The sequence below is a fragment of the Phyllobates terribilis genome, unplaced genomic scaffold (assembly GCF_046119375.1).
Source record: "Phyllobates terribilis strain yellow unplaced genomic scaffold, ASM4611937v1 Scaffold_9__5_contigs__length_417890890, whole genome shotgun sequence".
Taxonomy (NCBI): Eukaryota; Metazoa; Chordata; class Amphibia; order Anura; family Dendrobatidae; genus Phyllobates; species Phyllobates terribilis.
Genome location: NW_027362769.1, coordinates 397,282,186 through 397,426,033, shown reverse-complemented (window position 1 = coordinate 397,426,033; position 143,848 = coordinate 397,282,186). Strand labels below are relative to the sequence as shown.

Below are 143,848 nucleotides of genomic sequence, written 5' to 3'. Positions count from 1 at the left end.
CCCTATGTACAAGAATATAACTACTATAATACTGCCCCCTATGTACAAGAATATAACTACTATAATACTGCCCCCTATGTACAAGAATATAACTACTATAATACTGCTCCTATGTACAAGAATATAACTACTATAATACTGCCCCCTATGTACAAGAATATAACTACTATAATACTGCTCCTATGTACAAGAAAATAACTACTATAATACTGCCCCTATGTACAAGAATATAACTACTATAATACTGCCCCCTATGTACAAGAATATAACTACTATAATACTGCTTATATGTACAAGAAAATAACTACTATAATACTGCCCCCTATGTACAAGAATATAACTACTATAATACTGCTCCTATGTACAAGAATATAACTACTATAATGCCACCCCCTATGTACAAGAATATAACTACTATAATACTGCCCCCTATGTACAAGAATATAACTACTATAATACTGCCCCCTATGTACAAGAATATAACTACTATAATACTGCCCCCTATGTACAAGAATATAACTACTATAATACTGCTCCTATGTACAAGAATATAACTACTATAATACTGCCCCCTATGTACAAGAATATAACTACTATAATACTGCTCCTATATACAAGAATATAACCACTATAATACTGCCCCCTCTGTACAAGAATATAACTACTATAATACTGCCCCCTATGTACAAGAATATAACTACTATAATACTGCCCCCCTATGTACAAGAATATAACTACTATAATACTGCCCCCTATGTACAAGAATATAACTACTATAATACTGCTCCTATGTACAAGAAAATAACTACTGTAATGCTGCTCCTATGTACAAGAATATAACTACTATAATGCCACCCCCTATGTACAAGAATATAACTACTATAATACTGCCCCCTATGTACAAGAATATAACTACTATAATACTGCCCCCTATGTACAAGAATATAACTACTATAATACTGCCCCCTATGTACAAGAATATAACTACTATAATACTGCCCTTATGTACAAGAATATAACTACTATAATACTGCCCCCTATGTACAAGAATATAACTACCATAATACTGCCCCCTATGTACAAGAATACAACTACTATAATACTGCCCCTATGTACAAGAATATAACTACTATAATACTGCTCCTATGTACAAGAATATAACTACTATAATACTGCCCCTATGTACAAGAATATAACTACTATAATACTGCCCCCTATGTACAAGAATATAACTACTATAATACTGCCCCTATGTACAAGAATATAACTACTATAATACTGCTCCTATGTACAAGAATATAACTACTATAATACTGCCCCTATGTACAAGAATATAACTACTATAATACTGCCCCCTATGTACAAGAGTATAACTACTATAATACTGCTCCTATGTACAAGAATATAACTACTATAATACTGCCTCCTATGTACAAGAGTATAACTACTATAATACTGCTCCTATGTACAAGAATATAACTACTATAATACTGCTCCTATGTACAAGAATATAACTACTATAATACTGCCCCCTATGTACAAGAATATAACTACTATAATACTGCCCCTATGTACAAGAATATAACTACTATAATACTGCCCCCTATGTACAAGAGTATAACTACTATAATACTGCTCCTATGTACAAGAATATAACTACTATAATACTGCTCCTATGTACAAGAATATAACTACTATAATACTGCCCCCTATGTACAAGAATATAACTACTATAATACTGCCCCCTATGTACAAGAATATAACTACTATAGTACTGCCCCTATGTACAAGAATATAACTACTATAATACTGCCCCTATGTTCAAGAATATAACTATTATAATACTGCTCCTATGTGCAAGAATATAACTACTATAATACTGATCCTATGTACAAGAATATAACTACTATAATACTGCCCTCTATGTACAAGAATATAACTATTATAATACTGCTCCTATGTACAAGAATATAACTACTATAATACAGCTCCTATGTACAAGAATATAACTACTATAATACTGCCCCTATGTACAAGAATATAACTATTATAATACTGCTCCTATGTACAAGAATATAACTACTATAATACAGCTCCTATGTACAAGAATATAACTACTATAATACTGCCCCTATGTACAAGAATATAACTACTATAATACTGCACCCTATGTACAAGAATATAACTACTATAATACAGCTCCTATGTACAAGAATATAACTACTATAATACTGCCCCTATGTACAAGAATATAACTACTATAATACTGCTCCCTATGTACAAGAATATAACTACTATAATACTGCTCCTATGTACAAGAATATAACTACTATAATACTGCTCCTATGTACAAGAATATAACTACTATAATACTGCCCCTATGTACAAGAATATAACTACTATAATACTGCCCCTATGTACAAGAATATAACTACTATAATACTGCTCCCTATGTACAAGAATATAACTACTATAATACTGCTCCCTATGTACAAGAATATAACTACTATAATACTGCTCCTATGTACAAGAATATAACTACTATAATACTGCTCCTATGTACAAGAATATAACTACTATAATACTGCCCCCTATGTACAAGAATATAACTACTATAATACTGCCCCCTATGTACAAGAATATAACTACTATAATACAGCTCCTATGTACAAGAATATAACTACTATAATACTGCCCCTATGTACAAGAATATAACTACTATAATACTGCTCCTATGTACAAGAATATAACTACTATAATACTGCTCCTATGTACAAGAATATAACTACTATAATACTGCTCCCATGAACAAATAACTATCTGCTATTCTGCTATAGTACATTTTCAGAGTTTCCTCATCACATGATTAGTGTAGATCGGTTGGATTTTATCAGTTGTGTTTTCTGTATCTTTATCTCATGGTTGCATTGCTGCTTTGGGCAGTATATGGAGTTGCGATCATCTGCATAATCTGCGCACATTAAGAAACACGTCCTGCTCCTCACCACTCTGTGACTGATCTGTATGTTTACAAGCAATAGTGACTGTTATCCAGAACCTGCACACGCTGTGAGTTTAGGGTGATACAGGTAGTAATGGTCTGCAGAGAAATAGACATGAGGATTATACTCAGTATACAGGACAGGAGGAGTGGTACTGTGCAGTGTATATATACAGGGCAGGAGGAGTGGTACTGTGCAGTGTATATATACAGGACTGGAGGAGTGGTACTGTGCAGTGTATATATACAGGACAGGAGGAGTGGTACTGTGCAGTGTATATATACAGGACAGGAGGGGTGGTACTGTGCAGTGTATATATACAGGACTGGAGGAGTGGTACTGTGCAGTGTATATATACAGGGCAGGAGGAGTGGTACTGTGCAGTGTATATATACAGGACTGGAGGAGTGGTACTGTGCAGTGTATATATACAGGGCAGGAGGAGTGGTACTGTGCAGTGTATATATACAGGACAGGAGGGGTGGTACTGTGCAGTGTATATATACAGGACAGGAGGAGTGGTACTGTGCAGTGTATATATACAGGACAGGAGGGGTGGTACTGTGCAGTGTATATATACAGGGCAGGAGGAGTGGTACTGTGCAGTGTATATATACAGGACAGGAGGAGTGGTACTGTGCAGTGTATATATACAGGGCAGGAGGAGTGGTACTGTGCAGTGTATATATACAGGACAGGAGGAGTGGTACTGTGCAGTGTATATATACAGGAGGAGTGGTACTGTGCAGTGTATATATACAGGACAGGAGGAGTGGTACTGTGCAGTGTATATATACTGGACAGGAGGAGTGGTACTGTGCAGTGTATATATACAGGACAGGAGGAGTGGTACTGTGCAGTGTATATATACAGGATAGGAGGAGCGGTACTGTGCAGTGTATATATACAGGACAGGAGGAGTGGTACTGTGCAGTGTATATATACAGGACAGGAGGAGTGGTACTGTGCAGTGTATATATACAGGGCAGGAGGGGTGGTACTGTGCAGTGTATATATACAGGAGGAGTGGTACTGTGCAGTGTATATATACAGGAGGAGTGGTACTGTGCAATGTATATATACAGGAGGAGTGGTACTGTGCAGTGTATATATACAGGATAGGAGGGGTGGTACTGTGCAGTGTACATATACAGGAGGAGTGGTACTGTGCAGTGTATATATACAGGACAGGAGGAGTGATACCGTGCAGTGTATATATACAGGACAGGAGGAGTGGTACTGTGCAGTGTATATATACAGGACAGGAGGAGTGGTACTGTGCAGTGTATATATACAGGACAGGAGAAGTGGTACTGTGCAGTGTATATATACTGGGCAGGAGGAGTGGTACTGTGCAGTGTATATATACAGGACAGGAGAAGTGGTACTGTGCAGTGTATACACACAGGACAGGAGGAGTGGTACTGTGCAGTATATATATACAGGACAGGAGGGGTGGTACTGTGCAGTGTATATACAGGAGGAGTGGTACTGTGCAGTGTATATACAGGAGGAGTGGTACTGTGCCGTGTATATATACAGGGCAGGAGGAGTGGTACTGTGCAGTGTATATATACAGGACAGGAGGGGTGGTACTGTGCAGTGTATATATACAGGACAGGAGGAGTGGCACTGTGCAGTGTATATATACAGGACAGGAGGGGTGGTACTGTGCAGTGTATATATACAGGACAGGAGGGGTGGTACTGTGCAGTGTATATATACAGGACAGGAGGGGTGGTACTGTGCAGTGTATATATACAGGACAGGAGGAGTGGTGCTGTGCAGTGTATATATACAGGACAGGAGGGGTGGTACTGTGCAGTGTATACAGGACAGGAGGAGTGGTACCGTGCAGTGTATATATACAGGACAGGAGGGGTGGTACTGTGCAGTGTATATATACAGGACAGGAGGGGTGGTACTGTGCAGTGTATATATACAGGACAGGAGGAGTGGTACTGTGCAGTGTATATATACAGGACAGGAGGAGTGGTACTGTGCAGTGTATATATACAGGACAGGAGGAGTGGTACTGTGCAGTGTATATATACAGGACAGGAGGAGTGGTACTGTGCAGTGTATATATACAGGACAGGAGGAGTGGCACTGTGCAGTGTATACAGGACAGGAGGAGCGGTACTGTGCAGTGTATATATACAGGACAGGAGGAGTGGTACTGTGCAGTGTATATATACAGGACAGGAGGAGTGGTACTGTGCAGTGTATATACACAGAACAGGAGGAGTGGTGCTGAGAGTAGCAGCTGTCTGTGGAGCTCAAGCACTTCCAGTAGGAAGGGTTGTCGTCTGCCTCTCTTCTCCCCAGGGAGAGGCAGGCTTACTGGGAGGCCGGCATGGCTTCCCAGCCTCCTATCCCCCGGTCTATGCCGGCGGGGGAGAAGGAGCCTCAACAACCGGCCCAGGAGGGAGTGAGGAGATCGGGAAGGGTGAGGCAGAATACATCCACCTGCTCCAACCCCGAGACTGTTCACCGCCAGCCCAGAGAGGGAGACCGGGGCACCCCAGGCCCCAGGAACAAGAGCCCAGCAAGATCCTGGGGGGAGATGAGCTCCAGCGAGTCCACAAGTTCCTTCTCCTCCCGAGTGGTCGCCACGTTGCGAGAGTACGAGGACGCCGGCAAAGCACTAACCCAGCTGAAAGAGGAGCTGAGGGAGGCCCGGGTCCTGAACACCCGGGCGTCCAACAAGGAGAGCCCCGCGACCTCCCAGAGGGTTAAAGCCCTCAGAGACGAGGTGGTCAGGTTAGTGCTCCTCCGGGAGGGGATTGAGAAAAGCGCAGGTCCCTTCCTGGAGAGGTTTAAGAACCAGCGGCGGTTCTCAGAAATGAAGGGGTTAAACACCTCAGGAGAACCGCCAGCCGGCGTCCTTAGTGAAGAGGAGGAGGAGGATGAAGAGGTGACTGGAGTCTCAGTTGCTGGAGCCAGTGAGGGGCAGAGCCGGAGCTCAAGTGGTCTCCCTGCAGGGCAGAGGACTCCCACAGCAGAGGCTGGAGTGTCGGGGGAGGAGGAGGAAGGAGGACTGCTGAGGGAGATCCGACTGCTGGAGTCTCCAGTGGACCTGACGCGGTTTTCCTTCGGTGAGGACAAACCAGTGGAGGAGACAGGGAAGAGGAAGAAGAAGAAGACCGGAGGAGCTGCACAGGAGGTGGTGAGTTATAAGTATGTACCAATGTCTGATGTTGCACCTGCCACCTTCTGTTTAAACCCCACCAAACCTAAAGGCACGGGCTCTGCAGTGGGCTCGAGGCAGAGGCAAGGTGGGGAGAGGAGGCGGACGTCCGGCGATGCTGCCATCTGTGCGGGGAACAGTGCAGGGGGCGAGGCTGTGGAGGTACTCACAGCGCCGGACATAGGGAGTTCTGTGGAGTTTCCCACCCTGTCCTCTGCGGCTAAGCCGGTTATCACCGGGGCTGGGGGGGCAGGGAAGGATGTGAAAAACACATCAGCAAAGAACACTGGGCACACTGCTGCGACAGGGGGGCAGTGTGCCCCAGCGCCCAAAAAGGACACTAAGACCCCAAAGTCTGTGGGTGCAGGGCGGGCAGAGGTGCCGAGAAAACAGTCTGGCCAGAACAAGGACCAAAATGCTGCAGTAGGGGGGCGGGGCGCTCCAACAGACGACCTGCAGAAAGCCAGCAGCAACCAAAGGGAAACGGGTGTGGTGCTGCAGGGAAAGGAGTCTCTGGAAGTGCTCCCCTCCCCCGGCCCAGCAGGTGTGAGTGCAGAGACACCAGACACAAGGGAGAAAGGAATGGAGGTGACTGTGGAAGGTGCAGAGAACAGCAGAGGTAATGGGGTGACAAGTAAAGAGAATAGAAATAGTGGTGTAGTGAATGATGGGAGTAATGGTGGAGCAGATGATGGGAGTAATGGTGGAGCAGATGATGAGAGTAGTAGGAATGGTGGAATTAGTGGTACAGTGAATGATGATGCAGCAAATGGTGGGGGTAGTGGTGCAGTGAATGATGATGTAGCAAATGGTGGGGGTAGTGGTGGAATGAATGCTGGGAGTTGTGGGAATGGTGGGAGTTGTGGTGTAGCAAATGTTGGGGGTAGTGGTGTAATGAATGGTGGGAGTAATGGTCCTGCGAATGGTGTGAGTAGTAGTGGAGTGAACGATGGGAGTAATGGTCCTGCGAATGGTGTGAATAGTACTGGAGTGAATGGTGGGAGCAGCACTGGTGTTGGTGGGGGGGAAGTAGGTGCTGGTCCCGCTGCCCCCCCAGCATTGGTGGGGGCTTCAGCCCAAAGCTATTCAGAAGCAGTCAGTGCTGGGGGTAGTAGTGCGCCCTCGTCTGGTGGCCCGGGGGTTGGTGACTTGCAACAGCAGCTCCTGGACGCCCTGAGGAGAGGGGAGAGCTCCATCACTGTAGAGGGGAGGGAGGTTGATCTGTCTTTCTGGATAGAGAGACATGGTCTTTCAGCCTTCCGAGATAGAGGGGCAGAGACTGTCTGGTCTCTGCCGACAACGGGGCAGAGGAGTAACCGTAGGAACGTGGTCCGTCTCCAGTGGGTAAGCAAGGATGCCTGTCCTGATAGGTCGAAGGTGGTTGAGCTCCTGCTGGGGATGGGCTTTGCGGCATATGACATCTTTGCCTTGATCCATCCCTATGGGACCTCCTACTTCGATGTCAGCTTCGTGAGACCGGAGGGCCTTGAGCTTTTCTGGTCTCGCCATGAGCTGGCTCGGAGTCGCCCCGAATGGCATGGTCTCTTTCCCCTGGCAATAACTCGCCAAGATTCAGTCAGGAAAGTGACCGTTCTGACTAGTAACGAGTCGCTTTCCTGTATGGACATTACCACCTGGGTGAGTAGATACGGAGAGGTCACCAATATTCCCGAAAAGAATCTGGATGACCATGGTATCTGGTCAGGGGCCTGGACCTTCATGGTGAGATTGAAGGTTTCGGGAAACACTGTTACCCATATCCCCTCCTCAACTTTTTTGGGGAGGGATAGGATCTTGATTTTCTACCGGGGGCAGCCTAAGGTCTGTCACAGGTGCGGTAGCCCCACACACTTCAGTGCGCAGTGTACCACCCAGAAATGCGCACTGTGTGGGGACCTCGGTCATCTTGCTGCTGCCTGTTGCAGGATTAGGTGTAACTTGTGTGGTGACCTCGGTCACCCGTTCAGTCGCTGTCCGCGTTCCTTCGCCAATGCGGTCCTGAAAGCGGCGAGTGTGGGACAGGCGCAAGCCGGGACTAATCTTGCCGGTGAAGGGACCAGTAGGGGCGGGGGAGGCAGGGATCCGGTGAGGAGCAAGCTGCCGCCATCCACCATCAGGCGGCAGGAGAAGCGCCGTGGGGACAGGGGGCAGGGAGTAATGTCCCTAAACTCTGACCCAGGTACTTCACTTGCAGCTGAGGATCCTAAAGACAGTGAATTGAGCGAGGAAGTCAAGAGACTTGAAAGAGAAGAGCGAGAGGACGCCACGTCTTCCCAGGAACCCTCTTCTGGTGACAGTCTAGATGAGGGAGAGGGGGAGTGGTCACAGAAAAAGAAAAAGGGTAACAGGAAAACGGCCAGAGGTAGGAGGGGGACCAGGTCTCGAGCTGCCTCTTTGGAGTGCGACCCCTCTGACTCTCTGGCCATGATCCAAGCGCCATTGGAGGGTTCAGCCGCCCCCCCTCTGGTGGATCTCTCCAACTGGTTCGGGGCTCTCCAGGACCTCCCTCTGGAGGGGGGAAGTGGGGACCCGGGGCCGGAGGTTGCGGACAAGGTGGTTGGGGCTCAGGAGATGGCTGGGTCTTCCTCTCGGGGGGCAAATACAAAGCCCTCTGGGGGGATGACTAACCCAGGACCACCAGACGAGGGCAAGAATCTATGTAAGGAGAGAATGGATGAATCTGTTTGTCTTAAGCGCACTAAAAACCCGTCATTATCAGAGGAAGAGGTTGGGACTGTCAGTGGTGGGAAGAAAAAGGCTATCTAATTCAATCAATCATGATGGCGGCACCCACCCCGTTGACGCTGGCAACTATTAATGTTTGCAGCATAAAGTCAGATGCGGCAAGGTACACGGCCTTTCATTTTCTCGGCCAACTTGACGCCGACATTTTGTTTTTGCAGGAGACCAGGTTGACCGATATATCAACCTTGCATAAAGCAAGGCGGGAGTGGAGGCATGGGCCCTCCTACTGGTCTCTTGCGGCTGAGCCGTATAGCGGGGTGGCGGTCCTTTTTAAGACCGCAGCGGTTGAATGCAGACGAGTGATCGAATTAGAAATGGGGAGATGCTTGATCCTAGATGTCTCCATGGGGGGACAAGAGCTTCGGCTCATTAACATCTATGGTTCCCAGTCCAAGTGGGACCGCAAATGTCTCTTCCTGAAGATCAAACCTTTTTTATTTTCGAGTCGGCAGGTGGTCTTCGGAGGGGATTTCAACAATGTCACGAGATCCTGTGATAGAGGAGGTTCCGGAGACCGGCTGGCTTATGACTGCGTCGCGTTAAACAGGATAGTGAGTGAGGCTCGCCTGGTGGATGTCCACATCCGGCACAACCCAGGCGACACGGGATTCACCTTTTTTAGAGGTAGTCAGTGCAGGTCTAGGCTAGATAGGTTTTATTTGAAGGAGGAGGCCGTCTCTTCGCCGTTGTCGGTTGTGGAGGTGGAGTTCTCCGATCACTGTTTGATTATGTTTTCTCTCAACGTTACAGAGACTCCTCGGATGGGAAGAGGCTATTGGAAGCTGAATTCATCACTCCTTGAGGAAGAAGCTGTAAGACGGTCTTTTGAGGAATTCTTTCAGAGCCAGGTACCATTGCTGGGCCTAAGTAACACTAAGTCGGAGTGGTGGGAGATGTTCAAACATCGGGTGGCGAGATTCTTCCGGCAGCTCTCGAACCTCAGAAGCCTGAACAGGGATCGCCTGTATCAGAGCCTGAGGAGGAAACTCGAGCATCTTGTCTCGACTGGAGGTAGCCGCGAGGAGATCTCCAGAGTGAAGTCCTTGCTGAAGAGGTGTCAGTACGATAGGCACGCATCTTTGGTTTTCGAGAGGGACTACGGGAAGTACTGCTCGCCCGACCCTTACAGAAACTGTAAGATGTCAGTGAATAGTAAGATAGTGACGGGGCTGGTGGACAGTACGGAGTCCCTGAGAAGGTCCAGATCAGGGATCTTGGAGGTTGTCAGTTCCTACTACTCGCACCTCTTGGGAAGGAGGGAGCTTGATCGTGACGGGATGTCGGCTTTCCTGGCTGAATCTGTTCCTGAGCCAGGGGCTGACCTCTCGCTGGGCGATTTGGCAGAAGCGATCAAAGAAGAGGAAGTGAGACTGGCGATCGATGGGCTTAGGCCCAAAAAGTCGCCAGGTCCGGATGGCTTAACATCCGAGTTCTTTAGGACCTTTAGGGACTCTTTGGTCCCCCTCTTGACTCAGGTGTTTAACGAGTGTCTCTCCTCGGGCACTCTGCCGAGATCATTAAGGAGGTCAGCTTTGATCATTTTGTCAAAGGGTAAGGATCCGTCACGCATTGAGAACTGGCGTCCCATAGCACTTCTCAATGTGGACAGGAAGATTTTGGCTAAGATACTTTTCAACAGGCTGGTGAAGTTTGCACCCCGGCTCCTTTCGGAGGTTCAGCACTGTTGCGTTCCTGGCCGTAGCACTTTTAGTGCTGTTCTAGGTGTCCGAGAGGCCGTGGAGCAAGGCAGGGCGGGCCTCTGGAAGGGGTTCTTGCTGACCCTGGATCAGGCAAAAGCCTTTGATCGGGTTAACCACGAGTACCTCTGGTCCAATCTTTTGAGGTATGGTCTGCCTGGAGGGTTTGTGGACTGGCTTAAGACCTTGTATGCAGGGGCTGAGACTTTCCCTCTGGTGAATGGGTGGATTGGACGACCTTTTGGGGTAGGATCCGGTGTCCGTCAGGGCTGTCCTCTTAGCCCTTTGCTTTATGCGTTTGCGATCGATCCCTTCCTCAGAAGGATCGATTGTAGACCGTTGGCGGGGGTGCGGATGGGCGGGGCGGCGCCGGAGACTATCCTGAGGGTGGTGGCCTACGCGGACGATGTCACCGTCTTTGTTTCTTCGCAAGAGGAGGCAGCAGCGGTGATGTCAGAAGTGGAGCGCTACTCGGAGGCATCCGGGTCCAAGGTCAGCCAGGATAAGTGTGAGAGTCTCTGGCTGGGAGGCGGAGATCCCGGGTTTGATCTTCCGGACACCCTCCCCGAACCCCAAGAACATGCCAAAGTCCTGGGCATCGAATTCGGCCAGGGTGATTACCCCACGAAAAACTGGGAAGGCAGAATCAAAGGTGTCGCCCAAAGAGTGGACCAATGGAGGGGTTGGTCTTTGACCCTGAGGGAAAGGGTTGGCCTGTGCAAAGCTTTCCTGCTCCCCTTGCTAATCTACCTGGGCAGCGTCTGTGTCTTGCCAGAGCCTCTCTGGACACGGGTCTACAGTCTGTTCTTCCAGATGTTATGGGGGAACAGACTGAACCTAGTCAAGCAGGAGGTCACTTACCGCACGAGGAGACTAGGGGGTTTGAATATGGTGAACCCCGTGGTGTTCCTAGTGAACACTTTCTTGAAGGTGAACGTGGCAAACCTCTGGAAAGAGAGGGCTCCTCCGTGGGTATTCTCCTGCAAGGGATGGTTTCAGCCTTTCTTCCAGGAATGGGAGACAGGGGGAAGATTGAAGGATCTTCGCACACCACACGGGCATCTCCCGGCTTATGTTACCCCGGTTCTGAAAATGATCCGCCGGTGGGGTCTGGGAATGTGGGAGGTGAGGTCCCTCCCGAGGAAACTCCTCGATATGAGGGTCTTGCTTTCTCATTTTCAGAGTCCATTGGCCCTCAAAGACTGCCCAAGTCGGGATCTGGAGGTTGGGTTGAGTTTGTTAAATTCTACCAGGATCCCCGAGAAGTACTGGGACTTGACTTGGCGCTGCTTCCATGGTAAGCTGTATGTGAGGGACAATTTGAAGTACAGGAGCTCCGAGGACAGGAATTGCCCCCGTGAGGCTTGTGCTAACGTGCTGGAAAGCATGGAGCACTTCCTGCTTCATTGTCCCTTTAATACAGAGGTGTACAACAGGGTGGGGGCTTCCATTGGTTGGCCGCGGCTGGCTACTCTGTCCTACGCCGGGTGGGCCTATGGAGCGTTCGGAGACCTTGGGAGAAGGGACCGAGACACTTTATTCATAGTCAGCGCAGTGGTGAGGTATTTCACGTGGAACGCACGAGTTTTAGTCTCGACGCAGAGTAAAATCCTCCATGTAGATGAAGTCTGTAGGAACATCCTAGGTGACCTGGTGAAGGTACGTTCTCTGGAGTATGAAAGACTGGGTGCCCGGAGGGCGGCCCGTCTCTGGAGGGGCTTTTCCTTCAGGGTGCCTTAGTCCGGTAGTACTCCTATATCCTGGTGGTGGGCCGATGTCTTTTCACCCTAGATTTTTGTTTTGTATTTCTGTCTCCTGAATAGAAGGTTTGCCGGCATCGAACTTGAGCCTTGGATGGTGAGTGTGTAGGTTGTGTTCTGTATATATTGTATATAATGTATAATAGGGGGTTTTAGTTAGGTTGGGTGGGGGATTTGGGGGGGTTTTCATCGGCGGTGATAAGAGGACTGATCTGGCCTGGTCCAGGCCCCGCCTGGGGAAAAACTTTGGGGCCTGATCCTAGCTCGGAGTAATCCTGAACTTTGTGGCCAGAGCTAGATCAGGGGTGGCGGGATAGTTAGTGTAGGTCTGTGTTTTATGTATATATATTAAAAATTACAAAAAAAATATAAAATATATTAAAAAAAAAAAAAAAAAAAAAAAAAAAAAAAATTGTTCATGTCACTATTGTATATATTGTTATTTTTGTTTTTCTGTGGTGTGAATGAGGTGCGGTAAGGGGGTGACTACGGTCCGGCAGTGGGACCAGTAGGTTAGTGTTAGTTCCCGGTTGTATATACGTTATATTAGGTTTAGTGTTTTATTGTATATAATCTTGTATATAGGACGGTGTTTTATGTGTATATAGGACGGTGTGAGCGTTGTGTGGGATTGCATATAGTAGTATGAATGAAGCTGGGCCGGGGGTTTTATAGGTTTTATAATATTTATTTCCTGTATATATGTATATATTCCTGCGGTGATTTATTTTGTTTCTATTTTCTGTGATTTGTCGTCTTGTTTTTTTCCTATGTTTGGTGTCCTGTAATGTATTATTGTTCTGTCATGTACTGTACTTATTCTATCAATAAAAAAAAGACCTGCAGTGTATATATACAGGACAGGAGGAGTGGTACTGTGCAGTGTATATATACAGGAGGAGTGGTACTGTGCAGTGTATATATACAGGACAGGAGGAGTGGTACTGTGCAGTGTATATATACAGGACAGGAGGAGTGGTACTGTGCAGTGTATATATACAGGACAGGAGGAGTGGTACTGTGCAGTGTATATATACAGGACAGGAGGAGTGGTACTGTGCAGTGTATATATGCAGGACAGGAGGAGTGGTACTGTGCAGTGTATATATACAGGACAGGAGGAGTGGTACTGTGCAGTGTATATATGCAGGACAGGAGGAGTGGTACTGTGCAGTGTATATATACAGGACAGGAGGAGTGGTACTGTGCAGTGTATATATACAGGACAGGAGGAGTGGTACTGTGCAGTGTATATATACAGGACAGGAGGAGTGGTACTGTGCAGTGTATATATACAGGACAGGAGGAGTGGTACTGTGCAGTGTATATATGCAGGACAGGAGGAGTGGTACTGTGCAGTGTATATATACAGGACAGGAGGAGTGGTACTGTGCAGTGTATATATGCAGGACAGGAGGAGTGGTACTGTGCAGTGTATATATACAGGACAGGAGGAGTGGTACTGTGCAGTGTATATATGCAGGACAGGAGGAGTGGTACTGTGCAGTGTATATATACAGGACAGGAGGAGTGGTACTGTGCAGTGTATATATGCAGGACAGGAGGAGTGGTACTGTGCAGTGTATATATACAGGACAGGAGGAGTGGTACTGTGCAGTGTATATATGCAGGACAGGAGGAGTGGTACTGTGCAGTGTATATATACAGGACAGGAGGGGTGGTACTGTGCAGTGTATATATACAGGGCAGGAGGAGTGGTACTGTACAGTGTATATATACAGGACAGGAGGGGTGGTACTGTGCAGTGTATATATACAGGACAGGAGGGGTGGTACTGTGCAGTGTATATATACAGGACAGGAGGAGTGGTACTGTGCAGTGTATATATGCAGGACAGGAGGAGTGGTACTGTGCAGTGTATATATACAGGACAGGAGGGGTGGTACTGTGCAGTGTATATATACAGGGCAGGAGGAGTGGTACTGTGCAGTGTATATATACAGGACAGGAGGAGTGGTACTGTGCAGTGTATATACACAGGACAGGAGGAGTGGTGCTGTGCAGTGTATATATACAGGGCAGGAGGAGTGGTACTGTGCAGTGTATATATACAGGGCAGGAGGAGTGGTACTGTGCAGTGTATATATACAGGGCAGGAGGAGTGGTACTGTGCAGTGTATATATACAGGACAGGAGGGGTGGTACTGTGCAGTGTATATATACAGGACAGGAGGAGCGGTACTGTGCAGTGTATATATACAGGGCAGGAGGAGTGGTACTGTGCAGTGTATATATACAGGGCAGGAGGAGTGGTACTGTGCAGTGTATATATACAGGACAGGAGGGGTGGTACTGTGCAGTGTATATATACAGGACTGGAGGAGTGGCACTGTGCAGTGTATATATACAGGACTGGAGGAGTGGCACTGTGCAGTGTATATATACAGGACAGGAGGAGTGGTACTGTGCAGTGTATATATACAGGACAGGAGGAGTGGTACTGTGCAGTGTATATATACAGGACAGGAGGAGTGGTACTGTGCAGTGTATATATACAGGACAGGAGGAGTGGCACTGTGCAGTGTATATATACAGGAGGAGTGGTACTGTGCAGTGTATATATACAGGACAGGAGGAGTGGTACTGTGCAGTGTATATATACAGGACTGGAGGAGTGGCACTGTGCAGTGTATATATACAGGACAGGAGGAGTGGCACTGTGCAGTGTATATATACAGGACTGGAGGAGTGGCACTGTGCAGTGTATATATACAGGACTGGAGGAGTGGCACTGTGCAGTGTATATATACAGGACTGGAGGAGTGGCACTGTGCAGTGTATATATACAGGACAGGAGGAGTGGCACTGTGCAGTGTATATATACAGGAGGAGTGGTACTGTGCAGTGTATATATACAGGACAGAAGGAGTGGTACTGTGCAGTGTATATATACAGGACTGGAGGAGTGGCACTGTGCAGTGTATATATACAGGACTGGAGGAGTGGCACTGTGCAGTGTATATATACAGGACTGGAGGAGTGGCACTGTGCAGTGTATATATACAGGACAGGAGGAGTGGCACTGTGCAGTGTATATATACAGGAGGAGTGGTACTGTGCAGTGTATATATACAGGGCAGGAGGAGTGGTACTGTGCAGTGTATATATACAGGACAGGAGGGGTGGTACTGTGCAGTGTATATATACAGGACGGGAGGAGTGGTACTGTGTAGTGTATATATACAGGACAGGAGGGGTGGTACTGTGCAGTGTATATATACAGGACAGGAGGAGTGGTGCTGTGCAGTGTATATATACAGGACAGGAGGAGTGGTACTGTGCAGTGTATATATACAGGACAGGAGGGGTGGTACTGTGCAGTGTATATATACAGGACAGGAGGAGTGGTGCTGTGCAGTGTATATATACAGGACAGGAGGGGTGGTACTGTGCAGTGTATATATACAGGACAGGAGGAGTGGTGCTGTGCAGTGTATATATACAGGACAGGAGGAGTGGCACTGTGCAGTGTATATATACAGGACAGGAGGGGTGGTACTGTGCAGTGTATATATACAGGACAGGAGGAGTGGTGCTGTGCAGTGTATATATACAGGACAGGAGGAGTGGTACTGTGCAGTGTATATATACAGGACAGGAGGAGTGGTACTGTGCAGTGTATATATACAGGGCAGGAGGAGTGGTACTGTGCAGTGTATATATACAGGACAGGAGGGGTGGTACTGTGCAGTGTATATGACGCGCCCCCTGGGACATATTCCTTTTTGAGGGGAATACCCGGCACCGGATCAGATGGGGGGGTTGTAGTCTCCGAGCGGCTGTGACCCGGTCCTGTGCCCAGGGCGTCAAGCTCAGTGTGATGTGGCAGTGCTACAGATGTTACTAAAGTTCTTTTGTGTCGACTACGCCACCCGTTGTGATGCGGTCACTGTGGCCGCCGCTGCAGCAGGGTCCGCTGAGGCTGATGGTGGGTGCGCAGCTTGGTGGGATAACCCCCAACGGGAGGGGTATAGCCTCAGAGGGGACAGGCGCAGAGGATGGGGGTTGTGGTGGTGTAGTGCAGACGGCAGTGAAGACAGAGTCGGGTTGTGCAGTTAAGGGTGTTTACTTACTGCAGATGTTGTACTGGTCACTCCAGCTGCTAGTGACCACCCGAGCCGTGCTGCGTCCACCAGGTCCTGGATCCAGCCAACCCCCAAACAAGTCCGGAGCGTGGCCCTGAGCTCTCCCTCTGTCCTTTCTTCAGCCGTCCCCACCAGTGATCCACCTAGGTCCAGCTCCCTCGGGCCTTCTGTTGGGACACCCTTGGCCCTGGGTTCCCTGACCCTTCATGTGGTGTGCCTTCGGGGTGAATGTGGTGGGTGACCGTGACAGACACTGCCCACGGTCTCCGGTCTCTGGCTGGGGATTGTTTTTACCCCCACCAGCTTGGGTTCCGGTACCCTGATGCTGACTCCTCACCCGGTGCTCTGATTTGGGTTCTTGGGTCCCTTCTCTTCTGTGCTCTGGGTCTTTCTCTTTTCTCCTCTCTCACTCTGGGTCTTGGTCTTTCTTCTCTCCTCTGCTCCTGACTTGTTCTCTGCCACTGACTGACCCTGATTCTCGTTGGTGCCCACCTTATATATCCCTCTATGTGTGAGCTCAGGTGACCAGCACCCAATGAGCTCCTAACTTTACCCAGGCTGCTCCCCCTATCTGCCCCTACACTACTTGGGATGTACCACCCCCCTCCCACTCCAGCCAGGAACAGACTCGGTCGTACCTGCACATTTCTAAGTGGGAGTACCGTCGGCCTGTTCCTCGGAAATGGGATGTATGTAGTGCATGCAGCCTACCGAGCTCAGTTCCACTCTCCATCCTTACCCGGGAGTGGAATATCACACCTCTGGGTTGAGGTGCAATACCCCTGTAGCAGCCGAATCCTCAGGGTGCTACATTCCCCCCTGGTAAATCACAGCACGTCCTCGGGCTGTAAAGACATAAACACCAAAACATACAAAATTTTCATAAACATATAAAACATATAAAACATTATATAAATAACATATCTTGGCAGATAAAACTTTCTCGTCGTCTCCTGTTTCAGGTTCCTCCTCCGGACACTGTGCAACGTGTGTCCGGGAAAAGTGCGACAGTCTCTTAGAAAATCTGGTTTTCTATAAAACCGGTAGGGGGCGCTTTAGGACGCGCAACTATTTACAGGGGAAGTTGGCCGCTCTCAGTCCTCGGCCAGGTAGAGGGAAGGGAATGGCTGCTCACAGTCCTCAGCCTGTAGGATGAAGGGGTTAACGGGTAAACAGTTCACTGGTCCCAACGGGGACTATTTTAGCAGCAACGGTTCACTGTGCCCCTACAGGCAACTGACGCGCCCCCTGGGACATATTCCTTTTTGAGGGGAATACCCGGCACCGGATCAGATGGGGGGGGTTGTAGTCTCCGAGCGGCTGTGACCCGGTCCCGTGCCCAGGGCGTCAAGCTAAGTGTTATGTGGCAGCTTTACAGATGTTACTAAAGTTCTTTTGTGTCGACTACGCCACCCGTTGTGATGCGGTCACTGTGGCCGCCGCTGCAGCAGGGTCCGCTGAGGCTGATGGTGGATGCGCAGCTTGGTGGGATAACCCCCAACGGGAGGGGTATAGCCTCAGAGGGGACAGGCGCAGAGGATGGGGGTTGTGGTGGTGCGGTGCAGCCGGCAATGAAGACAGACTCGGGTTGTGCAGTTAAGGGAGTTTACTTACTGCTGATGTTTCGGTCACTCCAGCTGTTAGTGACCACCCGAGCCGTGCTGCGTCCACCAGGTCCTGGATCCGGCCAACCCCCAAACAAGTCCGGAGCGTGGCCCTGAGCTCTCCCTCTGTCCTTTCTTCAGCCGTCCCCACCAGTGATCCACCTAGGTCCAGCTCCCTCGGGCCTTCTGTTGGGCAACCCTTGGCCTTAGGTTCCCTGACCCTCCATGTGGTATGCCTTCAGGGTGGATGTAGTGGGTGGCCGTGGCAGATGCTGCCCACAGCCTCCGGTCTCTGGCTAGGGATGTTTTTGCCCCCACCAGCTTGGGTTCCGGTACCCTTGTGCTGACTCCTCACCCGGTGCTCTAATTTGGGTTCTTGGGTCCCTTCAGTCTTCCCCCTCTGGGTCTTTCTCTTTCTTTCTCCTCTCTCTCTCTCCAGGGCTGCTGTTTTCTTCTCTCTCCTCTCCAACTGACTTGTTCTCAGCGTCTGACCCTGATCTAAGTTGGTGCCCTCCTTATATATCCCTCTATGTGTGAGCTCAGGTGACCAGCACCCAATGAGCTCCTATCACTACCCAGACTGCTCCCCCTATCTGCCCCTACACTACATGGGATGTACCACCCCCCTCCCACTCCAGCCAGGAACAGGCTCGGTTGTACCTGCACATTTCTAAGTGGGAGTACCGTCGGCCTGCTCCTCTGGAATGGGATGTATGTAGTGCATGCAGTCTATCTGAGCTCAGTTCCACACTCCTTCCTTACCCGGGAGTGGAATATCACACCTCTGGGTTGAGGTGCAATACCCCTGTAGCAGCCGAATCCTCAGGGTGCTACATTCCCCCCTGGTAAATCACAGCACGTCCTCGGGCTGTAAGACATAAAACACCAAAAACATACAAAATTTTTATATCAACATATAAAACATGTAAAACATTATATATATATAAAACTTTTTCATATAAACATTCTCGTCGTCTCTGGTTTCAGGTTCCTCCTCCGGACACTGTGCAACGTGTGTCCGGGAAAAGTGCGACAGTCTTTCTAGAAAAATGGTTTCTCCTATAAAACCGGTAGGGGGCGCTTTAGGACGCGCAACTATATACAGGGGAATTTGGCCGTTCTCAGTCCCCGGCCAAGTAGAGGGAAGGGAATGGCTGCTCACAGTCCTCAGCCTGTAGGATGAAGGGGTTAACGGGTAAACAGTTCACTGGTCCCAACGGGGACTATTTTAGCAGCAACAGTTTCAGTTTCTATATACCCCGATTGGGTAACTATTTACAGCTCCTGCTCTGCCGCACTCAACGGCGTCTTCCTCCTGCTCTTTCTTGATATGATGTTTCTTCAGACCCGTCCGGGTCCTCTTGCTCCTCCTCCCCGTACCGCAACTCCTCCTCTGTCAGGCGATGCACGTGGAGGGCGTAAGGTCCCTTGGCACACTTGTGCCGGGTGAACGTTACCTCGTCACCGACGTAGAGGTCACGGCCTTTGTGACCCTCTGGCAGGTGGGACTCGACGTCCCGTCGGGTAACGAAGACGTCACCCATGGTGTTCCGGTCCTTTATGAAGCCCCACCCATGCTGCGCATTAAACTTTATTACCGTCCCGATGGTACGGGGACGATTTGCTGCATAGGGGTCCCTTCTGGTCCGACTCTTTTGCTCCGCGCTGCGGGTCTGGGCCCATTGCTCTCTGACCCGCCTCTCCTCCCGTTCTCTCTGAAACTCTGCCAGCTGTTGACGGCAACACTCTGTGCGTTCAGCTGCAGCTGCCCGAGTCTCTCCGGTGAACCCCATCAAATCTTCTCCCGTGGGGTCCCACACGAATTGGGCTTCTTCTAGTGGAGGCGAGACCCGAGTCACGGGCTTTGGAGCCGGGATCAGGGGCTCACACAGGGGACCTAACTTCTTTTGTCGCTCCAGTTCCAAGAATTCTTCGGGCCAGATGAAAGGCCGCCCGTCCGGCCACGCCAGCTGGCTGAAGGGGTCCTCTCCCAGATATGGCACCCTTGGTGTTTCGGGTGCGGGCGTGATGGTGGGGGCGCCCAGGTTACCCAGGCCTTGCGGCCAGGCCGGGGGCATCTGGAAGGTAAATGGAACTGTTAACACGGCGGCGCCCTGGGCTACCTGGCCTTGCGACCAGGCCGGAGGCTCCGCGGAGGTAGATGGCTCTGCTGGGGATGCGGCGCCCGGAAACGCTAGGCCCTGCGACCAGGCCGGAGGCTCCTCTTCCTTCGCCACGCTCCGGGTCACGACGCGTGACGTCACCGGGGTCGCGACGGCGGCTTCCGGTCGGGGCCTAGTCGGTGGCGGTGTCATGGCGGTCTCGGGTACGGCCGGGGGACCTTCGGGCTCTGCGACGGGGAGCTGGGGCAGATAAGCGGTCTTCCGGTATGGGGTATAGGCGTCCCCCTTACCTGCTGCCATGCGTCTCGCTCCCTCTTCTGCGCCGTCTCCGGCCTTGGGTCCTCCCGCGTCATCCGCAGAGGCAGTCGGTGTCTTCTTCCAAGGGAGCGGGTTCCGTGGACGGGTTCCAGCTTGCTGGGCCATCTCCCGGCTCCACTCCGCCAGTATCTCGCGCTGTACCCGGGCCATCCTCCGTGCGAGGCCCTCCAGGGCAGTTTGTGCACACTCCCGGTCTCGGGGGAGCTGTGCAAGGATCTCCGCTAGACCTAGCGGGGTTGTGGACTCTAGCAGGCTCCTGACCATCGGGTCGGTGCTGCTCTGCTCTGCTTCCGGCAGGCTCCTGGCCAGCGGGCCGGTGCTGCTCTGCCCTCCTTCCTCGGTCTCTAGCAGACTCCTGGCCAGCGGGCCGGTGCTGTTCTGCTTTCTCTCCATCTCCGGGTGAGCTCCTCCGCTACTCCTTGTTAGACCTCTTGCCTCCGGGTGCGCTCGCTCCAGACTGCTCCAAGCGACACCCATCTTTGTTCTTCTCTTTCGTCTCCTCCCCGTTCGAGGGCGGTCCCGGGGCCACTCGGTGACTGTCAGCTCCAGGGGGAGTTCTTTCACGCTGACAGACACCTCCAGCATCACAGTCTCTGTTGGTGGGGGCGGTTTCCACTTTTGGCGCCATTTTCTGTCCTGGCCCACGATGGGAGGTGGCCTCTTGCCCTCCTTTGGCACGCCCATAATGGCGTCCGCTGCTCTTCCAAGGCGGGAAATCTGCGGTTTTGGCGGGAAGCGTCGCCCAGTGGCGGGAAACTCTGCAGATGGCGGGAACAAGTTGGAAATGGCGGACAATCGGCGGGAAACGACTGGTGATGGAGTCCGATGGCGTGGACCCTCCGGAACCGGCGGGAGACTTCTTTCTGAGGTAAACTTGCACTTTTCTTCAGGCACGCAGTACCCGGGTGTTGCGGGCACGTAATCCTGCCGACTACGCCAAAGTTGACGCGCCCCCTGGGACATATTCCTTTTTGAGGGGAATACCCGGCACCGGATCAGATGGGGGGTTGTAGTCTCCGAGCGGCTGTGACCCGGTCCCGTGCCCAGGGCGTCAAGCTAAGTGTTATGTGGCAGCTTTACAGATGTTACTAAAGTTCTTTTGTGTCGACTACGCCACCCGTTGTGATGCGGTCACTGTGGCCGCCGCTGCAGCAGGGTCCGCTGAGGCTGATGGTGGATGCGCAGCTTGGTGGGATAACCCCCAACGGGAGGGGTATAGCCTCAGAGGGGACAGGCGCAGAGGATGGGGGTTGTGGTGGTGCGGTGCAGCCGGCAATGAAGACAGACTCGGGTTGTGCAGTTAAGGGAGTTTACTTACTGCTGATGTTTCGGTCACTCCAGCTGTTAGTGACCACCCGAGCCGTGCTGCGTCCACCAGGTCCTGGATCCGGCCAACCCCCAAACAAGTCCGGAGCGTGGCCCTGAGCTCTCCCTCTGTCCTTTCTTCAGCCGTCCCCACCAGTGATCCACCTAGGTCCAGCTCCCTCGGGCCTTCTGTTGGGCAACCCTTGGCCTTAGGTTCCCTGACCCTCCATGTGGTATGCCTTCAGGGTGGATGTAGTGGGTGGCCGTGGCAGATGCTGCCCACAGCCTCCGGTCTCTGGCTAGGGATGTTTTTGCCCCCACCAGCTTGGGTTCCGGTACCCTTGTGCTGACTCCTCACCCGGTGCTCTAATTTGGGTTCTTGGGTCCCTTCAGTCTTCCCCCTCTGGGTCTTTCTCTTTCTTTCTCCTCTCTCTCTCTCCAGGGCTGCTGTTTTCTTCTCTCTCCTCTCCAACTGACTTGTTCTCAGCGTCTGACCCTGATCTAAGTTGGTGCCCTCCTTATATATCCCTCTATGTGTGAGCTCAGGTGACCAGCACCCAATGAGCTCCTATCACTACCCAGACTGCTCCCCCTATCTGCCCCTACACTACATGGGATGTACCACCCCCCTCCCACTCCAGCCAGGAACAGGCTCGGTTGTACCTGCACATTTCTAAGTGGGAGTACCGTCGGCCTGCTCCTCTGGAATGGGATGTATGTAGTGCATGCAGTCTATCTGAGCTCAGTTCCACACTCCTTCCTTACCCGGGAGTGGAATATCACACCTCTGGGTTGAGGTGCAATACCCCTGTAGCAGCCGAATCCTCAGGGTGCTACACAACTATATACAGTCTCTACTCCCGTCCTCAACGACGGCTCCCTCCTGCTTTTTCTTGGTGATATGGTGTTGCTTCAGACCCGTCCGGGTCCTCTGGCTCCTCCTCCCCGTACCGCAACTCCTCCTCCGTCAAGCGGTGTACGTGGAGGGCGTAAGGTCCTTTGGCACACTTGTGCCGGGTGAAGGTGACCTCGTCTCCTACGTAGAGGTCACGGCCTTTGTGACCTTCCGGCAGGTGGGACTCGACGTCTCTGCGGGTCACAAAAACGTCACCGCGGTTGTTACGGTCCCAAATAAAGCCCCACCCATGCTGCGGGTTGAACTTTATCACCGTCCCGATGGTGCGGGGACAGTGCGCTGCACGGGGGTTCCTCCTAGTCCGGCTCTTCTGCTCCGCGCTCCGGATTTGGGCCTGTTGTTCTCTGACCCGCCTCTCCTCCCGTTCTCTCGCAAACTCTGCTAGCTGCTGACGACAACACTCAGTACGCTCAGCGGCGACTGCCCGAGTTTCTCCGGTGAACCCCATCAAATCTTCTCCCGTGGGGTCCCACTCGAATTGGGCTTCTTCTAAAGGAGGCGAGACCCGAGTCACGGGCTTCGGAGCCGGGATCAGGGGCTCACACAAGGGCCCTAGTCTTTGTTGCCGCTCCAGCTCATGGTATCCTTCGGGCCAGATGAAGGGCCGCCCGTCCGGCCATGTGAGCTGGCTGAACAAGTCCTCCCCCAGGTGTGGCACCCTTTGTTTTACGGGTGCGGGCGCGGTGGTGGTGGCGCCCGGGTTGCCCAGGCCTTGCGGCCAGGCCTGGGGCACCTGGAAGGTGAAGGGCACCGTTAGGACGGCGGCGCCCTGGGCTACCTGGCCTTGCGGCCAGGCCGGAGGCTCCGCGGAGGTAGGGGGCACTGTTGGTATTGCGGCGCCCGGGGGTACTAGGCCTTGCGACCAGGCTGGTGGTACTTCCTGCTTGGTCACGCTCGGGGTCGAGGCGTGTGACGTCACAGGGGTCGCGGCTGCGGCTTCCGGTTGAGGCCTAGTCTGTGGCGGTGACATTGCGGTTACGGGCACAGCAGGGGGACTTTCGGGCTCTGCGACGGGGAGCTGGGGCAGGTGAGCGGTGTCACGGCTTGGGGTATAGGCGTCCCCTTTACCTGCCTCCATGCGTTCGGCTCCCTTCTCGGCGCCGTCTCCGGCCTTGGGTCCTCCCGCGCCATCCTCAGAGGCGGTCTGCTTCCTCTTCCAGGGTAGCGTGCTCCGTTGACTGGTCTCAGCTTGCTGGGTCATCTCCCGGCTCCACTCCGCCAGTATCTCGCGCTGTACCCGGGCCATCCTCCGTGCGAGGCCCTCCAGGGCAGTTTGTGCACACTCCCGGTCTCGGGGGAGCTGCGCTAAGATCTCCGCTAGACCTAGCGGGGTTGTGGACTCTAGCAGGCTCCTGACCATCGGGTCGGTGCTGCTCTGCTCTTCTTCCGGCAGGCTCCTGGCCAGCGGGCCGGTGCTGCTCTGCCCTCCTTCCTCGGTCTCTAGCAAACTCCTGGCCAGCGGGCCGGTGCTGTTCTGCTTTCTCTCCATCTCCGGGTAAGCTTCTCCGCTACTCCTCGTTAGACCTCTTGCCTCCGGGTGCGCTCGCTCCAGACTGCTCCAAGCGACACCCATCTTTGCTCTTCTCTCTCGTCTCCTCCCACCTCGAGGGCGGTCCCGGGGCAACTCGGTGACTGTCAGCTCCAGGGGGAGTTCTTTCACGCTGACAGACACCTCCAGCATCACAGTCTCTGTTGGTGGGGGCGGTTTCCACTTTTGGCGCCATTTTCTGTCCTGGCCCACGATGGGAGGTGGCCTCTTGCCCTCCTTTGGCACGCCCATAATGGCGTCCGCTGCTCTTCCAAGGCGGGAAATCTGCGGTTTTGGCGGGAAGCGTCGCCCAGTGGCGGGAAACTCTGCAGATGGCGGGAACAAGCTGGAAATGGCGGACCATCGGCGGGAAACGACTGGTGATGGAGTCCGATGGCGTGGACCCTCCGGAACCGGCGGGAGACTTCTTTCTGAGGTAAACTTGCACTTTTCTTCAGGCACGCAGTACCCGGGTGTTGCGGGCACGTAATCCTGCCGACTACGCCAAAGTTGACGCGCCCCCTGGGACATATTCCTTTTTGAGGGGAATACCCGGCACCGGATCAGATGGGGGGGTTGTAGTCTCCGAGCGGCTGTGACCCGGTCCCGTGCCCAGGGCGTCAAGCTCAGTGTGATGTGGCAGTGCTACAGATGTTACTAAAGTTCTTTTGTGTCGACTACGCCACCCGTTGTGATGCGGTCACTGTGGCCGCCGCTGCAGCAGGGTCCGCTGAGGCTGATGGTGGGTGCGCAGCTTGGTGGGATAACCCCCAACGGGAGGGGTATAGCCTCAGAGGGGACAGGCGCAGAGGATGGGGGTTGTGGTGGTGTAGTGCAGACGGCAGTGAAGACAGAGTCGGGTTGTGCAGTTAAGGGTGTTTACTTACTGCAGATGTTGTACTGGTCACTCCAGCTGCTAGTGACCACCCGAGCCGTGCTGCGTCCACCAGGTCCTGGATCCAGCCAACCCCCAAACAAGTCCGGAGCGTGGCCCTGAGCTCTCCCTCTGTCCTTTCTTCAGCCGTCCCCACCAGTGATCCACCTAGGTCCAGCTCCCTCGGGCCTTCTGTTGGGACACCCTTGGCCCTGGGTTCCCTGACCCTTCATGTGGTGTGCCTTCGGGGTGAATGTGGTGGGTGACCGTGACAGACACTGCCCACGGTCTCCGGTCTCTGGCTGGGGATTGTTTTTACCCCCACCAGCTTGGGTTCCGGTACCCTGATGCTGACTCCTCACCCGGTGCTCTGATTTGGGTTCTTGGGTCCCTTCTCTTCTGTGCTCTGGGTCTTTCTCTTTTCTCCTCTCTCACTCTGGGTCTTGGTCTTTCTTCTCTCCTCTGCTCCTGACTTGTTCTCTGCCACTGACTGACCCTGATTCTAGTTGGTGCCCACCTTATATATCCCTCTATGTGTGAGCTCAGGTGACCAGCACCCAATGAGCTCCTAACTTTACCCAGGCTGCTCCCCCTATCTGCCCCTACACTACTTGGGATGTACCACCCCCCTCCCACTCCAGCCAGGAACAGACTCGGTCGTACCTGCACATTTCTAAGTGGGAGTACCGTCGGCCTGTTCCTCGGAAATGGGATGTATGTAGTGCATGCAGCCTACCGAGCTCAGTTCCACTCTCCATCCTTACCCGGGAGTGGAATATCACACCTCTGGGTTGAGGTGCAATACCCCTGTAGCAGCCGAATCCTCAGGGTGCTACATATATATACAGGACGGGAGGAGTGGTACTGTGTAGTGTATATATACAGGACAGGAGGGGTGGTACTGTGCAGTGTATATACAGGAGGAGTGGTACTGTGCAGTGTATATACAGGAGGAGTGGTACTGTGCCGTGTATATATACAGGGCAGGAGGAGTGGTACTGTGCAGTGTATATATACAGGACAGGAGGGGTGGTACTGTGCAGTGTATATATACAGGACAGGAGGAGTGGCACTGTGCAGTGTATATATACAGGACAGGAGGGGTGGTACTGTGCAGTGTATATATACAGGACAGGAGGAGTGGTGCTGTGCAGTGTATATATACAGGACAGGAGGGGTGGTACTGTGCAGTGTATACAGGACAGGAGGAGTGGTACCGTGCAGTGTATATATACAGGACAGGAGGGGTGGTACTGTGCAGTGTATATATACAGGACAGGAGGGGTGGTACTGTGCAGTGTATATATACAGGACAGGAGGAGTGGTACTGTGCAGTGTATATATACAGGACAGGAGGAGTGGTACTGTGCAGTGTATATATACAGGACAGGAGGAGTGGTACTGTGCAGTGTATATATACAGGACAGGAGGAGTGGTACTGTGCAGTGTATATATACAGGACAGGAGGAGTGGCACTGTGCAGTGTATACAGGACAGGAGGAGCGGTACTGTGCAGTGTATATATACAGGACAGGAGGAGTGGTACTGTGCAGTGTATATATACAGGACAGGAGGAGTGGTACTGTGCAGTGTATATACACAGAACAGGAGGAGTGGTGCTGAGAGTAGCAGCTGTCTGTGGAGCTCAAGCACTTCCAGTAGGAAGGGTTGTCGTCTGCCTCTCTTCTCCCCAGGGAGAGGCAGGCTTACTGGGAGGCCGGCATGGCTTCCCAGCCTCCTATCCCCCGGTCTATGCCGGCGGGGGAGAAGGAGCCTCAACAACCGGCCCAGGAGGGAGTGAGGAGATCGGGAAGGGTGAGGCAGAATACATCCACCTGCTCCAACCCCGAGACTGTTCACCGCCAGCCCAGAGAGGGAGACCGGGGCACCCCAGGCCCCAGGAACAAGAGCCCAGCAAGATCCTGGGGGGAGATGAGCTCCAGCGAGTCCACAAGTTCCTTCTCCTCCCGAGTGGTCGCCACGTTGCGAGAGTACGAGGACGCCGGCAAAGCACTAACCCAGCTGAAAGAGGAGCTGAGGGAGGCCCGGGTCCTGAACACCCGGGCGTCCAACAAGGAGAGCCCCGCGACCTCCCAGAGGGTTAAAGCCCTCAGAGACGAGGTGGTCAGGTTAGTGCTCCTCCGGGAGGGGATTGAGAAAAGCGCAGGTCCCTTCCTGGAGAGGTTTAAGAACCAGCGGCGGTTCTCAGAAATGAAGGGGTTAAACACCTCAGGAGAACCGCCAGCCGGCGTCCTTAGTGAAGAGGAGGAGGAGGATGAAGAGGTGACTGGAGTCTCAGTTGCTGGAGCCAGTGAGGGGCAGAGCCGGAGCTCAAGTGGTCTCCCTGCAGGGCAGAGGACTCCCACAGCAGAGGCTGGAGTGTCGGGGGAGGAGGAGGAAGGAGGACTGCTGAGGGAGATCCGACTGCTGGAGTCTCCAGTGGACCTGACGCGGTTTTCCTTCGGTGAGGACAAACCAGTGGAGGAGACAGGGAAGAGGAAGAAGAAGAAGACCGGAGGAGCTGCACAGGAGGTGGTGAGTTATAAGTATGTACCAATGTCTGATGTTGCACCTGCCACCTTCTGTTTAAACCCCACCAAACCTAAAGGCACGGGCTCTGCAGTGGGCTCGAGGCAGAGGCAAGGTGGGGAGAGGAGGCGGACGTCCGGCGATGCTGCCATCTGTGCGGGGAACAGTGCAGGGGGCGAGGCTGTGGAGGTACTCACAGCGCCGGACATAGGGAGTTCTGTGGAGTTTCCCACCCTGTCCTCTGCGGCTAAGCCGGTTATCACCGGGGCTGGGGGGGCAGGGAAGGATGTGAAAAACACATCAGCAAAGAACACTGGGCACACTGCTGCGACAGGGGGGCAGTGTGCCCCAGCGCCCAAAAAGGACACTAAGACCCCAAAGTCTGTGGGTGCAGGGCGGGCAGAGGTGCCGAGAAAACAGTCTGGCCAGAACAAGGACCAAAATGCTGCAGTAGGGGGGCGGGGCGCTCCAACAGACGACCTGCAGAAAGCCAGCAGCAACCAAAGGGAAACGGGTGTGGTGCTGCAGGGAAAGGAGTCTCTGGAAGTGCTCCCCTCCCCCGGCCCAGCAGGTGTGAGTGCAGAGACACCAGACACAAGGGAGAAAGGAATGGAGGTGACTGTGGAAGGTGCAGAGAACAGCAGAGGTAATGGGGTGACAAGTAAAGAGAATAGAAATAGTGGTGTAGTGAATGATGGGAGTAATGGTGGAGCAGATGATGGGAGTAATGGTGGAGCAGATGATGAGAGTAGTAGGAATGGTGGAATTAGTGGTACAGTGAATGATGATGCAGCAAATGGTGGGGGTAGTGGTGCAGTGAATGATGATGTAGCAAATGGTGGGGGTAGTGGTGGAATGAATGCTGGGAGTTGTGGGAATGGTGGGAGTTGTGGTGTAGCAAATGTTGGGGGTAGTGGTGTAATGAATGGTGGGAGTAATGGTCCTGCGAATGGTGTGAGTAGTAGTGGAGTGAACGATGGGAGTAATGGTCCTGCGAATGGTGTGAATAGTACTGGAGTGAATGGTGGGAGCAGCACTGGTGTTGGTGGGGGGGAAGTAGGTGCTGGTCCCGCTGCCCCCCCAGCATTGGCGGGGGCTTCAGCCCAAAGCTATTCAGAAGCTGTCAGTGCTGGGGGTAGTAGTGCGCCCTCGTCTGGTGGCCCTGGGGATGGTGACTTGCAACAGCAGCTCCTGGACGCCCTGAGGAGAGGGGAGAGCTCCATCACTGTAGAGGGGAGGGAGGTTGATCTGTCTTTCTGGATAGAGAGACATGGTCTTTCAGCCTTCCGAGATAGAGGGGCAGAGACTGTCTGGTCTCTGCCGACAACGGGGCAGAGGAGTAACCGTAGGAACGTGGTCCGTCTCCAGTGGGTAAGCAAGGATGCCTGTCCTGATAGGTCGAAGGTGGTTGAGCTCCTGCTGGGGATGGGCTTTGCGGCATATGACATCTTTGCCTTGATCCATCCCTATGGGACCTCCTACTTCGATGTCAGCTTCGTGAGACCGGAGGGCCTTGAGCTTTTCTGGTCTCGCCATGAGCTGGCTCGGAGTCGCCCCGAATGGCATGGTCTCTTTCCCCTGGCAATAACTCGCCAAGATTCAGTCAGGAAAGTGACCGTTCTGACTAGTAACGAGTCGCTTTCCTGTATGGACATTACCACCTGGGTGAGTAGATACGGAGAGGTCACCAATATTCCCGAAAAGAATCTGGATGACCATGGTATCTGGTCAGGGGCCTGGACCTTCATGGTGAGATTGAAGGTTTCGGGAAACACTGTTACCCATATCCCCTCCTCAACTTTTTTGGGGAGGGATAGGATCTTGATTTTCTACCGGGGGCAGCCTAAGGTCTGTCACAGGTGCGGTAGCCCCACACACTTCAGTGCGCAGTGTACCACCCAGAAATGCGCACTGTGTGGGGACCTCGGTCATCTTGCTGCTGCCTGTTGCAGGATTAGGTGTAACTTGTGTGGTGACCTCGGTCACCCGTTCAGTCGCTGTCCGCGTTCCTTCGCCAATGCGGTCCTGAAAGCGGCGAGTGTGGGACAGGCGCAAGCCGGGACTAATCTTGCCGGTGAAGGGACCAGTAGGGGCGGGGGAGGCAGGGATCCGGTGAGGAGCAAGCTGCCGCCATCCACCATCAGGCGGCAGGAGAAGCGCCGTGGGGACAGGGGGCAGGGAGTAATGTCCCTAAACTCTGACCCAGGTACTTCACTTGCAGCTGAGGATCCTAAAGACAGTGAATTGAGCGAGGAAGTCAAGAGACTTGAAAGAGAAGAGCGAGAGGACGCCACGTCTTCCCAGGAACCCTCTTCTGGTGACAGTCTAGATGAGGGAGAGGGGGAGTGGTCACAGAAAAAGAAAAAGGGTAACAGGAAAACGGCCAGAGGTAGGAGGGGGACCAGGTCTCGAGCTGCCTCTTTGGAGTGCGACCCCTCTGACTCTCTGGCCATGATCCAAGCGCCATTGGAGGGTTCAGCCGCCCCCCCTCTGGTGGATCTCTCCAACCGGTTCGGGGCTCTCCAGGACCTCCCTCTGGAGGGGGGAAGTGGGGACCCGGGGCCGGAGGTTGCGGACAAGGTGGTTGGGGCTCAGGAGATGGCTGGGTCTTCCTCTCGGGGGGCAAATACAAAGCCCTCTGGGGGGATGACTAACCCAGGACCACCAGACGAGGGCAAGAATCTATGTAAGGAGAGAATGGATGAATCTGTTTGTCTTAAGCGCACTAAAAACCCGTCATTATCAGAGGAAGAGGTTGGGACTGTCAGTGGTGGGAAGAAAAAGGCTATCTAATTCAATCAATCATGATGGCGGCACCCACCCCGTTGACGCTGGCAACTATTAATGTTTGCAGCATAAAGTCAGATGCGGCAAGGTACACGGCCTTTCATTTTCTCGGCCAACTTGACGCCGACATTTTGTTTTTGCAGGAGACCAGGTTGACCGATATATCAACCTTGCATAAAGCAAGGCGGGAGTGGAGGCATGGGCCCTCCTACTGGTCTCTTGCGGCTGAGCCGTATAGCGGGGTGGCGGTCCTTTTTAAGACCGCAGCGGTTGAATGCAGACGAGTGATCGAATTAGAAATGGGGAGATGCTTGATCCTAGATGTCTCCATGGGGGGACAAGAGCTTCGGCTCATTAACATCTATGGTTCCCAGTCCAAGTGGGACCGCAAATGTCTCTTCCTGAAGATCAAACCTTTTTTATTTTCGAGTCGGCAGGTGGTCTTCGGAGGGGATTTCAACAATGTCACGAGATCCTGTGATAGAGGAGGTTCCGGAGACCGGCTGGCTTATGACTGCGTCGCGTTAAACAGGATAGTGAGTGTGGCTCGCCTGGTGGATGTCCACATCCGGCACAACCCAGGCGACACGGGATTCACCTTTTTTAGAGGTAGTCAGTGCAGGTCTAGGCTAGATAGGTTTTATTTGAAGGAGGAGGCCGTCTCTTCGCCGTTGTCGGTTGTGGAGGTGGAGTTCTCCGATCACTGTTTGATTATGTTTTCTCTCAACGTTACAGAGACTCCTCGGATGGGAAGAGGCTATTGGAAGCTGAATTCATCACTCCTTGAGGAAGAAGCTGTAAGACGGTCTTTTGAGGAATTCTTTCAGAGCCAGGTACCATTGCTGGGCCTAAGTAACACTAAGTCGGAGTGGTGGGAGATGTTCAAACATCGGGTGGCGAGATTCTTCCGGCAGCTCTCGAACCTCAGAAGCCTGAACAGGGATCGCCTGTATCAGAGCCTGAGGAGGAAACTCGAGCATCTTGTCTCGACTGGAGGTAGCCGCGAGGAGATCTCCAGAGTGAAGTCCTTGCTGAAGAGGTGTCAGTACGATAGGCACGCATCTTTGGTTTTCGAGAGGGACTACGGGAAGTACTGCTCGCCCGACCCTTACAGAAACTGTAAGATGTCAGTGAATAGTAAGATAGTGACGGGGCTGGTGGACAGTACGGAGTCCCTGAGAAGGTCCAGATCAGGGATCTTGGAGGTTGTCAGTTCCTACTACTCGCACCTCTTGGGAAGGAGGGAGCTTGATCGTGACGGGATGTCGGCTTTCCTGGCTGAATCTGTTCCTGAGCCAGGGGCTGACCTCTCGCTGGGCGATTTGGCAGAAGCGATCAAAGAAGAGGAAGTGAGACTGGCGATCGATGGGCTTAGGCCCAAAAAGTCGCCAGGTCCGGATGGCTTAACATCCGAGTTCTTTAGGACCTTTAGGGACTCTTTGGTCCCCCTCTTGACTCAGGTGTTTAACGAGTGTCTCTCCTCGGGCACTCTGCCGAGATCATTAAGGAGGTCAGCTTTGATCATTTTGTCAAAGGGTAAGGATCCGTCACGCATTGAGAACTGGCGTCCCATAGCACTTCTCAATGTGGACAGGAAGATTTTGGCTAAGATACTTTTCAACAGGCTGGTGAAGTTTGCACCCCGGCTCCTTTCGGAGGTTCAGCACTGTTGCGTTCCTGGCCGTAGCACTTTTAGTGCTGTTCTAGGTGTCCGAGAGGCCGTGGAGCAAGGCAGGGCGGGCCTCTGGAAGGGGTTCTTGCTGACCCTGGATCAGGCAAAAGCCTTTGATCGGGTTAACCACGAGTACCTCTGGTCCACTCTTTTGAGGTATGGTCTGCCTGGAGGGTTTGTGGACTGGCTTAAGACCTTGTATGCAGGGGCTGAGACTTTCCCTCTGGTGAATGGGTGGATTGGACGACCTTTTGGGGTAGGATCCGGTGTCCGTCAGGGCTGTCCTCTTAGCCCTTTGCTTTACGCGTTTGCGATCGATCCCTTCCTCAGAAGGATCGATTGTAGACCGTTGGCGGGGGTGCGGATGGGCGGGGCGGCGCCGGAGACTATCCTGAGGGTGGTGGCCTACGCGGACGATGTCACCGTCTTTGTTTCTTCGCAAGAGGAGGCAGCAGCGGTGATGTCAGAAGTGGAGCGCTACTCGGAGGCATCCGGGTCCAAGGTCAGCCAGGATAAGTGTGAGAGTCTCTGGCTGGGAGGCGGAGATCCCGGGTTTGATCTTCCGGACACCCTCCCCGAACCCCAAGAACATGCCAAAGTCCTGGGCATCGAATTCGGCCAGGGTGATTACCCCACGAAAAACTGGGAAGGCAGAATCAAAGGTGTCGCCCAAAGAGTGGACCAATGGAGGGGTTGGTCTTTGACCCTGAGGGAAAGGGTTGGCCTGTGCAAAGCTTTCCTGCTCCCCTTGCTAATCTACCTGGGCAGCGTCTGTGTCTTGCCAGAGCCTCTCTGGACACGGGTCTACAGTCTGTTCTTCCAGATGTTATGGGGGAACAGACTGAACCTAGTCAAGCAGGAGGTCACTTACCGCACGAGGAGACTAGGGGGTTTGAATATGGTGAACCCCGTGGTGTTCCTAGTGAACACTTTCTTGAAGGTGAACGTGGCAAACCTCTGGAAAGAGAGGGCTCCTCCGTGGGTATTCTCCTGCAAGGGATGGTTTCAGCCTTTCTTCCAGGAATGGGAGACAGGGGGAAGATTGAAGGATCTTCGCACACCACACGGGCATCTCCCGGCTTATGTTACCCCGGTTCTGAAAATGATCCGCCGGTGGGGTCTGGGAATGTGGGAGGTGAGGTCCCTCCCGAGGAAACTCCTCGATATGAGGGTCTTGCTTTCTCATTTTCAGAGTCCATTGGCCCTCAAAGACTGCCCAAGTCGGGATCTGGAGGTTGGGTTGAGTTTGTTAAATTCTACCAGGATCCCCGAGAAGTACTGGGACTTGACTTGGCGCTGCTTCCATGGTAAGCTGTATGTGAGGGACAATTTGAAGTACAGGAGCTCCGAGGACAGGAATTGCCCCCGTGAGGCTTGTGCTAACGTGCTGGAAAGCATGGAGCACTTCCTGCTTCATTGTCCCTTTAATACAGAGGTGTACAACAGGGTGGGGGCTTCCATTGGTTGGCCGCGGCTGGCTACTCTGTCCTACGCCGGGTGGGCCTATGGAGCGTTCGGAGACCTTGGGAGAAGGGACCGAGACACTTTATTCATAGTCAGCGCAGTGGTGAGGTATTTCACGTGGAACGCACGAGTTTTAGTCTCGACGCAGAGTAAAATCCTCCATGTAGATGAAGTCTGTAGGAACATCCTAGGTGACCTGGTGAAGGTACGTTCTCTGGAGTATGAAAGACTGGGTGCCCGGAGGGCGGCCCGTCTCTGGAGGGGCTTTTCCTTCAGGGTGCCTTAGTCCGGTAGTACTCCTATATCCTGGTGGTGGGCCGATGTCTTTTCACCCTAGATTTTTGTTTTGTATTTCTGTCTCCTGAATAGAAGGTTTGCCGGCATCGAACTTGAGCCTTGGATGGTGAGTGTGTAGGCTGTGTTCTGTATATATTGTATATAATGTATAATAGGGGGTTTTAGTTAGGTTGGGTGGGGGATTTGGGGGGGTTTTCATCGGCGGTGATAAGAGGACTGATCTGGCCTGGTCCAGGCCCCGCCTGGGGAAAAACTTGGGGCCTGATCCTAGCTCGGAGTAATCCTGAACTTTGTGGCCAGAGCTAGATCAGGGGTGGCGGGATAGTTAGTGTAGGTCTGTGTTTTATGTATATATATTAAAAATTACAAAAAAAATATAAAATATAAAAAAAAAAAAAAAAAAAAAAAAATTGTTCATGTCACTATTGTATATATTGTTATTTTTGTTTTTCTGTGGTGTGAATGAGGTGCGGTAAGGGGGTGACTACGGTCCGGCAGTGGGACCAGTAGGTTAGTGTTAGTCCGGTTGTATATACGTTATATTAGGTTTAGTGTTTTATTGTATATAATCTTGTATATAGGACGGTGTTTTATATGTATATAGGACGGTGTGAGCGTTGTGTGGGATTGTATATAGTAGTATGAATGAAGCTGGGCCGGGGGTTTTATAGGTTTTATAATATTTATTTCCTGTATATATGTATATATTCCTGCGGTGATTTATTTTGTTTCTATTTTCTGTGATTTGTCGTCTTGTTTTTTTCCTATGTTTGGTGTCCTGTAATGTATTATTGTTCTGTCATGTACTGTACTTATTCTATCAATAAAAAAAAGACCTGCAGTGTATATATACAGGACAGGAGGAGTGGTACTGTGCAGTGTATATATACAGGAGGAGTGGTACTGTGCAGTGTATATATACAGGACAGGAGGAGTGGTACTGTGCAGTGTATATATACAGGACAGGAGAAGTGGTACTGTGCAGTGTATATATACAGGACAGGAGGGGTGGTACTGTGCAGTGTATATATACAGGACAGGAGGAGTGGTACTGTGCAGTGTGTATATACAGGACAGGAGGGGTGGTACTGTGCAGTGTATATATACAGGACAGGAGGAGTGGTACTGTGCAGTGTATATATACAGGACAGGAGGGGTGGTACTGTGCAGTGTGTATATACAGGACAGGAGGAGTGGTACTGTGCAGTGTATATATACAGGAGGAGTGGTACTGTGCAGTGTATATATACAGGACAGGAGGAGTGGTACTGTGCAGTGTATATATACAGGAGGAGTGGTACTGTGCAGTGTATATATACAGGACAGGAGGAGTGGTACTGTGCAGTGTATATATACAGGACAGGAGGAGTGGTACTGTGCAGTGTATATATACAGGACAGGAGGAGTGGTACTGTGCAGTGTATATATACAGGATAGGAGGGGTGGTACTGTGCAGTGTATATATACAGGACAGGAGGAGTGGTACTGTGCAGTGTATATATACAGGATAGGAGGGGTGGTACTGTGCAGTGTATACAGGACAGGAGGAGTGGTACTGTGCCGTGTATATATAACTCATGAGTAACACATTGCTCGCACAGTACCCTTGAACTCTCAGCCTCTGAAGCCTCTTAGTTTTCGGTGTTTCTGCGCACTCTGGGCGATAATCACCCTTTCCAGCCTCCATATTCCCTACACGGCCCGGTAGGTCACGCTCTGCACCCTGTGCGCCCACTTCGGTGCCATCCTCAGTGTGAGACTTGCACAGACAGGGATTTCAGTCGCTCGCGGGGATATGGCAGATCTTGGTGTTCCTGGACTCTTCAGGGTGTTGTCCTTTACAGAAAATAATTATCAGGAATCAGAACCCTGAGTCACGGCTGCCGAAATCTCCAAGATTGACTCTACAAGTGACACAGCGACGGTATACATCTCAGATGTCACTGCGACAACATCCAGCCTCGACTTCTGACCACAGAGTAAAGACTCCGGGTACTCTGGGTCCACAGGGCTGAGCAATATCTCAGCAGCACATATTGCCTGGTAGAAAAGATCAGCAGTAAGCACCGTGCGTGGGTCCTCCTATAGTGCGCACTTCTCCTGTGACCTCCCATGCCGGCACTGGTGATTTTGGGGTCTGCAATTGGCCAACAAGCGTTTTATACTTTCCTCTGTGAAACGCTGCTGTGATCACGCTCGTTTGGTTGATTATTGGTCTGTGCACTATGGCTTTTACATATTGGGATACAACTGGGTAAAACTGAGACAGTAATGCTCATATGGCTATTTCTGGCACCAAGTGCCAGGCAGCTGCTGCCAAGGCTGGTAAATATGTAATGCAAATGAAGGACACAAAACCAAATACTAAAAACGGAACTGATCCCTGCAATCCAATGATCAGCCGCCAGGTTGATATAGCAGAGACGGACCAGGATAAAGACATAGAGACCATCAGAACAAATCTGTCCAGCCCTTTTGGCAGTGACCGATCGCGCTCGTATAACACTTGTTGAGCGTGCATATACATTATAACGTACAGGAGAATTATCATTATTATGCTTAAAGAAAAAAATATAATAAAAATAATGACTGGTGTCGATACTGCAGAGGACGTGTGATCTGATGCCGGATTAGACGACTGATTTTATTACAAAAGTGAAAATATCATTTTGTATAACTCAGATCTCTGTTTCCCTACAGTGCTCCAGTCTGGACCAGGCGAAGCGGCAGGTGAGAGAAATCAACCTGAATCATATGTATAAGTGCTTGACGCTGCTGGTACCAGGACCCCAACATCTAATGTGGAATTTATAGTGCTAGTGTCTTGCTATGTAGTAAAGAGCCAATAGGGCCCCCTAACACCAGGGCTAGGGTGCTGCAGCGGCCTCTGCACCCACAATGGGCTTCGTTGTGGCTGCTACCTTTGCACCACCAATGGTCTAAGGAGCACCTACAACCTCTGCACCCACAATGGTCTAAGGAGCACCTACAACCTCTGCACCCACAATGGTCTAAGGAGCACCTACAACCTCTGCACCCACAATGGTCTAAGGAGCACCTACAACCTCTGCACCCACAATGGTCTAAGGAGCACCTACAACCTCTGCACCCACAATGGTTTAAGGAGAACCTACAACCTCTGCACCCACAATGGTCTAAGGAGCACCTACAACCTCTGCACCCACAATGGTCTAAGGAGCACCTACAACCTCTGCACCCACAATGGTCTAAGGAGCACCTACAACCTCTGCACCCACAATGGTCTAAGGAGCACCTACAACCTCTGCACCCACAATGGTCTAAGGAGCACCTACAACCTCTGCACCCACAATGGTCTAAGGAGCACCTACAACCTCTGCACCCACAATGGTCTAAGGAGAACCTACAACCTCGGCTAAGGTGCAACTGCTAGCTCTACATCTCAGATGGGCTAAGGTTCTGCTGCTACCTCTGCACCCCAATGGGTTAAGGTGTGGCTGCTATCTCTGCACCCCAAATGGGCTAAGTTGCAACCTGATGAAATAAGGTGCAGCTACAACCTCTGCACCCCAGATAGGATAAGGTGTGGCTGCCACCCATGCACCCCGATGGACTAAGTTGTGCCTGCTACCTCTGCACCCCAGATAGGATAAGGTGTGGCTGCCACCTATGCACCCTGATGCACTAAGTTGTGGCTGCTACCTCTGCACCCCAGATGGGATAAGGTGTGGCTGCTACCTCTGCACCCCGATGGACTAAGTTGTGCCTGCTACCTCTGCACCCCAGATAGGATAAGGTGTGGCTGCCACCTATGCACCCCGATGGACTAAGTTGTGGCTGCTACCTCTGCACCCCAGATGGGATAAGGTGCGGCTGCTACCTCTGTATCCCAATGGACCAAGTTGTGGCTGCCACCTCTGCACCCCAGATGGGATAAGGTGCGGCTGCTACCTCTGTATCCCAATGGACCAAGTTGTGGCTGCCACCTCTGCACCCCAGATAGGATAAGGTGTGGCTGCTACCTCTGTATCCCGATGGACTAAGTTGTGGCTGCCACCTCTGCACCCCAGATGGGATAAGGTGCGGCTGCTACCTCTGTATCCCAATGGACCAAGTTGTGGCTGCCACCTCTGCACCCCTAATGGGATAAGGTGCGGCTGCTACCTCTGTATCCCGATGGACTAAGTTGTGGCTGCCACCTCTGCACCCCAGATGGGATAAGGTGCGGCTGCTACCTCTGTATCCTAATGGACCAAGTTGTGGCTGCCACCTCTGCACCCCTAATGGGATAAGGTGCGGCTGCTACCTCTGTATCCCGATGGACTAAGTTGTGGCTGCTACCTCTGCACCCCAAATGGGATAAGGTGCGGCTGCTACCTCTGTATCCCAATAGACCAAGTTGTGGCTGCCACCTCTGCACCCCTAATGGGATAAGGTGCGGCTGCTACCTCTGTATCCCGATGGACTAAGTTGTGGCTGCTACCTCTGCTCCCTGATGGGATAAGGTGCGGCTGCTACCTCTGCACCCCCCATGGACTAAGGTTCAGTTTCTACTACTGCACCAAATAGTTTCCCAGGAAGGACTATTCCTAGGATCAGTGATTGGTGAGGGTTTGATCTCCAAGAACCCCTTGAATCAGTACAAAAGCACATGAGGGTCTACAGTGATACTGTAAGTCTTCTGTCCTCTTTGCTGTCCTACGGTTGCAGTCGTTGAGCAGCAGTGATCAAACATTGATTTCCAATCCTAAGAATATGCTGTCAATATTCTAGTCCCGGTGAACTTCTTTTTAAGCTTATTTATTCGGGACAATATCTGGATACAGAGAGTGACAACCATTGTTATAAGACAGAAATGTTCTCAGAGCGGTTGTCCCTTCCCCACTCTCCCTCGTGCTTCTCGTCAACTCATACACTTCCCAATCTACAGTACATCCTCATCGTACCCCCGGCCGCTCTTCTCTGTAGTGTCCATACACTTCCCAATCTACAGTACATCCTCATCGTACCCCCGGCCGCTCTTCTCTGTAGTGTCCATACACTTCCCAATCTACAGTACATCCTCATCGTACCCCCGGCCGCTCTTCTCTGTAGTGTCCATACACTTCCCAATCTACAGTACATCCTCATCGTACCCCCGGCCGCTCTTCTCTGTAGTGTCCATACACTTCCCAATCTACAGTACATCCTCATCGTACCCCCGGCCGCTCTTCTCTGTAGTGTCCATACACTTCCCAATCTACAGTACATCCTCATCGTACCCCCGGCCGCTCTTCTCTGTAGTGTCCATACACTTCCCAATCTACAGTACATCCTCATCGTACCCCCGGCCGCTCTTCTCTGTAGTGTCCATTTGTATTGCAGTCTGTGGAAAGCAGGGAATGCGCTCCAGGATCTATGGTGGAACTGATGCGACCCCGGGAGAATGGCCATGGCATGTCAGTCTGATCTTCGATGGGAAGCCAGATTGTGGAGGAAACCTGATCTCTGAGAAATGGATCCTCACAGCTGCCCATTGCTTCGGCAAGTAAGTGTAATGCAGTGGACCCTGAATAAGTACCAGAACTGATAATTTGATAGCGAGAACCAGACCCCATGTGGATCCTTTGGTCAATATCATTACGGTTGGGTACTTTGTTGTATGAAGTTGACTTTCTTCTTTATTTTTAGCAAATCTACAGATATTAAAAGGAATCCCACACTATGGAGAGTATATCTGGGCTTCACCAAAATGGGATATACCCCAGAGGAAAGCACAGCAGTAACTATTGTGCCATCTAGGATCGTGGTACATGGCAGCTACACCAGCTACGTCCAAGGACATGACATCGCCCTGATGGAACTGTCTCAACCTGTAAATTTTACAAGGTTTATTTCTCCTATTTGCCTCCCTGAGAGCACCCACCGATTCCATTTTCGCAGCACCTGCTATGCAACTGGCCTCGAGGATGTTCTAGAAGACGGTTAGTAGATTTTCAAGTGGAGGGAATGGAGTCGAAGACCATAGCTTTGATCAGTCTTCTATCATTGCCAACCATAGACCTTTGCATGACTTCTCGTTATTTTCCACAGTTCCCCTGGAAAGCAAGAGGTCACTGAAGAAAGTTGCCCAAACACTGATTGGTTGGAGAACATGTAATTGTATCTACGACACTCACATAAGACCAGACGTGTTCCAGCCTGCAAAGCCCGGCATGTTGTGTATAGTGGACCCTTATGGAAAGAAAGGTCCTTGTCAGGTAACTAGTATAGTGGACCCTTATGGAAAGAAAGTTCCTTGTCAGGTAACTACAGATAACTCAGACCTCTCGTCTTCCTTGAGTTGGAGGAGACTTCTCTATTTTCATCCATCTCATGTTCTTTATATCTTAGGGAGACTCAGGGGGTCCTGTGGTCTGCAATGAAGATGGTGTTTGGTTCCTTGCCGGAGTCATCAGCTTTTCTGAAGGTTGTCACTTAAAAGATAATCCCACCGTTGTCACCTCTGCATCTTTCTACCAAGACTGGATCCAACAGTGGACGGACTCTTCTGTAACCTTCTCCCCCCAACTCATTAATGTCACCGATGATATGGATAACGACACCTGCAGTGACCTACTCAGTAATCTGACCTCAGGTAACCTCTACGATTGGCCATACTTCATGGTTCATCAAGACCTAGGCTCTCAGCAATGTAGATATGGAGATAGTAAACTGTAATATCATTGAACGTAGAAGGTCAACAACATGGACCAGAGAAATCCCTTCATTATAGCAGTATTATAGGCCAGTGGAGTGAATATTAGGATATGTGGCAGAGATGAGGTCATGAGGGCCATGGGGATGGAATGGAGAATCATAGAATCCTAAAATGTTAAAGTTGGAGGAGACCTCCGGGGGTCATCTGGTCCAACTCCCTGCTCAATGCAGGATTCACTAAACCATTTCAGACAGATGTCTGTCCAGCCTCTGCTTGAAGACTTCCATTGAAGGAGAACTCACCACCTCTCGTGGCCGCCTGTTCCATTCGTTGATCACCTCACTGTCAAAAAGTGTCTTCTAATATCTAATCTGTATCTTCTCTCCATTCAGTTTCATCCCATTGCTTCTAGTCTTTCCTTGTGAAAATGAGAATAAAGATGATCCCTCTACAATGTGACAGCCCTTGAGATATTTGTAGACAGCTATTAAGTCTCCTCTCAGTCTTCTCTTTTGCAAGCTAAACATTCCCAGATCCTCTAACCCTTTTCTCATAGGACATAGGAGAGATGCATTACTTCTTGGATCTCCCAGATTGAAGGCTTTAGAAGTTGACATCTCACTGGTTCATTGTCCAAAAAAATCGTTACGACATTGACTTTATTTTTTGTGTTGGCGAGATTGATAAACTTTCCATCTAAAACTTCAATAATTTTTCTCAAGGTTGCGGACTTTCGAATGTTGATACTTCAGGCTCTGTAAGTCTCGGGCCTTGGCCATGGCAAGTGGACCTGTGGAAAGATGATCGAAGGGCCTGTGGAGGGGCCCTGATCTCAACTAACTGGGTTATAACGGCGGCAAAATGTTTTGTTGGGTGAGACCATCGTCAATGATGAAACGGGGTTAAGGGTAGATTTAATAAAAGGGATAAACAAGGGGAAAAATAACTAGAAAAGGCTGATTTATGGGAAATGATTGGGTTCTACTAAAGCATTGGGGAAATCGAAAATGTAAGGGTAGACATAGAGAATGTGAACTAGTAGACGGGGAAACTAAATAAAGATTACAGTACAATCATGCTATAGGATCGTTGTGGCCATGTATGGGTCTTCACTCTGTCTTGCTCTTGTGTCCATGTCTTCCTTTCGGATGTAAGACCGGACTCTTCGGATTCCCCTTTGGACTGGTCGGTCACTATAGCCTCCGGGACACAAGCAATGAGGCACTTTGCTGTAAAGAAGATCAGTATTCATGGGTCTTACGTCACTCCAGAACAGGGATACAATGTGGCCCTCGTCCGGCTTACCATGTCGGCAACTTTAGGAACCTACACCGAGCCAATCTGCGTTCCTTACGCTTCCCATAAGATCCCACATAACTCATCCTGTTGGATCAGTGGCATTGATGGCAATCAGCCAGGTGAGATTCTCCAGTTCTTTCGTCTTATAGGGATGATTTAGCACTCAAATCCCAAATGTTAGTTCTGATTGTTGTTTTTTTTTTCCACCCTTCAGTTCAGCTTTCCCAAGGAGTCAAAATGGACCTGGTTGGTCCAAACCAATGCAACTGCATCTACAGTCAATCAAGGTCTGACAACCCCAGCGTCTCCATACTGCCCGGTATGATATGTGCCACCAGGCAGGAGACTATGGGCAAGTGTCTGGTAGGTTTGGCTCTGGGGTTTGATAATATGAACTCATTGTAGCACGTCCGGTGGCAGGAGGAATGAAATACATCCATCAATCATAGAGCCTCCATTGTACCAAAAACATAGAGCCTCCATTGTACCAATGAGAGTCATTGCACCACCGTGATCATTGTCAACAATGTCAATAATTTTCCATGACTTTCCTTACAGATTGATTCTGGGAGGCCGCTGGCATGTAAAGAGAATAAGACCTGGTTTCTGATTGGGGTACAGAGCTTCGGGGGAGGTTGTGGCACTTCACTCCCTGAGGTGTTCACTGACCTCACGCAATATGAAAGTTGGATATTACGGGAGACAGGAGACGCCGCCTTCCGCTTACAGCCGAAAACTCAGCCTGCAGAGCTGGATACCGACAGGTGCTCGATCAACAGCCCAAGAGGTAATCCGCTTTCAGACCTATCATATACAATACGTGATTTATGTGAGACCTCAAAACGTAGATCTGAGATCATGGAATGAGGTCCCAGGCTGGTGACATCACTGCTTTCTGAGTATAAGTGATGACATCACTGCTGTCCATCTATAGTGATGACATCACTACCCTAGAGCTATAAGTGATGTCAACACCACTCTCCAACTATAAGTGATCACATCACTAGGTCTCCAATATAATTGTTTATTGCAGCTTGCGGGCGCTCAATCAGTTCCCCGGGGTCTATCGGTGACGCCACAGACAAGACGTGGCCATGGCAGGTCAGTCTACAGCTGTACGAATCCCATGTCTGCTCCGGTGTCCTGATTGCTGAAACCTGGTTCCTCATTGCTGCTCACTGTATACCAAGGTAGTACGGCAGAGGTGGCTATATTTGGGCTGTTTCTACGTGTTGCCATCCTGGTGCTCACACATGACTTGTCTCTGCAGGTATACCTCCATCAACGAGTACACAGTATCACAGTCCACTCAACTCCTGAAAGGAGCCAATCCCCAACGGGTGACACGGAAGATCAAGAAGGTGGTGACCCACCCTAGATACAATTCGAAGACTGGAGGAAATGACCTGGCACTGGTGGAGATGTTCTACGGAATCACATTCTCTGACTACATCCTGCCCATTTGCCTTCCCCATGACCAGTCTCTACTTCCTTCCAGTAGATGTTGGGTCACTGGCTGGGGAAATCTATACCCATCAGGTAGCACACTTACTCCGAAGGACACAGTAGCAGTAATTATAATTGGTGTCCTTCATGAGGGGTCTAGACTTGGACACATGTTTATGCGACAATGGGGATTTATCATCCCAATGACAACTGCTTGTTGGGGGGCAAGTTTGTTGTACATGGGCCATTGCGTGGCAGACACAAAGGGCACCCTTAGCTTGTAGAGCATGTACAGACATATTTTAATGGGCCTTCAAGTCTATTGTTCCCAGGTTTCCCTGGTCCTGACACCAGAGTAGACTACCTCTGGTTAAACCTATCTCAAGCCACAGGAGACAACATAGACATTTCACATGTTCTTGGTGCAGATCCGTGGGTTCCTTATAGATATTGCCACCATAAGACAGATTTGGACGAGGTCAACTTCCTTGGTTCATCTCCCAGAAAATGATTGCAATTACACATGTTTTGTTATACACATGTTTATTTCCTTTGTGTGTATTGCAACAACACAAAAAAAACAGATGTAAAAAAGAAGCAAATGGGACATAATTTCACACAAAACCCCAAAAATGTGCCGGACTAAATTGTTTGTACCTTTCCAAAATTATAGGTAAGCAACTTTGTTTCAAGCATGTTGTCAGGAATTCCAACACAGACAGAGGGACGACACCAGGGAGATTACGCAATATCTCACCGTGCCGTCACGCTGTCCGTATTTTGTCTGTAGTCGCGAGCAAGCGATCCAGACTACTCTCTACGTAGGTATCGGTAAGCGACCAGTGAGCGTATGGCGTAACACCCTGGGTTCCAAAGCCTGGAATCTGTGTTTAATGCCCTCCGTACGGTCACTGTAAGCTTCACGATAGCCCAATTATTATTATTCTCTGCTACCACCGGCCGAGTTTGAATATAATACAGGCCTGGCCGGATGCCTGCGTTCTGGTAGTGTATGGCTTCGGGGAAGGGAACGATTACAGAACAAAAGAAACAGGACTATTAAATTTTATATTTAATCCAAAAGGGAGGCAGTGTTTAGGAAAAATATATACAAGGATGTTACAAAGAAGACATCAAAATACATACGCAGTTACATAAAATAAACAGCATGAAAGAAGACAACTTACACTATACGATCGCGGAGACGATTCAATATAGGTGGAGGAGGGGCTCTCCAGATGGAATATGCTGTTATTGTAAAAGGACCCGTTGCTTATAATTCTTATTCCCCCCTGGCAATGAGTGCTCCTGTCTTCTCCCTGGATTCTCTTATACCTAAGGGGAGATCTGCCCACACGCCCCTTGTGGTGACATCATGTGGGCCGGTCTCCAGCCTGTACATTTTTATTAAAAACGCTAACTTCTGCGATAACTCATTGCTCGTTGATCACAGAAGCATGCAAACGCCGCCATTTTTTTCCCTTATGATTTTATCTTTATTAAGAGACCACACATCACATAGCTGCAGTCTGCTATTCTGGTGTTTTTGTGCTACAGCTCCCTGATTTTGGTTATAGCCCTGGAAAACTACCTATACATTCCTAGGCTGATTTGGTCACTACACATATGGGTCCCGTTACTGTCAGACGTATGGAACTCATAATATTTCATATTTCATATCGGAGTCAGTTCGTCTGCAAATTTCCCTTTGAGGCTCGGGAAGCAGCCTCATAGGTACACACAAATTAGTGCAAGCCTGCGTTTTAATTACCTCCCGCGTCTTTCAGAGACAAGATGCTTGCTTCCTAACAAAGCTATAACACTCCTTGGCTGGCCTTGTTTGCATAAGCTATTTCTCAGGCGCGTGCTAATTGGGGCTTTTGTGCTGAGCAGAATGGGAAAGCTTGGTGCTGACAAGTGGTAATAATTTACAGTAAGACACTGTATAATTGTCATCTCTGGACAAACACTACAGGAGAGGGAATGGGAGAAGGGGCTAATATTCTGTTAATATGCCCCTGATATTAATATTTTCCTGACACATGTGATGCTCATTCAAACTCACCTGTGGCAAGTAATAGTTGTGGACAATCACACCAGAAACCAGATAAAAAGGGGAGAAGTTGACTACATCTTTGCATTGTGTGTCTGTGTGTGCCACACTAAGCATGGAGAACAGAAAGAGGAGAAGAGAACTGTCAGAGGACTTGAGAACCAAAATTGTTATGCAATATCAATAATCTCAAGGTTACAATTCCATCTCCAGAGATCTTGATGTTCCTTTGTCCATGGTGTGCAACATAATCAAGAAGTTTACAACCCATGGCACAACGCAGGATAGTCCAGATGGTGGATAAGGAGACCCAATCCAGTTCCAAAGAAATTCAAGCTGTGCTGCAGGCTCAGAGTGCATCAGTGTCAGCAGCGTGCGCGAACTGTCCGCTGACATTTGAATGAAACTAAACGCTATGGCAGGAGACCCAGGAGGACGCCACTGCTGACATAGAAACATAAAAAAGCTAGACTACAGTTTGCTAAAATGTACATTAGTGAGCCAAAATCCTTCTGGTAAATCGTCTTGTGGACAGATGGAACCAAAATAGAGCTTTTTGGTAAAGCACATCATTCTGCTGTTTACCAAAAACTGAATGAGGCCTACACAGAAAATAACCTACAGTCAAATATGGTGGAGGTTCAAAGGTGTTTTGAAATTGTTTTGGCTGCCTTGACTGTGTGCAAAGTGTCAGGAAATCTGAAGATTACCAAAGGATTTAGGGTCACAATGTAGTGCCTAGTATTGGGATTGCGTCCTAGGTCATGGGTCTTCCAGCATGACAATGACCCCAAACATACTTCAAGAAGCCCCCAAAAATGGATGGAAACAAAGCGCTGAAGAGTTCTGAAGTGGCAGCAAAGAGTCCAGATCTAAATCCCATTGAACACCCGTGGAGACATCTTAAAATAGCTGTTGGGAGAAGGTGTCCTTCAAATATGAGAGGCATGGAGACGTTAAAAAAAGAAGAGTCATCCAAAATTCCAGTTGAGAGGTGTAAGAAACTTGTTGATGGTCATAAGAAGCGATTGCAGTTATTTTATTCCAAAGGTTGTGCAACCAAATATTAAGTTGAGGGTGCCAACAATTTTGTCCGGCCCAGTTTTGGGGTTGTGTGTGAAATTATGTTCAATTTGCCTTTTTTTCTGTGTTTTTTTTGTGTTGTTGCAATACACACAAAGCAAATAAACACGTGTATAACAAAACATGTATAATCGCAATAATTTTCTGGGAGAAATACTTAATTTTTTCGAACAATTTCAAGAGTGCCAACACTTTTGGCCCTGATTGTATCTCATATCGTTCTGGGGTGATGACAGACCCCATTGCCAGTCCTCATATGTTTCCACTACACACTGCATCTAAACTAGATGTCCTTTACTGATCCATGTGCTTTTCTTCTTCAGACAGTATCTCATCCTCTCCACCACTGAGACATCTGGAGGTCTCTCTGTTGGAAGCCAATAATTGTGGAGCTCAAGGAGACATCACAGAAAGCGAAGGACGATTGTGCGCCGCAGCTAAAAGAAACAACGCCTTTACCTGTCTGGTATGTACATAAAAAGCTGAGGGAGTTGATGGGAATGGGAATCAGAAGTTCTAAAAAAAACTCATGGCCATTGTCCTCCAACTACTGTATATTGCCCACAGATGGATTCCAGTGCTCCGCTTGTCTGTCAACCCAAGTCTGGAGGTACCTGGTTTTTGCATGGTATGTTCAGTCAAAGTTCTCCATCCAAGAAAAATTCATGCCCGGGTAACTTTACCGCAGTCATGCCTAACTTGTCCTGGATCCAAGAGGTGGTTCCCAAGAAAGACCTCAGCTACTTGGAAAGTAATAAGACGATTCCTGATGCAGGACGTAATGACTCTGTCCCCTCAGCCAATACAACACTCGTCCCACCACTTCAGCCCAGTACAACACTGATATCACACACTGCCGATACCACCCACACCGGTTCCTGTCCTGGTCCCGTCACTGAGGATGGAGTCACTTGTGCCGTACACACAACAACCACCTCCTACAATATAAATTTCACCACTAAAGATGGGAACCGACAAATAAACTCAACTGGGCCCTCACCAACGACGGGCTCTGGTGTGGGATCTTCACGGTGGAACTGGTCGACACATTGTCTTTTACTTCTCCTGAGCCTTGGTCTTTAAGACTGAGGACTTTCCTGAGCAGCACGAGTACCGCAGCTTTCTTGTGAAGAGTCATTACAACCATCCATATTGTATGAAGAGTAGAACCACCACAATGAAGCTATTATCCCACAGATGACCAGTGGGTGGCAGTGTAGACAACTATATTGATATTTAGACTATTCTAAGGATGACTTGTATATACCGTAGAAGTGATCACAGGAAGTTGTATTTGCCATACATGAGACTGCTTTTCTGTGTGGCACAGACTTGTCTAATCCCCTCCCACTTATGGATATAACATATACAAGAGCTGCATCTTTACCTTTTGCTGGGAGGGGGCTTAGCATGCAGGGCCGGTGTATTTTTCAGGCAACTATGCTGATACTGTCTGGAAAAGCCCGGGATGGGAAGGGGTGTTCACCTCTGGTTGCTTCCATTTCTCTTTCCTAAAGGGAGAGCTGTGGTTGTATATTTTTAAGCATAAGAGCCTTTCTGGAACTACAAATGCCAGGATGTCCTACCCATATTTCATTTCATTACTGTGAAAAAAAAAATATATTATTAATATTTGTATAATTTCAATTTATAATAAAAAAAAAAATCTGTTATATTAATATTTTTTGATCTGTTATTTAGAATTACAAGAGTTATTACTCCAAATAACTCTCCTAAAATTGTGAGTTATTATCCCACTATCTCAGAAAACTGAACTAATATCTCAGAGAAAGAGACTTATTATCTTACAGAATTTTCATCTCATAGATCAGACTTATTATCTCAGCTAACTCACCTATTATCGCATAGATCAGACTTATTATCTCAGCTAACTCACCTATTATCACCTTTAATAAGTTAGATCAGACTTATTATCTCAGCTAACTCACCTATTATCTCATAGATCAGACTTATTATCTCAGCTAACTCACCTATTATCTCAGAGATCAGACTTATTATCTCAGCTAACTCATCTATTATCGCATAGATCAGACTTATTATCTCAGCTAACTCACCTATTATCTCATAGATCAGACTTATTATCTCAGCTAACTCATCTATTATCGCATAGATCAGACTTATTATCTCAGCTAACTCACCTATTATCACAGAGATCAGACTTATTATCTCAGCTAACTCTCCTATTATCGCATAGATCAGATTTATTATCTCAGCTAACTCACCTATTATCTCATAGATCAGACTTATTATCTCAGCTAACTCACCTATTATCTCATAGATCAGACTTATTATCTCAGCTAATTCACCTATTATCTCATAGATCAGACTTATTATCTCAGCTAACTCTCCTATTATCGCATAGATCAGATTTATTATCTCAGCTAACTCACCTATTATCTCAGAGATCAGACTTATTATCTCAGCTAACTCACCTATTATCTCAGAGATCAGACTTATTATCTCAGCTAACTCGCCTATTATCTCATAGATCAGACTTATCTCAGCTAACTCACCTATTATCTCATAGATCAGACTTATTATCTCAGCTAACTCACCTATTATCTCATAGATCAGACTTATTATCTCAGCTAACTCACCTATTATCGCATAGATCAGACTTATTATCTCAGCTAACTCACCTATTATCTCAGAGATCAGACTTATTATCTCAGCTAACTCACCTATTATCTCATAGATCAGACTTATTATCTCAGCTAACTCACCTATTATCTCATAGATCAGACTTATTATCTCAGCTAACTCACCTATTATCTCATAGATCAGACTTATTATCTCAGCTAACTCACCTATTATCTCATAGATCAGACTTATTATCTCAGCTAACTCACCTAATTATCTCATAGATCAGACTTATTATCTCAGCTAACTCATCTATTATCTCATAGATCAGACTTATTATCTCAGCTAACTCACCTATTATCTCAGAGATCAGACTTATTATTTCAGCTAACTCACCTATTATCTCAGAGATCAGACTTATTATCTCAGCTAACTCACCTATTATCTCAGATATCAGACTTATTATCTCAGCTAACTCACCTATTATCGCATAGATCAGACTTATTATCTCAGCTAACTCACCTATTATCTCAGAGATCAGACTTATTATCTCAGCGAACTCACCTATTATTGCATAGATCAGACTTATTATCTCAGCTAACTCACCTATTATCGCATAGATCAGACTTATTATCTCAGCTAACTCACCTATTATCTCATAGATCAGACTTATTATCTCAGCTAACTCACCTATTATCTCAGAGATCAGACTTATTATCTTAGCTAACTCATCTATTATCGCATAGATCAGACTTATTATCTCAGCTAACTCACCTATTATCTCATAGATCAGACTTATTATCTCAGCTAACTCATCTATTATCGCATAGATCAGACTTATTATCTCAGCTAACTCACCTATTATCACAGAGATCAGACTTATTATCTCAGCTAACTTTCCTATTATCGCATAGATCAGATTTATTATCTCAGCTAACTCACCTATTATCTCATAGATCAGACTTATTATCTCAGCTAACTCACCTATTATCTCATAGATCAGACTTATTATCTCAGCTAACTCACCTATTATCTCATAGATCAGACTTATTATCTCAGCTAACTCTCCTATTATCGCATAGATCAGATTTATTATCTCAGCTAACTCACCTATTATCTCAGAGATCAGACTTATTATCTCAGCTAACTCACCTATTATCTCAGAGATCAGACTTATTATCTCAGCTAACTCGCCTATTATCTCATAGATCAGACTTATCTCAGCTAACTCACCTATTATCTCAGAGATCAGACTTATTATCTCAGCTAACTCACCTATTATCTCATAGATCAGACTTATTATCTCAGCTAACTCACCTATTATCTCAGAGATCAGACTTATTATCTCAGCTAACTCACCTATTATCACATAGATCAGACTTATTATCTCAGCTAACTCACCTATTATCTCATAGATCAGACTTATCTCAGCTAACTCACCTATTAGCTCATAGATCAGACTTATTATCTCAGCTAACTCACCTATTATCGCATAGATCAGACTTATTATCTCAGCTAACTCACCTATTATCTCAGAGATCAGACTTATTATCTCAGCTAACTCACCTATTATCTCATAGATCAGACTTATTATCTCAGCTAACTCACCTATTATCTCATAGATCAGACTTATTATCTCAGCTAACTCACCTATTATCTCATAGATCAGACTTATTATCTCAGCTAACTCACCTATTATCTCATAGATCAGACTTATTATCTCAGCTAACTCACCTAATTATCTCATAGATCAGACTTATTATCTCAGCTAACTCATCTATTATCTCATAGATCAGACTTATTATCTCAGCTAACTCACCTATTATCTCAGAGATCAGACTTATTATCTCAGCTAACTCACCTATTATCTCAGAGATCAGACTTATTATTTCAGCTAACTCACCTATTATCTCAGAGATCAGACTTATTATCTCAGCTAACTCACCTATTATCTCAGATATCAGACTTATTATCTCAGCTAACTCACCTATTATCGCATAGATCAGACTTATTATCTCAGCTAACTCACCTATTATCTCAGAGATCAGACTTATTATCTCAGCGAACTCACCTATTATCGCATAGATCAGACTTATTATCTCAGCTAACTCACCTATTATCGCATAGATCAGACTTATCTCAGCTAACTCACCTATTATCTCATAGATCAGACTTATTATCTCAGCTAACTCACCTATTATCTCAGAGATCAGACTTATTATCTTAGCTAACTCACCTATTATCTCAGAGATCAGACTTATTATCTCAGCTAACTCACCTATTATCTCAGAGATCAGACTTATTATCTCAGCTAACTCACCTATTATCTCATAGATCAGACTTATTATCTCAGCTAGCTCACCTATTATCTCAGAGATCAGACTTATTATCTCAGCTAACTCACCTATTATCTCATAGATCAGACTTATTATCTCAGCTAACTCATCTATTATCGCATAGATCAGACTTATTATCTCAGCTAACTCACCTATTATCTCATAGATCAGACTTATTATCTCAGCTAACTCATCTATTATCGCATAGATCAGACTTATTATCTCAGCTAACTCACCTATTATCACAGAGATCAGACTTATTATCTCAGCTAACTCTCCTATTATCGCATAGATCAGATTTATTATCTCAGCTAACTCACCTATTATCTCATAGATCAGACTTATTATCTCAGCTAACTCACCTATTATCTCATAGATCAGACTTATTATCTCAGCTAACTCACCTATTATCTCATAGATCAGACTTATTATCTCAGCTAACTCTCCTATTATCGCATAGATCAGATTTATTATCTCAGCTAACTCACCTATTATCTCAGAGATCAGACTTATTATCTCAGCTAACTCACCTATTATCTCAGAGATCAGACTTATTATCTCAGCTAACTCACCTATTATCTCATAGATCAGACTTATCTCAGCTAACTCACCTATTATCTCATAGATCAGACTTATCTCAGCTAACACCTATTATCACATAGATCAGACTTATTATCTCAGCTAACTCACCTATTATCTCATAGATCAGACTTATCTCAGCTAACTCACCTATTAGCTCATAGATCAGACTTATTATCTCAGCTAACTCACCTATTATCGCATAGATCAGACTTATTATCTCAGCTAACTCACCTATTATCTCAGAGATCAGACTTATTATCTCAGCTAACTCACCTATTATCTCAGAGATCAGACTTATTATCTCAGCTAACTCACCTATTATCTCAGAGATCAGACTTATTATCTCAGATAACTCACCTATTATCTCATAGATCAGACTTATTATCTCAGCTAACTCACCTATTATCTCATAGATCAGACTTATTATCTCAGCTAACTCACCTAATTATCTCATAGATCAGACTTATTATCTCAGCTAACTCACCTATTATCTCAGAGATCAGACTTATTATCTCAGCTAACTCACCTATTATCTCAGAGATCAGACTTATTATCTCAGCTAACTCACCTATTATCTCAGAGATCAGACTTATTATTTCAGCTAACTCACTTATTATCTCAGAGATCAGACTTATTATCTCAGCTAACTCACCTATTATCTCAGATATCAGACTTATTATCTCAGCTAACTCACCTATTATCGCATAGATCAGACTTATTATCTCAGCTAACTCACCTGTTATCTCAGAGATCAGACTTATTATTTCAGCTAACTCACCTATTATCTCAGAGATCAGACTTATTATCTCAGCTAACTCACCTATTATCACCTTTAATAAGTTAGATCAGACTTATTATCTCAGCTAACTCACCTATTATCTCATAGATCAGACTTATTATCTCAGCTAACTCACCTATTATCGCATAGATCAGACTTATTATCTCAGCTAACTCACCTATTATCACCTTTAATAAGTTAGATCAGACTTATTATCTCAGCTAACTCACCTATTATCTCATAGATCAGACTTATTATCTCAGCTAACTCACCTATTATCTCATAGATCAGACTTATTATCTCAGCTAACTCACCTATTATCACATAGATCAGACTTATTATCTCAGCTAACTCACCTATTATCTGATAGATAAGACTTATTATCTCAGCTAACTCACCTATTATCTCATAGATAAGACTTATTATCTCAGCTAACTCACCTATTATCTCATAGATCAGACTTATTATCTCAGCTAATTCACCTATTATCGCATAGATCAGACTTATTATCTCAGCTAACTCACCTAATATCTCAAAGAATGGATGAATTATCACTGAAAGTGGACTTATTATCTCACAAACTAATTTTCTCCAAGCCCTGCCAATCTCAAAGAATGAACTTATTATCTCAGACACTTGCTTATTATCTCAGCGAACTGACCTCTAAGAGGACAGACAAATTCAAAGGACTGACTTGTTATCTCGGAGAGGGGACTTGTTATTTCAAAGAGCTGACCTATTATCTATGAAAACCCAACTTATCTCAAAACATGACATATAATTACAGACACTTGCTTATTATCTTAGAGAACTGACTGAGAGAACAGAGTTATTATCTCAGACATTTCCTTATTGTCTCAGAAAACCGGCATTATCTGAGAAGACAGACTAATCTGAGAGAACAGAATCAGACTTCTTATCTCAGCGAATAGAGTTATTATTTTAAAAATGCAATTATCTCAGGAAATGAACTGATTATCTAAAAAAAAAAAAATCGACTTACGTCAGAGAATGGATTGATTGTTTCAAAACACTGATGTCTTATCTTGGAAAACTTATTGCCTCAGACAACATATTTACTCTTAGAGAACAGACTTATTATCTCATAGAAAGAACTTATCATCTCAGTCACTGACTTATTACCACAGAGACAATATCTGAGAGAACAGACTTATCTCGAAGAACTGACTTATTATCTCTGAGACCAGACTTATTATCTCATAGAAAGAATTTACCATCTCAGTCACTGACTTATTACCTCAGAGACAATATCCGAGAGAACAGACTTATCTCGAAGAACTGACTTATTATCTCTGAGAACAGACTTATTATCTCATAGAAAGAACTTATCATCTCAGTCACTGACTTATTACCTCAGAGACAATATCCGAGAGAACTGACTTATCTCGAAGAACTGACTTATTATCTCTGAGAACAGACTTATTATCTCATAGAAAGAATTTACCATCTCAGTCACTGACTTATTACCTCAGAGACAATATCCGAGAGAAGAGACTTATCTCGAAGAACTGACTTATTATCTCAGAGAACAGACTTATTATCTCATAGAAAGAACTTATCATCTCAGTCACTGACTTATTACCTCAGAGACAATATCTGAGAGAACAGACTTATCTCGAAGAACTGACTTATTATCTCTGAGAACAGACTTATTATCTCATAGAAAGAACTTATCATCTCAGTCACTGACTTATTACCTCAGAGACAATATCCGAGAGAACTGATTTATCTCGAAGAACTGACTTATTATCTCTGAGAACACACTTATTATCTCATAGAAAGAACTTATCATCTCAGTCACTGACTTTTTACCTCAGAGACAATATCCGAGAGAACTGACTTATCTCGAAGAACTGACTTATTATCTCTGAGAACAGACTTATTATCTCATAAAAAGAATTTACCATCTCAGTCACTGACTTATTACCTCAGAGACAATATCCGAGAGAACAGACTTATCTTGAAGAACTGACTTATTATCTCGAAGAACTGACTTATTATCTCTGAGAACAGACTTATTATCTCAAAATATTACTGCTTTCTTCATCGGGCGCACGTTTTCAGTTGTTTCAGCCGCATTGTTCCTTCATGTTCCTGATTGTTATATCACCGAGGATAGAAGAATAAAATCATCAACGACTAAATATAAAAGTCACAATTAATTTATTTTTACAGTTTTTACGATAATTTATAATTCAGCTTAAAAATAAATAATCAGTTTAATGACATAAATAATATAAATACTCTGCGCTCGGACATAATAGAACATGGCCGCAGTCGCGGCTGGCGTCATGTGAACCTGTATATATCAACATTGTCCTGTATAAATAGTACAAAGTCCTAAGTAAAAAAAAAAAGTTACATAGCAGCGGAATGGATATAAATATAGTGCACAGGTGACGCGGGGTATCACCGATATATAAAAGTATATAAAAGCTCAAACTGCTGGATCTACTTTAAAAAAAAAACATAAAAAAATATAAAATATGAAATAAAAACGTAGTGCTCGTATTTATTACGTATCATTCCAAGCTCATTGTTTTGGAGCTCTGACTTATTATCTCATTGCCCTTGCTTATTATCTATTATCTTAGTTCTTTTTTATTTAACTCAGCCCTTGGTTATTATCCCATAGTTCTTGCTTATTATCTCAGAGATATTAAGTATTATCTCATAGCCCTCATTTTATCCCACAGCATTCGCTTTTTATCTCAAGGCTCTCACTTATTTCACAGCCTCTCGATTATAATCCCACAGGCTTTATTTATTGTTTCAGACATCTTACTTATTATGTAACAGCCCTCACTTATCATCCCATAGCCCTTGTTTATGATCTTAGTGCTCTTATTATCTCACAGCTCTCACTTATGATCTCATTATCTCAGAGATGTTACTTATTATCTCGTAATTTTTACTTATAATCCCAGAGCTCTTACGTATTGGCTAACAGCTCTCGCTTATTATCTCATAGCTCTTATTATCTCGTAGTGATTGCTTATTATCTCAGACCTGTTATTTATTATCTCATAGCCATCACTTATTGTCTCAGATCTCTTACTTATCTCAGCCCTTGCTTATTATCCCAGAGCTGTTGCTTATTACCTCATAGCCATCACTTATTGTCTTAGATCTCTTACTTATCTCAGCCCTTGATTATTATCCCAGAGCTGTTGCTTATTACTTCATAGCACTCACTTATTATCTCAGATCTCTTACTTCTCAGCCCTTGCTTATTATCTCAGAGCTCTAGTTAATTATTTAACCGCTCTCATTTATTATCTCAGAGATCTTCCATATTATCTCATAGCCCTCGCTTATCTCAGATCTCAAGTATTATATCACAGCCCTCACTTACTATCCCACAGCCTTTGCTCATTATCTTAAGAGTTCTTACTTTTTATCTCGCAGCTTTTTTATTATCCCAGAGCGCCTACTTATTAACCCTCGGCTTATTACTTTGGAGCTCTTACTTATTATCTCATAGTCCTCACTTATAATCACACAGCTCTCGTGTATTATCCCAGAGTTCTTACTTATTATCGCACAGACCTCGCTTATTACCTCACAGCACTTACTTTTTTTTATATCAAAGCCCTCGCTTATTATCTCAGAACTCTTACGTTTGATCTCAGCCCTCACTTATTATCCTACAGTCTTTGCTTAAAGTCTCAGATCTCTTACTTATTGTTTCACAGCCCTTGCTTACTCTCTCAGAGCCCTTACTTATTATCTCACAGTCCTTGCGGCATTACCTCCACACAGTAGTTGCTTGATTTTGTTTTATTACCTCTGAATTCTGACTTACTATCTCACCATAAGGACTGTGAATATTACAGTGTTCCACTACTAGAGGGTTGTTTGTGTAAGGAGCTCATAGTCAGGTCTTACACCATGCTCTACATTGTAGTACTGCAAGTGCAAGCATGCCCTGCACACTCCCTCCCTGGAGCTGGTCCAGCTGCAGTACCTTGCACAGGTGTAACGGGTTCGGATTCAGTGGAACTAGAAAGTAATTCTGGGAGTGACCTGCATTTTTCTGCAGAATTCCCCATTAGTCGGATGATGTAATCAGGTCTGCGCTACAGGAAGTGTGATTGCCAGGAAGCCCCCGCTGGGGGGATTATGGCTGCCTCACTACTGACTCACAGGAGTCTTGCACACCAGTGACATCACAGCTGCTGCTGATGACATCATAGAATGATAACATTAGCAAACAAATTTTGATACATTTAAATCACATTTCTTCTCCTACAGTCCTGGGAAGGGAAGCTTGCTGGGGCTTGTAGTCCTTATTTTTAGACCTTTACACAGAGAACATACAGACTTAACCACGTGTGAGCCTGGGACCAACAGTCAAGAGCTCGTGATTGATAAGGAGCTGCTGCCCCCTAGTGGTAGATCTGGCTAGCGCAGCGCAGAATCCACGAGGTCCTCGAATGGTCCTGATGTGACAAGTGGTGGCCGCTTTGGAGATATGTAGGATGGAGACTTATAAAGTGCTGTGTGCTTCTCTGAGACTGTATTACACTTTCCGCCTGTCATCTCCTGGACGGGCCCCGTGAAGCCTTTGCCCATCCTACAGGGTCCACCTTTGACTTCTCATACTTTAGGATATTTATGCCTTCTTTGCCACCTTCTACGGGTGGCAACAGTCCTTCCGGCCCTGCCCGGAAGTCTCTCTCTTGTTCCTTGTGGCCCTCAGTATGTCCATGTCTTTGGGAACCCTCATCAACCAGTCCTTGTACTCTCTGCACAGCACGTAGCCCCGGACCTTCCTCTTGAAGGTGTTTTCGTCTGTAGAGGTCCAGCTCAGGGGTTCGGCCAGGGTGGAAAGAGGCTGGTAGCCCAGGATGAACATGGCATCGTTGAGGTTACTGAGTAAAGCCTCGGAGGATATCTGGGCGATCTCCAGGAGCTGGTGCAGCGAGGCCGCCGATGGGTTTAGGGTCATCTGTTCATCGCGAATCAGCTGGAAGAACTCAGACATGGTGGAGAAGGCTTGTCTGGCCAGTAGAAGACGGTCACTGGGACATAGACATCTCCAGGCCCTGAAGCCCATGGCAGCGGTGGGAAGACCGTTCTCAAACCAGGAAGGGAAGCTGAAGTTATCGTCACTGAACGGAGAGCCTTGGTGTTGAAGCTGCGGGAGAGAAACACAGCGAGGACCGGGATGAGAACCAGCCAAAAGAGAGAGGGTCATAACAAGGGTCAAAGGGGGCCTCTCAAGTGTGTGTGCCAAGTTTTGACCCCTCCTCCCACTTTCCATGGTCAATTCCCCATCACTTTGTACTTCCCCATCCAAGTTCTCCCAACCAATATCAAAGAGGATGGAGCCAACCAAGGATGGGCCACTCACTCAAATTGCCCTTTAGCATGTGCATGCTCTATGGTATGTACACCCTTGCTGCAGACCTTATTTCAGAGCCCTTCCTTATTATCCCACAACCCATGCTTATCATCTCAACTCTAATCTAAGCTCTATCTTAGACCATCCATTATCATCTCAGGATCTCGCCTATTTTCTCTCATCCTACTTATTTCAGAGCCATTGCTTATTATCTCAGACCTCGTCTTATTATCACAGACCTCTTGCTTATAATCTCGGACCCTTCACTTATTATCTCAGGCCCTTGCTCCATATCTCATGGTCCTTAATCATTATCTCATAGTCCTTGATTATTATCTCAGACCGTGGCTAATTTCTTAAGAGTGATATTATTCCAAGCCTCACTTATTATCTCAAAACACTTGCTTATTATCTCATGCCCTAGTATATATTTTTCTGACACCTCACTTCATCTTAGGCTCTTGATTATTATCTGAGATCACTCAATTACTATCTCAAGCCTGTGATTAGTATCTCAGATAATTGGATTATTATCTCAGGCACATGATTATTATCTCAGATCATTTGATTATCTCAGACCCTCAATTATTATTACAGTCCCTAGCTTATTATCTTAGGCTCTCGATTATTGTCTCAGAGCCATTGTTTTTAATCTCATGCCTTTACGTATTTTCTAAGACTACTCTATCGTCTCATGCTTATTATCTCAGCTCACTCAATTATTATCTGAGATCTCTCAACTATTATCTCAGAGCCAGTGCTTATTTTCTCAGATCCTTCAATTATTGTCTCAGGCCTCGGGTAATTAATTTATTACTTATTATCCCAAGGCCTTACTTATCTTAGGTTCTCCATTATTATCTTAGGTTTCAATTTTTATCTCGGCCTTAATTTATTATCTCAGGCTTCTTATCTCAGGCCCTAGCATATTATTTCAGGTTCTTACTTGTGATCTCAGGTCCTATCATATTATATCAGCCAATTTTAACTCAGACCCATTTATGATCTCGGGCTCGCATCTATTATCTTAGACCTTAGGTTGTTATCTCAGTTTTTTTACTTGTTATCCCAGGCCCTAGCTTTTTATCTCAAATTCTTGCTATTTCAGGTCCTAGTTTATTATATCAGGTTCTTGCTTATTATCTCAGTACCTAGCTTAGTATCTTAGGTATTTACATGCTATTTCACGGGTGTTTCAGATGTAGCAGACAGTCGTTCTCAGCTGGTTGCAGAAGGTCACTTCGTTTGGCATTACAGATGCCTTCTTAAATCTGTCTTACTTTAGGACCCAGTGGCTACCTCCCTCCTTCTCTGATTGACACCCTGGCCTGGGTGTTTCAATACTTTCAGTTTGCTGCAGGGAGGTGCCGGTGATATTCACATGTTTCCTTGTGAAGGCTTGGTGCTATTGCAGTCGGCTTACTTCCTCTTTGGTGCTCTGAAGGATGTTTGTGTAGTCTCTCTGAAGTCTTCCCCAGCTAAGTTTCTCACCCCTGTGTTTGTCTCCCTTGTTGTCTTTAGTTTATAGTGGAGACTGACCAGTGCTCACCCCCCCACCTTCCCTATCCAGGGCCTAGCTCCAGGGATATACGGGGCTTAGGTTTCCTGTTCGGCGATTGGTGAGGAACCAATATAGGGTCGGTAGGGGAGACCAGGTGATATTAGTTCAGCCTAGGAGGTCTCCACTTCCCCTTTCCCTAGTGTCTGGGCTCCCTTCTCCTCATCCCTTCGTTTTGCACTTTGTCTTTCCTACACTGTGTGTGACAGTTATCTCAGGCCCTAGCTTATTAACTTGAGTTCTTGTTATCTCGGGAGTTTGATTCATTTCTCTGATCCTAGCCTATTATCTCAGGTTCTTACTTATTATCTCAGGTTCTTACCATTTTAAGCTGTAGCTAATTATCTCAGGTTCCTATAACCTCAGGCCACATATTATTAGCTTAGGTCCTTACATGTTATCTAAGGTCCTTAGTTATTATCTCAAACCCTAGCTTATTATCCTAGCTTCTTACTTGTTATCTCAGGCCCAAGCTTATTATCTTGAGTTTTTGTTATTTCAGGATCTAGCTTAATATTTCAGGTCTTTGCTTATTTTACATATTATCTCAGATTCTTACTTATTATCTCAGGCCCAGGTTATTAGCTCAGGTACTTGTTATCTTGGGATGTAGCTTACTATCTCAGGTCTTTGCTTATTATCTCAGGTTCTCACATATTATCTCAGTCCCTAGCTTATTATCTTAGGTTCTTATCTCAGACCGTCATTTATTATCTTAGATTCTTGTAATCTAAGACCTTAGCTTATTATCTCAGATCCTCATATATTATCTCAGGCTCTTACTTATCTTCTCAGGCCCTAGCTTATTATCTCAGGTACTTGTTATCCAAGGATGTAGCTTAATATCTCAGGCCATATCTTATTATCTCAGGTTCGGACCCTAACATATTATCGCAGGTCCACATATATTATCTCAGATATTTACTTCTAATCTTGGGCCTTAACTTATTATCTCAAATTTGTGTTGCCTCAGGATGTAGCTTATTATCTCAGGACCTAGCTTATTATCTTAGATTATTATTATCTCACGATGTCGTTTATTATCTTAGGTTCTTATAATCGAAGGTCTTAGCTTATTATATCAGGTCCTCACATATTATCTCAGGTTCTTATTATTTCTGGCACTATCTTATTATCTTATGTACTTGTTATCCCAGGTTGTAGCTTAGTATCTCAAGCCTTTGCCTATCATTTTAGGTTCTGACTTATTATCTCAGGCCCTAGCTTATTATCATTGGTTCTTATTATCTCAGTTTCTGATAATCTCAGGATCTAACTTAACATCTCAGTTTTATGTTTATCATCTCAGGTACTTACTTATTATTGTCAGACCCTAGCTTATTATTTTGGATTCTTGATATGACAGGATCTAACTTACTATCTCAGGTATTTGCTTATTATCTCAAATTCTCACTTATTATCTTAGGCCTTAGCTTATTATCTCAGGTTCTTATAATTGCAGGTTCTAGCTTCTTATCTTCACTGCAGGTTTTGGGGGGTTCACTTACATATGTGCTCAGCACCACAGTCGCATTGGTCTTGTATAAAGAAGCCAAACTGTTTATCCTGGTGATGATCTCTTCTCCTGATAGAGGAAGGGCGGCCGATCCGCGGTACCACGCAACGATGCCAATCGCCACGAACACTGCACCGAGAATGTAGAATATAAATATATGTACAGTTTAGCGTCTAAGACATTATGCACAGGACCACCATAGTAATAATGCACAGGACCACCATAGTAATAATACACAGGACCACCATAGTAATAATACACAGGACCACCATAGTAATAATGCACAGGACCACCATAGTAATAATGCACAGGACCACCATAGTAATAATGCACAGGACCACCATAGTAATAATACACAGGACCACCATAGTAATAATGCACAGGACCACCATAGTAATAATACACAGGACCACCATAGTAATAATGCACAGGACCACCATAGTAATAATACACAGGACCACCATAGTAATAATACACAGGACCACCATAGTAATAATACACAGGACCACCATAGTAATAATATACAGGACCACCAGAGTAATAGTGCACAGGACCACCATAGTAATAATACACAGGACCACCATAGTAATAATGTACAGGACCACCATGGTAATAATGCACAGGACCACCATAGTAATAATACACAGTACCACCATAATAATAATGCACAGTACTACCATAGTAATAATGCACAGGACCACCATAGTAATAATGCACAGGACCACCATAGTAATAATACACAGGACCACCATAGTAATAATGCACAGGACCACCATAGTAATAATACACAGGACCACCATAGTAATAATGCACAGGACCACCATAGTAATAATACACAGGACCACCATAGTAATAATACACAGGACCACCATAGTAATAATGCACAGGACCACCATAGTAATAATACACAGGACCACCATAGTAATAATACACAGGACCACCATAGTAATAATGCACAGGACCACCATAGTAATAATGCACAGTACCACCATAGTAATAATACACAGGACCACCATAGTAATAATACACAGTACCACCATAGTAATAGTGCACAGGACCACCATAGTAATAGTGCACAGGACCACCATAGTAATAATGCACAGGACCACCATAGTAATAATGCACAGGACCACCATAGTAATAATACACAGTACCACCATAGTAATAGTGTACAGGACCACCATAGTAATAATACACAGGACCACCATGGTAATAGTGCACAGGACCACCATAGTAATAATACACAGGACCACCATAGTAATAGTGCACAGGACCACCATAGTAATAATACACAGGACCACCATAGTAATAATACACAGGACCACCATAGTAATAATACACAGGACCACCATGGTAATAATGTACAGTACCAACATAGTAATAATACACAGGACCACCATAGTAATAATACACAGTACCACCATAGTAATAGTGCACAGGACCACCATAGTAATAATACACAGTACCAACATAGGAATAATACACAGGACCACCATAGTAATAATACACAGTACCAACATAGGAATAATACACAGGACCACCATAGTAATAGTGCACAGGACCACCATAGTAATAATGCACAGTACCACCATGTCTGTAGTAAGCGCGGTACCACCATGTCTGTAGTAAGCGCGGTACCGCCATGTCATTAGTAAGCGCGGTACCGACATGTCTGTAGTAAGCGCAGTACCGCCATGTCTGTAGTAAGCGCAGTACCGCCATGTCTGTAGTAAGTGCAGTACCAGCATGTCTGTAGTAAGCGCAGTACCGCCATGTCTGTAGTAAGCGCAGTACCACCATGTCTGTAGTAAGCGCAGTACCGCCATGTCAGTAGTAAGCGCGGTACCGCCATGTCTGTAGTAAGCGCGGTACCGCCATGTCATTAGTAAGCGCGGTACCGCCATGTCTGTAGTAAGCGCAGTACCGCCATGTCTGTAGTAAGCGCGGTACCGCCATGTCATTAGTAAGCGCAGTACCGACATGTCTGTAGTAAGCGCAGTACCGACATGTCTGTAGTAAGCGCAGTACCGCCATGTCTGTAGTAAGCGCAGTACCGCCATGTCTGTAGTAAGCGCGGTACCGCCATGTCATTAGTAAGCGCAGTACCGCCATGTCTGTAGTAAGCGCAGTACCGCCATGTCTGTAGTAAGCGCAGTACCGCCATGTCTGTAGTAAGCGCAGTACCGCCATGTCTGTAGTAAGCGCGGTACCGCCATGTCATTAGTAAGCGCAGTACCGCCATGTCTGTAGTAAGCGCAGTACCACCATGTCTGTAGTAAGCGCAGTACTGCCATGTCTGTAGTAAGCGCAGTACCATGTCTGTAGTAAGCGCAGTACCGCCATGTCTGTAGTAAGCGCGGTACCGCCATGTCTGTAGTAAGCGCAGTACCGCCATGTCTGTAGTAAGCGCGGTACCGCCATGTCATTAGTAAGCGCAGTACCGCCATGTCTGTAGTAAGCGCAGTACCGCCATGTCTGTAGTAAGCGCAGTACCACCATGTCTGTAGTAAGCGCAGTACCGCCATGTCTGTAGTAAGCGCGGTACCGCCATGTCTGTAGTAAGCGCGGTACCGCCATGTCATTAGTAAGCGCAGTACCGCCATGTCTGTAGTAAGCGCGGTACCGCCATGTCATTAGTAAGCGCAGTACCGCCATGTCTGTAGTAAGTGCAGTACCAGCATGTCTGTAGTAAGCGCAGTACCGCCATGTCTGTAGTAAGCGCAGTACCACCATGTCTGTAGTAAGCGCAGTACCGACATGTCTGTAGTAAGCGCAGTACCGCCATGTCTGTAGTAAGCGCGGTACCGCCATGTCTGTAGTAAGCGCGGTACCGCCATGTCTGTAGTAAGCGCGGTACCGCCATGTCTGTAGTAAGCGCGGTACCGCCATGTCTGTAGTAAGCGCAGTACCGCCATGTCTGTAGTAAGCGCAGTACCGCCATGTCTGTAGTAAGCGCGGTACCGCCATGTCTGTAGTAAGCGCGGTACCGCCATGTCTGTAGTAAGCGCGGTACCGCCATGTCTGTAGTAAGCGCAGTACCGCCATGTCTGTAGTAAGCGCAGTACCGCCATGTCTGTAGTAAGCGCAGTACCGCCATGTCTGTAGTAAGCGCAGTACCACCATGTCTGTAGTAAGCGCAGTACCGCCATGTCTGTAGTAAGCGCGGTACCGCCATGTCATTAGTAAGCGCAGTACCGCCATGTCTGTAGTAAGCGCGGTACCGCCATGTCATTAGTAAGCGCAGTACCGCCATGTCTGTAGTAAGTGCAGTACCAGCATGTCTGTAGTAAGCGCAGTACCGCCATGTCTGTAGTAAGCGCAGTACCACCATGTCTGTAGTAAGCGCAGTACCGACATGTCTGTAGCAAGCGCAGTACCGCCATGTCTGTAGTAAGCGCAGTACCGCCATGTCTGTAGTAAGCGCGGTACCGCCATGTCTGTAGTAAGCGCAGTACCGCCATCTCTGTAGTAAGCGCAGTACCGCCATCTCTGTAGTAAGCGCAGTACCGCCATGTCTGTAGTAAGCGCGGTACCGCCATGTCTGTAGTAAGCGCGGTACCGCCATGTCAGTAGTAAGCGCAGTACCGCCATGTCTGTAGTAAGCGCGGTACCGCCATGTCTGTAGTAAGCGCGGTACCGCCATGTCAGTAGTAAGCGCGGTACCGCCATGTCTGTAGTAAGCGCAGTACCGCCATGTCTGTAGTAAACGCGGTACCGCCATGTCAGTAGTAAGAGCGGTACCGCCATGTCTGTAGTAAGCGCAGTACCGCCATGTCTGTAGTAAGCGCAGTACCGCCATGTCTGTAGTAAGCGCAGTACCACCATGTCTGTAGTAAGCGCAGTACCACCATGTCTGTAGTAAGCGCAGTACCGCCATGTCTGTAGTAAGCGCAGTACCGCCATGTCTGTAGTAAGCGCAGTACCGCCATGTCTGTAGTAAGCGCAGTACCGCCATGTCTGTAGTAAGCGCAGTACCGCCATGTCTGTAGTAAGCGCAGTACCACCATGTCTGTAGTAAGCGCGGTACCGCCATGTCTGTAGTAAGCGCGGTACCGCCATGTCTGTAGTAAGCGCAGTACCACCATGTCTGTAGTAAGCGCGGTACCGCCATGTCTGTAGTAAGCGCGGTACCACCATGTCTGTAGTAAGCGCAGTACCGCCATGTCTGTAGTAAGCGCAGTACCGCCATGTCTGTAGTAAGCGCGGTACCGCCATGTCTGTAGTAAGCGCGGTACCGCCATGTCTGTAGTAAGCGCAGTACCACCATGTCTGTAGTAAGCGCAGTACCACCATGTCTGTAGTAAGTGCAGTACCACCATGTCTGTAGTAAGCGCGGTACCGCCATGTCTGTAGTAAGCGCAGTACCGCCATGTCTGTAGTAAGCGCAGTACCACCATGTCTGTAGTAAGCGCGGTACCACCATGTCTGTAGTAAGCGCGGTACCACCATGTCTGTAGTAAGCGCGGTACCGCCATGTCTGTAGTAAGCGCGGTACCGCCATGTCTGTAGTAAGCGCAGTACCGCCATGTCTGTAGTAAGCGCAGTACCGCCATGTCTGTAGTAAGCGCAGTACCACCATGTCTGTAGTAAGCGCAGTACCGCCATGTCTGTAGTAAGCGCGGTACCGCCATGTCTGTAGTAAGCGCAGTACCACCATGTCTGTAGTAAGCGCGGTACCACCATGTCTGTAGTAAGCGCAGTACCACCATGTCTGTAGTAAGCGCAGTACCGCCATGTCTGTAGTAAGCGCGGTACCGCCATGTCTGTAGTAAGCGCGGTACAGCCATGTCTGTAGTAAGCGCGGTACCGCCATGTCTGTAGTAAGCGCGGTACAGCCATGTCTGTAGTAAGCGCAGTACCGCCATGTCTGTAGTAAGCGCGGTACCGCCATGTCTGTAGTAAGCGCGGTACCGCCATGTCTGTAGTAAGCGCAGTACCGCCATGTCTGTAGTAAGCGCAGTGCCGCCATGTCTGTAGTAAGCGCAGTACCGCCATGTCTGTAGTAAGCGCGGTACCGCCATGTCTGTAGTAAGCGCGGTACCGCCATGTCTGTAGTAAGCGCGGTACCGCCATGTCTGTAGTAAGCGCGGTACCGCCATGTCTGTAGTAAGCGCGGTACCGCCATGTCTGTAGTAAGCGCGGTACCGCCATGTCTGTAGTAAGCGCAGTACCACCATGTCTGTAGTAAGCGCGGTACCACCATGTCTGTAGTAAGCGCAGTACCACCATGTCTGTAGTAAGCGCAGTACCGCCATGTCTGTAGTAAGCGCAGTACCGCCATGTCTGTAGTAAGCGCGGTACAGCCATGTCTGTAGTAAGCGCGGTACCGCCATGTCTGTAGTAAGCGCGGTACAGCCATGTCTGTAGTAAGCGCAGTACCGCCATGTCTGTAGTAAGCGCAGTACCGCCATGTCTGTAGTAAGCGCGGTACCGCCATGTCTGTAGTAAGCGCAGTACCGCCATGTCTGTAGTAAGCGCAGTACCGCCATGTCTGTAGTAAGCGCAGTACCACCATGTCTGTAGTAAGCGCGGTACCACCATGTCTGTAGTAAGCGCGGTACCGCCATGTCTGTAGTAAGCGCAGTACCGCCATGTCTGTAGTAAGCGCAGTACCACCATGTCTGTAGTAAGCGCGGTACCACCATGTCTGTAGTAAGCGCGGTACCGCCATGTCATTAGTAAGCGCGGTACCGCCATGTCTGTAGTAAGCGCGGTACCGCCATGTCTGTAGTAAGCGCGGTACCGCCATGTCTGTAGTAAGCGCAGTACCGCCATGTCTGTAGTAAGCGCAGTACCGCCATGTCTGTAGTAAGCGCGGTACCGCCATGTCTGTAGTAAGCGCGGTACCGCCATGTCTGTAGTAAGCGCGGTACCGCCATGTCAGTAGTAAGCGCGGTACCACCATGTCTGTAGTAAGCGCGGTACCGCCATGTCTGTAGTAAGCGCAGTACCGCCATGTCTGTAGTAAGCGCAGTACCACCATGTCTGTAGTAAGCGCAGTACCGCCATGTCTGTAGTAAGCGCAGTACCACCATGTCTGTAGTAAGCGCAGTACCGCCATGTCAGTAGTAAGCGCGGTACCGCCATGTCTGTAGTAAGCGCAGTACCGCCATGTCTGTAGTAAGCGCAGTACCGCCATGTCTGTAGTAAGCGCAGTACCGTCATGTCTGTAGTAAGCGCGGTACCGCCATGTCTGTAGTAAGCGCAGTACCGCCATGTCTGTAGTAAGCGCAGTACCGTCATGTCTGTAGTAAGCGCAGTACCGCCATGTCTGTAGTAAGCGCGGTACCGCCATGTCAGTAGTAAGCGCAGTACCACCATGTCTGTAGTAAGCGCGGTACCACCACTTTCATTCATACTCTCAGTGTGGAGATGGGACTCACCTGCCCCTGCCAGCATCCTGCATCAGCTCCCTGTACCAGTGCTCCACCTGCCCTGCGGGTGAGCGGCCTTTATACCTGTCCCCTCCACCCCCCATGTCCTTTTCCCGGTGTAGTAATCTGTAGACGTCACACACCCCCTGCCGTGCTGCCTCAGAAAGGAATCCCCATTCTCCGCTCCTCGGCTGTGATTCCTGCTTCCTTCTAAGAAATCCAGGAGGAGGAGGAGAGTTGGGCGCTGACTCGAGGGGAAGGTATGTACAGGGGGCGGCGAGGTGTCCCATCCAAAGAAGCCCAAATACACCTGACTAGTGACTCGTGGCCCCCTCGCCAGCCCTCACCCCCCAGAGCCGTCACCTCGCTGACGGAAGTGGTGCCAAGACAATGAAGCGTTGCAGGAGTTGGGTTACCATCCTTCACCCCCCTTAGAGGTATTATATGAGTCGCCCGCCTTCCCCTCCCAGGGATTTGGCACAAACCTGGTGTAAAACACACGTACACACGTGAAACATGTAATTACACTTCATGCCTGACGTCCCGTGAATCGCTACCTGATACCGGCAGGTGATAAGTGCCACCGCCACCCACCACTGCGCCAGCCATGGGACGGGGTGATGGAGGCTGCGGAGCCGTGCCAGTGCCCCGCCGGGGTAAACAAACTCTCCGCCATACTCTCAAATATAATCAAGGGCACGCACACCATAGAGTGGTGGTCTCCCTCCGGTGCATTGTCTGGGGGGCTGCAGTTTTTCAGCAGCTAGGAGGTCATAGGTCTGACACCTGTTTCATACTGTGGGGTGCTGCCGGCGGTGGCGGAGGTTGTCCTCATCCCCCTTTAACCTTGGCGCTGTGACCCTCTATCAGGATAAGTGGTATTTGATGGAAATCAGCCACAAGGGGGTCACACTTTCAGACATATACCCCGGAAAAGCCCCTCCATAAGACATGTATTGGGGGAGAGTAGACGTCTGGAAGGGGCGTCCTGTCGTAGCTGGGTCTCGGGGGGGGGGGGGTGACACATTGGGAATTCTCCAGCTTTTATGACACAGCATAGAATAATAGAAATCAAGACTGCGAAGCAAAACATGATGTCACCCGCCGCTATCAGAGCTGCCTGACTCACTGTGACGACACCCCCCCCTTCCTGCAGGAATTCATCCTCCAGCCATATACAAACAGGACGAGCGGATCGCTGCACGCCGGGACCCAACATGGCTGAATGACTGATAGTATGACAGCAGCATGTCAGGCATTAATGTCAGGCAGCTGCATCTACAGCTCACGGAATATTGTCATCCTATCACAATGTAAAAGGAGGCCAAAATCTCAGAATTTTGCCCCCTCCAGACCCCTCTGTCTTTTGTAGACTCTTCTGTCCCCTCCAGACCCCTCTGTCTTTTGTAGACTCTTCTGTCCCCTCCAGACCCCTCTGTCTTTTGTAGACTCTTCTGTCCCCTCCAGACCCCTCTGTCTTTTGGAGACTCTTCTGTCCCCTCCAGACCCCTCTGTCTTTTGTAGACTCTTCTGTCCCCTCCAGACTCCTCTGTCTTTTGTAGACTCTTCTGTCCCCTCCAGACCCCTCTGTCTTTTGGAGACTCTTCTGTCCCCTCCAGACCCCTCTGTCTTTTGGAGACTCTTCTGTCCCCTCCAGACCCCTCTGTCTTTTGTAGACTCTTCTGTCCCCTCCAGACCCCTCTGTCTTTTGGAGACTCTTCTGTCCCCTCCAGACCCCTCTGTCTTTTGGAGACTCTTCTGTCCCCTCCAGACCCCTCTGTCTTTTGTAGACTCTTCTGTCCCCTCCAGACCCCTCTGTCTTTTGTAGACTCTTCTGTCCCCTCCAGACCCCTCTGTCTTTTGTAGACTCTTCTGTCCCCTCCAGACCCCTCTGTCTTTTGTAGACTCTTCTGTCCCCTCCAGACCCCTCTGTCTTTTGGAGACTCTTCTGTCCCCTCCAGACCCCTCTGTCTTTTGTAGACTCTTCTGTCCCCTCCAGACCCCTCTGTCTTTTGTAGACTCTTCTGTCCCCTCCAGACCCCTCTGTCTTTTGTAGATTCTTCTGTCCCCTCCAGACCCCTCTGTCTTTTGGAGATTCTTCTGTCCCCTCCAGACCCTTCTGTCTTTTGTAGACTCTTCTGTCCCCTCCAGACCCCTCTGTCTTTTGTAGATTCTTCTGTCCCCTCCAGACCCCTCTGTCTTTTGGAGACTCTTCTGTCCCCTCCAGACCCCTCTGTCTTTTGGAGACTCTTCTGTCCCCTCCAGACCCCTCTGTCTTTTGTAGACTCTTCTGTCCCCTCCAGACTCCTGCATTCTCTCCAGACACCTGAGACTCCCTGTCCCCTCTAGACTTGTCTGTCCTTCTACACTTTTATGCCCTCACCCTGTCTCCTAGTTGACTCCTCTGCCTCCACCAGACTTCTTTCTTCCCTCATGACTCTTCTGACCTTTCTATCCCCTCCCTATTCCTGTCCACTCCAGGCTCCATTGCTGACTCCAGACCCTTCTGTCCTCTGTAGACTTCTCTGTTTACTACAGACCTCCGTCTCCTCGAGGCTCCTCGGTCCCCTTCAAGCAAATATGTCTACTCTACACACCTCTCTGGCCTTTATACCCCGGTATGCTCCAGATTTTCCTGTCCCCCAGGTCTCCTTTGTCCTTCCCCAGACTCCAACTACTATGATACTCTCTTTGCAGACCCTTCTATGCTTTCTAGGCTCCACTGTCCACTCCAGACACCTCTTTTGTGTTTTCTAGCCATCTATGTCTCCTTCAGACTCTATGGACCACTCCAGACACGTGTTTCCTGAAGACTCCCTTTCTCCTCCAAAAGTCAGTTCCTCTACACTCGTCCTTCTTTCCCGATCTCCTAACAGACTCTTCTGTTCCCATCAGACTCCTCTGACCTCTTCAGGCCCTTCTGTCCTCTACATACAGTATCTTTTGTACTTTCGAGACTCGGTCTCCAGATTTTTTTGTCCCTCCAGATTCTTCTGTCCTCCTAAGACTTTTTTTTTGTAACTCCTACCAGACTCCTGAGTCCTCTCCATACACATTTGTCCCACTCTGAACTCTACTCCCAACAAAATAAATTGTCATTTCTATACTTCTGAATACCCTTCAAGACCCCTCTGTCCCCTCCAGACACCTCAATCTCCTACAAACAGCTGTTTCCTCTCCAGACTTTTTTCCCCTGTCATATCTTATCTATATTTCATACAGACAGCTCCCCCTAGTGGTGGCTGCAGACAGAATCTCATCATGTATCTCTGTATACAGAGAGCTCCCCCTAGTGGTGGCTGCAGACAGGATCTTATCATGTATCTCTGTATACAGGGAGCTCCCCCTAGTGGTGGCTGCAGACAGGATCTTATCATGTATCTCTGTATACAGGGAGCTCCCCCTAGTGGTGGCTGCAGACAGAATCTTATCATGTATCTCTGTATACAGGGAGCTCCCCCTAGTGGTGGCTGCAGACAGGATCTTATCATGTATCTCTGTATACAGGGAGCTCCCCCTAGTGGTGGCTGCAGACAGAATCTCATCATGTATCTCTGTATACAGAGAGCTCCCCCTAGTGGTGACTGCAGACAGAATCTTATCATGTACAGCTAGGTCCATATATATTTGGACAGAGACAACATATTTCTAATTTTGGTTCTAGACATTACCACAATGAATTTTAAACAAAATAATCCAGATGCAGTTGAAGTTCAGACTTTCAGCTTTCATTTGAGGGTATCCACATTAAAATTGGATGAAGGGTTTAGGAGTTTCAGCTCCTTAACATGTGCCACCCTGTTTTTAAAGGGACCAAAAGTAATTGGACAGATTAAATAATTGTAAATAAAATGTTCATTTCTAGTACTTGGTTGAAAACCCTTTGTTGGCAATGACGGCCTGAAGTCTTGAACTCATGGACATCACCAGACGCTGGGGTTCCTCCTTTTTGATGCTCTGCCAGGCCTTCACTGCGGTGCTTTTCAGTTGCTGTTTGTTTGTGGGCCTTTCTGTCTGAAGTTTAGTCTTTAACAAGTGAAATGCATGCTCAATTGGGTTGAGATCAGGTGACTGACTTGGCCATTCAAGAATATTCCACTTCTTTGCTTTAATAAACTCCTGGGTTGCTTTGGCTTTATGTTTTGGGTCATTGTCCATCTGTAGTATGAAACGACGACCAATCAGTTTGGCTGCATTTGGCTGGATCTGAGCACACAGTATGGCTTTGAATACATCAGAATTCATTCGGCTGCTTCTGTCCTGTGTCACATCATCAATAAACACTAGTGACCCAGTGCCACTGGCAGCCATGCATGCCCAAGCCATCACACTGCCTCCGCCATGTTTTACAGATGATGTGGTATGCTTTGGATCATGAGCTGTACCACGCCTTCGCCATACTTTTCTCTTTCCATCATTCTGGTAGAGGTTGATCTTGGTTTCATCTGTCCAAAGAATGTTCTTCCAGAACTGTGCTGGCTTTTTTAGATGTTTTTTAGCAAAGTCCAGTCTCGGCTTTTTCTTCTTGATGCTTATGAGTGGCTTGCACCATGCAGTGAACCCTCTGTATTTACTTTCATGCAGTCTTCTCTTTATGGTAGATTTGGATATTGATACGCCTACCTCCTGGAGAGAGTTGTTCACTTGGTTGGCTGTTGTGAAGGGGTTTCTCTTCACCATGGAGATTATTCTGCGATCATCCACCACTGGTGTCTTCCGTGGGCGCCCAGGTCTTTTTGCATTGATGAGTTCACCAGTGCTTTCTTTCTTTCTCAGGATGTACCAAACTGTAGATTTTGCCACTCCTAATATTGTAGCAATTTCTCGGATGGGTTTTTTCTGTTTTTGCAGCTTAAGGATGGCTTGTTTCACCTGCATGGAGAGCTCCTTTGACCGCATGTTTACTTCACAGCAAAACCTTCCAAATGGAAGCACCACAGCTCAAATCAACTCCAAGCCTTTTATCTGCTTAATTGAGAATGACATAACGAAGGGATTGCCCACACCTGTCCATGAAATAGCCGCGGAGTCAACTGTCCAATTACTTTTGGTCCCTTTAAAAACAGGGTGGCACATGTTAAGGAGCTGAAACTCCTAAACCCTTCATCCAATTTTAATGTGGATACCCTCAAATGAAAGCTGAAAGTCTGAACTTCAACTGCATCTGAATTGTTTGGTTTAAAATTCATTGTGGTAATGTCTAGAACCAAAATTAGAAAAATGTTGTCTCTGTCCAAATATATATGGACCTAACTGTATCTCTGTATACAGGGAGCTCCCCCTAGTGGTGGCTGCAGCCAGAATCTCATCATGTATCTCTGTATACAGGGAGCTCCCCCTAGAGGCGGATGCAGACAGAATCTCATTGTGTATCTCTGTATACAGGGAGCTCCCCCTAGTGGTGGCTGCAGACAGAATCTTATCATGTATCTCTGTATACAGGGAGCTCCCCCTAGTGGTGGCTGCAGCCAGAATCTCATCGTGTATCTCTGTATACAGGGAGCTCCCCCTAGTGGTGACTGCAGACAGAATCTTATCATGTATCTCTGTATACAGGGAGCTCCCCCTAGTGGTGACTGCAAACAATGTTATGTTACTTATTGTGCAGGACATTTGTAACTGTGTTTGAGAAATCTGTAATAATATTCTGAGTCTATTTATTGCATAATATTAGACTATACAGAAGTTACGTTGCATAATAATCACCGCCATGCGTTCGGCTGCAGTGTTGTAGGGATGTACACGGCTCGCTCTGCACATCTGACATGGAGGTTTAATCATTCATACTATGGCAGAGATCATATCCATTATGCCCCCACCCATGACTAGCGAGTTTCGCTTGGTCGGGTGTGGCCCCATCACAGTGTCCCCTTTGTATTTTTAGGGACACGGAGAAGGGGAAGTGGTCAATGACAGCAACCGGGGAACTTCTATGAAATTTCGCTCTGTCACTTAGCAGGAATCCAGATACATACCACTGTCCCAGCATAACCATTGCCAAACACAACATCTGCGAGTTACGCCTGCCAACTGTGCCAGCGGGAACCGCAACCAGCAGAGCTAGGGCCTGATGCCACGTCTTATAATCACAAAGTAATAAAAATAAAACAGCTGAGAAGCCAAGCAGACGAGAAAGCGCTAATAATGAGATACCGCAGCTCCGGGGATACACGTCGAGGGCTAATAACATCCCAGATCTATGTAATTTATTACATGATACCCAGGAACAGAGACTGTGTCAGACATCATAGTATTAGATACACAGCTAAGCACATAGCAGCACATAATAGGATTAGATACAGCAGGCACATGATGGGTGGGGGGGTGGGATGTAGTTCTGTTAAGATTTCCTTACGTCCTACATTATAGGCTTCTATACACTGCTGCATGTCTGATATGTGGATATGACGAAACAGCAGGAAGTGATATTTCCTCAGAATATTGACATAGATTGTAAATTTAAGAGGGTATCAGGATAATAAAAAGAAATGTCTTTACTCAGAAGCACAAGCTAAAAGTTTGTCATGTGCTAAAACCCCTATGAATAATGTTGTGCTCATTTTTATACATGAAGGGGTGAGGTGAGACCCCATTGCGGTCACTATATTTTCTCTAAAATTAAGCAAATGCTGTGGTTTTAGGTTTTTTTTTTTTTTTTGCTTGCTATTTTTAAAGTAACATGATAACAAATATTATTTTTGTCTAAATAGATACCATACAAGCCCTGCAGGCTCCCAAAACAGCGATCCATCCATAATTCCAACACGGAAATCTGATCCTGTTCTTTTAGTGACCAATTATTAGGCAATGTTTACATGTCCAGTAATCATCTGTCAGATCAGATCCAGCAGCAATCCATTTAAAAAAATAAGTTATAGAATACTTTCAACTGGATTTGTTTGCTTAACATTTAAGTCTAGGGCAAATAGATCCATTATAAATGGTCATCTGTTTTTTTTGCTTACCGGATACATTTTAAATGGAAAACAGATGACTATTTAACAAATCCATTTTCCATAGACTTCAATGTTAAAAAAAATAAAAAAAGCCAGTTGAAATTAGTTTTTTTTTATTTTTAGCCGGATAAAAGTTGTGTCCGCACAACTTTGTCAATGGATTGCCAGTGATTCTTAAACTTTGAGGCTGGAATCTCCAGTGAGGCAGTTTATAGAGGTGACCAAATACGGAATAATCTCTTCTTACACTTCAGCAAACTCCAGTTTAATGCATAATAAATATTATATCTCTCTCCCCATCTCTAATAAAAATTGTCAGACATGAAGCTTTGTTTACAGGATCAGATCTTCTGAATTATTTATGATTTTAGGACCTCCACTACAGCTGGTAAGTCCCACATCATCTTGGTGTGTGTAGTGAGGTACATGCAGGATCTCAGTCCGTTTAATAAGGCCCCAGGAAAAAAAAAAAAAAAGTTTGAGAATTCCTGATCTAGATATAAGCGGGTGACTTGAGACCCCATTGCGGTACCTAAAGTGCCAATGAAATAAAGTGGTCATAGAAAACTACAAAAACGACAATAAGACAAGATATATACAAAAAACACTTTATATAAAATAAAAAAGGAACAAAAAAAAAAAAAACAGAGCAGAATTGTAGAAACCGTAACAACCCGCGGTGAGAAGAGGGGAAGGAGGGAGAGAAGAACGATATGTGCCGGTAACTTGCAAATAAAATAATAAAAAAAAAAAAAATCTGACGAGTCTTCTCTCCGGTTCTCCCTCTTAATACATAGCTGCACAGCGACGCTCCCTGCCCCCAAGTTACAGCCAAGACGTCCATCAATACTGACCCATCCCCTTCGCTGGGGATGAACACGCCGATATATAGAAGATTGATCTAACCGCCTTTGTGAAATACTCGGGTGTCTCCGTTATATCGGGAACACTCGCACCCTTTACCCTGAGAAAAAGGCTACGGACGCTCAGGTCGGAGGAGTATCAGCAGCCTCTCCAGCAGGACGGGGGAATCACGAGAGACGCTCCGCACCCTGAAGCCCTGTAGATCTGTACCCAGTTTCCCAGAAACTTGTCCCAGTTAATATGACATTCACTGCCCATCCACCACCGGGCATTATTCAGTTCAAGATCCCTTCCTCTCATCCTGCAGAGACGGATCCATATCCCAAACCAAGACCACCCCCACCCTTCTTTCCCACCCCCCCAAATGTGTCACTAACAGGCCCATAAAGTATAAAACTACCTCCCCACCCCCTCCCTGGAGTGAGTGATGACCAGAGCGGAGGCAATTGGGAGGATAACGCCCAGAATGGGCTGGAGAGGGGTCGTTTTGCCTGTCGGTACCCTTATGTTAACACCCCCTAGAGGGTGTTTATACCCCCAGTTCTCAGGCTGAGCTAGTAGGAAGTTCCGTTTCCTCCCCCGCCAATAACCACTGTAATAGCAGAAAAGGCCACAGCTCCCTGCTGCCACCTACTGGCATTACAATAGTGAAAGGCTGGGAAGGTTCAGTGCAACCTCCTCACCGAAATCCAGGTGTAAAACCCACCCGGACAGGTAAAAGGAGGCAGATACAGTAGAAAAGCCCCTGCCTGGGGCAATAGAGCTCTGACGGGAGCCGAGACGTCTTCTGCTAGCTCTCTCGGCTCAGCACATGCTCCTCCGCGCACTGGAAAGGTTTTCCCTCGGATTCGGCAGGTGGATCCTGGAGCAGACGCTGAAAGCCCTCGCTGGTGAGGAGGCGGCAGGAGCGCAGATCAACGTGTCGTAGATGGGGGCAGCGCTTGAAGAAGGCCAGTGATTGGTCCGTCAGTCGATTACACCCTGGAGGACACAACACAGGATGATGACATCATCACAGCTCCTCTGACATCACTGTACGACACATACGGCAGCGGGAGCGACGGGAGGAGCAACGGAGGTACCTGCGAGGTTGAGGTGAGTCAGGCTGTCCCTTAGCGGAGAGGTGGCAGCAGTCAGGATGTGGACCCCGTGATCCGTCAGGTGGATGCAGTGACTTAGGTCCAAGCGGTGGAGACGAGGAGTGTAACGAAGCAGCAGGCGCAGGGCGGAGTCCCCCATTTCTAGACCGCACAGACGCAGCTCTGTCAAGGAGGGCAGGCGGCCCCGGAGGTCTGACGCAGCTGAAACATGGAAGGGATGGAAGTGAGCAAGGCTGGAAACCATCAGCAAGTAGCATCCTCGTTACTGGTAGCTTCCGGAACCATGACATGTGCCCAATTAAAGGTCCAGGCACTCGGTGCATCATGGCTGCCAATCATTTATCCGCACCTTCCCATCCATCTCTGCCCTATAAAGACAGAGCTGTCAATCAAAAGAGAAGGGGCGGAGACAGCAGGTGCAGGTAAATGATTGGCCGCCGTGAAGCTCTGAGAGGCAGGACTTAGTTTCATCAGTCATTCTGTGCTGACAGAGGCCCTTAAAAAGGAACACAACACCTACATGTCAACTGCTCCCTGTTATCAGCCATTACCGAGTATTTTTTCGATAGTATGAATGGCGGGAATTGCAGAGGTCTCCCCATCGCCATGGTCAGTACTATGTCTCGTCTCCTGTGCAGAGAACCTTCCACGTGTCCGATATCAGCCGCTCGGCTTATAACGCTCCAGCACTGATATAATCTCCTGATTAAAGGTCTAATGGCCAACACAGGTTATAACAATGGAGGATCAGATCGCTGCTCAGCCTGTGCACGGTCAGACACTGCCTCCTGCTGGTGATAATGAGGTAGTGCATGCTCCACTGATCCAAAACACACTCAGCAGTGGCTGCTAATGACAGAAACCCTAATCAGTAACAGCAGAACTGCTACAGTCAGCAGGGGGCGCCCTCCAGTGCTGGAGACAGGCAGTAGAACTTTATCTTGCAGGGATTTGGAGCTGTGTATCAGGAATCCCGGGGGTCCGTATAATTAGCGGATCTGCATCCCCCTCACCTGTTTTGCCGTCTGAGTTGGGGGGTGAGAGCAGCTCTCGGAGGTGCGAGGTTTTCATCCCTTGTACCCAGCCGAGGTCAAGTAAAGACAGGCAGGGGAATGTGGTGGTCCAGAGCGAGGAGACCGCCATCCATGTGCAGCCGGCGAGCAGCAGCTCCTTCAGTCCTGAGGGAGGAGAGAAGAGGTCATCAATGGTCTCCAAGCGCTGCTCACCTCCCCCGCACGGCCAGCCGCTGCTCACCTCCCCCGCACGGCCAGCCGCTGCTCACCTCCCCCGCACGGCCAGCCGCTGCTCACCTCCCCCCGCTGCTCACCTCCCCCGCACGGCCAGCGGCTGCTCACCTCCCCCGCACGGCCAGCCGCTGCTCACCTCCCCCGCACGGCCAGCCGCTGCTCACCTCCCCCGCACGGCCAGCCGCTGCTCACCTCCCCCGCACGGCCAGCCGCTGCTCACCTCCCCCGCACGGCCAGCCGCTGCTCACCTCCCCCCGCTGCTCACCTCCCCCGCACGGCCAGCCGCTGCTCACCTCCCCCCGCTGCTCACCTCCCCCGCACGGCCAGCCGCTGCTCACCTCCCCCGCACGGCCAGCCGCAGTTTGCCCACCTTGATACTATTCCCTTTGCTGACTCGGCCACAACCCACGCAGTCACCACCACAGTCACCACCCCCACCACAAGTCACATCTACTGCTTCTCCCAACAAGACGCAGAACATTCTCCCATCATCCCAGACAATGCTCAAACCATTAGAATCACCAGCACCTACACCTCCACCCCAAACTTCACAAGAGCAGCCATCATCATCCACCCCATTTCTGCCACTACTCCCATCATCCCGCTCACCCTGCAGTCGGTGGATCAGCCACGTCAGCTGTTTTTCTGATATGTTGGTCCAGCTCAGGTCTAGTCTGACCGGTTGTCGTCGGACTATTCCACTCAGCATAGGAGGGGTGATTGATTTTCTTCTACTCAGGTCGATGGACGTCCATAGCTGCCGATCACAACACCTGAAAAGTCAAATCACATGCAAAAAAAATAATAATCAGCAGGAGACAGATCAGGCTATGTGCACACGGTGCGTTTTGTCAGCGCATTGCAAACCTTATCACATGATTTCTTATGACATTTTGCAAGTTCTGTGGACGGGATCAGGATTTTTACTGACTGAATTTCATGTGCAGAAAAAGAAGCAGCGCGTCCATTCTGTGTGAGTTTCTCCTATACAATGCACTGGAAAAAAAGCACGGCAAATCCGCAAGCAAAAACGCTGCAGATTTTCCGCAGAGTTTTTGCTGCCAAGAGGTGCTGAAATTTCTGCAAGCAATTCCTGATTATGTGCACAAAGCCTTATTATAGCCCCATGCATAATGCAGTATTGAAGATGTGTACAAAGCGCTCCCTCTAGTGGTGGCAGCAGGGATAATGCAACCAGCGTCTGGTCCTTCTGCACAGTTATATAAACCGCACATGAAAGATCAGCAAGTACAGACATCACCGGTCCTGTGTATACTCCAGAGCTGCGCTCACTATTCTGCTGGTGCAGTCACTGTGTACATACATTACATTACTGATCCTGAGTTACATCTTGTATTATACTCCAGAGCTGCGCTCACTATTCTGCTGGTGCAGTCACTGTGTACATACATTACAGATCCTGAGTTACATCTTGTATTATACTCCAGAGCTGCGCTCACTATTCTGCTGGTGCAGTCACTGTGTACATACATTACATTACTGATCCCGAGTTACATCCTGTATTATACCCCAGAGCTGCACTCACTATTCTGCTGGTGCAGTCACTGTGTACATACATTACATTACTGATCCTGAGTTACCTCCTGTATTATACTCCAGAGCTGCACTCACTATTCTGCTGGTGCAGTCACTGTGTACATACATTACATTACTGATCCTGAGTTACCTCCTGTATTATCCTCCAGAGCTGCACTCACTATTCTGCTGGTGCAGTCACTGTGTACATACATTACATTACTGATCCTGAGTTACATCCTGTATTATACTCCAGAGCTGCACTCACTATTCTGCTGGTGCAGTCACTGTGTATATAAATTACATTACTGATCCTGAGTTACATCCTGTATTATCCTCCAGAGCTGCACTCACTATTCTGCTGGTGCAGTCACTGTGTACATACATTACATTACTGATCCTGAGTTACATCCTGTATTATACTCCAGAGCTGCACTCACTATTCTGCTGGTGCAGTCACTGTGTACATACATTACATTACTGATCCTGAGTTACATCCTGTATTATCCTCCAGAGCTGCACTCACTATTCTGCTGGTGTAGACAGTGTACATTTATCCTGTACTGGTATAAGGACTTCACAGAATATGTTCACCAGATAAATCTCTGTGCAGACACTGAACAAGCAGAGAATGCTGGGCGATTTCAGCTCTGAAGTATAATACTATTTATGAAGTGACCATTACTCCGTTGCTCGGGCCTCACGTTATGGTGGTACAGACCCAGTATTTCTGCACATTTAATCACCACTAGGGGGCGCCTGAGCGCTGGCTGATTAGGAGGTGCCACCAGTGAGCGGCGGCTGCCATTGCTCAGTAATGACACTGGGGTTGGTGACATCAGGACATTGTGTACAGGGCTCCCCAGGTCCGCGCCAGCTCTTACCACCGGTTCCAGGTCCGACACACCCGCATACAGACACAAAGTTCTTTCTGTCCCAAATGTCTAAAAACTGCCAGCCAGACTCCCCTCTGCATCACATGGTCCGTTCCACTGTCCAATGGCAGGGAGTCTGGCTCGGGGCTGTGGGGAGGGGGTCGTACCACGTGTCTCTCTAGCTGGAGGGGAGGCGGTTTGGGCGGAGACGGCACCAGCGGCCTCTTTAGTATCTGAGTCCTGGACAAGGCCTGCACTGCGTTGCGACCACATGTTGCTTTCCTGACTGCCCCGCCGCCGCCTCTCCGGTTCTCCTTCTCCCGGCTGTTCCCCCGGGGGGACTTCTGTTTGCCATTTCTGGTGCCGTTCTGTCCGTCTGCGGCTGAGCCGCCTCCTTCCTCGTCTTCCTCAGAGCTGGTGCTGAAGCTGATCCTGGACGATCGGCCCTCACCCCCTTCCCCGGTGTCGCTGCTCCCCCGGGAAGCTTTGGAATCGGAGTCAGAATCAGAGTCGGAGCTGGAGCTGGAGGTGCTGCTGCGCGCGCGCTCCAACATCTGGCACATCTGCTTGAAGCGCTCGATCTTCTCACGCTGGTGGGAGCGATCCGTCACCGGGACCGGCTCTGAGGGAGTCTGCGGTTCCTGCCGGACGGAGGAGAGAGCGGAGGATCAGAGGGAGAAGAGAGAGAACAAACATGGCAGCTCCGCACCGGACAGAGGAGAGAACGGAGGATCAGAGGGAGAAGAGAGAGAGAGAACAAACATGGCAGCTCCGCACCGGACAGAGGAGAGAGCGGAGGATCAGAGGGAGAAGAGAGAGAACAAACATGGCAGCTCCGCACCGGACAGAGGAGAGAACGGAGGATCAGAGGGAGAAGAGAGAGAGAGAACAAACATGGCAGCTCCGCACCGGACAGAGGAGAGAGCGGAGGATCAGAGGGAGAAGAGAGAGAACAAACATGGCAGCTCCGCACAGAACAGAGGAGAGAACGGAGGATCAGAGGGAGAAGAGAGAGAGAGAACAAACATGGCAGCTCCGCACCGGACAGAGGAGAGAGCGGAGGATCAGAGGGAGAAGAGAGAGAGAGAACAAACATGGCAGCTCCGCACCGGACAGAGGAGAGAGCGGAGGATCAGAGGGAGAAGAGAGAGAACAAACATGGCGGCTCCGCACCAGACAGAGGAGAGAGCGGAGGATCAGAGGGAGAAGAGAGAGAGAGAGAACAAACATGGCAGCTCCGCACCGGACAGAGGAGAGAGCGGAGGATCAGAGGGAGAAGAGAGAGAACAAACATGGCAGCTCCGCACCGGACAGAGGAGAGAACGGAGGATCAGAGGGAGAAGAGAGAGAGAGAACAAACATGGCAGCTCCGCACCGGACAGAGGAGAGAGCGGAGGATCAGAGGGAGAAGAGAGAGAACAAACATGGCGGCTCCGCACCAGACAGAGGAGAGAGCGGAGGATCAGAGGGAGAAGAGAGAGAGAGAACAAACATGGCAGCTCCGCACCGGACAGAGGAGAGAGCGGAGGATCAGAGGGAGAAGAGAGAGAGAGAACAAACATGGCAGCTCCGCACCGGACAGAGGAGAGAGCGGAGGATCAGAGGGAGAAGAGAGAGAGAGAACAAACATGGCAGCTCCGCACCGGACAGAGGAGAGAGCGGAGGATCAGAGGGAGAAGAGAGAGGGAGAAGAGAGAGAGAGAACAAACATGGCAGCTCCGCACCGGACAGAGGAGAGAGCGGAGGATCAGAGGGAGAAGAGAAAACAAACATGGCAGCTCCGCACCGGACAGAGGAGAGAGCGGAGGATCAGAGGGAGAAGAGAGAACAAACATGGCAGCTCCGCACCGGACAGAGGAGAGAGCGGAGGATCAGAGGGAAGAGAGAGAGAGAGAGAGAGAGAGAACAAACATGGCAGCTCCGCACCGGACAGAGGAGAGAGCGGAGGATCAGAGGGAAGAGAGAGAGAGAACAAACATGGCAGCTCCGCACCGGACAGAGGAGAGAGCGGAGGATCAGAGGGAAGAGAGAGAGAGAACAAACATGGCAGCTCCGCACAGGACAGAGGAGAGAGCGGAGGATCAGAGGGAGAAGAGAGAGAACAAACATGGCAGCTCCGCACCGGACAGAGGAGAGAGCGGAGGATCAGAGGGAGAAGAGAGAGAACAAACATGGCAGCTCCGCACCGGACAGAGGAGAGAGCGGAGGATCAGAGGGAGAAGAGAGAACAAACATGGCAGCTCCGCACCGGACAGAGGAGAGAGCGGAGGATCAGAGGGAGAAGAGAGAGAACAAACATGGCAGCTCCGCACCAGACAGAGGAGAGAGCAGAGGATCAGAGGGAGAAGAGAGAACAAACATGGCAGCTCCGCACCGGACAGAGGAGAGAGCGGAGGATCAGAGGGAGAAGAGAGAGAACAAACATGGCAGCTCCGCACCGGACAGAGGAGAGAGCAGAGGATCAGAGGGGGAACAGCACAAACATGGCAGCTCTGCACCAGACAGAGGAGAGAGCAGAGGATCAGAGGGAGAAGAGAGAGAACAAACATGGCAGCTCTGCACCGGACAGAGGAGAGAGCAGAGGATCAGAGGGAGAAGAGAGAGAACAAACATGGCAGCTCCGCACCGGACAGAGGAGAGAGCGGAGGATCAGAGGGAGAAGAGAGAACAAAAACATGGCGGCTCCGCACCAGACAGAGGAGAGAGCGGAGGATCAGAGGGAAGAGAGAGAGAGAGAACAAACATGGCAGCTCCGCACCGGACAGAGGAGAGAGCGGAGGATCAGAGGGAAGAGAGAGAGAGAACAAACATGGCAGCTCCGCACCGGACAGAGGAGAGAGCGGAGGATCAGAGGGAGAAGAGAGAGAACAAACATGGCAGCTCCGCACCGGACAGAGGAGAGAGCAGAGGATCAGAGGGGGAACAGCACAAACATGGCAGCTCTGCACCAGACAGAGGAGAGAGCAGAGGATCAGAGGGAGAAGAGAGAGAACAAACATGGCAGCTCCGCACGGGACAGAGGAGAGAGCGGAGGATCAGAGGGAGAAGAGAGAGAACAAACATGGCAGCTCCGCACCAGACAGACAGAGGAGAGAGCGGAGGATCAGAGGGAGAAGAGAGAACAAAAACATGGTGGCTCCGCACCAGACAGAGGAGAAAGCGGAGGATCAGAGGGAAGAGAGAGAGAGAACAAACATGGCAGCTCCGCACCGGACAAAGGAGAGAGCGGAGGATCAGAGGGAAGAGAGAGAGAGAACAAACATGGCAGCTCCGCACCGGACAAAGGAGAGAGCGGAGGATCAGAGGGAGAAGAGAGAACAAAAACATGGCGGCTCCGCACCAGACAGAGGAGAGAGCGGAGGATCAGAGGGAAGAGAGAGAGAGAACAAACATGGCAGCTCTGCACCGGACAGAGGAGAGAGCGGAGGATCAGAGGGATGAGAGAGAGAGAACAAACATGGCAGCTCCGCACCGGACAGAGGAGAGAGCGGAGGATCAGAGGGAGAAGAGAGAACAAACATGGCGGCTCCGCACCAGACAGAGGAGAGAGCGGAGGATCAGAGGGAGAAGAGAGAGAACAAACATGGCAGCTCCGCACCGGACAGAGGAGAGAGCGGAGGATCAGAGGGAGAAGAGAAAACAAACATGGCAGCTCCGCACGGGACAGAGGAGAGAGCGGAGGATCAGAGGGAGAAGAGAGAACAAAAACATGGCGGCTCCGCACCAGACAGAGGAGAGAGCGGAGGATCAGAGGGAAGAGAGAGAGAGAACAAACATGGCAGCTCCGCACCGGACAGAGGAGAGAGCGGAGGATCAGAGGGAGAAGAGAGAGAACAAACATGGCAGCTCCGCACCAGACAGAGGAGAGAGCAGAGGATCAGAGGGAGAAGAGAGAACAAACATGGCAGCTCCGCACCGGACAGAGGAGAGAGCGGAGGATCAGAGGGAGAAGAGAGAGAACAAACATGGCAGCTCCGCACCGGACAGAGGAGAGAGCAGAGGATCAGAGGGGGAACAGCACAAACATGGCAGCTCTGCACCAGACAGAGGAGAGAGCAGAGGATCAGAGGGAGAAGAGAGAGAACAAACATGGCAGCTCCGCACCGGACAGAGGATCAGAGGGAGAAGAGAGAGAACAAACATGGCAGCTCTGCACCGGACAGAGGAGAGAGCGGAGGATCAGAGGGAGAAGAGAGAGAACAAACATGGCAGCTCCGCACCGGACAGAGGAGAGAGCGGAGGATCAGAGGGAGAAGAGAGAGAACAAACATGGCAGCTCTGCACCGGACAGAGGAGAGAGCGGAGGATCAGAGGGAGAAGAGAGAACAAACATGGCAGCTCCGCACCGGACAGAGGAGAGAGCGGAGGATCAGAGGGAGAAGAGAGAGAACAAACATGGCAGCTCCGCACCAGACAGAGGAGAGAGCAGAGGATCAGAGGGAGAAGAGAGAACAAACATGGCAGCTCCGCACCGGACAGAGGAGAGAGCGGAGGATCAGAGGGAAGAGAGAGAGAGAACAAACATGGCAGCTCCGCACCGGACAGAGGAGAGAGCGGAGGATCAGAGGGAGAAGAGAGAGAACAAACATGGCAGCTCCGCACCAGACAGAGGAGAGAGCAGAGGATCAGAGGGAGAAGAGAGAACAAACATGGCAGCTCCGCACCGGACAGAGGAGAGAGCGGAGGATCAGAGGGAAGAGAGAGAGAGAACAAACATGGCAGCTCCGCACCGGACAGAGGAGAGAGCAGAGGATCAGAGGGGGAACAGCACAAACACGGCAGCTCTGCACCAGACAGAGGAGAGAGCAGAGGATCAGAGGGAGAAGAGAGAGAACAAACATGGCAGCTCTGCACCGGACAGAGGAGAGAGCGGAGGATCAGAGGGAGAAGAGAGAGAACAAACATGGCAGCTCCGCACGGGACAGAGGAGAGAGCGGAGGATCAGAGGGAAGAGAGAGAGAGAACAAACATGGCAGCTCCGCACCAGACAGAGGAGAGAGCGGAGGATCAGAGGGAAGAGAGAGAGAGAACAAACATGGCAGCTCCGCACCGGACAGAGGAGAGAGCGGAGGATCAGAGGGAAGAGAGAGAGAGAACAAACATGGCAGCTCCGCACCGGACAGAGGAGAGAGCGGAGGATCAGAGGGAGAAGAGAGAGAACAAACATGGCAGCTCCGCACCAGACAGAGGAGAGAGCGGAGGATCAGAGGGAGAAGAGAGAGAACAAACATGGCAGCTCCGCACCGGACAGAGGAGAGAGCGGAGGATCAGAGGGAGAAGAGAGAGAACAAACATGGCAGCTCCGCACCGGACAGAGGAGAGAGCGGAGGATCAGAGGGAGAAGAGAGAGAACAAACATGGCAGCTCCGCACCGGACAGAGGAGAGAGCGGAGGATCAGAGGGAGAAGAGAGAACAAACATGGCAGCTCCGCACCAGACAGAGGAGAGAGCGGAGGATCAGAGGGAGAAGAGAGAACAAAAACATGGCGGCTCCGCACCAGACAGAGGAGAGAGCGGAGGATCAGAGGGAAGAGAGAGAGAGAACAAACATGGCAGCTCCGCACCGGACAGAGGAGAGAGCGGAGGATCAGAGGGAGAAGAGAGAGAACAAACATGGCAGCTCCGCACCGGACAGAGGAGAGAGCGGAGGATCAGAGGGAGAAGAGAGAGAACAAACATGGCAGCTCCGCACCGGACAGAGGAGAGAGCAGAGGATCAGAGGGGGAACAGCACAAACATGGCAGCTCTGCACCAGACAGAGGAGAGAGCAGAGGATCAGAGGGAGAAGAGAGAGAACAAACATGGCAGCTCCGCACCGGACAGAGGAGAGAGCAGAGGATCAGAGGGGGAACAGCACAAACATGGCAGCTCTGCACCAGACAGAGGAGAGAGCAGAGGATCAGAGGGAGAAGAGAGAGAACAAACATGGCGGCTCCGCACCAGACAGAGGAGAGAGCAAAGGATCAGAGGGAGAACAAACATGGCAGCTCCGCACCGGACAGAGGAGAGAGCGGAGGATCAGAGGGAGGAGAGAGAGAACAAACATGGCAGCTCCGCACTGGACAGAGGAGAGAGCGGAGGATCAGAGGGAGAAGAGAGAGAACAAACATGGCAGCTCTGCACCAGACAGAGGAGAGAGCGGAGGATCAGAGGGAGGAGAGAGAGAACAAACATGGCAGCTCTGCACCAGACAGAGGAGAGAGCAGAGGATCAGAGGGAGAAGAGAGAGAACAAACATGGCGGCTCCGCACCAGACAGAGGAGAGAGCAAAGGATCAGAGGGAGAACAAACATGGCAGCTCCGCACCGGACAGAGGAGAGAGCGGAGGATCAGAGGGAGGAGAGAGAGAACAAACATGGCAGCTCCGCACTGGACAGAGGAGAGAGCGGAGGATCAGAGGGAGAAGAGAGAGAACAAACATGGCAGCTAAGCACCAGACAGAGGAGAGAGCGGAGGATCAGAGGGGGAACAGCACAAACATGGCAGCTCCGCACCGGACAGAGGAGAGAGCGGAGGATCAGAGGGAAGAGAGAGAGAGAGAACAAACATGGCAGCTCCGCACCGGACAGAGGAGAGAGCGGAGGATCAGAGGGAAGAGAGAGAGAGAACAAACATGGCAGCTCCGCACCGGACAGAGGAGAGAGCGGAGGATCAGAGGGAAGAGAGAGAGAGAACAAACATGGCAGCTCCGCACCGGACAGAGGAGAGAGCAGAGGATCAGAGGGGGAACAGCACAAACATGGCAGCTCTGCACCAGACAGAGGAGAGAGCAGAGGATCAGAGGGAGAAGAGAGAACAAACATGGCAGCTCCGCACCGGACAGAGGAGAGAGCGGAGGATCAGAGGGAGAAGAGAGAACAAACATGGCAGCTCCGCACCAGACAGAGGAGAGAGCGGAGGATCAGAGGGAGAAGAGAGAACAAACATGGCGGCTCCGCACCAGACAGAGGAGAGAGCAGAGGATCAGAGGGAGAAGAGAGAGAACTAACATGGCAGCTCCGCACCGGACAGAGGAGAGAGCGGAGGATCAGAGGGAGAAGAGAGAGAACAAACATGGCGGCTCCGCACCAGACAGAGGAGAGAGCGGAGGATCAGAGGGAGAAGAGAGAGAACAAACATGGCAGCTCCGCACCGGACAGAGGAGAGAGAACAAACATGGCAGCTCCGCACCGGACAGAGGAGAGAGCGGAGGATCAGAGGGGGAACAGCACAAACATGGCAGCTCTGCACCAGACAGAGGAGAGAGCAGAGGATCAGAGGGAGAAGAGAGAGAACAAACATGGCAGCTCCGCACCGGACAGAGGAGAGAGCGGAGGATCAGAGGGAGAAGAGAGAACAAAAACATGGCGGCTCCGCACCAGACAGAGGAGAGAGCGGAGGATCAGAGGGAAGAGAGAGAGAGAACAAACATGGCAGCTCCGCACCGGACAGAGGAGAGAGCGGAGGATCAGAGGGAGAAGAGAGAGAACAAACATGGCATCTCCGCACCGGACAGAGGAGAGAGCGGAGGATCAGAGGGAGAAGAGAGAGAACAAACATGGCAGCTCCGCACCGGACAGAGGAGAGAGCGGAGGATCAGAGGGAGAAGAGAGAGAACAAACATGGCAGCTCCGCACCGGACAGAGGAGAGAGCGGAGGATCAGAGGGAAGAGAGAGAGAACAAACATGGCAGCTCCGCACCGGACAGAGGAGAGAGCGGAGGATCAGAGGGGGAACAGCACAAACATGGCAGCTCCGCACCGGACAGAGGAGAGAGCGGAGGATCAGAGGGAGAAGAGAGAGAACAAACATGGCGGCTCCGCACCAGACAGAGGAGAGAGCAGAGGATCAGAGGGAGAAGAGAGAGAACTAACATGGCAGCTTCGCACCGGACAGAGGAGAGAGCGGAGGATCAGAGGGAGAAGAGAGAGAACAAACATGGCGGCTCCGCACCAGACAGAGGAGAGAGCGGAGGATCAGAGGGAGAAGAGAGAGAACAAACATGGCAGCTCCGCACCGGACAGAGGAGAGAGAACAAACATGGCAGCTCTGCACCGGACAGAGGAGAGAGCGGAGGATCAGAGGGAGAAGAGAGAGAACAAACATGGCAGCTCCGCACCGGACAGAGGAGAGAGCGGAGGATCAGAGGGAGAAGAGAAAACAAACATGGCAGCTCCGCACGGGACAGAGGAGAGAGCGGAGGATCAGAGGGAGAAGAGAGAACAAAAACATGGCGGCTCCGCACCAGACAGAGGAGAGAGCGGAGGATCAGAGGGAAGAGAGAGAGAGAGAGAGAACAAACATGGCAGCTCCGCACCGGACAGAGGAGAGAGCGGAGGATCAGAGGGAAGAGAGAGAGAGAACAAACATGGCAGCTCCGCACCGGACAGAGGAGAGAGCGGAGGATCAGAGGGAGAAGAGAGAACAAACATGGCGGCTCCGCACCAGACAGAGGAGAGAGCGGAGGATCAGAGGGAGAAGAGAGAGAACAAACATGGCAGCTCTGCACCGGACAGAGGAGAGAGCGGAGGATCAGAGGGAGAAGAGAGACAACAAACATGGCAGCTCCGCACCGGACAGAGGAGAGAGCGGAGGATCAGAGGGAGAAGAGAAAACAAACATGGCAGCTCCGCACGGGACAGAGGAGAGAGCGGAGGATCAGAGGGAGAAGAGAGAACAAACATGGCAGCTCTGCACCAGACAGAGGAGAGAGCGGAGGATCAGAGGGAGAAGAGAGAACAAAAACATGGCGGCTCCGCACCAGACAGAGGAGAGAGCGGAGGATCAGAGGGAAGAGAGAGAGAGAACAAACATGGCAGCTCCGCACCGGACAGAGGAGAGAGCGGAGGATCAGAGGGAGAAGAGAGAGAACAAACATGGCAGCTCCGCACCAGACAGAGGAGAGAGCGGAGGATCAGAGGGAGAAGAGAGCGAACAAACATGGCAGCTCCGCACCGGACAGAGGAGAGAGCAGAGGATCAGAGGGGGAACAGCACAAACATGGCAGCTCTGCACCAGACAGAGGAGAGAGCAGAGGATCAGAGGGAGAAGAGAGAGAACAAACATGGCAGCTCCGCACCGGACAGAGGAGAGAGCGGAGGATCAGAGGGAGAAGAGAGAGAACAAACATGGCAGCTCCGCACGGGACAGAGGAGAGAGCGGAGGATCAGAGGGAGAAGAGAGAACAAACATGGCAGCTCCGCACCAGACAGAGGAGAGAGCGGAGGATCAGAGGGAGAAGAGAGAACAAACATGGCGGCTCCGCACCAGACAGAGGAGAGAGCAGAGGATCAGAGGGAGAAGAGAGAGAACTAACATGGCAGCTCCGCACCGGACAGAGGAGAGAGCGGAGGATCAGAGGGAGAAGAGAGAGAACAAACATGGCGGCTCCGCACCAGACAGAGGAGAGAGCGGAGGATCAGAGGGAGAAGAGAGAGAACAAACATGGCAGCTCCGCACCGGACAGAGGAGAGAGAACAAACATGGCAGCTCCGCACCGGACAGAGGAGAGAGCGGAGGATCAGAGGGGGAACAGCACAAACATGGCAGCTCCGCACCGGACAGAGGAGTGAGCGGAGGATCAGAGGGAAGAGAGAGAGAGAACAAACATGGCAGCTCTGCACCGGACAGAGGAGAGAGCGGACAAACATGGCGGCTCCGCACCAGACAGAGGAGAGAGCGGAGGATCACAGGGGGAAGAGAGCACAAACATGGCGGCTCTGCACCAGACAGAGGAGAGAGCGGAGGATCACAGGGGGAAGAGAGCACAAACATGGCGGCTCTGCACCAGACAGAGGAGAGAGCGGAGGATCACAGGGGGGAAGAGAGCACAAACATGGCGGCTCTGCACCAGACAGAGGAGAGAGCGGAGGATCACAGGAGGAAGAGAGCACAAACATGGCGGCTCTGCACCAGACAGAGGAGAGAGCGGAGGATCACAGGGGGAAGAGAGCACAAACATGGCGGCTCTGCACCAGACAGAGGAGAGAGCGGAGGATCACAGGGGGAAGAGAGCACAAACATGGCGGCTCTGCACCAGACAGAGGAGAGAGAGCGGAGGATCACAGGAGGAAGAGAGCACAAACATGGCGGCTCTGCACCAGACAGAGGATCAGCACTGAGATCAGAGAAGGAAGAGCACAAACATGGCGGCTCTGTGCCGGGCAGAGGATCAGCACTGAGATCAGAGGGGGAAGAGCACAAGCATGGCGGCTCTGTGCCGGGCAGAGGATCAGCACTGAGATCAGAGGGGGAAGAGCACAAACATGGCAGCTCTGTGCCGGGCAGAGGATCAGCACTGAGATCAGAGGGGGGAAGAGCACAAACATGGCGGCTCTGAGCCGGGCAGAGGATCAGCACTGAGATCAGAGGGGGAAGAGCACAAATATGGTGGCTACGCGCTGGACGCACCTTTTTGATTTTCTTATCTTTCTCCGCCTTCACCTGCAAAACAGAAGGAAAAAGGATCAAATAAGAGCGAAAAAAAAAAAAAACAGCGCTACGTAGGATGAGCCGCGAGCATTGCGCCCACCTTCTTCTTGACGCCCGCTTCCTGCACCGGCTCCTTCTTCCTCTTATGTCCCTGGTTGTCATCGGGGGGCTTCTTCCTCCCGGGGGCCGGGTCGTCTGTGAGTTTCCACCGCACGGCTTCTTCTCTGTTGTCCAAGCGCCGTTTACCTGAACTGTCCAATGGATCCTGCGGAAAAGCGAGAGTAGACGTGCCGGATTACGGGACGGCCTGAGGAATCGCTCCTAAACCCTGATTGACCAGCCTGTTTTTTTTTTGTCTTTTAAAGGCTGCATGCTGGGGTGGGCGACTGCACCCATGGGCCCCCACAACAGGGAGATAATGGGTTATTACAGCCAGGGGTCAGCTAGAAGCCCTCATGGATGCCATCTTTGTCCACCTCGAGCATCATGCGATAACATTGGTGACTCCACACACACTGTGGCACCGTTATGTATGTATGTATGTATGTATGTATGTACAGTACCGACCAAAAGTTTGGACACCTTCTCATTTAGAGATTTTTCTGTATTTTCATGACTTTGAAAATTGTACATTCACACTGAAGGCATCAAAACTATGAATTACCACATGTGGAATTATAGACTTAACAAAAAAGTGTGAAACAACTGACAATATGTCTTATATTCTAGGTTCTTCAAAGTAGCCACCTTTTGGTTTGATGACTGCTTTGCACACTCTTGGCATTCTCTTGATGAGCTTCAAGAGGTAGTCACCGGAAATGGTCTTCCTACAATCTTGAAGGAGTTCCCAGAGATGCTTAGCACTTGTCGGCCCTTTTGCCTTCACGCTGCGGTCCAGCTCACCCCAAACCATCTCGATTGGGTTCAGGTCTGGTGACTGTGGAGGCCAGGTCATCTGGCGTAGCCCCCCATCACTCTCCTTCTTGGTCAAATAGCCCTTACACAGCCTGGAGTTGTTTGGGGTCATTGTCCTGTTGAAAAATAAATGATGGTCCAACTAAACGCAAACCGGATGGAATAGCATGCCGCTGCAAGATGCTGTGGTAGCCATGCTGGTTCAGTATGCCTTCAATTTTGAATAAATCCCCAACAGAGTCACCAGCAAAGCCCCCCCCACACCATCACACCTCCTCCTGCATGCTTCACGGTGGGAACCAGGCATGTAGTTTCCTAGCAGCTATTTTACCATGAAGGCCTGCTGCAGAAAGTCTCCTCTTAACAGTTGTTGTAGAGATGTGTCTGCTGCTAGAACTCTGTGTGGCATTGACCTGGTATCTAATCTGAGCTGCTGTTAACCTGCGATTTCTGAGGCTGGTGACTCGGATAAACTTATCCTCAGAAGCAGAGGTGACTCTTGGTCTTCCTTTCCTGGGGCGGTCCTCATGTGAACCAGTTTCTTTGTAGAACTTGATGGTTTTTGCAACTGCACTTGGGGACACTTTCAAAGTTTTCCCAATTTTTCGGACTGACTGACCTTCATTTCGTAAAGTAATGACGGCCACTCGTTTTTCTTTACTTAGCTGCTTTTTTCTTGCCATAATACAAATTCTAACAGTCTATGCAGTAGGACTATCAGCTGTGTATCCACCTGACTTCTGCACAACACAACTGATGGTCCCAACCCCATTTATAAGGCAAGAAATCCCACTTATTAAACCTGACAGGGCACACCTGTGAAGTGAAGACCATTTCCGGTGACTACCTCTTGAAGCTCATCAAGAGAATGCCAAGAGTGTGCAAAGCAGTCATCAAAGCAAAAGGGGGCTAATGTGAAGACCCTAGAATATAAGACATATTTTCAGTTGTTTCACACTTTTTTGTTGAGTATATAATTCCACATGTGGTAATTCATAGTTTTGATGCCTTCAGCGTGAATGTACAATTTTCATAGTCATGAAAATACAGAAAAATCTTTAAATGAGAAGGTGTGTCCAAACTTTTGGTCCGTCCGTCCCTTTATTCTCTGGGTCAGTACGACGGCGATGCCTTGTTTATTTCATCTTTAATTGTGTAAAAGTAGTAAAAAATAAAAACCAAAACCCTTGGGATTTTCGTTTCACCATCTTTTAAGAGACAAAAAGTGGTCCCCCCCTTCCCACACACTCAGCGCCTTGATAAAGTCTTCATACCCCGTGAACTTTTCTACATTGCAGCTACAAACTGAAATGTATTTTATTGGGGTTTTATGTGACACCAACACACAAAGTAACAAGTATTTGTGACATGAAAAGGAAATGATACTGGGTTTTCTAATTATTTATATATAAATCTGACAGTTGTTCTTTGCATTAGTATTCAGCCCCCCCTGTAGTCTGATCCCCCTAAATAACATCCTGAGTGACCGATCACCCCCAGAAGTCACATAATTAGTACATTGCGTCCACCTGGGTGTGATTTCTTCTCAGTATAACTGCAGCTGTTCTGTGAAGACCTCAGAAGTTTGTGTGAGAACATTAGGGATCAAACAGCCTCATGAAAAACAGAGGAGCCCACCAGGCAGGTCAGGGATAAAGCAGAAAACCAAGGAGCCCACCAGGCAGGTCAGGGATAAAGTAGTGGGGAAGCGGAAAGCAGGGTTAGGTTGTTATTAAAAAAAAAAATAAATATATAAATATATAGCCCAAGCTCTGAACATCTCAGGGACCAACAATCCATCATTCAAAAATGGAAGTATGGCACAACTACAAACCTGGGAAGACATGGCCGTCTACCTAACCTGACATCCCAAGCAAGGAGAAGCAACCAAGGTCACTGGAGGAGCTGCAGATCCACAGGTCAGAGGGGAGACTGTCCACAGGACGACTATTGGTTGTATACTCCACAAATCAGGTCTTTATGGAAGAGCAGCAAGAAGAAAGATTTTTGAAAGTAGTAAGAAATTCTATGTAGGGGACACAGCGAGCATGTGGAGGAAGGGGCTCTGCTCAGATAAGACCAAAGGAGAACTTTTTGGGCTAAAAACAAAACGCTACGTGTGATGGAAAACTATCACTGCACATCACCCTGAAATCACCATCCCCACAGTCAGACATGGTGGTGGCAGCATCCTGCTGTGGGGAAGCTTCTTCAGCAGGGGCAGGGAAGCTGGTCAGAGGTGATGCGAAGATGGATGAAGCCAGATGCAGGACAATACTGGAGGAAAACCTCAGAGGCTGCAAAAGAAGAGAGACTGGGGTGTAGGACAACGACCCTCAACATCCTGCAGAGCCACAATGGAGGGTTTAGATCAGAACATATTCCCATGTGTGAACGGCGCAGTCACAGTCCAGACCCAAATCCCAGAGAATCTGTGACAAGATGTGATCACAGACTGATACTGATACTCACATACTTATCACAGACGTCTCCATCCAATCACTGAGTGAGAGTGCAAAGAAGACGGGTCAAAATGTCACCTCTAGATGTGCAAAGCTGGGAGAGACAGACGCCAAAAGACTGCAGCAGAGAGGTGGTCCTACAAAGTACTCACTCAGGTGCTGAAGACTAATGCACGGCACAATGGTCAGATTTATACATTTAGTACACCACCTATCATTTCTTTTATTGTTACTAAGTGTTGGTGTCACAGAAAATACATGCAAGTTTGCAGGCGTAAAGTGGAAAACTTCATGGCGCATGAAGACTTTTTCAAGGCCCATACACACACATACATACACACACACACATCTCTGATCCATGACAACATACACTGGGGTTTACACTACACTGATGCTTAGTTTTCAGATTTTCACCTTCCCTTTCACTAAGGAGATGGGGACGACTTTCTCCTCACATTGTGAGTCTGTGCCTCGCACCTGCAGGTGGGCACAGCCGGCACCAGAGCCGCAGTCGGGGGCAGGGTCTACACCCCACCGAGCCCCGATCTATGCCCAGACCCTTCCCCCACACTTACCTTACATGTGCGGCCTTCTCTCACGCAGCGCGGACACTCCCAGCAGTTGGGGATTTCCGTGTCGATAACGGCTTCAGCTTTACCCATCTGTGGAGAGAAGACGTCGATTACATTCTCATATCTAATGTGCTTCCATTCACTGACAGGAAGCAAAGATTTGGAGAAATGTTTTGGGACTTTATTCAGTTCCTCACCATGATCCCTTATGATCGGCTGCAATCACAACCATCCACCCCCTCCCCCACACTGTAAACTATCAGCAAAGTGGAGAAACTTCTCTGAAGTCAAAAGAACAAAGTTACACCGACTGCCAGCACCGTCTCCAGCTTCCCCTCTACCATGAGCCGGTATCTGCCTCCTCAGTGAGCGCCGGGTGTCCAGCACCTGATCTAATCAACCCGGCCTCATTAGTGGCATCAGGTGAGGAGAAAACTCATCAGATCCCCAGAGAAACAGGAAGTGATCACCAGATCCCTGAGGAGACCAGAGAGCAATCCCAGGCTTAGGTAATTCAGTAAGGGGCAGAGTAATGGCTGGAGATCTCTAAGAGGTCACCTCTACTGGACAAGAAAGCTGAAGGAAAAGTGTGATGGTGCTCGTGGCAAAGGACGGCGATGCTCATGGTAAAGGATTGGTGAAGGACTGGCAAAGCCTCCAGTCTGTAGATGCTACTAATAAACCTACATTACAACGCAGGGTGGATTGAATGTTTTGACGGTGGCGGTATCCCTGGTCGGGCCGTACCTTGATGCAGCCGGGGTGGACGATCTCGTTGCAGATGGTACATTCCATGAGCGACAGGTTGAACTTTTGCTCCTCATCCTGCGCGGTGTCCTCCTTCCCGGCGTCTCCACACAGTAGACAGACGGCCGTGTGTGGCAGGACGGGCTGCGGAGGAAAAGAGAACGGCGTCATTACCGTGCCCTCTGTGCCGCCACAGTGTCACCCCCGTCCCCCTCCCCCTCCTTACCGCCGTGCACTGCCTCTTCAGGCAGGACTGCTTCATCCGTCCGGGGCCCCCGAATTTCTTCATGTCCTTGCAGAAGTTGCACTCTCCGCACTCGTTGCGCACACAGGCCTCGCACTTCCGGCAGCGCGTCCTCCTGCGCCGCGCAGCCCCCAGACCCTTCCCCGACATCTCCCGACAAGGCCTCAGCTGCGGCCGCACCTGCAGGACGGAGACGTTACAGGGCGGACGTGAGCACCGCGGTCACCAATGACTAAGGCCGCCATCTTGGCCACCACTCACCTGCTCCTCGCTGCTGACCGAGCCTGCCCGCGGCTCATGATCACAATCAGGGGGTCTTCTCGGGGGCGATCAGTAACAGCGGCCCACCATGCTACACGGGGGAGGGGGCCATACCCCAGAGCTGCTATCACAGGTCCCCCGCCCGCTACTCTCCCAGCATCCTCCAGGAAAGGGGTGTGTGCCCCAACAATACAGACCACGACCCCCAGGGTCCTCCAGGAGCAGCTGCCCCCCTGACCGGCGCCTGTCCCTCTCCCTGCTGCACAGGGCTGCGGATCTCCCTGCAGTCACCGGCGCCTGCTCCTCCTCCCTCTATGGCTGCCCCATCTCCTGCCGGCTGGCCCCGGCTCCCCTCTTATACAAGCAGCTAGGACTGACTCCGTCAGGGGCCCCTGATTCCCGAAAGTGGGCCCTAAACCAGCTGCCCCCAGTCCCCTGCCTGCCTTCCCCTCACATTCACACTCACACACACAACAATACCACATCCAACATGGCCGCCCAGTGGGAAAGGCTACAGCTCCCGCCCACAGAGCCGCGGGGCACGCCGGGGAGTGTAGTCTTCACCAGGGTACTAGTCCCATTCTCTGCTATGGGAAGGCGGAAGCGCGCGGGACCACAAGCAAGATGGCGGCGGCGGTGTGGCCGCGGAGGACGCGTGGAAATGTAGTCTTGGGAGGGGGGGGATGCGAGGAGGAAAAGGAAGTGTCCGACTTCCGGGCAGTGTGGCCTGCCGGGAAATGTAGTTTTTTTTTTTTTTTTTCTGTTTGGCTTTTTTTCTCTATTTTCAGTAAATGGGTCATGATGGCCGCAGTGTGAGAGACGTCTGAGACCGCAGTCTATGTATAAAGTGCAGTATAGACAAAAAAACAAAAAAAGAAAGCCGTTGCCCATAACAACCGTTCTTTTAACTTTTTTCAACTGGACTAATAAAAAGTTGTAATTTAGTTGCTAGGGGATGAAAAGTGGAGTCGTCGCTCGTAGCAACCAGTCGGGTGGGAGAATAAAAGCTAAAATCTGTGTTGTCGTTATTGTTGCCCATGGCAACCAGATTCCCATTCTCGCCATGACGTAGAGGGGAGGAGCCGTCTGGTTGTCCCGGGTGACGGCACCACCTGAGGGGAGAGACGGGGGGGCTACACCTGTGGCCGTGTGCTTTACAATAAAGAATTAGTTAATATGTCATATGCCACGGCTTCCATCAGCTACATGGTCTACTGGAATCTAAAGGCTGTGTCCCTCCGCCATGCTTTATATTGCAGCACTGCTTCATGATCTAGTCTTTATGGGGCTTTTCAGAAAAACATTTAAAAAAATAAAAGGCCAGGTGTACATGGCGTCTTACCTTCACATCCGTGGATCAGTCAGGGCTTACGTCTGAAGTCGTAGATAACTGGATTTGGGGGGTACGCACTGACAGCTGTAAGGCAGACGGGGTCACTGTTTCCTGGACATCATTTTCGACCGTATCCCCCTATTTGAGGTAACATCCAATGCAGTTAACCCCATCTTGGAGCTTGCCTCAAATAAGTGGCTACAGATGAAAATGATGTCCGACAGAACACACAGCATCATTGCAGTCAATGGCCCCCAAAGCGCATACCCCCCAAAATCCCCTTTTTTTCAGGGTTTTGGATGTAAGATACGAAGGGGCCTCTGACATGAGGCAAAGGGCAATATGAACACAGCTTTACAAACTCCTTTTAGAAGGAGCGCCCTGATGGATTCTTAGTTAACTCATTCATTGTGGCATACACAGGCTATAGAAGGCAGAAGTGCAATGTTTTTAATGAACACCAATTGCAGAAATTATTTTATAGCCTAAAAAACTTGTATTTAAGTACAGAAATAAATAAATGCTTTTTCCCTAAATGATGGAACACCCCTTTAATAAGGCTAAAATCAAATAAGGATGATGAGACCCGGTGACTGTCCAAAAGCGGCAGCGACTCTCGGGGCTCACGGATACAATCTTTCCCATTAGTGTCCACTTTTAACAATAATTAACAATAATTTAACAATAACTCCAAAAGACATACAGATAGGGTATTTAGATTGTGAGACCCAATGGGGACAGCGATGATAATGTATGTAAAGCGTGGCGGAATATGTTGGCGCTGTATAAAAATGAAGATTATTATTATTATAATTATTATATTTTAAGAAAAAAAATTAGAAGCTGAGGGTTCATTAGTCTGGTAATCCAGAGGGGAAACTGTGACCTTGTGGGTCCATTTACACAAGCAGATTTAGGTATAAGTGATCTCCAGCATTTGCACGTCAATCTGATATTTGTCCGCTTTGTGGATCAAACGTCCATTTTATTAAATGAGTTGGCAAAAAAAAAAAAAAATGGATGGCGTGCGAAAGCCGCCCAGGTTGTATTGGTTTCTCTTGATTTTATTACTGACTGATAACCAGGAAAAGACGGGAAACTTTAATGAGGGTTTTGTCCACCTGTCACAAGAGAAATCGGTGACACGTGGACTTTAAAAAACGGCCAAAAATGTATTGAAATCGGAACCAGTGCGCCCTTTTTTTTTTTTGCATTTGAGAAAAATCACTGACTTGTTACATTGCTTTTTCAATACATTTTTATTTTTTAAAAATTTTACTACCCTAGTCCTAAGTCCAATAGACTGCGGCGCCCGCACACTACACCACTGCTATGGGATGACCATTTTAGAGCAAAATCAAGAGTGGGGATCTTCAGAAGTGTGACAGATTTCAGTTATGAGGCGCTTGGAGAAAAAAGTGAGCCTGTCCCAGAAAGATTGGCAAAGCTCCTGAGTGCCAGTGAATTTCCTGTGAACCAGCACTTCTCGGCATGACACTGAGATAATTCTTCATTACACGGAGCCCCAGCGTCCAGTTGAACATCCAGGGTTGGAAGAGAGGTCATTTTGGGAGGAAGGAATTTTTGCTCCATGTGGGCAAAAATTTTTACAAGTGGATTTCACTTTCCACAAACAATCCTCAACTGGAGTAACAGCTGCAAAAATTGTCAAGTAAGATGTAAAGATACGCTTGCAGACTTTATTTTTTATGTGTTTTATTAACTGCACGTAAATAGCGTTACAATGCGGTCCGGTCATCTTACTGACAGTGCTGCTACGAGGAAAAAATTAACTTATTTCCTCCAGGGAGCAGCCGGCTTTCAGTGGTGGTGGTGTTCATGAATGGAATGAATCATAATCTACAAGTACGACACAGTACAGATGCGCTGCATAGCCTGCTGTCAATCAAAGTGTCGGGGTTTGCTTACAGTATAGTATAACCCTATATCTGTAGGTAAATAACATTTTCAGAGGTGACAGGTTCTCTCTATTTGCAAACCAACCATAGACTATAAACATCCGGGCGGTCTCCATATTAGTCTGCAATGATGATCTAAAATGTCATTGGAGTGCAAGCGGCTTCATGGAGATCGGTGGAGCAGGGAGTTCTGACACAGACCAATTCCCCATAGAGAAGGCAGCGATGGTTAAATAAATAAAAAAATAGATTATCAAAAATGTTCCTCAAATGTCTTTTATGATTTTATGGGGGGGACAGAATGTGTGACATTAATGTGTATATAAAAGCTGCTGAAAGTTATATCACTGTCACTAGCCCAGGACCCGTCCAAAAAAATAAAACAAGAATGTGTCCGATGTATAAAAATAATTGATTGAAAAGAGAACAAAATAAAAAGAGTATTTTTCGGACATGCTGTAAATATGTTTTCTCGCTGGGATACTCAATTAATATTTGCTTTTTTTCCCCGTAATATTTGAAGCCTGATTTTTATTCCATTTTCATTTTTTTTCTGTTGACTAAATCAAGGCGGATGTGGGATAAAGGAAATACGTGTCTGTTTTTCACTTTTTATGACTACAAATGACTGCTAAAATACATTTTTTAAGCTTCAAAAGCAGCACTGAAAAAACGCAGCACAAGCTGCATCCAAACTGCAGAAGAAAAACAGACGATTTTACAAAGCTGCGCAAAAAAAAAAAAAAATCCACATTAGAAATAAAACACTCCATGTGAGCGTTATTCTTACGCCGGTAACCCGGAGGTCTTGATGTGGAAACACCCTTCAGGATTTTGGTGCCACTTCCGCATTGTCTGGCTTCTATTAAGAACACGCTACACGAGAAAAAACGTGACGTCCATTTGTAAGTGAAAACCGCTGAATCGTGTGAATTATCTCCGACACAAAAAAGAAGAAAACATAGGAAGTCTGTATGTGCAGGTGAAGGGGGCGATCCAGGAGACGAGCACGGCTGGTGACGTCGTGTCTACAGATATGGCGGCTCACTTATGAATAGGACAGGGGCGCCATAGCTGCCGCAAGCTGGTGGGTATCTGTATGTGTGATATCACTTGCAGCACTTATCGCAGATATTGAAGTCAGAGGAGACGGGTTACCCCTTTAATGATCCGAAATGGCTGACTACGATGGCGACTCTCTATCCCTTTTTCAGCACGAAGTGCAGCTCTGGAGCACAAAATGCTGCTGTAATAAAGGAGATACTAAACTTTCACTCCAGCCTGTGTCTAACCTCAGACGGGTTACCCCTTTAATGATCCGAAATGGCTGACTACGATGGCGACTCTCTATCCCTTTTTCAGCACGAAGTGCAGCTCTGGAGCACAAAATACTGCTGTAATAAAGGAGATACTAAACTTTCACTCCAGCCTGTGTCTAAGCTCAGGCAGAACGCACGGAGTCGCCCTTCGGACGTCTATGTCAAGTTTCAGGCCTTTGTTGGACGTATACGCGATGAGGACAGGTCGCCCATAGATACCTATAACGTGCGCCATTTTGTTGTAGACCGTCCTATGGAATAATGGCCTCTATTTTGATGTCCCATTCTACAAAAAGACCCCAAAAAGGCGGCACAATTATGTCTTCTGACGGGTAAACGGCGCCGTAGATACTTTTGGAGCATAAAACAAACGTAGGCGCCGCGGTTACGTGAGAAAATGACAGATCTTTCATCTTCCTATTAAATGATCTCAGGTTTATAAGAGCCGGAGGCGAAGGACTTAGAGGACGGCCATTATGAAGGATGTTACCATGGCAACTTAGAGGAAAAATAGGTAAAAGTATGAAATTATCCAAGGGTAGTACATATAAGTGGGACGCGCTACCACCAGTCAGAATAGTTTATTTATAGCATAAGTATGTGAACCCCCCACCCTCCATTGTTCATATGTGTATTTACTGTGACAATTGTTCAACGTTCAGTGACAAAGTTATTTCTGAGAAATAAAAAACTGTATTCCTATAGTTTGGGAGAGACGCGGCGCTCTGCCCTATGCCCCGGACTCTATGGTACAAGCCGCCGCGGCTCCTCCTCAGATGTCGCCGTTTATAATCGCATCCGACGCCGCAGATTCGTTAAAAAGCAGATAGGAAATAACGGAAAAATTAATATTTATTGCTGCCGCAGTCAATTTGTCAGTGTGAATTTGTCCAGAAAAGACGCAAAATGGGGGAATAAAGCAAAAAATGGATTTTTAAATTTGTGTATTGAAAGTGCGACGGGAGATGAACGGAGCAAGTAAAGTTATCTCTCTGGACGCAGATTCGTCACGATTGAAAATGTGGATAAATTAATAACCCGGGCTTCCGGCGGGAGGATGGATGGCTGCCGAGCGGGGAGACTGTAGCGGGGAAGCAGACCGAATAATTCCGAGAACAGCCGAGGAGCCGGTGACGAAAGGGCCGCCCTGCGGCGAAAGTGCAGGTCCAGGATGCAGGCGGCGTTACTGAGACACAGAGGATCCGGGGGAAGAGACAGCCGGGAGCGGAGAGACAGCCAGGTGAGAGAGCGATCGCCCCGCAGCACAGAAACGCCCTGGAGACTGCTGCTAAAGAGACGAGCACAGCCGAGACAGCGCGAGGGCGGGAAAGAGACGGACACCGAGAGAGACGGAGACTGGCAGAGAGCGAGACTGCAGGAGGGGACCGAGACTGTTACCGAGGAAGAGATACAGAGAGAGGAATAGACACACGAGCACCGAGAGGGGGGAAGAAAGAGACAGACACTGGTGAAGGGGCAGGGAATGAGGGGTAGAGTGAGACAGGCATTGATGAAGAGGGAGGAGCACTGACGAAGAGAGCGAGAGAGACAGTTACCGAGTGTGAGACAGGCACTGAGGGAAAGAGAGAGTGGAGGGGCACTGAGGGAAAGAGAGAGTGGAGGGGCACTGAGGGAAAGAGAGAGTGGAGGGGCACGGAGGGAGAGAGAGGGAGAGGGGCACCGACAGAGGGAGAGAGACAGTTACCAAGTGTGAGACAGGCACTGAGGGAAAAGGGAGTGGAGGGAGAGGGGCACCGACGGAGGGAGAGAGACAGTTACCGAGTGTGAGACAGGCACTGAGGGAAAAGGGAGTGGAGGGGGGCACGGAGGGAGAGAGAGCGAGAGAGGCGCTGACGGAGGGAGAGGGGTGCAGGGGGAGAGAGGGAGAGGGGCGCCGACGGAGAGAGCGAAAGGGGCGTTGACGGAGGGAGAGAGAGCAAGAGAGACAGTTACCGAGTGTGAGATAGGCACTGAGGGAAAGAGGGAGTGGAGGGGAGCCGACGGAGTAAGAGAGAGAGAGAGAGGGGAGCCGACGGAGGGAGAGAGAGCGAGAGGGGCGCCGACGGAGGGAGAGAGAGCGAGAGGGGCGCCGACGGAGGGAGAGAGAGCGAAAGGGGCGTTGACGGAGGGAGAGAGAGCGAGAGAGACAGTTACTGAGTGTGAGACAGGCACTGAGGGAAAGAGGGAGTGGAGGGGCGCCGACGGAGGGGGAGAGAGCGAGAGGGGCGCCGACGGAGGGGGAGAGAGCGAGAGGGGCGCCGACGGAGGGGGAGAGAGCGAGAGGGGCGCCGACGGAGGGGGAGAGAGCGAGAGGGGCGCCGACGGAGGGGGAGAGAGCGAGAGGGGCGCCGACGGAGGGGGAGAGAGCGAGAGGGGCGCCGACGGAAGGAGAGAGAGCGAGAGGGGCGCTGACGGAGGGAGAGAGAGCGAGAGAGACAGTTACCGAGTGTGAGACAGGCACTGAGGGAAAGAGGGAGTGGAGGGGCGCCGACGGAGGGGGAGAGAGCGAGAGGGGCGCCGACGGAGGGGGAGAGATGGAGAGGGGCGCCGACGGCGGGAGAGAGACAGATACAGAGTGTGAGACAGGCACGGAGGAAAAGAGGGATTGGAGGGGAGCTGACGGAGGGAGAGAGAGCGAGAGGGGCGTCGACGGAGGGAGAGAGAGCGAAAGGGGCGCTGACGGAGAGAGAGCGAGAGAGACAGTTACCGAGTGTGAGACAGGCACTGAGGGAGTGAAGGGGAGCTGACGGTGGGAGAGGGGCGCCGACGGAAGGAGAGAGAGCGAGAGAGACAGATACCGAGTGTGAGACAGGCACTGAGGGAAAGAGGGAGCGGGAGGGGCGCCAACGGTGGGAGAGAGAGCGAGAGGGGCGCTGACCGAGGGAGAGAGAGCGAGAGAGACAGTTACTGAGTGTGAGACAGGCACTGAGGGAAAGAGGGAGTGGAGGGGCGCCGACGGAGGGGGAGAGAGCGAGAGGGGCGCCGACGGAGGGGGAGAGAGCGAGAGGGGCGCCGACGGAGGGAGAGAGAGCTAAAGGGGCGCTGACGGAGGGAGAGAGAGCGAGAGAGACAGTTACCGAGTGTGAGACAGGCACTGAGGGAAAGAGGGAGTGGAGGGGCGCCGACGGAGGGGGAGAGAGCGAGAGGGGCGCCGACGGAGGGGGAGAGAGCGAGAGGGGCGCCGACGGAGGGGGAGAGAGCGAGAGGGGCGCCGACGGAGGGGGAGAGATGGAGAGGGGCGCCGACGGAGGGGGAGAGATGGAGAGGGGCGCCGACGAAGAGAGAGAGACAGATACCGAGTGTGAGACAGGCACAGAGGGAAAGAGGGAGTGGAGGGGAACTGACGGAGGGAGAGAGAGCGAGAGGGGCGTCGACGGAGGGAGAGAGAGCGAAAGGGGCGCTGACGGAGAGAGAGCGAGAGAGACAGTTACCGAGTGTGAGACAGGCACTGAGGGAAAGAGGGAGTGGAGGGGCGCCGACGGAGGGAGAGAGAGCGAGAGGGGCGCCGACGGAGGGGGAGAGAGAGCGAGAGGGGCGCCAACGGACGGGGAGAGAGAGCGAGTGGGGCGCCGACGGACGGGGAGAGCGAGCGAGTGGGGCGCCGACGGACGGGGAGAGCGAGCGAGTGGGGCGCCGACGGACGGGGAGAGCGAGCGAGTGGGGCGCCGACGGACGGGGAGAGCGAGCGAGTGGGGCGCCGACGGACGGGGAGAGCGAGCGAGTGGGGCGCCGACGGACGGGGAGAGCGAGCGAGTGGGGCGCCGACGGACGGGGAGAGCGAGCGAGTGGGGCGCCGACGGACGGGGAGAGCGAGCGAGTGGGGCGCCGACGGACGGGGAGAGCGAGAGCGAGCGAGTGGGGCGCCGACGGACGGGGAGAGAGAGAGCGAGCGAGTGGGGCGCCGACGGACGGGGAGAGAGAGCGAGCGAGGGGGGCGCCGACGGGGGGGGGGGGGGGTGAGAGAGCGAGAGGGGGGGGCGCCGACGGGGGGGGGGGGGGTGAGAGAGCGAGAGGGGGGGGTGGTGAGAGTGAGAGCGCGCTCGAGAGGAGCGCCGACTGGAAGAGCGCGCGAGCGAGAGGACAGTGCTAAGGGGAAGAAAGAGTCAGGCAGTGACGAAGAGAGAGACCATGATGGAGAGAGTGGCACTGAGGGGGAAGGGAAAGAGACGGGCGATGATGGGTGCCGAGATACAGTGGCCCCTGTGCCCTCTGGTGGCTCCTCATCTGGGGCCCCTGTGCCCTCTGGTGGCTCCTCATCTGGGGCCCCTGTGCTCATCACTCTTGTCCCCTTTACAGGTCAGATGTCCCCAGATGGAGCCCGAGGGCGAGAGTCACAGAGCGGGCGGCTTCCAGTGGAGGAATTACAAACTGCTGCTTGACCCCGCGCTCCGCAAAGCCGCACAGAAGGTTTACCGCTACGATGGCGTGCACTTCAACATCACGGTAAGAGGCGCAGAGTGCTTTCACTGTGAAGGAGGGGTGTAATGTAGACACTGTTCTGTCCGGGCGGCTCTGGGGGTCCGTCCCTCTATGTGGCAGTTTTGCCCATGGGTCACTGAATCTGTGCAGCTGTTCTGTTCCAGTGATTGTGGCTCTGTACGGCGCCTGTCTCCCTGTGCGGCATTTCTGTCCCGGTGGTGGTGGCCTCCCTTATTGCGTCGCCGCCGCCGGCCCCTCCCCTGTTGCGTCGCCGCCGCCGGCCCCTCCCCTGTTGCGTCAGGAGTGTGCACTGATTCCCTCTTCTCTCCTAGGATGGGACGTATCTTCCAGTCGGAGACGTGCGGGATCCTCGGCAGCACCGTCTGTGGAGTAAACCCCGGGATGTGTCCCTTCCTGTTCCCAAATTTAAGGTACTGGCCCCGATTTCCTCATCGGGGGAGGGGAGGACTCTGCGGACTCTCCCACAGGTCGTGTTTTCCTTATCACTTTCTTCTCTGCTTTCTCGTCCAGTTTGATGAGTTTTACGTCGGGCAGCTCCCGCAGAAGGAGGTCACCTTCGCCCACCTGAACGACAACGTGCGTGAGCTCTTCCTAAAAGAAATGTGCCGCAAATTCGGGGATGTGGAAGATGTGGAGATCCTGCTGCACCCAAAAACCCGCAAGCACCTCGGCCTGGCGAAGGTCCTGTTCTCCAGCTCCCGAGCCGCGAGGGAGACCGTCACCCACCTTCACAACACGTCCGTCATGGGCAACATCATCCACGCAGAGCTCGACACCCGAGGTAAATGTGGGATCGGGGACGGGAAGGACATGAGTGGGATCGGGGTATCTTCTGCTAACAGTAAAGAGAAATGTGCAGGTCGTCCTCACATATAAAACCCCAATCAGATGTCGCCACTTACCGGGATCTTCACTGTTCAATCAGCCTCGTGTGACCCGGCCCCAGTTGTATAGAGGCATTATACCAGCACCTTCAGGTCCTCACCAGAACATGTCATCTTTTTATAGGTCAGCAACGACAGAAATACTACGACCTAGTCGTCAGTGGATCCTACAACCCCCAGACTGTTCCCACCACCGGCCGGTGGGTGCAGGAGAGGCCTCCGGAGCCGGTGAGCATTCATTGTGGAGTGCGGAGTCTGCGTGCTCACCGGGCCATCCGCCTACATAAACCTCATCTATCTGCAGGTTGACTGCCGGCGCCGCCTGTCCAGTGACAGCACGCTGGTTCCCGGGAATGGGACGCCGTCGTCTCAAGACCTGGGCTCCACCTACAGCCAGTACACCCCGTCCCTCTCCTCCTCACAGGGCACCCCATACACTCCGAGGGCTGGGACGCCCTACTCTCAGGACTCTGCCTATTCCAGCAGGTGAGGCCTCGTCAGACTGTATGTGTGTGTGTGTATAGGGGGCAGCACTGGGTATACATCGGTGTATATACAGTTGTGCTCAAAAGTTTACATACCCCGGCAGAATTTTTCCTTTCTGCCTTGTTTCAGAGAATATAAATGATAACAAAAAAAACTTTTTCTCCCCTCCTGGTTATTGGTTGGGTGAAGCCATTTATTGTCAAACTACTGTGTTTTCTCTTTTTAAATCTTAATGACAACCAAAAACATCCAAATGACCCTGATCGAAAGTTCACATACCCTGGTGATTTTGGCCTGATAACATGCACAGAATTTGACACAAATGGGGTTGAATGGCTACTAAAGGTAACATCCTCACCTGTGACCTGTTTGTTTGTAATCAGTGGGTGTGCATAAAAGCTGAGTGAGTTTCTGGGATCCAGACGGACTCTTGCATCTTTCATCCAGTCACTGACGTTTCTGGATTGTGAGTCATTGAGAAAGCAAAATAATTGTCAACGGATCTATGGGAAAAGGTAGTTGAACTATATAACACAGGAAAGGGATACAAAAAGATATCCAATAAATTAATAATGCCGGTCAGCAGCGTTCAAACTGTGATTAACAAATGGAAAATCAGGGGCTCTGTAAAATCCAAACCACGGTCAGGTAGACCAACAAAAATTTCAGCCACAACTGCCAGGAAAATTGTTCGGGATGCAAAGAAAAACCCACAAATAACATCAGCTGAAATTCAGGACTCTCTGAAAACTAGCGGTGTGGCTGTTTCAAGATGCACAATAAGGAGGCACTTGAAGAAAAGTGGGCTGCATGGTCAGGTTTCCAGAAGAAAGAAATTACTGTGCAAATGCCACAAAGTATCTCTCCTACAATACGCCAAACAGCACAGAGACAAGCCTCAAAACTTCTGGAACAAGGTAATTTGGAGTGAAGAGACCAAAATTGAACCTTTTGGCCACAACCATAAACGTTACATTTGGAGAGAGGTCAACAAGGCCTATGATGAAAGGAACACCATTCCTACAGTAAAGCATGGAGGTGGATCGCTGATGTTTTGGGGATGTGTGAGCTACAAAGGCACAGGAAACTTGGTAAAAGTTGAAGGAAAGATGAAAGCAGCACGTTATCAAATACTGGAGGCAAATTTTCACTCATCAGCTCGGAAGCTGCGCATGAGACGTACTTGGACGTTCCAACATGACAACGATCCAAAGCACAAGGCCAAGTCGACCTGTCATTGGCTACAGCAGAACAAAGTGAAGGTTCAGGAGTGGCCATCTCAGTCTCCTGACCTCAATATCATTGAGCCACTCTGGGGAGATCTGAAGCGCTCAGTTCATGCTAGACAGCCCAGGAATTTACAGGAACTGGAGGCTTTTTGCCAAGAAGAATGGGCAGCTTTACCATCTGAGAAAATAAAGAACCTCATCCACAACTACCACAAAAGACTTCAGGCTGTCATTGATGTTAGAGGGGGAATACACGGTATTAAGAACTGGGGTCTGTGAACTTTTGATCATTGGATGTTTTTGGTTGTCATTAAGATTTAAAAAGAGAAAACCCCCATAGTTTGACAATAAATGGCTTCACCCGACCAATAACCAGGAGGGGAGAAAAAGCTTTTTTGTTATCATTCATATTCTCTGAAACAAGACCAAGAAAGGAAGAATTCTGCCGGGGTGTGTAAACTTTTGAGTACAACTGTGTGTGTGTTTAGGGGGCAGTGTGTGTGTATATGTGTATATAGGGGGGCTGCACTGGGTGTACACCGGTGTATAGGGGGCAGCACTGGGTGTACACCGGTGTGTATATAGGGGGGCTGCACTGGGTGCACACCGGTGTATATATGTGTATATAGGGGGCAGCACTGGGTGTACACCGGTGTGTATATAGGGGGGCTGCACTGGGTGTACACCGGTATATAGGGGGCAGCACTGAGTGTACACCGGTGTATATATAGGGGGCAGCACTGAGTGTACACCGGTGTATATATGTGTATATATAGGGGGCAGCACTGGGTGTACACCGGTATATAGGGGGCAGCACTGGGTGTACACCAGTATATAGGGGGCAGCACTGAGTGTACACCGGTGTATATATAGGGGGCAGCACTGAGTGTACACCTGTGTATATATAGGGGGCAGCACTGAGTGTACACCTGTGTATATATAGGGGGCAGCACTGGGTGTACACCGGTATATAGGGGGCAGCACTGGGTGTACACCGGTATATAGGGGGCAGCACTGGGTGTACACCGGTATATAGGGGGCAGCACTGGGTGTAAACCGGTGTATATAGGGGGCAGCACTGGGTGTACACCGGTGTATATAGGGGGCAGCACTGGGTGTACACCGGTGTATATATGTGTATATAGGGGGCAGCACTGGGTGTACACCGGTGTATATAGGGGGCAGCACTGGGTGTACACCGGTGTATATAGGGGGCAGCACTGGGTGTACACCGGTGTATATAGGGGGCAGCACTGGGTGTACACCGGTGTATATGTGTGTATAGGGGGCTGCACTGGGTGTACACCGGTGTATATGTGTATATAGGGGGCAGCACTGGGTGTAAACCGGTGTATATAGGGGGCAGCACTGGGTGTACACCGGTGTATATGTGTATATAGGGGGCAGCACTGGGTGTAAACCGGTGTATATAGGGGGCAGCACTGGGTGTAAACCGGTGTATATAGGGGGCAGCACTGGGTGTACACCGGTGTATATGTGTGTATAGGGGGCTGCACTGGGTGTACACCGGTGTATATGTGTGTATAGGGGGCAGCACTGGGTGTACACCAGTATATATGTGTATATAGGAGGCTGCACTTTAAATGAGGTGTGTCCAAACTTTTGGTCTATACTGTATATGTGTGTATAGGGGGCAGCACTGGGTATACACCAGTGTATAAGGGGCGCTGACATCGGTATATACTGCACCTGCTTCTGTCCTGTGTCTCTCCCACTGTCCAGGTATGCTGGAAGTTGTAGTTGTCCTGCAGGTTGGGGAGCGGCCGCTCAGGGTCACATGGGATGTCTTCAGGTCGGACACAGGGATGATGTTTCCACTATGTTATGGTCGGGGTCTGTATCTGTTCCGGGGTTCCAGTTCCCGGCCAGTCGTGTGACGCTCTCCTACTTTCCTCGCAGGCAGGGGACCCCCAGCCATTCCAGCTCCCAGGACTCCTCAGGATACAAGTCGCGGCGGCAGGAGAACAGCACTGGCGATTCGTACTCTCGCCGCTCCGGACACCACTACTCTCCGGCCACCACCTCCTCCACGTCCTCCTCCTCACAGCACGACAGCACCCACAGACGTTACCACCGCCACCAACACCGCTCCTCCCCACAGTCCTACCGCTCCCGCCACCGCAAGCCGCCCCCGCCCCCAGAAGAGCCGCCCTTGCATCGCTTTCCCGGGACCCCACCGCTTCCCACCCCTCCGCCACTCCCACCCGATGACCCTCACCCTGACCGTGACTACAGGATGGCCCACCCGCCCCTTCCTCCATCTCCTCCCTCCTCCTCTGTACCGCATCCTCCTCCTCCACCCTCCGAAGGCTGGGAGCCTCCTCCGCCGCCGCCCCCGCTCCCAGCCTGCTCCCCGCCCCCATCTCCCTCCCGGTCATGCTCCCCGCTCCCTGACGGTATCTCGGAGAGCCTGCCGTTCACCCAGCACAGCAGCAGCCTGGACTCCCGCATCGAGGCGCTCCTGAAGGAGCAGCGCTCCAAGTTCTCCTTCCTCCCCTCCGACACCGAGGAAGAAGATGAAGGAACCGCTGAGGGCGGCGGGCAAGAGGCCGCCGTCCACGAAGAAGTCCCACCGCCCGTGCACGGTCCCTACACCCCTCCTCCGCCCGCCAGCTTCGAGGATGTGTCGGCAGAGGCCATTCTGAGGTTCGGTGACCTCGGCAGGACGACGGCAAACGGGCAAGAACGGGTAAGATGGCAAACCTTCCCTATATGTCACACACTGATCCTAACCGATCGCTGGAGATCTGCTCAGACCTGACCAATCCACCTGCTTCACCGCCCACACAGCTGAGGGTTTGTCACAGGGAGACGGGGCCCAGCTGCTTGTCTAAGGTCGGCGAGGGATGAAATCCAGAAGTGTGAATATAATGTATTGCAGCCTGCAGTGTAAAGAAGGGAGGTTTTCATTCTCCTTGTTGCCATTACAAAAATCATAAAACCCTCCATTCTTTATACTGCAGGTGTCATTCAGAGAGTTTATAATGCTGTGCGATTGCTCTCTGGTGTCATGTGCTTCCTGGTCTGTGCGCTGCTGTATAACACCCTGCTTATTTTGCTGTCTCACCGAAGTGCCGCCCCGGCCTCTTGCGCTCTCGCGGCCGTCGCGCCCTCGCATACATGGACGGCTTCAGGGATCGCACGTACTAACCAGTCAGCGGCAGGGACTCCAGAGGACCCCCGGGGCCGCGACGCCTGCAGCCGACAGGACTTTTTGTTTCTACCTCACAGACTTGTGATGCTTTTTTTTTTTTTAGCGGTAGCGTCCCTTTAAGGCCGCAAAATGCAGGACGTCCCGCCTCTGCTTCATCCGCCGCAGCAAGCGGCCATTGTTTCTGTCTCCTTATTTATGTGTAGATTAAATATGTCTGCCTGAAATGTGTCGCATCCTGAAGAAAGCCGCCGCCGCCATCGACGCCCGCACCTTGAGTTAACTATGAAGCCTTAAAGGGGTTGTCACTAATCACTTTTCACAAGCAGGGATCTCACGGTCACCAGGACGGAGGAGCGATCACTTGATCTCGGAAGTTTTCAGAAAGCAGCGAATCGTCGTCACGTGGAGCCGCCGCAGTCAAGACTGCCGTGCCGCACTTTCTCCCTCCCTGACGGCACCTCGCAGCCTTCCTAAACGTCCGAGATCACTTTACGTCTCCATTTCAGCAATGTAGTCGAATACTCGTCTGCAATCATCGGCCCGGGGTGTCGGGGTCTTAATCAGGGGCCGATCCACCTATTATATTGGCAGAAATATGCACAGCTTCATTAGGAAGTGTTTCATCTTTGTTATAAGGGAAGTAGTCAAGTTTTCATACTTTTGGACAATCCCTTTAAGGAATATAGACCCCATCAGAAGCTTATTTTTTTATTTTTATTACATGCATGTATTTTCTTTTTTGGCTGAATGTCATCTTTTGCAATTGGGTTCAATTAGAAATGTTTCAGCTTTTGCATTCTACACCCTCTATGTATCATAGTACGTAACAGAATGAGTTCGTCCTCAGGTCTGTATCTCTTATTACTTTTCTGAACCATCTTCTACATCCTCGATCGCAGTACATAGACTGCAGGCTGAGTCGGTCTCAGGTCTGTAACACTTATCTCCCTTTTCCCGAACCCTTTTCTACATCCTCTATGTATCACATTACCTAGCATATTGCAGAATGAGTTACCAGTCATCCTTCAGCGAGAATATTTTCTGGTCTGTAATGCTGATCTCTCTTCTACATCCTCTGTGTATCACTGTACATAGCAGAATGAGCTTCTCTTCAGGTCTGTAACACTGTTCTCTCGTCTTCATCCTCTGTATATGACTGTACATATCAGAATGAGCTCCTCCTCAGGGCTAGAACACTACATAGCAGAATGAGCTTTCCTTCAGGGCTGTAGCCCTGATCTCTCTGCTACATCCTCTGTGTATAACTGTACATAGCAGAATGAGCTTTCCTTCAGGGCTGTAACCCTGATCTCTCTTCTACATCCTCTGTGTATAACTGTACATAGCAGAATGAGCTTTCCTTCAGGGCTGTAACCCTGATCTCTCTTCTACATCCTCTGTGTATAACTGTACATAGCAGAATGAGCTTTCCTTCAGGGCTGTAACCCTGATCTCTCGTCTTCATCCTCTGTGGGTCACTTCACATATCAGAATGAGCTCCTCTTCAGGGCTGTAACCCTGATCTCTCTTCTACATCCTTTGTGCATCACTGTACATAGCAGAATGAGCTTTCCTTCAGGGCTGTAACCCTGATCTCTCTTCTACATCCTCTGTGTATAACTGTACATAGCAGAATGAGCTCCTCTTCAGGGCTGTAACCCTGATCTCTTGTCTTCATCCTCTGTGGGTCACTTCACATATCAGAATGAGCTCCTCTTCAAGGCTGTAACCCTGATCGGTCTTCTACATCCTCTGTGTATCACTGTACATAGCAGAATGAATTTCCTTCAGGGCTGTAACATTGATCTCTCGTCTTCATCCTCTGTGGGTCACTTCACATATCAGAATGAGCTCCTCTTCAGGGCTGTAACCCTGATCTCTCTTCTACATCCTCTGTGTATAACTGTACATAGCAGAATGAGCTTTCCTTCAGGGCTGTAACCCTGATCTCTCGTCTTCATCCTCTGTGGGTCACTTCACATATCAGAATGAGCTCCTCTTCAGGGCTGTAACCCTGATCTGTCCTCTCCTGGACCATTTTCAAAGCTGATGGAGACCGGATGAGGAATCTACTTAATAAATCAGACAAAAACATGGATGGCGAGGAAGGAAATAAGAATTACTGAATAAAGTGCGCTCCCGATGGAGCACTGGTAGATAACTCATTTTCCAGTCCATGCACAGTGATGCATAGAGGATGGAGAAGAGATGAGCGTTAGATCCCAGAGAAGGAGTGCGCTGATGGATTCACTGGTAACCCGTTCTGCACACTATGTACAGTAATACATGGAGGAGAGAAACAATACACAATGTATAATGAAACCCTATTGTGAAAATGACTTTTAGCCAAAAATGCATGCGTGAGAGGAAAAAAGAAGAAACTCTCCCCTTTAATCTCGGCGTTGTCCAGAGGTATCATTCTGCGATCAGACTTGCATACAAGTCTCCCTCTACCATTCTCCGGCTGTCACCTCTGACCACCCTGCGCCACTTCAGAGGGTGCAGGAGAGATTGGGTTGTAACTAGAGAGGAGACCATTGATCGCAAGTCTCTTGACGATAAAGTTTATGGCTGAAGAACACAGAAGTCGGAGGAATAAAAACTGAAGCTTCCGGCCATCACCTCTGAATGCAGCTCCTGATGTGACTGGAGTAGAAGATGACTTACTGGAAACTCCACACCAACGTTGTGGGAACTGGTACATTATGGGGGGGCAGTCCCGGTGTTCACGTGAGGTGTACCCGTGGCTGGTGTGTGGCTCCTCCAGAACATCAGAACAGGTCACACACTCTTATACCCCAAACTCTAACGTCTCTTCTACTCCAGCTACATCCAAAGCTGCAGTCACCATTTTGTTTGAGTTTGATATCCGTGTACCTTATCATGTTGGTACTTGTCCATTTACATCTGTGCGTCACGCCGTGTTGGATGTCATTTGGTTGCATCCGTGCGTCCCTTGTGTTGATGCTCGTCTAGTTACATTCGCGAGTACTACCTCGTTTCGGTGCATATCTGATTTACGTCCACCAGTCTTGGCTTGTGTTGGACCCTTTCTAGTAACGTCTGCGTGTCCCTCCTTGTCTGGTTACTTTTGCACGTTGCGCCTCGTGTTTGCGCTCGTCTGTTTATATTCGTGCATCGTTCATCATGTTGGCACTCGCCTGGTTACATTAATGCGTTCCGCCTCTTGTTGGATGATGTTTAGTTTCATCCACGCGTCCCGCAATGTTGTTGGCGTTGGTCTGGTCATGTCCGCCTCCTGCCTCATGTTGGATGTCACCTGCTTTCATCTGCACGTCCTGCCACGTGTTAGCGCTTGTCTTGTCTTTCTTGTATCCAGCATCATGCTGGAAGTCATTTGGTTGCATCCACCCATCCCGCCTCGTGGTGGCGCTCGTCTGGTTACATCCGCCCATCCCGCCTCGTGGTGGCGCTCGTCTGGTTACATCTGTGCGTCCCGCCTCGTGGTGGCGCTCGTCTGGTTACATCTGTGCGTCCCTCCTCGTGGTGGCGCTCGTCTGGTTACATCTGCGTGTACTTCCTCGTGTTAGTGCTCAGCTGGATACTTTTATCCATACCGCCTTGTGCTGGATGTTGTCTGATTTACATCTGTGCGTCCCACCTTGTGTTGGCTCTAGTTTGGATACGTCTGTGCGTCCCTGTTGGATGTTGTCTGGTTACTCTCGCGCGTCCTGCCTTGTGTTGGTGCAGGTCAGCTTACATCTGCATTGCGTGTTCCCCCTCGTGTTGGCGCTCATCTGATTACGTCTGTGCATCCCACGTCATGTTGGCGCTCGTCTGACTAGGTCTGTGCGTCCCTCCTCGTCTGTGCGTCCCTCCTCGTCTGTGCGTCCCTCCTCGTGTTGATGCCTGTTAGTCCCGCCTCGTGTTGGCACTATTTTGGTTACGTCTGTGTCCTGCTTCGTGTTGGCAGTCTTATGGTTTTGCCTGTGTGTCCCTCCTCATGTTGGCTCTCGTCTGATTACGTCTGTGCATCCCCTCGTGTTGGCGCTCGTCTGGTTGCATTTGCACTTCCCGCCTCGTTTTGCCGCTCGTCTGGTTACATCTGTGTGTCCTGCCTTGTGTTGGCGCTCGTCTGGTTACATCTGTGTGTCCCGTCTTGTGTTGGTGCTCGTCTGGTTACATCTGTGTCCCGGTTCGTGTTGGCGCTCGTTTGGTTACATCTATGCGTCCCGGTTCGTGTTGGCGCTCGTCTGGTTGCATCCGCGCATCCCGGTTCATGTTGAATCTTGTTTGGTTACATCTGTGTGTCCCGCCTCGTGTTGGATGTTGTCTGATTACTTTCACGCGTCCTGCCTCATGTTGGTGCAAGTTGACTTACATCTGCGTTGCGTGTTCCGCCTCGTTTTATCGCTCATCTGATTACGTCTGCGTGTACTTCCTCGTGTTAGTGCTCGGCTGGATACTTTTATCCATACCGCCTCGTGCTGGATGTTGTCTGATTTTACATCTGTGTTTCCCACCTTGTGTTGACGCTTGTTTGGATACGTCTGTGCGTCCCTTTTGGATGTTGTCTGGATACTCTCGCGCGTCCTGCCTTGTGTTGGTGCAGGTCAGCTTACATCTGCATTGCGTGTTTAGCCTCGTGTTGGCGCTCATCTGATTACGTCTGTGCGTCCCACGTCATGTTGGCTTTCGTCTGACTAGGTCTGTGTGTCCCACCTCGTGTTGGCACTCGTCTGTGCGTCCCTCCTCGTCTGTGCGTACCGCCTCGTGTTGCCGCTCGTCTGGTTACGTCTGTGCGTCCCACCTCGTGTTGCCGCTTGTCTGGTTACGTCTCCGCTTCCCGCCTCGTGTTGCTGGTTCTCTGGTTACGTCTCCGCTTCCCGCCTCATGTTGGTTCTCGTCTGTGCATCCCAGCTTGTGTTGGCGCTCATCTGATTACGTCTGTGTGTCCCACCTCATAGTTCTCGTCTGTGCCTCCTGCCTCGTTTTTGCGCTCATCTGGTTACACCTGTACATCCCACCTTGTGTTAGCGCTTGTCTAGTTATTTGTGTGTGTCACGCCTCGTTTTGGCTCTAGTCTGGTTGCATCCTCGCGTCCCACCTCGTATTGGCGCTCGTCTGGTTACATCTGTGTGTCCCTCCTCGTGTTGGCGCCTGTCTGGTTGCATCCACGCGTCCCACCTCGTGTTGGTGCTCGTTTGGTTACGCCTGTGCATCCGGCCTCGTGTTGGCGCTTGTCTGGTTACATCTGTGTGTCCCGCCTTGTGTTGGTGCTCTTTTGGTTACGTCTGTGCATCCCGCCTCTTGTTGGTGCTCGTTTGGTTACGCCTGTGCATCCTGCCTCATGTTGGCGCTTGTCTGGTTACATCTGTGTGTCCCGCCTTGTGTTGGTGCTCGTTTGGTTACGTCTGTGCGTCCCGCCTCTTGTTGGTGCTCGTCTAGTTGCGTCCCGTGTCGTGTTTGATGTCTGGTTACTTTCGCATGTTCTGCCTTGTGTTGGTGCTTATCTCTTTTTAGGACTGCGCGTCCCACCTCGTGTTGGCTCTCGTCTGGTTACATCTGTACGTCCTACCGCGTGTTGGTGCTCGTCTGGTTACATCTGTGTGTCCCACCTCGTGTTGGTGCTTGTCTGGTTACATCTTTGTGTCCCGCCTTGTGTTGGTGCTCGTCTGGTTACATCTGTGCGTCCTACCTCGTGTTGGTGCTCATCTGGTTAGGTCTGTGCGTCATGCCTCGTGTTGTCGCTCGCCTTGCAATGTCAGTGGGTCTCTCCTTGTGTTGGCGCTCGTCTGGTTACATCTGTGCGTCCTACCTCCTGTTGGTGCTCGTTTGGTTACGCCTGTGCATCCTGCCTCATGTTGGCGCTTGTCTGGTTACATCTGTGTGTCCCACCTCGTGTTGGCGCTCGTCTGGTTACATCTGTTTGTCCCGCCTTGTGTTGGTGCTCGTCTGGTTACATCTGTGTCCCACCTCGTGTTGGTGCTCATCTGGTTAGGTCTGTGCGTCATGCCTTGTGTTGTCGCTCGCCTTGCAATGTCAGTGGGTCTCTCCTTGTGTTGGCGCTCGTCTGGTTAGATCTGTGCGTCCTACCTCGTGTTGGTGCTCGTCTGGTTACATCTGTGTCCCACCTCGTGTTGGCGCTCGTCTGGTTACATCTGTGCATCCTACCTCGTGCTGACGCTCATCTGGTTACATCTGTGTGTCCTACCTCGTGTTGGTGCTCGTCTGGTTACATCTATGTCCCACCTCATGCTGACGCTCATCTGGTTACATCTGTGCGTCCTTCCTCATGGTGACTCTCGTCTGGTTACATCTGTGCGAACTTCCTCGTGTTGGCGCTCGTCTGGTTACATCTGTGCGAACTTCCTCGTGTTGGCGCTCATCTGGTTACATCTGTGCGAACTTCCTCGTGTTGGCGCTCGTCTGGTTACGTCTGTGCGTCCCTCCTCGTGCTGACAGTCATCTGGTTACATCTGTGTGTCCCACCTCATGTTGGCGCTCGTTTGGTTACGTCTGTGCTTTCCTCCTCGTGTTGACGCTTGTCTGGTTAAATCTGCATTCCTCCTTGCGTTGACGCTCGTCTGGTTACATCTGTGCGTCCGGCATTGTGTTGATGCTCGTCTGGTTACATCTGTGTGTCCCACCTCGTGTTGGCACTCGTCTGGTTACGTCTGTGCGTCCCACCTCGTGTTGGTGCTCGTCTAGTTGCGTCCCATGTCGTGTTTGATGTCTGGTTACTTTTGCATGTTCTGCCTTGTGTTGGTGCTTATCTGTTTAGGTCCGCACGTCCCACCTCGTGTTGGTGCTCGTCTGGTTACATCTGTGTCCCACCTCGTGCTGACGCTCATCTGGTTACATCTGTGCGTCCTACCTCATGCTGACGCTCATCTGGTTACATCTGTGCGTCCTTCCTCATGGTGACGCTCGTCTGGTTACATCTGTGCGAACTCCCTCGTGTTGGCGCTCGTCTGGTTACGTCTGTGCGTCCCTCCTCGTGCTGACACTCATCTGGTTACATCTGTGTGTCCCACCTCATGTTGGCGCTCGTCTGGTTACGTCTGTGCGTTCCTCCTCGTGTTGACGCTCGTCTGGTTACATCTGCGTTCCTCCTTGTGTTGACGCTCGTCTGGTTACATCTGTGCATCCGGCATCGTGTTGATGCTCGTCTGGTTACATCTGTGTGTCCCACCTCGTGTTGGCACTCGTTTGGTTACGTATGTGCATCCCGCCTCATGTTGCCTCTCGTCTTGCTAGATTTGACCGTTCTTGGTGGTTCTCTCTATTAATGGCTTCCTTCTGTCTCCTCAGCTGTCTTCCGGAGAGGACATGGAAATCTCAGATGAAGAAATTGCCATCGAGTTGCCTGGAGCTCCCGGCCCACCTTATCCCATGGTGCCCCACCTCACAGGCCCAGTGGGCACTTACCCCTCTCAAACTATCCCGACAACTCTTCTGTCGATGCCCCCTCTCCCGCACCATCAGGCCCCTAATGCCTATCCACTCATGGACCCCACAGCTGTCAGAGGTCGGATTGGAGAACTTGGAGGGCGACCGGTCTCCCCTCCCCCTCTTGACCCTGCTTCGTCTTCAGCAGTGCCCGCTCCCCATATCTATGACTTTGTGAACTCCATGGAGCTGGTGAACAGGCTGGGCAACCAGTGGGGCGGCATGTCAATGTCTTTCCAGATGCAGACGCAGATGCTTAGCCGCCTACAGCAATGCAGGCAGGATAAAGGGCAGTCGTTTGATGAGCCCTACCCCCCACCATTGCTCCCTCACCTGCTGGCCCACAGACATCGACAGTTGCTGCCGCTCATGACAGAGCCGGTATTTGGTGGGGCATATACCCACTTCCCGTCCCAAGACCCCCAACCCTTGTTACCACTGAGGGACCTCACCACCAGGACAAACAGAACTCTGGGCCAGGAGCCACGGCCCATGGGCTGGGTGCAAGAAGTGGACCCCCATGCGGCTACCGTCATGAGCGTGCTGTCCTCTCTGATCCAGGAGATGAAGAGCACAATGCAAAGAGACCTAAACAGGAAGATGGTGGAGAACGTGGCCTTCCGAGCCTTCGATGAATGGTGGGATTGCAAAGAGGAGAAGGCGAAGGTAAGCTATGTCGGAGGACACCGGCTCTATCAGGTAAGACACCAGCATCCTGGTCTCCAATCCGTTTTCTGTCTGCAGCCTTTCCAAAACGTGCCCAAACCAGCTCCTCGGGAAGAAGATAAGGAGAAGAGCCGTCCCAAGGAGCCCGGGCTTCTGTCACTTGTGGACTGGGCCAAGAGCGGAGGTGCCGAAGGCTTCGGTTTTGGTTCTGGTCTCCGGGAGGCTCTGCGGCTTCCTTCCTTCAAGGTGAGCCTTGGCACACCTGTCTTCCATTTGTTTCCGGGGAAACCTGACCCCTCAGTATCTTGCGTCGCCTTCTTACTTTATTCGCCCATCTGCGCAGGTGAAGAGGAAGCACCTCTCAGAGAGTGAAGATGGTGAGCAGAAGAGGCCAAGACCCTCCACGCCTGCAGAGGAGGAGGAGGACGGTAAGTGTCTGTGACTGGCGCTCACACCCTGCGACGCAATCTCGCATCTTCATTACCCCGAGTGATTCACCTCCTAGATCGAGAGAAAGACACACCGTCAGAAACGCGAGCAGGAGGAAAGATGCCGCAGCAGGAGGCGGAGAGGACGAAGCACAAGCACAGGAACAACTTCCCGCTAGACAGCGAAGGAGAGTCTGAGGAATCTGCATCCGATAAGGTGAGATGTCTGTAAAGAGGGGACATAGAGTGCATCCGGGGGAGAGGAAGACAAAGAGGGGTGAAGCAGGGGGGAGGAGGGCGGCGAGAGGGGGGGAGGAGGGCGGCGAGAGGGGTGAAGCGGTGGGTAGGAGGGCGGCGAGAGGGGTGAAGCAGGGGGGAGGAGGGCGGCGAGAGGGGTGAAGCGGTGGGTAGGAGGGCGGCGAGAGGGGTGAAGCAGGGGGGAGGAGGGCGGCGAGAGGGGTGAAGCAGGGGGCAGGAGGGCGGCGAGAGGGGTGAAGCAGGGGGCAGGAGGGCGGCGAGAGGGGTGAAGCGGGGGGTAGGAGGGCGGCGAGAGGGGTGAAGCAGGGGGGAGGAGGGCGGCGAGAGGGGTGAAGCAGGGGGGAGGAGGGCGGCGAGAGGGGTGAAGCGGGGGGTAGGAGGGCAGCGAGAGGGGTGAAGCAGGGGGGAGGAGGTGAAGCAGGGGGCAGGAGGGCGGCGAGAGGGGTGAAGCGGGGGGTAGGAGGGCGGCGAGAGGGGTGAAGCAGGGGGAGGAGGGCGGCGAGAGGGGTGAAGCAGGGGGGAGGAGGACACAGAGTGGTGAAGCAGGGGGGGAGGAGGGCGGAGAGAGGGGTGGAGGAGGGCGGAGAGAGGGGTGAAGCAGGAGGGCGGAGAGAGGGGTGAAGCAGGAGGGCGGAGAGAGGGGTGAAGCAGGAGGGCGGAGAGGGGTGAAGCAGGAGGGCGGAGAGAGGGGTGAAGCAGGAGGGCGGAGAGAGGGGTGAAGCAGGAGGGAGGAGAGAGGGGTGAAGCAGGAGGGAGGAGAGAGGGGTGAAGCAGGAGGGAGGAGGGCGGAGGGTGAAGAGGGAGGGTAGGGAGGAGGAGGGCGAAGAGGACAGGGTTGGGAGGAGGAAGACTGAGAGGACAGGGTTGGGAGGAGGAAGACGGAGAGGACAGGGTTGAGAGGAGAAAGACGGAGAGGACAGGGTTGGGAGGAGGAGGACAGAAGTGGTGTGTAGATGGGACATTTGAACACCAGGTAGAAGAATATCTGCTGGAGGGGTGCGGACACCGTGTGTTCACTCCTCTGATGTAGCAGAGCCCGTCCTGCGCTGGTTATCTTGTGGTCATTGTGCTGCCGGTGCAGGTCCTGAGCCTTAATGTGTTTGTCTGCAGGACGAGGATGACGACGATGATGACCGCAGCAAGGATGAAGACTCAGACGGTGAGAGCTCATAGGATGCTCATCTGGAGGGGACACATGGGCCCCGGGCTGAGGTGGTGTACTGGGCGGGGATGTGTGAGGGCAGAAAACCTTGGGGATAACAAGGAGCCCAGAAAAGAAGCTGACCTCATTAAGTGCCCTCTCTTAAAGGGACAGTGCACTACTAACGATCCTGGACTCCCCAGTTCCGGGTGTGTAGATGTCGCAGGTTTCCGGTGTTTTTACCTTTGCTTTATTCTCCAGATGAGACGCCGCTCGCCAAACTGTCCAACAAGATCGTGTCCGACGACAGCGACAGCTCCAGCGAATCCGACAGCAGCACCTCGTCCTCCTCTTCCTCCTCCTCGTCCTCATCCTCATCATCCTCCTCATCATCGCCTGCGTCCTCTGACGATGAAGAAGACCAGGAGGACGCCCCTGTAACACCGACAGTTACTGAACTTCTGAGACCACCCAGCCCCCCTCCACAGGCCGCAGTGAAGCCCCTCACAGAGAAAGATCTGACACCGAGTAAGTCCTCACTCCACACATCGGTTGATCTGCCACAGTGTGTGTGTGTGTGTGTGTGTGTGTGTGTGGGGGGGGGGGTCTGCTACAGTGTGTGTGGGGGGGTCTGCTACAATGATTGTGTGTGGAGGAAGTCTGCTACAGTGTGTGTGTGTGTGGGGGGGGGGGGTCTGCTACAGTGTGTGGGTGTGTGTGTGGGGTCTGCTACAGTGTGTGTGTGTGGGGGGGGTGGTCCGGCTACAGTGTGTCTGTGAGAGGGGGTCTGCAATAATGGTGGGGGAGGTTGTCCACTACAGTGGTGGGGGAGGTCTGCTCAAGTGTGTGTGTGTGTGTGTGTGAGATTCCTCTACAGTGGTGGGTGGGGGGGTCTACTACAATGAGGGGGGAGGTCCACTACAGTGGTGAAGACATGACGGCTCTCATCACCCACATTACTTATCCCGTGCTCTTCTCATACATTACAGCCCGGATCATACAGCAAAGCAGCATTAACAGTTCTGCAAGCTTCACAGCTGAAATCTCAACATTACCTTATGGTTCAGTGTCTGTACAGAAATAGCTGGGAAATGTCATCATCTGCCCATTAAAAAATAACTATAAGAGAAGCTTAGCCAAGGGGCTGCTGTAACAACCAGCAGAATAGTGAGTGCAGCTCTGGAGTATAATACAGGATGTAACTCGGGATCAGTAATGTAATGTATGTACACAGTGACTGCACCAGCAGAATAGTGAGTGCAGCTCTGGAGTATAATACAGGATGTAACTCAGGATCAGTAATGTAATGTATGTACACAGTGACTGCACCAGCAGAATAGTGAGTGCAGCTCTGGGGTATAATACAGGATGTAACTCAGGATCAGTAATGTAATGTATGTACACAGTGACTGCACCAGCAGAATAGTGAGTGCAGCTCTGGGGTATAATACAGGAGGTAACTCAGGATCAGTAATGTAATGTATGTACACAGTGACTGCTCCAGCAGAATAGTGAGTGCAGCTCTGGAGTATAATACAAGATGTAATTCAGGATCAGTAATGTAATGTATGTACACAGTAACTGCACCAGCAGAATAGTGAGTGCAGCTCTGGAGTATAATACAGGAGGTAACTCAGGATCAGTAATATAATGTATGTGCACAGTGACTCCACCAGCAGAATAGTGAGTGCAGCTCTGGAGTATAATACAGGATGTAACTCAGGATCAGTAATGTAATGTATGTACACAGTGACTGCACCAGCAGAATAGTGAGTGCAGCTCTGGGGTATAATACAGGATGTAACTCAGGATCAGTAATGTAATGTATGTACACAGTGACTGCTCCAGCAGAATAGTGAGTGCAGCTCTGGAGTATAATACAGGATGTAACTCAGGATCAGTAATGTAATGTATGTACACAGTGACTGCTCCAGCAGAATAGTGAGTGCAGCTCTGGAGTACAATACAGGATGTAACTCAGGATCAGTAATGTAATGTATGTACACAGTGACTGCACCAGCAGAATAGTGAGTGCAGCTCTGGGGTATAATACAGGATATAACTCAGGATCAGTAATGTAATGTATGTACACAGTGACTGTACCAGCAGAATAGTGAGTGCAGCTCTGGAGTATAATACAGAAGGTAACTCAGGATCAGTAATGTAATGTATGTACACAGTGACTGCACCAGCAGAATAGTGAGTGCAGCTCTGGAGTATAATACAGGATGTAACTCAGGATCAGTAATGTAATGTATGTACACAGTGACAGCACCAGCAGAATAGTGAGTGCAGCTCTGGAGTATAATACAGAAGGTAACTCAGGATCAGTAATGTAATGTATGTACACAGTGACTGCACAAGCAGAATAGTGAGTGCAGCTCTCGGGTATAATACAGGATGTAACTCAGGATCAGTAATGTAATGTATGTACACAGTGACTGCACCAGCAGAATAGTGAGTGCAGCTCTGGAGTATAATACAGGATGTAACTCAGGATCAGTAATGTATGTACACCGTGACTGCACCAGCAGAATAGTGAGTGCAGCTCTGGAGTTTAATACAGGATGTAACTCAGGATCAGTAATGTAATGTATGTACACAGTGACTGCACCAGCAGAATAGTGAGTGCAGCTCTGGAGTTTAATACAGAAGGTAACTCAGGATCAGTAATGTAATGTATGTACACAGTGACTGCACCAGCAGAATAGTGAGTGCAGCTCTGGAGTATAATACAGAAGGTAACTCAGGATCAGTAATGTAATGTATGTACACAGTGACTGCACCAGCAGAATAGTGAGTGCAGCTCTGGAGTATAATATAGGATGTAACTCACGATCAGTAATGTAATGTATGTACACAGTGACTGCACCAGCAGAATAGTGAATGCAGCTCTGGAGTATAATACAGGAGGTAACACAGGATCAGTAATGTAATGTATGTACACAGTGACTGCATCAGCAGAATAGTGAGTGCAGCTCTGGAGTATAATACAGAAGGTAACTCAGGATCAGTAATGTAATGTATGTACACAGTGACTGCATCAGCAGAATAGTGAGTGCAGCTCTGGAGTATAATACAGAAGGTAACTCGGGATCAGTAATGTAATGTATGTACACAGTGATTGCACCAGCAGAATAGTGAGTGCAGCTCTGGAGTATAATACAGAAGGTAACTCAGGATCAGTAATGTAATGTATGTACACAGTGACTGCACCAGCAGAATAGTGAGTGCAGCTCTGGAGTATAATATAGGATGTAACTCACGATCAGTAATGTAATGTATGTACACAGTGACTGCACCAGCAGAATAGTGAATGCAGCTCTGGAGTATAATACAGGAGGTAACTCAGGATCAGTAATGTAATGTATGTACACAGTGACTCCACCAGCAGAATAGTGAGTGCAGCTCTGGAGTATAATACAGGAGGTAACTCCGGATCAGTAATGTAATGTATGTACTCAGTGACTGCACCAGCAGAATAGTGAATGCAGCTCTGGAGTATAATACAGGGTGTAACTCAGGATCAGTAATGTAATGTATGTACACAGTAACTGCACCAGCAGAATAGTGAGTGCAGCTCTGGGGTATAATACAGGAGGTAACTCAGGATCAGTAATGTAATGTATGTACACAGTGACTGCACCAGCAGAATAGTGAGTGCAGCTCTGGAGTATAATACAGGATGTAACTCAGGATCAGTAATGTAATGTATGGACACAGTGACTGCACCAGCAGAATAGTGAGTGCAGCTCTGGAGTATAATACAGAAGGTAACTCAGGATCAGTAATGTAATGTATGGACACAGTGACTGCACAAGCAGAATAGTGAGTGCAGCTCTCGGGTATAATACAGGATGTAACTCAGGATCAGTAATGTAATGTATGTACACAGTGACTGCACCAGCAGAATAGTGAGTGCAGCTCTGGAGTATAATACAGGATGTAACTCAGGATCAGTAATGTATGTACACCGTGACTGCACCAGCAGAATAGTGAGTGCAGCTCTGGAGTTTAATACAGGATGTAACTCAGGATCAGTAATGTATGTACACAGTGACTGCACCAGCAGAATAGTGAGTGCAGCTCTGGAGTATAATACAGAAGGTAACACAGGATCAGTAATGTAATGTATGTACACAGTGACTGCACCAGCAGAATAGTGAGTGCAGCCCTGGAGTATAATACAGGAGGTAACTCAGGATCAGTAATGTATGTACACAGTGACTGCACCAGCAGAATAGTGAGTGCAGCTCTGGAGTATAATACAGGATGTAACTCAGGATCAGTAATGTATGTACACAGTGACTGCATCAGCAGAATAGTGAGTGCAGCTCTGGAGTATAATACAGGAGGTAACTCAGGATCAGTAATGTAATGTATGTACACAGTGACTGCACCAGCAGAATAGTGAATGCAGCTCTGGAGTATAATACAGGAGGTAACTCAGGATCAGTAATGTAATGTATGTACACAGTGACTCCACCAGCAGAATAGTGAGTGCAGCTCTGGAGTATAATACAGGAGGTAACTCAGGATCAGTAATGTAATGTATGTACACAGTGACTGCACCAGCAGAATAGTGAATGAAGCTCTGGAGTATAATACAGGCTGTAACTCAGGATCAGTAATGTAATGTATGTACACAGTGACTGCACCAGCAGAATAGTGAGTGCAGCTCTGGGGTATAATACAGGGTGTAACTCAGGATCAGTAATGTAATGTATGTACACAGTGACTGCACCAGCAGAATAGTGAGTGCAGCTCTGGAGTATAATACAGGATGTAACTCAGGATCAGTAATGTAATGTATGGACACAGTGACTGCACCAGCAGAATAGTGAGTGCAGCTCTGGGGTATAATACAGGAGGTAACTCAGGATCAGTAATATAATGTATGTACACAGTAACTGCACCAGCAGAATAGTGAGTGCAGCTCTGGAGTATAATACAGGATATAACTCCGGATCAGTAATGTAATGTATGTACACAGTGACTGCACCAGCAGAATAGTGAGTGCAGCTCTGGAGTATAATACAGGATATAACTCAGGATCAGTAATGTAATGTATGTACACAGTGACTGCACCAGCAGAATAGTGAGTGCAGCTCTGGAGGTATAATACAGGGTGTAAATCAGAATCAGTAATGTAATGTATGTACACAGTGACTGCACCAGCAGAATAGTGAGTGCAGCTCTGGAGTATAATACAGGAGGTAACTCAGGATCAGTAATGTATGTACACAGTGACTGCACCAGCAGAATAGTGAGTGCAGCTCTGGAGTATAATGCAGAAGGTAACTCAGGATCAGTAATGTATGTACACAGTGACTGCACCAGCAGAATAGTGAGTGCAGCTCTGGAGTATAATACAGGATGTAACTCAGGATCAGTAGTGTAATGTATGTACACAGTAACTGCACCAGCAGAATAGTGAGTGCAGCTCTGGAGTATAATACATCATGTAACTCAGGATCAGTAATGTAATGTATGTACACAGTGACTGCACCAGCAGAATAGTGAGTGCAGCTCTGGAGTATAATACAGGAGGTGACTCAGGATCAGTAATGTATGTACACAGTGACTGCACCAGCTGAATAGTGAGTGCAGCTCTGGAGTATAATACAGGAGGTAACTCAGGATCAGTAATGTAATGTATGTACACAGTGACTGCACCAGCAGAATAGTGAGTGCAGCTCTGGAGTATAATACAGGAGGTAACTCAGGATCAGTAATGTAATGTATGGACACAGTGACTGCACCAGCAGAATAGTGAGTGCAGCTCTGGAGTATAATACAGGAGGTAACTCAGGATCAGTAATGTAATGTGTGTACACAGTGACTGCACCAGCAGAATAGTGAGTGCAGCTCTGGAGGTATAATACAGGGTGTAACTCAGGATCAGTAATGTAATGTATGTACACAGTGACTGCACCAGCAGAATAGTGAGTGCAGCTCTGGAGTATAATACAGGATATAACTCAGGATCAGTAATGTAATGTATGTACACAGTGACTGCACCAGCAGAATAGTGAGTGCAGCTCTGGAGTATAATACAGGATGTAACTCAGGATCAGTAGTGTAATGTATGTACACAGTAACTGCACCAGCAGAATAGTGAGTGCAGCTCTGGAGTATAATACATCATGTAACTCAGGATCAGTAATGTAATGTATGTACACAGTGACTGCACCAGCAGAATAGTGAGTGCAGCTCTGGAGTATAATACAGGAGGTAACTCAGGATCAGTAATGTAATGTATGTACACAGTGACTGCACCAGCAGAATAGTGAGTGCAGCTCTGGAGTATAATACAGGAGGTAACTCAGGATCAGTAATGTAATGTATGTACACAGTGACTGCACCAGCAGAATAGTGAGTGCAGCTCTGGAGTATAATACAGGATATAACTCCGGATCAGTAATGTAATGTATGTACACAGTGACTGCACCAGCAGAATAGTGAGCGCAGCTCTGGAGTATAATACAGGATATAACTCAGGATCAGTAATGTAATGTATGTACACAGTGACTGCACCAGCAGAATAATGAGTGCAGCTCTGGAGTATAATACAGGAGGTAACTCAGGATCAGTAATGTAATGTATGTACACAGTGACTCCACCAGCAGAATAGTGAGTGCAGCTCTGGAGTATAATACAGGAGGTAACTCAGGATCAGTAATGTAATGTATGTACACAGTGACTGCACCAGCAGAATAGTGAATGCAGCTCTGGAGTATAATACAGGCTGTAACTCAGGATCAGTAATGTAATGTATGGACACAGTGACTGCACCAGCAGAATAGTGAGTGCAGCTCTGGGGTATAATACAGGAGGTAACTCAGGATCAGTAATGTAATGTATGGACACAGTAACTGCACCAGCAGAATAGTGAGTGCAGCTCTGGAGTATAATACAGGAGGTAACTCAGGATCCGTAATGTAATGTATGTACACAGTGACTGCACCATCAGAATAGTGAGTGCAGCTCTGGAGTATAATACAGGATGTAACTCAGGATCAGTAATGTAATGTATGGACACAGTGACTGCACCAGCAGAATAGTGAGTGCAGCTCTGGAGTATAATACAGAAGGTAACTCAGGATCAGTAATGTAATGTATGTACACAGTGACTGCACAAGCAGAATAGTGAGTGCAGCTCTCGGGTATAATACAGGATGTAACTCAGGATCAGTAATGTAATGTATGTACACAGTGACTGCACCAGCAGAATAGTGAGTGCAGCTCTGGAGTATAATACAGGATGTAACTCAGGATCAGTAATGTATGTACACCGTGACTGCACCAGCAGAATAGTGAGTGCAGCTCTGGAGTTTAATACAGGATGTAACTCAGGATCAGTAATGTATGTACACAGTGACTGCACCAGCAGAATAGTGAGTGCAGCTCTGGAGTATAATACAGAAGGTAACACAGGATCAGTAATGTAATGTATGTACACAGTGACTGCACCAGCAGAATAGTGAGTGCAGCTCTGGAGGTATAATACAGGGTGTAACTCAGGATCAGTAATGTAATGTATGTACACAGTGACTGCACCAGCAGAATAGTGAGTGCAGCTCTGGAGTATAATACAGGATATAACTCAGGATCAGTAATGTAATGTATGTACACAGTGACTGCACCAGCAGAATAGTGAGTGCAGCTCTGGAGGTATAATACAGGGTGTAACTCAGGATCAGTAATGTAATGTATGTACACAGTGACTGCACCAGCAGAATAGTGAGTGCAGCTCTGGAGTATAATACAGGATGTAACTCAGGATCAGTAATGTAATGTATGCACACAGTGACTGCACCAGCAGAATAGTGAGTGCAGCTCTGGAGTATAATACAGCATATAACTCAGGATCAGTAATGTATGTACACAGTGACTGCACCAGCAGAATAGTGAGTGCAGCTCTGGAGTGTAATACAGGAGGTAACTCAGGATCAGTAATGTAATGTATGTACACAGTGACTGCACCAGCAGAATAGTGAGTGCAGCTCTGGAGTATAATACAGGATGTAACTCAGGATCAGTAGTGTAATGTATGTACACAGTAACTGCACCAGCAGAATAGTGAGTGCAGCTCTGGAGTATAATACATCATGTAACTCAGGATCAGTAATGTAATGTATGTACACAGTGACTGCACCAGCAGAATAGTGAGTGCAGCTCTGGAGTATAATACAGGAGGTGACTCAGGATCAGTAATGTATGTACACAGTGACTGCACCAGCAGAATAGTGAGTGCAGCTCTGGAGTATAATACAGGAGGTAACTCAGGATCAGTAATGTAATGTGTGTACACAGTGACTGCACCAGCAGAATAATGAGTGCAGCTCTGGAGTATAATACAGGATGTAACTCAGGATCAGTAATGTAATGTATGTACACAGTGACTGCACCAGCAGAATAGTGAGTGCAGCTCTGGAGTATAATACAGGATGTAACTCAGGATCAGTAATGTAATGTATGGACACAGTGACTGCACCAGCAGAATAGTGAGTGCAGCTCTGGAGTATAATACAGAAGGTAACTCAGGATCAGTAATGTAATGTATGTACACAGTGACTGCACAAGCAGAATAGTGAGTGCAGCTCTCGGGTATAATACAGGATGTAACTCAGGATCAGTAATGTAATGTATGTACACAGTGACTGCACCAGCAGAATAGTGAGTGCAGCTCTGGAGTATAATACAGGATGTAACTCAGGATCAGTAATGTATGTACACCGTGACTGCACCAGCAGAATAGTGAGTGCAGCTCTGGAGTTTAATACAGGATGTAACTCAGGATCAGTAATGTATGTACACAGTGACTGCACCAGCAGAATAGTGAGTGCAGCTCTGGAGTATAATACAGAAGGTAACACAGGATCAGTAATGTAATGTATGTACACAGTGACTGCATCAGCAGAATAGTGAGTGCAGCTCTGGAGTATAATACAGGATGTAGCTCAGGATCAGTAATGTATGTACACAGTGACTGCACCAGCAGAATAGTGAGTGCAGCTCTGGAGTATAATACAGGAGGTAACTCAGGATCAGTAATGTAATGTATGTACACTGACTGCACCAGCAGAATAGTGAATGCAGCTCTGGAGTATAATACAGGAGGTAACTCAGGATCAGTAATGTAATGTATGTACACAGTGACTCCACCAGCAGAATAGTGAGTGCAGCTCTGGAGTATAATACAGGAGGTAACTCAGGATCAGTAATTTAATGTTTGTACACAGTGACTGCACCAGCAGAATAGTGAGTGCAGCTCTGGAGTATAATACAGGGTGTAACTCAGGATCAGTAATGTAATGTATGTACACAGTAACTGCACCAGCAGAATAGTGAGTGCAGCTCTGGAGTATAATACAGGATGTAACTCAGGATCAGTAATGTAATGTATGGACACAGTGACTGCACCAGCAGAATAGTGAGTGCAGCTCTGGAGTATAATACAGAAGGTAACTCAGGATCAGTAATGTAATGTATGTACACAGTGACTGCACCAGCAGAATAGTGAGTGCAGCTCTGGAGTATAATACAGGATGTAACTCAGGATCAGTAATGTATGTACACCGTGACTGCACCAGCAGAATAGTGAGTGCAGCTCTGGAGTTTAATACAGGATGTAACTCAGGATCAGTAATGTATGTACACAGTGACTGCACCAGCAGAATAGTGAGTGCAGCTCTGGAGTATAATACAGAAGGTAACACAGGATCAGTAATGTAATGTATGTACACAGTGACTGCATCAGCAGAATAGTGAGTGCAGCTCTGGAGTATAATACAGGAGGTAACTCAGGATCAGTAATGTAATGTATGTACACAGTGACTGCACAAGCAGAATAGTGAGTGCAGCTCTCGGGTATAATACAGGATGTAACTCAGGATCAGTAATGTAATGTATGTACACAGTGACTGCACCAGCAGAATAGTGAGTGCAGCTCTGGAGTATAATACAGGATGTAACTCAGGATCAGTAATGTATGTACACCGTGACTGCACCAGCAGAATAGTGAGTGCAGCTCTGGAGTTTAATACAGGATGTAACTCAGGATCAGTAATGTATGTACACAGTGACTGCACCAGCAGAATAGTGAGTGCAGCTCTGGAGTATAATACAGAAGGTAACACAGGATCAGTAATGTAATGTATGTACACAGTGACTGCATCAGCAGAATAGTGAGTGCAGCTCTGGAGTATAATACAGGAGGTAACTCAGGATCAGTAATGTAATGTATGTACACAGTGACTGCACCAGCAGAATAGTGAATGCAGCTCTGGAGTATAATACAGGAGGTAACTCAGGATCAGTAATGTAATGTATGTACACAGTGACTCCACCAGCAGAATAGTGAGTGCAGCTCTGCAGTATAATACAGGAGGTAACTCAGGATCAGTAATGTAATGTATGTACACAGTGACTGCACCAGCAGAATAGTGAATGCAGCTCTGGAGTATAATACAGGGTGTAACTCAGGATCAGTAATGTAATGTATGTACACAGTAACTGCACCAGCAGAATAGTGAGTGCAGCTCTGGAGTATAATACAGGATGTAACTCAGGATCAGTAATGTAATGTATGGACACAGTGACTGCACCAGCAGAATAGTGAGTGCAGCTCTGGGGTATAATACAGGAGGTAACTCAGGATCAGTAATGTAATGTATGGACACAGTAACTGCACCAGCAGAATAGTGAGTGCAGCTCTGGAGTATAATACAGGAGGTAACTCAGGATCCGTAATGTAATGTATGTACACAGTGACTGCACCATCAGAATAGTGAGTGCAGCTCTGGACTATAATACAGGATGTAACTCAGGATCAGTAATGTAATGTATGTACACAGTGACTGCACCAGCAGAATAGTGAGCGCAGCCCTGGAGTATAATACAGGATATAACTCAGGATCAGTAATGTAATGTGTGTACACAGTGACTGCACCAGCAGAATAGTGAGTGCAGCTCTGGAGGTATAATACAGGGTGTAACTCGGGATCAGTAATGTAATGTATGTACACAGTGACTGCACCAGCAGAATAGTGAGTGCAGCTCTGGAGTATAATACAGGATATAACTCAGGATCAGTAATGTAATGTATGTACACAGTGACTGCACCAGCAGAATAGTGAGTGCAGCTCTGGAGTATAATACAGGAGGTAACTGAGGATCAGTAATGTATGTACACAGTGACTGCACCAGCAGAATAGTGAGTGCAGCTCTGGGGTATAATACAGGAGGTAACTCAGGATCAGTAATGTAATGTATGTACACAGTGACTGCACCAGCAGAATAGTGAGTGCAGCTCTGGGGTATAATACAGGATGTAACTCAGGATCAGTAATGTAATGTATGTACACAGTGACTGCACCAGCAGAATAGTGAGTGCAGCTCTGGAGTATAATACAGGAGGTGACTCAGGATCAGTAATGTATGTACACAGTGACTGCACCAGCAGAATAGTTAGTGCAGCTCTGGAGTATAATACAGGATGTAACTCAGGATCAGTAGTGTAATGTATGTACACAGTAACTGCACCAGCAGAATAGTGAGTGCAGCTCTGGAGTATAATACATCATGTAACTCAGGATCAGTAATGTAATGTATGTACACAGTGACTGCACCAGCAGAATAGTGAGTGCAGCTCTGGAGTATAATACAGGAGGTGACTCAGGATCAGTAATGTATGTACACAGTGACTGCACCAGCAGAATAGTGAGTGCAGCTCTGGAGTATAATACAGGAGGTGACTCAGGATCAGTAATGTATGTGCACAGTGACTGCACCAGCAGAATAGTGAGTGCAGCTCTGGAGTATAATACAGGAGGTAACTCAGGATCAGTAATGTAATGTATGTATACAGTGACTGCACCAGCAGAATAGTGAGTGCAGCTCTGGAGTATAATACAGGAGGTAACTCAGGATCAGTAATGTAATGTATGTACACAGTGACTGCACCAGCAGAATAGTGAGTGCAGCTCTGGAGTATAATACAGGAGGTAACTCAGGATCAGTAATGTAATGTATGTATACAGTGACTGCACCAGCAGAATAGTGAGTGCAGCTCTGGAGTATAATACAGGAGGTAACTCAGGATCAGTAATGTAATGTATGTATACAGTGACTGCACCAGCAGAATAGTGAGTGCAGCTCTGGAGTATAATACAGGATGTAACTCAGGATCAGTAATGTAATGTATGTACACAGTGACTGCACCAGCAGAATAGTGAGTGCAGCTCTGGAGTATAATACAGGATGTAACTCAGGATCAGTAATGTAATGTATGTACACAGTGACTGCACCAGCAGAATAGTGAGTGCAGCTCTGGAGTATAATACAGGATGTAACTCAGGATCAGTCATGTAATGTATGTACACAGTGACTGCACCAGCAGAATAGTGAGTGCAGCTCTGGAGTATAATACAGGAGGTAACTCAGGATCAGTAATGTAATGTATGTATACAGTGACTGCACCAGCAGAATAGTGAGTGCAGCTCTGGAGTATAATACAGGAGGTAACTCAGGATCAGTAATGTAATGTATGTATACAGTGACTGCACCAGCAGAATAGTGAGTGCAGCTCTGGAGTATAATACAGGAGGTAACTCAGGATCAGTAATGTAATGTATGTACACAGTGACTGCACCAGCAGAATAGTGAGTGCAGCTCTGGAGTATAATACAGGATGTAACTCAGGATCAGTCATGTAATGTATGTACACAGTGACTGCACCAGCAGAATAGTGAGTGCAGCTCTGGAGTATAATACAGGATGTAACTCAGGATCAGTCATGTAATGTATGTACACAGTGACTGCACCAGCAGAATAGTGAGTGCAGCTCTGGAGTATAATACAGGATGTAACTCAGGATCAGTCATGTAATGTATGTACACAGTGACTGCACCAGCAGAATAGTGAGTGCAGCTCTGGAGTATAATACAGGATGTAACTCAGGATCAGTAATGTAATGTATGTACACAGTGACTGCTCCAGCAGAATAGTGAGTGCAGCTCTGGAGTATAATACAGGAGGTAACTCAGGGTCAGTAATGTAATGTATGTACACAGTGACTGCTCCAGCAGAATAGTGAGTGCAGCTCTGGAGTATAATACAGGAGGTAACTCAGGATCAGTCATGTAATGTATGTACACAGTGACTGCACCAGCAGAATAGTGAGTGCAGCTCTGGAGTATAATACAGGATGTAACTCAGGATCAGTAATGTAATGTATGTACACAGTGACTGCTCCAGCAGAATAGTGAGTGCAGCTCTGGAGTATAATACAGGAGGTAACTCAGGGTCAGTAATGTAATGTATGTACACAGTGACTGCTCCAGCAGAATAGTGAGTGCAGCTCTGGAGTATAATACAGGAGGTAACTCAGGGTCAGTAATGTAATGTATGTACACAGTGACTGCACCAGCAGAATAGTGAGTGCAGCTCTGGAGTATAATACAGGAGGTAACTCAGGATCTTGGTCTCATCTTTTCTTTCTTTCTTCTTATATCTACAGATAAGTCTCTCACTCTGGAAGTAAAAGAGGAGCCCAGTACTGAAGTGTCTCCTCAGCCGCTCCCTCCTCCGCCTCTTGTAACACCCTCAAAGCCTTGCACCCCTTCATCTCCTCCGCTGCCGCTCCTTCCTCCTCCCAAGAAGAGACGCAAGACTGTCTCCTTCCTCCTCGCTCCAGAAGATGAGCCTGAACCTGTGGAGAGTAAACCCCCCAATCACCTGGTTCCAGAGGAAATTATCCCCGAAATCCCACAAGTCCTTCATCAGGAGCCAAAGGAGACCTCCGCTCCTCCTTCTCCTCCTCCTCCTCCTCCTCCTTCTCCTCCTCCTCCAGCGGCGGAGCCTCTTCTCCCGTCCCCCAGGGCTCCTTCTCCCACTGCGCTTGCAACACAGAGTCTCCAGGTCCCCAAACCAGAGCTGGTGATGCCGCCACCACCTTCTCCTGCCAAAGAGCCACCGGAGCAGAAGCCGCTGGAGCAGTTGACGGTATTAAACCTCCCATGGGACCACGCCTGCCTGGTGAAGTCGTATCCACCGCGCTCCGGACACGAAAACACTCTGCAGGAGGACGGAGAAGAAAACCTGGAGGATGAGTATGACCACGTGGAGGAGGTGATCGCACTGCCCATTCCAGCACCGGTGCCCCCGCCATGTGAGCCGGAGAGGCCGGACCCTGTCGAGGACATTCTCTTTGCCCCGGTGCGGCAGATCTTACTGGAGCACAGCTATGCCTCCATCCCTGCCGCATTGAAGCAGCCGCCCAAGAGGCACCGGCTGATATCCCTAGACTTGGAGAAACCCTGTGAACTCCTCCACGTGGACCTCAGACAGCCCGTGCTGGAGGCCCCGGAGGAAGTGGTGTGCGTGGGTGGGGGTCTTCTGCTCGGCCTGGAGGGCGATACCGGCATCTTCGATGTCGGCGACTTGCAATTGACATCTTCAAGGAAAATCGAGGAGAAATCTGCCCGCGAGGAGTCGAAGAGTAAGAAACGGAGACAGCAAGAATTGAAGGAGGTGACGGAGCCGGGAGAGATCACCACGGAGGAGGAGGACGAAGATGACGAGGATGAAGATGACTTCTGGGTGTGCACACGGGAGCTGAGGTCACACAGGAATCGGCGTTCTGCTCCGCTCCGGTCTCCACCCAAGTACGAGATCCGCAGCGAGTTCGAGCAGATGACCATTCTCTACGACATCTGGAACAACGGCCTGGACACTGAGGACATGATCTTCCTGAGGGACACGTACGAGAGGCTCCTGCAGGAGGACCACAGCACGGACTGGCTGAACGACACCCACTGGGTGCCCCACACCAATATCCTCTGCATCAGGGTCACACGGGGGAGGGCGGCCACCGCAGCTCTTAACCACCGGGTGGCCACTGGCCGAGTTAGAAAGTGGTATCCCAGGGGGGTCATACAGGGACACAGCGTCTCTCCACCCCTCCATGGGCTCCTTATGGTGCGACCGTAGTGGGATCTCCTCCATATTGTCAGGTAGGGGACTGTTAGTTGAGCCAACAAGGCCGGGGTGCACACAAGGTCCCCCGTGGCGGCCATGTTGGTCCTCCTATGACTGAGCTTCATGGGAGAACATCCGTTTCACCTTGTACTGCAGAATAGAGAAGAAGCGATCCAAAAATCACAGGTTCAGGAGCCCCAGGAAAATAGTATCAAAAAAAGTTTATTCCCCCCTTTACCCAGTTTAATAAAAAAGAAGTTTTTTTATAGAGTAAACGTCCGATCATTCAAAACCCAAAAATAAATAAAATGTTCGGTGTCGCCACGTCCGGGTTCGGTTTCGCCACGTCCGGGTTCGGTGTCGTCGCTCCGAATCGCGTCATTAGGTTATTTTTGCCGTAAAGACGATATCAGAATGGCCTTTGTTTCACCGCACTTGGATTTTTGTTTCTCGTTTTTCGTTATATGAAAAAAAAAAAAATAATGGCGTCATTCGCAGCTACAAGTCTTTGGGGTTATCCTTGTCTCCCGCTGTCGCTATTTTTCCTTGACCCAGTCTCACTCACCAATATCGCGGACCCCAAGCGGCGGAGGAACCGTCAGGACGGACTGCGCGAGCACCAGACCGGCTGCGCCCGGAGCGAGGGCTACTACGCCATCAGCAAGAAGGACAAGGACAAGTATCTGGACGTCATCCCCGTGTCTGTGCGAGAGCTGGACAGCGACACCCAGGTCTGCGCCTGTTACCACCTCCTCCCACCGGGGGGCGCCGCCGTGCCAATGCCTGACCTCACTCTTTGCTTCCAGGGCACTAACCGCGTGTTGTCCGAGCGTCGCTCCGAGCAGAGACGTCTCCTCAACGCCATCGGCTCCTTCTCCTTGTTGGACAGCGACTTACTGAAGCTCAACCAACTGAAGGTAACGTTGACCCCCGGGGGGCGCTGCTGCCCTGCCGAGCCGGTACGTGTACAAGGGGCTTAATCTCATGTCACTTCTTGCAGTTCCGGAAGAAGAAGCTACGATTTGGCCGCAGTCGCATCCACGAGTGGGGTCTGTTCGCTATGGAGCCCATCGCCGCCGACGAGATGGTGATAGAGTACGTGGGACAGAACATACGGCAGGTGAGGTTATACCGGGAGCGACCACCAGGTGTCGCTGCTCCATCACTGTGTAAGCTCACAGCGGTGCTCAGCGGCTCTGTGCCTGCTGGGGGTGGTAGTATCAGAGCGGAGCCCGGCGTCCCCGTCCCTTGTCTGTAACCCCGCTGGCTGATTATGGGGTCACCAGCACAGAGGAGGGAACGTGACGCCACTTTCTTATTAAAGGGCCAGCGCACCCTATGCTTGCTGCCAGTGAACTGAGAACATTTCTATCTTAAGGGAGAACCATAACACCCATCAGCCCAGGCAGTGGCGGTGAAGACGTGGGGTAGTATCAGGGATCTATATAGAACAGTAACTCCCATCTTCCCAGACAGAAAAGCTGAAGACATGGGGTAATATCCAGGGTCTGTGGAGAACCACAACTCCCATCTTCCCAGGCAGTGAGACTGATGGTTTGGGGTAGTAGTATCCGGGTGCAGCTCACACTTCTTGGCTGGGCGTGTTCCCTCCGGATTAGGTCAGGGAGGTTGTGTCCGCTGGGAGCAGTTGTCCGCCCTGTTACGTAAGACTTCTGGGGGGATCACATCTGTTCTTTCTGCATTGGTAATGGTGGATTAGATTGCGAGCTCCTGGGGACAGAGCAGCAGACTGATAAATTTAAAGGGCCAGTTCTGATCGCAGCGGTGCGGGGCTGACACACTGTGACGGCGGTGTGGTGTAACGTGACGCGGTGTCTGTGCAGGTCGTGGCCGACATGAGGGAGAAGCGCTACGCGCAGGCGGGGATCGGCAGCAGCTACCTGTTCCGCATGGACCACGAGACCATCATAGACGCCACGAGAAGTGGAAACCTGGCGCGTTTCATAAACCACTGCTGCACGGTAAGTGGCCCCCCGCGGCCGGTCACGTGACCAGCGAGCTGCTCCACCATTGGCTGCACACGGCGTCCGCTCCTCTTTACACGTCTGCTCCGTCTCTTTGCAGCCTAATTGTTACGCCAAAGTCATCACCATCGAGTCTCAGAAGAAGATCGTCATCTACTCCAAGCAGCCTATCGGCGTGAACGAGGAGATCACCTACGACTACAAGTTCCCCATCGAGGAGAACAAGATTCCCTGCCTGTGCGGCACCGAGAACTGCCGGGGCACCCTGAACTGACGGCCCGTCCGGCACCCGGGGTGGACGGAGCGCGGGGGGCACTTACTGGTACAGTGGCGGCCATGTTTTTGTTTCCAGCCTGACTCGTCTGTGGCACTTTAACACGACGCCTGAGCGCGCTCCTGCCTCGCTCCCCCCGCTTCCTGCACGCCATCACCGCGTTCTCCATGTATAGGTTCATTTTTTTTTTCTATACATTCTAGTTTTGTGTTTTATTATTATTTTTTTTTTTTATATTCCTTTCTGGGATTGTGTTATTTATGGCGGGCAGCGGCCGAGAGATCCGGACCCTCCCAGCATCCCCCCCCCCCCCCATCGCTGACCTCAAAGCCCAAGACTCTCCGGACCCCGACCCCAGAACGCACAAGTTACCCCTCATCTCTGTATATACACTACGCCCTGTATATAGACCCAGGAGCTGAGTCTGCGACGACCCCGCAGCTGTGACATAGACCCTGTCCTGTGTGCCGCGTCGTGCAGCGATGCTGAGTGGCGCTGCGCGATCGGCGGCACCAACGTCACATTTTAGCGTTTTTTTTTGTTCCCGCCGATTTTTATTGTTTTATTTATTCCAATTGGATTTTAAGGTTGAAGCGACGCTCCGCCGTCCGGTGGTCCGTATCGGCGCGGGACGAGTCTCCGGGAGTCCATAATTTACTTCAATCAGTCGCCATTTTTATTTTTTAGCCGGGGAAGGGGGGGGTTGGCGTCGCTCTTCAGATATTTCCCTTTTTCGTTTCCCCTCCCCCCCGTTTGTGCCGTTGAAGTTCGGCGTGGTAGACGCCATTGTTGTACCTGTGGGGGGTCGGGAAGGGCGGAGGGGGTCGGGGCTTGAGAACGTTGTATATTCTGTATATTAACTGCTTTGTTTCTTGTAGAAACACGAGTTTATTACGTACGCGCCCCGCGTCTGCCTCGTTATTTCAGGGGGGGAGGGTGAAATAAGCTGCAGTGATTGGGCGGAGGGAGACCTTGACTCCGCGTCTCCTGGGATTACGATCAGAGGTGACGGCGTCACCGCTTATCTCAAGGCCGGGCAAAGAGCATGGTCAGGTATATCAGATGGTTGCAGAGCGTCATCTCTGCAGAGCATCACCCTGGTGCGACGTCCGGTCCTCACTTCTGTGGCCGCCTGCCTGGCAGCTCCTGTGCTTTACTAGGACCCTGTGAGCTCATGATGGCTCCGGGCCTGGTAAGGCAGTGGGCACCGAGGATACAGGACCAGGTACTGACCTAAAGGTTTAGATCCGGTTCCCCTTCTTCCCATAATCTTCTGCTTAGTTCGCTGACCCGCTATACAGCTGCTTGGGTGAATTGCAGAGGGGGCATCATGAGACCCCAGAGATCTGAACCTGCTGAAGATTAGGGTGATGTGCGAGGCGTTGGTGCATGTGTTTCCTTCAGACGCGTTTCTCGTCACTTGTCTGGAGGTTTCCTACATCGCCTGGAGGAACCGCAATGGGCGCTGTGTGACCCCCCCAGCCCACTGCTCTCGTACCAGAAGCTAATGGTGAGAACCTGCTGAAGATTAGGGTGATGTGTGAGACATTTGCAAGTGTTTTCTCCACCGACACTTTTCTCATCACTTCCCCTTCAAGAGGTTTCCTGCATAGTCTGGGGGAGCTGTAGTGGGCTCCAGCTGACCCCCAATCCACTGCTCTCGTACCAGAATCTAGTGGTGAGAACCTGCTGAAGATTAGGGTGATGTGCGAGGCATTGGTGCAAGTGTTTCCTCCACAGACGCGTTTCACATCACTTTTCCTGTCTGCATGTCTCCTTCATAGTCTGGAGGAGCCACAGTGGGCTCCGTGTGACCCCCAGCCCACTGCTCTCGTACTGGAGGTTTATGGTGAGACCCTGTTGAAGATTAGTGTGATGTGCAAGACATTTGTGCAAGTGTTTCCTCCACAGACGCGTTTCACATCACTTCCCTTATCTGCACGTTTCCTGCACCCGAGTTTCTGAGAAGCGGCAGCTCGACAGGAAGTTTAGTAAACTGAAGTCTGTTCCTCATCCAGAACTCGTCTGTCCCCGGCCAGCGGTAATCACTGTCTGCAGCGTACGAGCAGCGGCGATCGCCTGCGGGTCCATCTATGTGCAGCCCCCCGGGACCAATATGATTGCAGCTGATCCGCTGCATATTTCATCCTACGTCTTCCAAATCTGTCTCGAAAATCTGCGTGAAGACGTGACGTGCCGCAGAAGTCACAGCGGAAAATATCAGCAACGTGTAAATGAGATTTACGAGCCGCCGTCCACCCGCTGCCGCGGTGCGATTCCTGGTATACGCGCCGCTCACTGCTCATGGCATCCGCTGCACCCGGCCCGAGGGAAAACTGCAGGAAAAGTGTCAGAAAAACACTTGGAAAATTTACAAACTGCATCAAAATGAAAAACTGCTCAGAAAAGTTTCTATCTGTAAAATTTTGTTTTTGCTTAATACAATTCCCCAAACCTCAGTGTGCACAGCGGCTAATGATCCCAGGAATCCACTGCAGAAGAAAGGATGACGAAGGACGGGATGAGAAAATCTGCCGCCTGCCCCGTGTCACCTGCTGCTGCTGCCCTCGCCTGCCCCGTGTCACCCGCTGCTGCTGCCCTCGCCTGCCCCGTGTCACCCACTGCTGCTGCCCTCGCCTGCCCGGTGCCATCCGCTGCTGCCCAGTGCCACCCGCTGCTGCTGTCCTCGTCTGTCTGGTGCCACCTGCTGCTGCCCTTGCCTGCCCGCTGCTGCTGCCCGGTGCCACCCGCTGCTGCTGCCCTCGTCTGCCCTGTGCCACCTGCTGCCCGGTGCCATCCGCTGCTGCTGCTGCCCAGTGCCGCCCGCTGCTGCCCTCGTCTGCCCGGTGCCACCTGCTGCCCTTGCCTGCCCGCTGCTGCTGCCCGGTGCCACCCGCTGCTGCTGCCCTCGCCTGCCCGGTGCCGCCTGCTGCTGCCTGCCCGGTGCCGCCCGCTGCTGCCTGCCCTCGCCTGCCCGGTGCCATCCGCTGCTGCTGCTGCCCTCGCCTGCCCGCTGCTGCCTTCCCTCGCCTGCCCGGTGCCATCCGCTGCTGCCTGGTGCTGCTGCTGCCCTCGCCTGCCTGGTGCCGCTCGCTGCTGCTGCCCTCGCCTGCCCGCTGCTGCCTTCCCTCGCCTGCCCGGTGCCGCCCGCTGCTGCTGCTGCCGCTTGATGAAGATCAGCCCACGCTCATCCTGTTTATTCTGGTGAGGCCGCAGAACGTTACTGGCCCCAGATATCTGGACAGAGCCCAGAGCCACACGAACAGCCCAAACCACAGATCCACAGCGGAGCGAGTCCTCCAGTCACAGCCAGAGCTGCAGAAAAACCACTTGCTCTAGTCACATCCAAAGCTGGAATCAAAATCCTGCTGTTTTACTCCAGTCACAACCAGAGTTGCAGAAACAAACTTACTCAAGTCACATCCAAATCTGGAGTCAAAACCTTGCTGTTTTACTCCAGTCACATCCAGAGCTGCAGTAAAAAAAAATGTTACTTTGTGCATATTACTCTAGTCCCAGCCAAAGTAGTATTCACTATCCGTTCAACTGTTATACTCCAGTCACAGCCAGAGCAGCAGAAGCAGTTTGACATTTTGTATATTTCCTTCATTGCACCCAAAGCTGCACTCACAATTTTTCTTTGCTATCCTGTACTCCAGTCACATCCAGATCTGCAGAAACAGTTCAACTGTTACTTTGTGTATTTTACTCTAGTCTCATCCAGAGCTGCAGTCACGATTCTGCTTTTATACTCTAGTCCTATCCAGAGCTGCAGAAACAGTTGGACTTTTGTGTATATTACCCTAGTCCCAGCCAAAGCTGCGGTCACAATTTTTTTGCGGTTTTGTTCTATAGTCCCAGCCAGAGCTGCAGACGCAGTTCAACTGTTAATTTTGTGCATACTACTCCTGTCACATCCAAAGCTGCAGAAATAGACACTTACTCTAGTGCAAGCCAAAGTTGCAGCCGCAATTTTGCTATTCTGGCCTATTCTCCAGTCACACCCAGAGCTGCAGTGATAGTTCTACTGTTGCGTTCTCCATATTACCCTAGTCACCTCTTAATTCGTTCACCAGTCCTGTTAGCCTGTGGGCACGCTGTTGCCCGGCAGAGATGTAGTTACACCTTTGGTCACCACTAGGGGGAGCGCTCTGCATGTGGATTTATTATTAAGATCTGTGGTGTGAGCTCCCCCTAGTGGTGGCCGCATGTAGACAATCTTATTATTTAAAGCTATTTTTGAGTCATTACTAGACGATCAGGCGGACAGTGTCTCAGACATCACACCGTGATCTGCCCCCTTGTCTTGCTCCTGCTTGTATATTATCTGTGAAGAAGCCAGGACGGTGTGGAGAGCGCGGGGCGTTGCTGATAATCCGGGACTGTCCTACTGGAATCGTCTCCGCAGCTTTGGATGCGAGTGGAGTGGAAGCCATGATACATTCTTTGAATGCTGCTCTCGTTGTGGCTGGAGTAGAAGACATCATGACTTGTGCACTATCCGCCCATGATGTGCAGCTGTATACGGTGACCTCCCCCGGGCGTGAGCGCCTCCGCTTACAGCAGGGGATACGGGGGCATCCTAAAGGTTACAGTAATGATTATCCGCCCATCTGGAACGTCTGCGTCAACATGAGGTCATCAGAACAAGGTCCTGACCGGGTCTATAACGGGTTTACGGGGGGGGCCGCGATGGACAGCAGCGTGCAAAAGTCCTAGGCGGGGGCTGAAGAAACGCTGCAGTCACAAGCTTCAGCCAGAAATGATGATAGTAATGAACAGAATGATGGCACCTCCATTGTCAGTATCTGGTGACCGCCCGTCACCTCCATCATCAGTATCTGGTGACCCCCTGTCACCTCCATCATCAGTATCTGGTGACCGCCCGTCGCCTCCATCGTCAGTATCTGGTGACCGCCCGTCACCTCCATCATCAGTATCTGGTGACCCCCTGTCACCTCCATCATCAGTATCTGGTGACCGCCCGTCACCTCCATCATCAGTATCTGGTGACCGCCCGTCGCCTCCATTATCAGTATCTGGTGACCGCCCGTCACCTCCATCATCAGTATCTGGTGACCGCCCGTCACCTCCATCATCAGTATCTGGTGACCGCCCGTCGCCTTCAATCATGGATTTTGTTGGATTATAGTCCCGTGTATGAGTACATAAAGTATACCCAGGTTATACCAGCTGTACATATATAATTATGACTGACCAGATTAATCAGTGTTTTTGGTATAAATTCTATCACCACATGTCAGACAATTTCCCAGTTGGTGCAGTAGATTCTTAGAAAACCCCCAGACTCCGCATTCATCATCTGCAGGTTTTTGAGTCTGTGTATCTGAATGATTAATTGTACGGGGTGTGTTCAATATAATATCAGTGTGGAGGTCAATCAGTGCGGTCAGTCATTCTGTGAAGAAACAGGGGTGAATCAGGTGGCCCTTATGTAAGGGTGAAGCCTGCACATGTTGTACATGCATTTCTCCTTGAAAGCCTGAGAAATATGGGTCGTTCCAGACATTGTTCAGAAGAACAGCGTACTTTGATTAAAAAGTTGATTGGAGAGGGTAAAAGTTATAAAGAAATGCAGACAATGATCGGCTGTTCAGCTAAAATGATCTCCAATGCTTTACAATGGAAAGAAAAACCAGAGAGACGTGGAAGAAAATGGAAGACTACCATCCGAATGGATGGAAGAATAGCCAGAATGACAAAGGCTCAGTCAATGATCAGCTCCAGGATGATCACAGATAGTCTCCAGTTACCTGTGAGGACTGTGACAGTTAGAAGACGCCTGTGTGAAGCTAATCTCTCACCAAGAAGTCCCCGCAAAGTCCCAGTGTTAAAAACAAGACCTGTACTGAAGCGGATACAATTTGCCAAAGAACACATCAACTGGCCTAAAGATAAATGGAGAAACATTTTGTGGACTGATGAAAGTAAAATTGATATTTTTGGGTCTATGGGACGCAGACAGTTCGTCTGACGAACCCCAAACTCTGCATTCAGGCCACAGTACACCCTGCAGACAGTGAAGCATGGTGGAAGCATCATGATATGGGCATGTTTCTCTTACTATGGTGCCGGACCTATGTACCGCATACCAGGGATCATGGACCAGTTTGCATTTATTAAAATACTTGAAGAGG

General features: G+C 49.6%; 4 protein-coding genes across 8 annotated transcripts in view; 2 read left to right on the top strand and 2 right to left on the bottom strand.

Moving 5' to 3' along the window:
• PRSS53 (serine protease 53) overlaps nt 1–48,067 on the top strand; it is a 49,641-nt gene extending 1,574 nt beyond the window's left edge. Inside the window, exons 1-14 of one of the 4 annotated variants that reach the window (XM_073648839.1) lie at nt 27,567–27,703; nt 36,618–36,647; nt 39,261–39,423; nt 39,567–39,859; nt 39,969–40,135; nt 40,269–40,512; nt 41,298–41,448; nt 41,731–41,993; nt 42,089–42,237; nt 42,433–42,661; nt 42,908–43,064; nt 43,145–43,413; nt 46,780–46,922; nt 47,024–48,067. In XM_073648839.1, the coding sequence (XP_073504940.1) occupies nt 39,278–39,423; nt 39,567–39,859; nt 39,969–40,135; nt 40,269–40,512; nt 41,298–41,448; nt 41,731–41,993; nt 42,089–42,237; nt 42,433–42,661; nt 42,908–43,064; nt 43,145–43,413; nt 46,780–46,922; nt 47,024–47,539 (2,727 nt within the window). In that variant the 5' untranslated portion in view covers nt 27,567–27,703; nt 36,618–36,647; nt 39,261–39,277 and the 3' untranslated portion in view covers nt 47,540–48,067. Of the gene's footprint in view, nt 1–27,566; nt 27,704–28,291; nt 28,344–31,216; nt 31,318–36,617; nt 36,648–39,260; nt 39,424–39,566; nt 39,860–39,968; nt 40,136–40,268; nt 40,513–41,297; nt 41,449–41,730; nt 41,994–42,088; nt 42,238–42,432; nt 42,662–42,907; nt 43,065–43,144; nt 43,414–46,779; nt 46,923–47,023 lie in introns of those variants that run through there. The other 3 variants (XM_073648837.1, XM_073648838.1, XM_073648835.1) reach the window with 3 other exon arrangements.
• Nucleotides 48,068–54,997: 6,930 nt separating this feature from the next.
• LOC141161256 (cardiotrophin-2-like) lies at nt 54,998–67,865 on the bottom strand. The gene is made up of 3 exons (XM_073646040.1): nt 67,579–67,865; nt 61,188–61,324; nt 54,998–57,914 (listed from the first exon to the last, which is right to left on the bottom strand). The coding sequence occupies exons 1-3, from the start codon at nt 67,592–67,594 to the stop codon at nt 57,411–57,413; spliced, it is 657 nt and encodes a 218-aa protein (XP_073502141.1). The 5' UTR covers nt 67,595–67,865; the 3' UTR covers nt 54,998–57,410.
• A 7,718-nt stretch (nt 67,866–75,583) lies between these two features.
• FBXL19 (F-box and leucine rich repeat protein 19) lies at nt 75,584–96,327 on the bottom strand. Its single transcript, XM_073648834.1, has 11 exons — nt 95,759–96,327; nt 95,480–95,677; nt 95,254–95,397; nt 94,510–94,596; nt 90,658–90,822; nt 90,537–90,569; nt 80,157–80,788; nt 78,346–78,509; nt 77,503–77,667; nt 76,472–76,690; nt 75,584–76,370 (listed from the first exon to the last, which is right to left on the bottom strand). Exons 2-11 carry the CDS (start codon nt 95,645–95,647, stop codon nt 76,180–76,182), a joined length of 1,968 nt encoding a protein of 655 aa, XP_073504935.1. The 5' UTR covers nt 95,648–95,677; nt 95,759–96,327; the 3' UTR covers nt 75,584–76,179.
• A 5,028-nt stretch (nt 96,328–101,355) lies between these two features.
• On the top strand, nt 101,356–138,516 carry SETD1A (SET domain containing 1A, histone lysine methyltransferase). 2 transcript variants are annotated; one of them, XM_073648833.1, is made up of 19 exons: nt 101,357–101,569; nt 104,626–104,772; nt 105,081–105,179; nt 105,280–105,550; nt 105,778–105,881; nt 105,958–106,139; nt 109,289–110,078; nt 117,819–118,622; nt 118,701–118,868; nt 118,966–119,050; nt 119,128–119,267; nt 120,419–120,467; nt 120,711–120,977; nt 133,972–135,285; nt 135,993–136,162; nt 136,238–136,348; nt 136,432–136,551; nt 137,276–137,413; nt 137,517–138,516. In XM_073648833.1, exons 1-19 carry the CDS (start codon nt 101,501–101,503, stop codon nt 137,688–137,690), a joined length of 5,202 nt encoding a protein of 1,733 aa, XP_073504934.1. In that variant the 5' UTR covers nt 101,357–101,500; the 3' UTR covers nt 137,691–138,516. The 2 variants fall into 2 exon arrangements, with proteins under 2 accessions (XP_073504933.1, XP_073504934.1); XM_073648832.1 differs by having other exon boundaries at nt 101,356–101,569; nt 135,993–136,348.
• The last annotated feature ends 5,332 nt before the right edge of the window (nt 138,517–143,848 follow it).

What these genes read in the sequence shown, in the direction of transcription:
- FBXL19 (XM_073648834.1), bottom strand. Translation starts at nt 95,647, where the DNA reads ATGTCGGGGAAGGGTCTGGGGGCTGCGCGGCGCAGGAGGACGCGCTGC. An exon ending in GAGAAGGCCGCACATGTAAG is followed by an intron (nt 90,823 to 94,509) that starts GTAAGTGTGGGG and finishes GCTTTTCCGCAG; the next exon opens with GATCCATTGGACAGTTCAGG. An exon ending in GACTCACCTCAACCTCGCAG is followed by an intron (nt 76,371 to 76,471) that starts GTACCTCCGTTG and finishes TGTGTCCTCCAG; the next exon opens with GGTGTAATCGACTGACGGAC.
- SETD1A (XM_073648832.1), top strand. Translation starts at nt 101,501, where the DNA reads ATGCAGGCGGCGTTACTGAGACACAGAGGATCCGGGGGAAGAGACAGC. An exon ending in CGGCAAACGGGCAAGAACGG is followed by an intron (nt 110,079 to 117,818) that starts GTAAGATGGCAA and finishes CTGTCTCCTCAG; the next exon opens with CTGTCTTCCGGAGAGGACAT. An exon ending in TCATAAACCACTGCTGCACG is followed by an intron (nt 137,414 to 137,516) that starts GTAAGTGGCCCC and finishes GTCTCTTTGCAG; the next exon opens with CCTAATTGTTACGCCAAAGT.
- LOC141161256 (XM_073646040.1), bottom strand. An exon ending in CTGTGGTGCTGAGCACATAT is followed by an intron (nt 57,915 to 61,187) that starts GTAAGTGAACCC and finishes TCTCTCCCGCAG; the next exon opens with CTTCAACACCAAGGCTCTCC.